This window comes from Fundulus heteroclitus, chromosome 10 (genome assembly GCF_011125445.2).
Source record: "Fundulus heteroclitus isolate FHET01 chromosome 10, MU-UCD_Fhet_4.1, whole genome shotgun sequence".
Taxonomy (NCBI): Eukaryota; Metazoa; Chordata; class Actinopteri; order Cyprinodontiformes; family Fundulidae; genus Fundulus; species Fundulus heteroclitus.
The window spans coordinates 29,356,076-29,500,254 of NC_046370.1; the positions used below are offsets into that span (position 1 = coordinate 29,356,076).

At 40.7% G+C, this 144,179-nt stretch overlaps 3 protein-coding genes across 11 annotated transcripts in view; 1 reads left to right on the plus strand and 2 right to left on the minus strand.

Annotated features, from left to right (window-relative positions):
* Nucleotides 1–11,251: 11,251 nt before the first annotated feature.
* On the minus strand, nt 11,252–52,073 carry frmpd2 (FERM and PDZ domain containing 2). Of its 3 annotated transcripts, none has more exons than XM_036142476.1 (28): nt 51,823–52,072; nt 45,889–46,024; nt 45,095–45,258; nt 43,130–43,195; nt 42,853–43,032; nt 42,675–42,750; nt 36,558–36,645; nt 35,266–35,422; nt 35,082–35,153; nt 34,821–34,995; nt 34,595–34,730; nt 34,229–34,367; nt 32,010–32,162; nt 31,720–31,905; nt 31,476–31,635; nt 30,465–30,642; nt 29,260–29,360; nt 29,017–29,097; nt 26,659–26,766; nt 26,278–26,394; nt 25,230–25,411; nt 24,251–24,349; nt 23,509–23,602; nt 22,477–22,562; nt 20,279–20,474; nt 13,718–13,932; nt 11,534–11,600; nt 11,252–11,464 (listed from the first exon to the last, which is right to left on the minus strand). In XM_036142476.1, exons 2-28 carry the CDS (start codon nt 46,019–46,021, stop codon nt 11,427–11,429), a joined length of 3,447 nt encoding a protein of 1,148 aa, XP_035998369.1. In that variant the 5' UTR covers nt 46,022–46,024; nt 51,823–52,072; the 3' UTR covers nt 11,252–11,426. The 3 variants fall into 3 exon arrangements, with proteins under 3 accessions (XP_035998369.1, XP_035998368.1, XP_035998370.1); XM_036142475.1 differs by having other exon boundaries at nt 29,260–29,363; XM_036142477.1 differs by lacking the exons at nt 11,252–11,464; nt 11,534–11,600 and having other exon boundaries at nt 13,806–13,932; nt 20,260–20,474; nt 29,260–29,363; nt 51,823–52,073.
* Nucleotides 52,074–56,858: 4,785 nt separating this feature from the next.
* Nucleotides 56,859–97,088, plus strand: mapk8b (mitogen-activated protein kinase 8b). 4 transcript variants are annotated; one of them, XM_012869242.3, is made up of 12 exons: nt 56,859–57,173; nt 75,298–75,478; nt 77,028–77,157; nt 77,604–77,662; nt 81,027–81,165; nt 81,456–81,621; nt 84,340–84,411; nt 86,966–87,148; nt 89,056–89,180; nt 92,215–92,278; nt 93,306–93,383; nt 94,313–97,088. In XM_012869242.3, the coding sequence occupies exons 2-12, from the start codon at nt 75,357–75,359 to the stop codon at nt 94,504–94,506; spliced, it is 1,332 nt and encodes a 443-aa protein (XP_012724696.1). In that variant the 5' UTR covers nt 56,859–57,173; nt 75,298–75,356; the 3' UTR covers nt 94,507–97,088. The 4 variants fall into 4 exon arrangements, with proteins under 4 accessions (XP_012724696.1, XP_012724695.1, XP_035998371.1 ...); XM_012869241.3 differs by lacking the exon at nt 84,340–84,411 and adding an exon at nt 85,179–85,250; XM_036142478.1 differs by having other exon boundaries at nt 56,860–57,173; nt 94,308–94,413.
* A 4,468-nt stretch (nt 97,089–101,556) lies between these two features.
* The window catches only part of si:dkey-191m6.4 (rho GTPase-activating protein 22), a 47,838-nt gene continuing 5,215 nt past the window's right edge, over nt 101,557–144,179 (minus strand). The window contains exons 2-10 of one of the 4 annotated variants that reach the window (XM_012869240.3): nt 131,141–131,340; nt 127,577–127,664; nt 114,700–114,828; nt 109,118–109,325; nt 108,868–109,000; nt 108,719–108,792; nt 108,506–108,627; nt 106,061–107,072; nt 101,557–105,676 (exon numbers count right to left, since the gene is read on the minus strand). In XM_012869240.3, the coding sequence (XP_012724694.3) occupies nt 105,454–105,676; nt 106,061–107,072; nt 108,506–108,627; nt 108,719–108,792; nt 108,868–109,000; nt 109,118–109,325; nt 114,700–114,828; nt 127,577–127,664; nt 131,141–131,340 (2,189 nt within the window). In that variant the 3' untranslated portion in view covers nt 101,557–105,453. Of the gene's footprint in view, nt 105,677–106,060; nt 107,073–108,505; nt 108,628–108,718; nt 108,793–108,867; nt 109,001–109,117; nt 109,326–110,870; nt 111,031–114,699; nt 114,829–121,754; nt 121,985–127,576; nt 127,665–131,140; nt 131,341–144,179 lie in introns of those variants that run through there. The other 3 variants (XM_036142481.1, XM_036142479.1, XM_036142480.1) reach the window with 3 other exon arrangements.

The following is a 144,179-nucleotide window of genomic DNA, read 5'->3' on the forward strand; positions in this document are numbered from 1 at the left end:
CTCTTTATCATGGAAGTTGCCCATCCCTGCTTTAGACCATACACAATGTTGGACCCTGAACGCTACCTCAGCTGCAGTCTCGTTCCTTGCGGCGCTTTGATCTTTTCTACAGATGGTTTTCTTCTGAGCAAAGGTGTTGAGTGAGAGCTGAGATGTCTGGTTTATGGCATCAGAACGACCCAGCAGCACTGACTGGTTATGTTGGTCCATCCAAGAACAGCTCATCAAAATGAGCAACGCAAAGGGCTCCGGCTGAATACAAGATTAATTGTGTTTGTTTTGTCCGAGATGATTAAAAAAATACTTTTGAGAGAAAGTTTTACTATCCCTGCACATAAAATTGCAAAAACTGGAGGAAAAACTCTCCAAACTTTGTTTTGCAAAAGGATTCAAATTCCCCTGAAACTGTTTGCGCAACGTAAGTCCAGCTGTTCAGTAAAGGCCTTAGAGTTTAGAGAACATCAGAGAACAAACAGCACCATGAAGACCAAGGAACACATCAGACGAGTGTCACACTCAAACCAGGATTAGTTTATACTAACGAGATATCAAGGTCTGGAAATGTCACAGAACTTTGTGGAGGAGCTGCAATGATCCACAGCTCAGATCTGACGATAAGAAAGCTAGTAGTGGTCCTCTATCTGTCCGTTACTCCCATCATTATTCTTTCAAAGAGTAACCCGTAACAAGTCTCGTTTGCAGCAAGCCAAGTAAGGGAAACAACAGACGTTTGGAAGAAGTTGCTTTGGGCAGAGTTAAAACGGAATGGTTCTGATCAGTGATTCTCAGTGCTGGTCCACTCATATTTTAGATGTTTCTTTCTGCTTCCAAACACCTGACTGAGATAAATCGGTGGTTGACAGCCTTCCGCAGCACTTGACGGCATGCTGAAGAAGTGATGCATTCATTTCGTGCAGGTGTGCTGGAGCAGAGACACGTCTAAAACATGAAGGGCAGTGGGACCTAAAGGCCAGGAGGAGAACGCCGGCTTAGATTGAAGCATAAACATGTTAGAACGGCCTAGTCAAAGCTCGGATCAGATCTAGTTCTAATTGAGGATCTGTGGCAAGACTGGAGCATTGGTGTTCACAACTGCTTTCCAATTAATATAATTGAGCTTAAACTGATTTTGTATAGATGAATGTGCAGAAATTTTGGTCTGTAGATAAGGAGAGATGCCTAAGTATTGACTCATTAGGACAGAAAACTAACGCACAACCGGCGATGTACCAGTTTATCCTTATCAATAAATCTACTTCTCAACTTGGCAAAGCCAGGTTAGTTCACCACCTGAAGGTTTTTTCATCTGAGTTTTCAGCTCCAATTTGAATAATAAGACAAAACCTCTCTAAAAACAGTAAAAAAAAAAAGTTTAGGTTACATCCAGGTCATCGATATATAGAATCTTAGTCATATGGGAATCAACCCTAACCTGGCCAGCCAGATTGATAATGTATAGCACTCTACGTTCTGCACATTAAGGTCTGGGACTTCTCCTATCGAATCAGTTTGGGGTAAGGAGGGACATTCAGCAGAACTCTCCAAGCTGACTGGGCAAAGCGACACCTAGTGCCCGCCTATCAAAAGTTGGTTTTAACCAATCATGTTATCAATTTAAAACGTAAGCAGCAGAGAAGTCACAAGAAGATAACCTAGCCAAGGCATGTCTTGCTGTTCTTCTTTCAGAGATGAAATCATGGATTCTGACAAAACAGATGTGATAGCAGCAACTACACGTGCTTCCTCCTGTGCTGCCATGTTTGTGTTGGTTCGGCTGTTTGGACACAAACAGTTGGTTGAAGCCGGAGCAGTACAAGATTGATTCTCGTTTGTTTGTGAATGCACAAATACCGTAAGAATTCAGCTTGCAGGCAAGGTTAAATCACCCTATCCTGATGTTCCTATTTATAATCCCGATTTTCATCAGCAACTTAGCTGATAGAATATTCTAGCATGTAAATTAAATATATCTGTTGTTCATAATCAAACTCCATCATATATCAGAGCTCTGATTACCCCGTATGTTCCTAACAGAGCACTTCGCTCTCAGACTGCAGGTCTGCTGGTGGTTCCTAGAGTCTCTAAAAGTAGAATGGGAGGCAGATCCTTTAGCTATCAGGCTCCTCTCCTGTGGAACCAACTCCCAGTTTTGGTCCGTGAGGCCGACACCCTGTCTACTTTTAAAACTAGGCTTAACACTTTTCTTTTTCATAAAACTTATAGTTAAAGTGGCTTATGTTCCCCTGAGCTACCTCTATAGTTATACTGCTATAGGCTTAGGCTGCTGGAGGTAATCAGGGTCTATTTTTCTCATGTCAAGGAACTGATTTGTTGAACCCAAATTCAGCCACACACAGAACTTCAGTCTCAGCAGTTTATCGAAGGAGATGGATTATGGAGGAGGAGACCTGTGAATGGTTACAGATCTGGAGCAGTGGAGATGATGGCAGAAGCTGGCAGACTCGACAGGACAGGAGCTGGCGGACCAGAAGGAGCTAAGGTGGGCGCAGGGAGTCAGGTAGCCTTCTAGGCTGTAGGAAGGGCACAGAAGGTCCGGGTTACCCAATAGCACAGCAGCGAGAGTCCTTAGAGCGGCTAGACACGAGAGGGGAGAGTGCAGCAGGCTGGAGGCGAGGGAAACGGCGAGGAAGGCGGCGAGGGACGTGAGGAGAAGGCTAGAGCAGCAGGTGAGCGTGAGGGCTCAGCTGGGAGGTTCGTCAGACAACATTCAGGGAAGAAATGAAGACGTTCCAGTGATGAAGGGCTGGCTGAGAGTTCTTAAGTAGGGTGATTGACAGGTGTAGTGAGTCCGGCTTGATTACTCTGACAGGTGAAACTGATCAGGCATGGAGTGGAGAGACTGGGCTGTGTGTGAGGTGGAAGGTGCTGGAACTGTCCATGGTGAAGTGGGTAAGACTGAACCCTGACATCTCACTCTGCTGATTTCTTCTACTGTTCTCCAATTTGCATTGTTTGTTGTTATTTCAACTTTTATCTTTCTGTTCTCTGTCATTTTTTTCTTCATAGAAGGTACACCTGGTCTGGCGTTCTGTTAGCTGTGACATCATCCAGGGGGGCAAATCATCTGCCATGACCCTTTCTAACATAGAAAGGACTCCTGGGTCAATGTGTGCTTCTGTGCTTTTGTGTCTCTGCTCTGTCTTCTCTAACCCCCAGTCGGTCGAGGCAGATGACCGTTCATACTGAGCCTGGTTCTGCTGGAGGTTTTCCTTCCTGTTAAAGGAGAGTTTTCCTCTCCACTGTCACTTCATGCATGCTTAGTATGAGGGTTTGCTGCTAAGCCATTGACAATGCAGACGACTGTCCATGGCTATCTCTACGCTTCTCCAGGAGTGAATGCTGCTTGCCAAGACTTGATGCAATCGGCTGGGTTTCCTTAGATAAGAAACTTTTTGACCAATCTGTATGATTTGATCAAATTTGACTTTGTACAGTGCCTTGAGATGACATGTATTGTGAATTCATGTTATATAAATAAAATTGAATTGATAGAAATTCTTTAAGTTCCTTACCTGCTGAGAGGAGGTCAATAGCTGCCACTTCTCTGCTTGTCTTTGCTCCACCGCACCAAAAATCAGTTCTAAGGGTTGAAGCTTGAGCCTCCAGTTAATATCCTTATGTGGACAGTGAAGTATCAGGTACCAGAAAGGCCTCAAATACCAACACTGGTGCTCACAAACAGCAGCCGTGAAGTACACCTTGAGGGGAAATGTTGCAGCTCTTTCTGACGTGAAATTTCTGACATCTGCCGTACTTCTTTCATCCATCCCCAATCAGAGCAACGTTAAAATTATTGTATGTCAGTTAACAGCCAACTTCTCCCAAAACTACTTAAAAAGCAGCATTGTTCAGTTCAAAGCCCACATCACACTTTTCTGATTTTGATTTATAAAAAAAAAGCAAGCCTCCTCTTCCTTCCACTTAATTATGCACTCCTTGTGTTGTTCTATTGGATCAAACCCAAATAAAATACAATAATGGTTATGGCTGTGACATGACAAAATGTCTTTAAAATACAAAATGGTAGGTATACTTTTGCAAAGAGCTACAGAATTGGTTGTGATGGGAAACAAACATGTATTATGCATTTATCATTACCAAGATAGATGATTCCTCCTCATGTATTGGGTTCAGAAAGAACTGGAAGCCTTACTGAACAAAGCCAGCATCTAGAAATCAGGAAGCTTGTCTTTCTTTAAGCAGCGTAGAATAATATTTTAACACCGTGTGTCTTTTCCTCTCAGCTTTGCCACATGATGTATTGGATTCCTGTCGTTAAAAGGAATAAACCTTTCAGGATTCTTTCTGCCCCACGGATGGTTACAAACCGCAGCTCGGTCTGCAGCGGCGCGCTCCTCTCGTCAGGCTGTTTTGCTTTCCTCAAGCGTTGTAGATGTATGATGAGGATTTCCGTTGACTGAGCCGTTGAATTCCTCCCCTGTGTGCCAGCCGGCGTCCACCGCCCCCCGCCTCAGGCAACCTCCCAGACTGAACTGCGAACTGAGCAACTCTAATTTCCTTTGATGCCGTCATTTTTCCTCATTATTCATCTACTTCATCTACTTGTCACATTGAACTTTTATCCTCTTTACTCTCTGGCCCAAGCCGAACCTTTGTCTGTTTCAGCAAGTGCAAAAAAAGCATGAATCCTCGCACAACGGTTGCAGTAAAAGGAGCTATTGTCACAGCTTTGCTGCGTCAATATTGACCCATTTTGGTCCTTTTTCACCTGGCAGTAATAGGAAAAAACAAACTGAGGAGTTCCTGCTCCAGCGCTAAAGAGCTGGAGGACTTTTTCCAGGCTCATGCCTTGTTTCAGCCGATGCATTCAACAGTTGGGTGATGGATTTCGAAGCTCTTTAAAAAAAAAAAAAAAAAGAAACAACATTGCGTACCTTAATCTTGGCGGTCCCGTTTGACCAGCAGACCGATCAGTTTAATTGGGGAAGTAGCAAGATGAAAGGGGGAAGAAAACAATCCGACTCGTGCAATTCCTCTGCCGTCTCTGGATAGGGCCGCCGTGGAAAATGTGATCCCGAACAACGGCTTGAAAATGTAGACGTTGGTCTTTGAGGTTTGCTTTTTTCACAAATTAAAATCTAAAAACAGTAGTATGCATTTGTATTTAGCTCCTTTTACGTTATGAATTCCAGTGCAACATATTTCATTAGAAGCCAACTATTAAAGGGACAGCGCGTAACCAATTTGGCTTTTAATTAGCAAAGATCAAGTATTGCTTTTAAAAATACATATTCTGCCAAAGTCTATGACATCACATCAAAAATTAAAGCTTTCTCATAGCTTAGAATTAGATGTTTATAAATACATAGGTGTCTGTGCACCAAAGGAAAGACACCATGTCGCTATTTCTGACTACAGTAGCCGAAAGGGGACAAAATTGTAAGCCTAAGCGTTTTCCCTACCTGTCCTCTATATGAAGACGTGCTGTCGGTGGAGGAGGAGTATAAAACAAGCAAAGACAATAAATCATTCTATTTGTATTTTTTGTACAGGACTTTGATCTCTGTGTGTTTAAATTGCTTTATAAGTAAAGTTGGATTGGATTAGATTCTCTTGAAATGGAGGACCATCCATACTGGCCCAGCGGGAGGGAAGAGAAAGTAACCAAGAAAAGAAAAGGAAGTGATGACCGGTAGAAAACTTTACAGAGTTTATATCGGCTATTATTACAAGGTGGAGATAATTCATGAGGGAGCGGGGATTTAAAACGGATGCGGAGGTTGCAGCTTTCTGCTGTAAGTTAATTTAACACAACAGTGAACTTTATTTTGGCATTATGTTAGAAACAGGGCAATGTCCAGCAACTACTCCGATAGATATAGCTAGTGTGGTTTTGTCTCCCTCTCAGGGAGCTTGTTGTTTCACGCAGAGTGAAATCAGCCGGTTCACGGCTGTATCGCAGCAGCACGAGCTGGCCTCTTTATAACTCATGGTTATAGTTGCTTATTTTAGAAGCCAAATAAGCAATTTCACGTTAAGACACAGGCCAAAAACTGCAACCCATGGCTCAAGGAATTTACAACCAACTTTAGAAAAAAAATCAAAGCCAAAGTTGCTTATAATAGGCAGACTTGGCAACAGTGCCGAAAGCCCTTTTACACGATGACCATAGCCATTAGCTATTAGCTGTAGCTCGGTACAAAATACACAGAAGACGTGCTTACATGGTCACATTTATGACACTCTGTGGCTTCTGTAGTAGCTAATATTTGGTTAACAGCGAGGCCGTTTGTTATTCATTGTCTCAGGGATCCCAGTGTCTCAGGGATCACCAACCTTTTTGAAAGTGAGAGGTACTTTACCAGTACTATCATACGAAGGGCTATCTGTACTGACCTTTGAACTACAAGAGTCCAAGCTCACCTTAACTTTACGTAATATACATGTATTTTAAATGCTTGTCATTTTTAAATCTCTGTAAATACTAGTATGATTAAAAAGGAAGAGCAACTGAATAAAATAGTATTTTGAATGCAGCTCACTGGTAGGTTGTGGTATTTCTCAGAAGAGGCTTGAGGCCACCACATACAGTCCGGGGGGCTACCTGGTACCATGTTGGTGATCCCTGGTCTAACTCTCACACACTGGGACTTTAAAGGACCGTAGCATACATTCCAGGATTTTTTTTCAGATGTCTGCCCTCTCTGGTGACAAGTTGAAATGACAGTAGTGTTGTGCACAGGAGAAGAGGAAAAGCATCTGCCGCTGCACCAGCAGCGGCAGATGAGGTAAGAAAGCTATAAATATTTTAACCAGCGTTCTCTCGATAATGCATCGATTATGGCGGAGACTCACAAAGGTAGCTAAATGAATGAATGCACTTAGCGCAAGAATACGACCTGAATCACTCTCTCATGAACTGACTAATCCAGCCTATAGAAACAACTGCGGTAAATAGAGGCAAACTCATTTAATCAATTTACTCATTTTACTCAATTATAAGGGCATGTATGGGAAATAAATTAAATGATATTTAACTTCAAAACTTGCACTGTGCACATTTGTGTAAACAGAGCCCATCCACTCATTTCATCTTGGTATGATTCCAGCAGTTGAGGTCAGCAGACAGGTGAGGGAGACAGTTGTGTAGAGGGTTAAATCTGAATTAAACAGAGGTGGGTCCAGCAGGCAAAAATTGTTCTCAAGTAAGAGTAGCGCTTCTTCAACATGTTTGTAAAAGTAAAAAGTCGCCAATCAAGAAATCACTCAAGTAAAAGTAAAAAAAAGTATTAGGAGTGAAGGCTACTTAAGTACAGAGTAACTAATCTGACTGATTTTATATGCAAAGATTGTGTGATCATACAGAAAAGTATTCTAAAGACTTAAGTAGGAAAATGTAAAAAAAAAATACATGATTACAAAATAACACATTCAGGCAGAAGAAACACTTTTCTAAATAATTTTTTAACATAAAACTAATGAAACCAATACTTATGGCCGGTACGTACAGTATGTTAGAACAGGGCTAAGTACTTCCAATAAGAATATCCGCTGTTTACTGTACGTTCACTTGACCTCCAAATGGATCAGTGAGCTCAGCAGAAAGGAAATAACATTAAAACAACAAATTTGGGGTACAAACTGAAAGTCTCTCTTTAACATAATCTGTAGGTGTGTGTCGGGTGCATTTTTTGGTTAAAACAAGTATGCTCTGATGAGAGGGCAACATTTAGTCAGGTACTCCACAATTCTGGCCTCCACAAAGTGGATAAAGAATGTCACAAGGGGATGCATAAGAAATGCTGAAGAAGGTGCTCTGGTCGTGTTACACTAAAAGTGAACCTTTCGGCCCGCATACAGAATGCTGTGTGTGATGGAAAACTGGCAATGCGTATTACTGTGAAACATGGGGGTGGAGGCATCATGCTGTGGGGAGCACTTACCTCAGCAGAAACAGGGAAGTCCTGCAGAGTAAAAGTGAGCATGGATGGAGCGAAGTACAGGGCAACGCTGGAAGAAAACCTGTCAGGGGCTGCCAAGGATTGGAGACTTTGAGGGAGAGGGCTTACCATCCTGCAGGACAACGACCCTGATCATAAAGGCAGAGATGCAGTGGGATGGTCTAAATCGCAGCATGTTCATGCTTTACAATGGCCCAGTCTAAATCCAGACCTTAATCCAGTCTAGAATCTGGTTAGACTTAAAAAATCCATGTTCACAGATGCTCTCCATTCAGTCAGATGGAGAAATATTTCAGTCTCGAAAGGTGAAGCCGGTGAAGGTGCACCTCAAACGACCTGAAGTTTTATCTGTGCAGAATTGTACGTGTATCAAAGTAGGGTCGGAATAAAAAAAGGACACAGCAATACAAGTTTTAAAAAAAAAACTGGAAACTCTGTTATTTTTTTCTCTCTCTTCTTTCTCTGTAGGGTCAATCACATAAAGTCCCAACAGACAACACCGAAGTCTGTGTTTGCAACCTGTCAAGACGTGAATAGCTTGTTCTTTTTACAAGGCACTTTATTGGAAAGGTTGCCGTCAAGATTATGGAGTCTGATGCACAGATTTGTGTCAAATCTTCCTGTCAGACGTAAGTTTTTATTAATGCTAAAACTTATTGTGCGTTATTGTTAGTCAGTTTTTTTTTACTCTTTTTTTCTGGGTTTTTACAACATTAGCGGCTCTCTTTTCATACAGTAGACTGACAGTTAAGGGGGGTTGAGAGAGGGGGGAAGACATGTGGCAAAGGACCTCAGGCCAGAATGGAACGTGGGTCTGCCGCTTCGAGGACTAAGGCCTTCATAAATGGGTCGTGCGTCCTATCACTGCGCCATCGGAGCGCACCCTGTCAGACCGTTCTTAAAAGCAACGTGGTCACGTCTGGCACGATAACCTCAAAGCCCACAACTTTGAAGTATGCTTTCCTCACGTTTTACCCATTAAAACACAGACAACACAGCATTACAAACAGTTGCCAATATTCTGTTGATGCCTAATGGATGACATTTCCTGGTTCGGGTTAGCAACACCTTGAAAGACAAAAGAATCCAGTCTGGCATTCTCCTTTTCCTACAGTTTATCAGTGACCTGAAGAGGTCAGGACCACTGCTGAAAAAAGCTCAGAGCATCGGTGTGCATCCTCTTTTCTGGGAGCGACTACAGGAACACACACGCTCGCTCAGACACACACACACACGCGCTCGACCAGCCTCGTGCCGACTCCGCTGGCATAATTGGAAACATTTGGGATCATTTGCAAAAGGAACACAGGCTCTGATGGGTTCCAGATGCACCGCTGAATTTCACAGAATATACAGGAAGCCTTATTTATGAGGGGCCGTTGCTGGCTTCTCACCCAGGGAGATGTGTGTGTGGGTGCGGGTGTGTGTCTTTGCCACCTAGTTTGTCCACATACTAAATGAGCGCTTGAGAACGGATCGGCTCAGACTCCGCTCAGTGGCTTTTATCGTGGTTCGAGTGCATAATGTGAGCCTAATGAGAAGTTTCTGCTAAAGATGTTTTGTTCCTGTCCCTGAAGAGTCCGTTTTTAGGCCACTTCAGTCATTTTCTTCTCTTGGAGGAAATTCCTGTCGTGTCTTTCGTGGATTTCTTCTTTAGTCATCACGTTACCTGAAGGTGATACCCATCAATGAAAATCAGGGTTTGGAATCAGTCATATTTTTGATAAATGCTGACATCTAGTGGAGATTAACAACAAGCTTGCTCAGGCCCTACTGAACTGTTTTTCTCATAGTATGTGAGGTATAATATTTCACTACAAACTACGTTAGCAGTACTGTAGAATGGAAGAAGTGATACTAAACTGTGACCACAGGATATGAAGGGGTTGTTGACACTTTCATGTTAATCAGTACCCTAACGCATACCTGGAATCAGGTTCTTCTCTCATCAGACGCACTCCGTGGGGTTCCCACTGGTGTCTGCACCTTGCAGACATGACATGAGCGCCCAATTTCCCGCCTCCTCATTATCCTCACTGTTCAAAGAAAACAGAAACAAGAGCTAAACAGTAGGGTTCCAAAGGAGAGGCCAAAATAAACAGCATAACATTTCTATTTAATTATGAAAATATTTTAGAGAGGCACCAGTCAGAGATTTGTAGCCGATGATCAGTTACCCAGGAGGACCTTGGTTCAAAGTCTACAGTCTCCCTGCATGGAGTTTGCATGTTCTCCCTGTACATTTGTAAGTTCACCCCAGGCACTCCCAGAGTCCAAAAACATGATTGTTGGTTTAATTGGTCTCTATAAATTTCCCTTAGGTGTGAGTGTGTGGCCATGGTTGTTTGTCCTGTGTGTCCCTGTGTTGCCCTGTGATGGACTGGTGAAATGTCCAGGGTGGACGCCGCCTCTCGCCCGGTGACAGTTTAGAGAAAGGCACCCCCCATCACACTGCAAGGACAGGTGGGTGCAAATGATGGATGGTTTGGGTAAGAATTTGACTTACTCATACTGATTTGAGGTGATTCTGATTACTCTTCAAGTACTAATATCTGTATTTCTGTCATTGTAATTCTTTTTCTAGCTTTCCTGCCATGCATTGTTAATATTAGGGGCAAAGACGATGCAGAACTTTGTTTGTTTAAGGGAGAGGATTCTGTAAAACAGTGGTTTTAATGATGTAGAGTCAATATGTTAAACTAATTGTAGGGTCTTGCATAATTGATAAGCATAGTCAGCCTTCTTAACTATGAATTGCAGCACTTGTGCGTATTCCTAGCGCATGTAGAGCCTCACACAAACTCTCAGATTTCTAAAGGTTTACCATTTGCATGTAGAGGTTGTCTCATGGTAGATGAGTTCAATGCGCAACTGAGCTGTATTTATTCATCCTGCATTTGTTTATTCTGTTCTCAGCCAATGTCTCGACATGTCAATGACATGTCAATGACACTTCTGACTTCATTTTAATCTGTTATTTGGATAGTGAAAGCAGAGAACACCGAGTCTGCTTATTGCAGAAACAACTTCCACATATGTTTATGCTTTTCCTTTGATTCGGAGAAAAACACTTTAGATTGCCTTCTGTGTGGATAGGGGACATGTGTAAACCTGGCTTCCAAGTGTTTAGTTATGGTGCATTCACTTAGCAGAGTAAGACACAGGGTTTGAGTTTCTCTCTGGGTGGTTTGCAGTAATCTACAATCAAATTTAGAATTGACTGACCCTGGTCTCTGGAGAAGTTTTCAGTGCATCTCTCAAATATATCAGGATAAGTTCTTTAGCTTTTGTAGCAGGGTGACCAGGATTTTTTTTTCAAAAAAACATTGGGTGGTAGAAAACAATACTGACCTTCCTGGCGTGTCAACGGCAGTCTGTCAACTGCTCAGAACGGCTTCTCTAAGTAAGCCATCAGTGTCCATCACCAACTGTTGCTTCACAACATTAAACAGTACTGGTGCCGTGTAGCACTCAGACGACGGCTCAGGTGATGGTGAAATGATCCATGGAGGGGAGAATCCCTACAGACACAGCGGAGTTAGGAAGTTGAAGGGTGCATTTTTTTCCAGAATGGGTGTGTGTGTTTGTACCTGGTGCAGGCCGACAGAGAGTCAGCCTCACTTCAGGCGGGGAAGTCTTGAACAGTTTTAGCACTTTCTGCACAAAGAGATATAAGCACACATAATCAGGGTTCTTTCAATGTGTTTGAATAAAGGGATACTTCAGGACTTAAGTCAAGTTGTATTGAAAGGTTACAGTCCGACCGGGTCTACATCAAAGAGGACGTGCACCTTCTTAAAACAACTCCAATCTCAGAAACATCTCGGCAGTTTATACATATGTTCATTCATGAACCTTTAAACTTCTGTCACATTTGTATTGTGTGGTTATAACAGAAGTCAATCATTATTCATTTGAGAAATGGAGGTAAGAACATTATGAGCCACCAGTGTTCTTCCTCTGTGAAACACATTCTGAAAACAAAATATGTACATTACCAGTCACTATTTAACGGGAGAGTTAGAGTGGGTTAGTGTTGTAAAAAAAAAACTATGAAATAGTATACACAAACCACTGCTTTTTCAAATTTAGATGCATTTTAAATTTATAATCATTAGCTTTGTAAAGCCATAATGTAAGTTCCTGTTATGTAACAGTGAAGCCAAATGCAGAGAGGAAAGGGATGAAGATTAAACAGTTTTAGCTAATTATACAAAACAAACCAACAAAACAACAATTATAAACAAAACATGAAACTAAAATCTAAAAAGATTGTGAAAGTTCCCGTTTTACATAGGAAGATCGCTGGTTGCTCGCCGTCTTCTACCCCGGTTCCCTAGTAAATATTTCCTTTAAATACCCACACCATGCAAATATGAGAGCAGGTTAATGAAGGAGTGCTTCCGTAAACCACTTTGACAGTTCTGAGATCGGAGTCGATTTGAAACGAAACAAGTTTGGTGACCAAGCAGGCTTTGCTCTGCCCTCCCTCAAACTTAACTTCAGCTTCTAGGTCCAACTAATCTGGATTTGTCCCAAATGAACACACCAGTTATCTACAGCACATAAAATATTTACTGCTTCTAACTTTTAAATAGAAACTCGCTTTACAAATCCTGAACTACACCATACGTTGGACTTAATGCACCACAGATGAAATAACATTCTTCACCATGGAAAACCAACACCAAGGACAAGATGTTCACAAAATGAGGGTTGCAGCAAAATGAACCAACACACAACCAACTGTCCACTGTTGTCACATGAGTGCTGACAGTGGTTCAGTTTACCTACACAGAAACTAAAAAAGATGGCGTGTACTGACTAGGGTCGAATAGCAAAGTTTGTTAAATGACTTGTACTTGTACAGTTTTAAGCACTATACACTACATTCAGCCATTCACACATTCACACCCTGACGGTGGTGAGCTATGTTAGCAGCCACAGCTGCCCTGGGGCAGACTGACAGAAGCCTGCAGGCTGCCATACTTCAGCGCCACCGGACCCTCTGACCACCGCTAGCAGGCAATGTGGGTGAAGTGTCTTAATCAGGAACACAATGTCTGAGCCGGTCAGAGCAACCCGCCAGTTGCAGGACAATTGCCCCATCATTTTATTGAATCTGAACTTGTCTCTATAACTGGAATGATAATTAATTAATTCTATAAAGACCCAAGAATCAACATTTGTTCGCCTCTTTGTACGCAAACGGAAATGAATGGAATTGACTTTTTGGTTTGCACCAAACAAGACTGCCATTCGGTTTATGGCAGTCTTGAGCCTTTGTAGTTGTGTCTATAATTATCTTTAATTCTCCTTCTTAAATCTTTACTAAGTTTATTGGTCTTTTTCTTCTTGTTCTGAGCATTGGTAACTCCAGTGGGTGTTGTCAAACAAATCCTTTGTACTACCAGCTACCAGGAATCATGATCCCTGGCAAGAAGTGGGAGGAAATTCTAGCTTACCAACCTTTATCACAAGGTTATACTTAATGTGTTTATATAGTTAACATCTCTTGTACAATTTTGACCCTTTATTGATGAGACAAAATCAACATGAAACTGTACGATGAATACCCAGTTCTTGTTGGAAAAGAATCTTTGAAGTCATTTGTTGTATGACTGTTTCAATATGGAAGTGAACGACTCAAATGATTGACCAAAGGTCTATAATTAACAACATTCACAACCGTGACCGCTGTACTATATGTAACAGGGTCACTGGTTATTGAGGACAACAGTAAGCACAACTCACAAACTGGATTTAACACATACTGGATAGGACAGCTCCTTCAGTGACTGGCCATTGATGGCCAGCAGGACATCTCCCTCCTGGATCCTGCCGCTCTGCTCCGCGGGCTGGCCAGGGAAGAGCTGCTTTATCCGGACCAAGCTGCTGAAGACCTTGGTGGGCGGGTCCAGTTCACACATTAGGAAACTAAATCCCAGGCCGTTAGCATCCTTGGTCAGAGTCACCTCCAAGACGTTTTCTTGGGGTTTTGGAGGAGAATGCGGGAGAGTGAAGCAATGGTAAGAAGGTCAAAGAGTTGGTGGAACAGAAAAACAAATGTGAGGAAAAAGACAGATAGAGGAGTGTTAAGAAAACTGTACAGTATTAAATGACGAAATTCACCCAACATAAAAAAGAAGGTAGAAAGAATGATTACACTAAAACTGACAACACTAAAAGAATTTTCAAAGTGAGATTCTGTTATTAAAACATACATATAGTCTGTATAATGTCTTACCTCGGTTTACCAGTTTAATGTCCGACAATTTTACTGACAGCTTAATTTAGTCTAAATCCAGTTTAGTTGGTTTTAAAGGCTGAAACTACCGACTAGCCTGAGAGGAGCAAAGACCAAAGCAGACTTTTACCATTTTAAAACAGCAAAAGCATTCCTGCAGTATTTCTTAGCATCATTTTATGGACCTGTAAACCACTGTCAGATTTGCACTGGTTACAGAGACACTGCTTGGCTGTCGTATAAGAGAGTTATGCTGACTGGAAATGTTCCCTTTCTCAGGAGGTGTTTGCGTTTCACACAGGAAGATCATTGATGCTGTTATGCAATAGGTCTGGTTTGGATATCAATATTATTAATAAGTGCCAAAGGTAATTATTATTAGTATTTTTAATCAAAATTAAGATGCCAGTCTCTGCCAGTTGTTGTTCTATGAACACCTGAGGTACGGTAGTATAGAACAGGAAATGCAAATATTGCACACATATATAGAATAAACACAAACAACTTCTCTCCAAATACAAGAATGTGTTAACTTAATACTTTCATAAAGAATAAAAGTGAGAAACAAATGAGTGAGAAAAAAAAACACCATTTGTTTACTGTGTTCAGACAACCGGTTCACAATGCAGATCAGAATGAAACATGTTATTTTATTAATTAGTTATCTGCTGAATTGCAGATTAAGCACAGTTTAGAGGTAAGAGATGTTTTTTTCCCAGAGGAAGTTCAGAAAAAAACTGAAGAGCGACACACTAATATTAAAGGCCACTATGAAGAGAGAGGATCAGACCGAAATATATTTTTGCTTCACATTTTCTGTGGAAACACAAAGTGTGCAGCATCTGTCTTTTTTTTATCTTCTTCCACTCCCCCAGTGTAAATCTTTTTTCAACAGATCTCAAGGGCAGCGCCTGGGGACCCCGTGTAAAGCGCGGTCTGGGGCAGTTTGGGGAACGCACCTCACGGCTGCGCTTTTTAGCAGCGGCCGACTGGGTGTGTTCCTGGCAACGCAAGGCCTCAGTCAATCGTTCCCCCAAAATGTTTGTTAAGTGTATGTGATGGACGGTTGTACTGGAACTGAAATTTCGATTGTAATGCAAATTGCAGTTGACTAATAAAATTGATTGATTGATTGATTTTATTATATTCAAACCATGAACCTCCCTGAAGGGTAAAAAAAAAAACAAACAAACAGAAAAAGGACACTTCAGCTTTCCTGGACACGCTGTATCAGATCCATAGATATACAGAGGATTTCTCTCATTTCACACTGAAGGCTTTTCTGAAGTGTCCTCCTCTTATGGTACAAGGCGGCGACTGCTCTTCCCTGCAGCCTGCTGACCCAAAAGATCTAATATAAAGCTTTGAATATTAGTTACTCGTCTAAAATCCCACTGGCGTAACAGCGGTGTGCTTTATGAGCTCTGCTTGCTCTACAGGCCCTCGATCCGGGGAAACGTTTGGAGCTCACGCCGCACCCCTGGTTTAGCCGGGGATCAAGCCCAAAAATCAGACCAATAAAATAATTTCACTGCTGTTAAAAATAAAGTTTATTAACATGTTCTCCTCACTCGCTCTCACCATGGTTTAGGTAAACGACCTAATATAAAGCTTAAGCAGTGTTTGAAATCCTCCAGGTGAGGCAGCGGTCACCTGACCGACGCTAGGTCTGGTTCAGTGGGGGATTAAGCCCAGAAATCAAACCAGTATAAACATATTCATCTTTTTTATTAATGTGTTCTCTCGCCATTCAATCACTGAGGTAAAAGATCTCAAAATTTAACTCAGTGCATGAAAACAGCAGCAGAGAGAAGCGTTGTGGTTAGGCAGTTGTGGCCGCTAATCAGAGCTTGGACCCCAGAGACACCCTGGAGGCTCCCTCGGAGCCTGGGAGTCCCGCGAAATCAAGCCGATCAAAATAATTTCACTGCGGTTAAATCTTGTTCTTTTTTATTAACGTGTTGTGAGATAAAAGATCTCATATAAAGGTGTAAATATTAACTCTGTCGCTGAAAACAGCCTGAAGAAGGAGCGTTTTCCTGCAGCAACACTCTCCAACACAGTTTCAAAGCAGACAGAGTTCATGCAGAGTTCAGACAGAGATCATACATCATTCAAAATGATGTATGATCATTTACCATTTCTCGCAGATTTCTTTAAAGCGTCAACTGGGGGTAGGGGACGGGGGCTAAAGCTACCCCCAGGAGACGTCTCCCTCTTCCAGGCCTTTCTAGGCCGGTAGAATCACTGAAGCGGGCGAAAGCAATCCATGCAGGGAGGAGCCGAGTAGGGCGGGCGAAGTGGACCTGCTGCTTATGTTTCCACCATGCAATGTGTTTACGTAGACTGACGTGAATCCTTTGAGATCAGACTTGTTTGGAGACAGTAGCAGTCAACTCTGGTCTTACATCCACTTAGAACAGCCACTAGCTTCAGCCTCAGAACCTAAACTAAACTAGATTTATACTTAAACTACAGCAGATGGTGTCTTTGTTAATCAACCACATGTATGGTATCAACGGCTTACAATCTCAAAAGAAAAACAAACTTTTAATCTTCACCTGTAGCCACAATGCAATGCGACCACCCACTGTGGCTACGTGCTCATCCAGGACTGAATTCTGCAAGTCAATGACTCCATGCTATCTCCCGGGTTTCCTTAGATAGAAATCTTTTAACCAGTCTGATAAAATGAACTTTGTAAAGTGCCTTGAGATAATGCATTGTGAATTGGTGCTATTTAAATAAACAGAATTGAACTGAATAAGCAAAGAGTTATTTAGAGAAAATATGAAAATTGAGGAATGATCACCTAAAGCTGTTCAATGAGATATTTTCTGCTAAATGGAGCAACATTCCTGATGCAACTGATTTTGTCCCAGCAAAGGTTCAGCCGATATTATTTTTCTTTGATAGATGGAACAAATTTAAATGCTAAGCAAGACATTTCCAAGCATTTCCATATTAATGTTGCAGACACTGCTAGTGAAATAGTTTATCTTCTCTCTTGCATCTACATTTACGCCACGGCTCTGTCCGCCCTAATGTAGATACTTTGGTAAATTATATTATCTATTGTTTAGCAGTATTAGTAGTCATTTTATAGCTCAGTGTTCTAAACCGAAAAGCAAGAAAATATGGGAAACAATTCAACGTTATTAAAAACTGAAACATTTCACAACATCTGGATAAAGTGTAAACTAGAGCCATCTGATGGGCAGTTACAACTTATGAATGATATTAAGTTGTGATCTTACTCATCATCAAATAGTAAACAGACGCTGCTGGATAAAAAAGTAAAAGCCCTTAAAAAAGTAGTTTTTCCACCTCAGAACATTCAAGCAGTTTCAGAAATATGGCTATCTTTTATGTGTCAATACAAAAACGATGAGAGCGTGGCTTAATTAAACACACAAGGAATTGCTGCTTCAGTGCTGGTTTGGACCAACATGAGGAGAATGCCATGTACGAAGTAATTCATTTCAGACTGTTAGTTTTTCTGAGAAAACATACTCATAATTCTGCCCTTTTTGTGCCTCCACTGGTTTTTAATGCCTGCAGTGCCCAGGCTATACATTCTCCAGAGTTTTAAGAAATATGTTTCTCTGTGTTTATTTTTATTTATTTATTTTTTACAGACAAAAATGTATTTATAACATATTAATGAATTCAGTTAATAACATTCAGGGAAATAAGCTGTAAACTCTTTCCTATTTGTTTTCCAGCCACAAATAGACTAAGCTTTAGCAATGCATCCATAAACCTAAAGCTTCATGGATGTTGACTTTACATCCAGAGGTTTGAAAATAGCGAAGTAGAGGCCCAATGTGTGCTATCAAAGTATTTCTTCTATAATGGAGGCTTTTTTTATTATATATTTTTTGCAACTTCACTAAACTTCAAGCTAGAAAAGTTGATGACAGAATGCGTTGAGGGACGTGGATATATCGATTAAATGATTAACGATCCAATTAAACAGATGCAAAATGAAAATATCAATCCATATTGCCATTTTTAAGATATGCTTTTATTTTGAAATTCACAAGGCATGAGACTATGAAGAACAGGTGATCTATTCTTGTTTCTATTCTTTATTTTTAAATTAGAAGAATGCTGTTATTGATTTAAATGTCTGATACCTGTTAGAGCTTAGACATAAAATGCTCAAATCATATTTGGGTTTCTATGTGAGTTAGAATCAATATAAATAATAGTGTTGGGTGGGCAGATGATATCACATCATATCAGTCGCAAACTTGTGAATTCAATTTAATCGAGTCATATTATAATGTATCGTCATCCAAACAAAGTCATACATCACATTGGACGCTGCTGAGCTATTCTGCCTATAAAGGCCAGTCTAATCCACCTGGGTACTTTTAAAGAAGTCAGTGTAGAACGACGGATATAGGTGGAGAGGTCAAAGATTAAGGGAAGCCTGGAGAGGTCACGATCTGTAAGGCAGATTGAGATGAACTGCGAGGATGGAGAGGAGTAAACATTCACAGGCAGTTAAAACCATTTCACCGCCTTAGACGCCTAACAACACGGAGCCTCTGTGTTTCTTTTCTGCTGGTTCCTCTTCACTATTTTGATGTGGCAGCCATTGACTAAATTTAGCACTTAAAAAGTTTAGCTGGAAATATACAGGAGTTATTTTCCTTGTTTTTGAGATATCTACAGTCATGGCATAGAAAAATGAAAGATTACAATACTGCAACTGGGGGGAAAACAAGTGCCCCTTAGCTCCTTCTATAGGAATCAAATATATATGCATATATAAATCAAGCAGAGCCCTATGGCGAAAGCAGTACGGCTCCACTTGTGAAAGTAAAATCTGTTGAGCTCCTTTTGGCATTAAGGGAGCAATTATTATTGCCACATTGCCAGACAGGACAAAGGAATCAAAATGACAAGTTGCTGTTAGTTGTATGTAATCAAATAAAGTTAAATAATCATCACCAAGCGCTATCACCTGATTAAGAAATGGAAACCTGGATGTAAAAATCCATTTACATTTGAGAAACACACTTAAAAAAGCAAACCAGGGCAGCTGTCCATTCATGTTAACATTTGCATTTAACACATTAAAATGTCTTGTTGGGTTGCTTTAAATGAACTTTAAACAGTTGTTAGTGTTTAACCCAACAAACACCTTTTTAGGTGGTAATTGGAACTTAGATGTTAACATAAAGCGGACAACATCCGTGTGCAACGGCTGCTCCCCATCAATCTATCAGATATTGTTAGGTCATTACCAAACAATCTGAAGTCTCTTGATCTGCAGTGGGAGACAGCATTCACAAGTGCTAACTGTTTAAAACAGTTGTTAATCTTCCAAGGGGTGGATGTCTCAGCAAACTCATCTTATTGTCAGACTCTGCAATGCTGAGAGGACTTGCAAACAACCCGTAGAGCTACATCTCAGACTGCACGGGTCAAAGTCAATGAAACTACAATCAGAAAAGACCGAACAAGCACATTTGTTTGGAAAGTCGCCTGCAGAAAACCAATTTAGGTTTGCAAAGCTGCGTGCGAACGGATAGGATGACTTCTGAAACAATGCTGTTGTTTTTTTTTCTTTTGGACAGATGAGACCAAAGCAGGGATGTTTGGTCCTAATACACAGCACCGTGTGAGGTGATTTGCAAATGCAGCAAACCACCTCATAAGACCTGTCAAGCTTTATGGTGACAGAGTAATGACGCGGAGCCAGGATTTATTATGGAACACCGGGACCTCTGCGCTTTCCTGACCCTGAACTCCTCTGTATTCCTAAGCCTGCTCCATGGCTCAGTCACACCGCACCTCAACCTGAACCTCCAGGCGGGGTCCGAAGAGAGCGGTGCTGAAATGAACGCCCACATACCTTGATCAACTGAAGCAACAATGGAACGGAGAGTGGACCAAAAGTCTTGTGAGTCAATGTGAGCAGTTTACTTTAAGTTATTGCTGCTAAACGTGGCTCTATTAAGTTTTCCCCTATGAGTGTAGTGCTGCTAGTCATCAGACAATTAGAATGATGTCAAATTGTTTTTGTGCCGTGCATTTCAGTCCACCAGTCCTAACCTGCTTTGAAATGTCCTACCATCAGTGACGAAGCCGTAGTCTCTGGAGCGGTCGGACCTCGTGCTCGTGGAAGAGATGAGGGACGAGGAGCTGTTGAGTCTCAGGTGACTTGAGGCTCGACTGACTCTCTGATTGGACACCGGGCTGTCGGCGTCAGCGATCACAGAAACTTTAGGCAGTTTGATTGACTCCCGCTCCACAACAAAGTAGACCACCTGGATGACAGGAGAAGAGCAGATTTCCATGGGACGAGGCAACAGAAGTGAATGGTGGGATTTCCCCAGGATTTCTTTTTTACTAGGTGTTTGTTATTCAGCCAGCAGCTTGAACAAAAAGTGATGCAGAAGAGCAATCAATTAATAGGTCTTATAAGTCAGTTTCATCTTCTGAAGCTTGTAAGCCTACAGAGTTACAGAAAATCTGGAACAGTATTTAGGATTTTTCTATACCCTGGAACTTTTAGATTTTTTTAACAGAAGAGTAGGGCAGAGCACATTGAAACATGGGTCACAGAGAGGAGCAGTTTCAGCACCGTGTGATTAATCCCATGGGGAATTAATCAATCACAACCTTGTTCAACAAAGCATTTTGCATGGTGAGCAAAGGGTGCCGGGGATAATATTGACGGCTATCCAGTCCCAGTAGAAGCAAAGTAAAAGCTGTGTCTGCATGTTCAGCAAAACAACGAGCTTGTTTCTGGTGCGAGTTAGGCTTGACACACAAACACTTAAAAAAAGGAAAATAAGTAAAAAAAAAATCATCTGAGTCGAAAAAGCTGTTTTCCATTATCTATCTAATGACTGTGTGAGGATTTGGCAAATTGGCACCACTTGCAGCTGCAGGTGCCCCGCTTGCTGGGAGAAGATACCACAGCCCTGCACCCAGTACAGAGGCTGACAGGCTGTGGGCTTATGAGAGGAGGAGGAGAGGGCACATGGAGGGCCAGTTCACCTCCGGGTCTCAGTGAACGGACAGGGGAACCACTCTACAGAGCAATGGTCTAATGCAGGGGTCTGCAACGTTTACAGTCTAACGAGCCGTTTTGTCTACAGTCCACTTGAATTAAACTCGTTTAGAGCCACAAATGTTGTGTGGGTTTTGAAATAATTTGTGATAAAGATCTACTGCAGGAAATATGTTGTCATCGTTAAAGAAACGCCATTTTATGTCTATTTTGAGGTTTGAAAAAATAGGATGGGTGGGATGTTGATGTTTGTGGATAATGATGTAAAAAAAAAAAATCATAGTTTCCAACATAATGAAAAAAATATTGATTTAAAATTAAATATTACTCGCACTTTTAGCATCATTCTGTTGTGAAAATTAAAAGCAATTAGTCCAAGAAAAAGTTGCTAAAACCTGTATTTATTATCATTACTACATTTAAATACCATAATGAAAATATAATTTGTAGCCAAAGTTATTAAGAGCCACTGTGGAAGGTCCAAAGAGCCACTTGCCGCTCCAGAGCCACAGGTTGCAGACCCCTGGTCTAATGGAATTAGTGGGCTAAAGTCAGTCAGACCCAGGGGCTGGGTGGCCATAGGGAGGTTCGGGAGGATTCAGGTCGAAATGTTTTTTTGCTTCTCTCTACCCTATGATAAAACGCAGCTGCAGGGAGTAATTCAATGTAGAACCGCCACCGCTGACGAGGAAGGTGTCCGGTCAACTATTCAGGCCTCATCATTGCTGTTTTGCTAACATTGTGGGTCTCTTGGCATCCTCTGGCCATTGTATTCCAGCAGGCACTGGAGCGGCTCACAGGCTAGGCTTGGCAAAAACATGGACTGCACAGATAAGAGCCTCTGCTCCTCATCAAAAAGAGCCAGTTAAGGTCGTCCAGGCTATCTGATCAGCATGATCCCTTTGGAGGAACAAAATATCCCTTCTGACCCGGGAAGCTCTTGTGATCTCCCGAATTGGACAGGCGGACAGACAGCCAGGCAGGCGCAGTCTAATGTGTCAAATCTTTTGGAGTACCGATTAAACCCATGGTATTGCAGTTCACTGCTCAGGTTAAGTTCAAAACCTTGACCAGACCATAACTGGAGGAGAAGCTATGGTATCAGAATCACCAGGGGTAATTCAGCAGCGACTTTAAAAGCCCAAACTGAAACGAGTTCTGCAATGGTTTCCAGAATTAGCCTTCAAAACATTCAGCAGCGTTAGAACATATGCATATACATATATTCACTTTGATCGCACGCTTTGCTTTACCTCTCCAGTTTTACCCAGACATTCCACAGCCTGCTGGTAGGTGAAGCCATGGAAGCTCGTCCCATCAACTTCCACAATTCTGTCACCTGTAAATTAAAAACATTGTAAATGAAGACAGCTAAACAATCAGATTCTTGTTTAAAAGTGTAACTTTCATCTCAAATAAAAAATTTTTGTACAGTTTAATTATCTAGTCAAAATTACGCCTTAAATATTCAATTCAGTGTTTCCGGCATTCTATAGAAAGATTTTCCTTTGCCCAATACAATAAAAACGTTTTTATCAAACTTAAATTGTTTATCTCAGTGTCAAAGGTACAATGAATTTAAAAGTAGTCTTACCTTTATACTTCTTCACGTTTTTTTTTATTTTAGAACCACAAACCTAAATCCATTGCATTGGGAATATTTACGTCACAAAGACCTTGTGACACAGAACAACTCTGATACATGACTTTCACCTTTTTTTTCTTTTTTCCCCCCAAAACTAAAGCACACATTTATACCCTCGCCCCTAAAGTCTATAGTCTGGAGAGTCAGCTTCCTGGTCTCTAAAGAAGAAAGGCATCACAACACCATGGGAATGCCACCACCATATTTCACACTTTTGACGGTTGGTTCAAATAACTGTGCTTTTTTTAGTTTTCTAACACTAATAGTGTTTCACATATAGGCCAAATAGTTTGATCTCAAAATGGCAAATGGTGGCACTGGATTTTATCTAGATTACAAAGAGGACAAAACATATTAATTTCCTGTTTTTATTTGCAAAATGGAGTTGAAACCCATTCAACAGTTTCCTTTATGCATTGCTTTTGATTGGTTCATCAAACAAAATCCCGATAACACACATTGAGGTTGACGGTGTAATGTGACAAATTAAAAACGTTTAAAGGGTATGAATGTTTTTTTTTTCAAGTCACTGTAAAAAGTATTTAGCGTAAACTCAAATGGTTTCACAGATCTAAATGTCTAAAATCGTTCCCACATATGCATGTTATAGATTGCTAAAGTTGAAACGGAGGCGTGATACCTGTGTGTAAACGTCCGTCCCTCTCTGCTGCCCCTCCTGGAACAAGGCTCTTGATGTAGATTCCCCCATTTTGAAGGTTACTGTTTGCTCCACCCTAAACAGCAGAGTAGAGGATCACCTCATGTTCACCAGTTGTTGAGTCATTTTATTTATTCAGCGGTAAATAAAAGCAACTATAATATAGCTACTGCCGTGCTTCACATGGTTACTAGTTTAAGAATTGTATTAATGTATATATAGAGGAGAGTTTAACTAAAAATTTCTTGTCTATGATGATCAATCTTATATTGATCAATCATAAAATGAACAAATGTTTCCAACTTGATTTGATTTGTACTTTCTTGTACTTCAGAGACACCTAACCACAGTTATCTAACAGATATAATCAACCTTTTAAGTTGATTATATTTTTACTTGTAGTTAATATCTAATGGGTTATTTATGATTTTAAAGGACAAAATAACTATAATCTTCACATCTTTTGGAAGTCAAAGCAATATAAACATGTTTTGTTTGTTTGTACAATTTTTTTGGTATGGCTCAGTGTGGATGAGCTAACTCTATCTAATCATGTCAGCTTGCAGACGCTAATCAGCTTCAGATCAGGTAATAGAGTTCACAGTTTATTGCTTACGTTTAAAAGACAGCTTTTAAAAAAATAAAGCCAGACAAGCCTTTCCAAAAGCAAAGCTTGAAAACCTGCCCTGTTGGGTGAAAAAAAAAAAAAATGAACAGAACTCACAGAGATGCTGATGCCCAGATTTCCTGATATCTTCCTGAGCTCCACAGTGATCTCTTCTGGCCTCACACAGTTCAGAGATGGAGACAGTGGGCAGCCATCCTGTCATGAATAAAATATGAGAACCTTACATTCTGTATCATTCCATGAAGAAAGCATTTAGAATAAAATGTCTAAGGACCAAAATGTCTATATAATATAGCTTCATATATATATATATATATATATATATATATATATATATATATATATATATATATATATATATATATATATATATATATATATATATATATATATATATATATATATAGATAGATATATATATACACAGATATATATATATATACAGATATATATATATATATATATATATATATATATATATATATATATATATATATATATATATATATATATATATATATATATATATATATATATACACAGATAGATAGATAGATACACAGATACACAGATAGATAGATAGATAGATAGATAGATAGATAGATAGATAGATAGATAGATAGATAGATAGATAGATAGATAGATAGATAGATAGATAGATAGATAGATAGATATAGATAATGACACATTGGGAATTGCAGAGTACAGCTGCCTCATGTTGTAAATGGAAAATGTGTCCTCACAAGAATATGCTGAATGATTGTGGGGCCAAATATTGGCAGCACAGGGCAAAGCGGAGTGAGCACTCTTACTTACCCCAAAGGATTGAACACATCAGTATGTGTGTAATTAATAAAGATAACGTGTTTACCGTAGAGGATTGAGTTACCGAAGTAAATCAACTTTTCCAAAAATATATATATTTTTTGAATATGACTATTTCCGTTCATTATTCTTCAGACCTGAAACTTAATCATGATTGTGCACTACATGCCTTGACATAATTGAAAAGTAAACACTGTTTGAAGTTACTATATATCCCCTTTAAAAGGCAGATAACATATGAGGGTTCTACCTGTGTACTGAGGGCTCGTATGTCCAGTGGGACGAGCAGCCTGTTGGAGGCCTTCGGTGTCATCATGACAGAGACAATCTCATCTAGGCTATCGTCCCGTGAACGTCCGTCTGTCATCAGCGTAGTCTGGGATCCATATTTTCTCAGCACAGGAGACCGAAGACAGTTGGGACTTAATGGGACTGTGGAGACAAAAACAATAAAAGCGTGTTTTCTGCTTTCCTTTTCAGTACTGGCTATGCTGTGATGTCATTGTTTTAAAACAGTTTTAGCTAAAAGCAAGACTTGGTTTAGCGCAAAAGATGGGATGAAATGAACAAACAAACTAAGATTTATTATGCCAATTAGGTGAGGAATGAGGTTATAGATTTTTTCCCCCAACTTTACGTTTAACTTCTGTAGGATTTTGTCCTGCGCTCTTGAGCTAAGCTAACTCACATGCTAGTAAGATTAGTGAGTTAGATTAGTAGTTTTTGCCAAGCAGGCCATGAATATAGCAAAACTGAATTATCCGAATCTAATAGGATTTTATCTGGAAAGATATATACATTGGCCAATTTCTCTTCTGTCCCTTTTTCTGGAGAAATTGTACTGAATTTATTTCAGTAATAAAACCCTTGCAAAAACAGTTTTTTCAAATGTATCAAATGCGTACTTGGATAACAAAAGTGCTAATTAAATTAACATGTAGATTTTCTTAGCTATACAGCATAGGATACTAATTTCCAAAAAACGTTTTAACTGCCTGTGTTTATTATTTTAAAAAGCAACCAGAGAAGCAGCTGTTAAACACACTGACACCTAACCTTTCTTAAAATAGTTCTGAACGCTAACAAAAACCTAGCTGTACGATATAAAATGACTATGAGTAAAGATGAATGCTCATAACCCAACAAATACTCCCTATTCACTGTAAACAAATAATGTAGGACCCATTTTAATTATTTTAAAATAAAATATGTGCACCTGTAGAGTAATTAGTCAAACAGAGAAACCCGGATGACTCAAGCGTAATATCACTGTCATATAGCGTAACCACATGAGGCACCTTTTGGCTGAGAGACAATGAGCTGCACCTCCTCAGGGCTGCTCTCCATGACCTCTGCTGCCTCGCTGAAAGTGACGCCCTCCAGGCTGATGTGGTTCAGGGATATCAGACGCCCACCTGAAGGCAAAGGTCAGCATGAAAGGGCAACCCCCAAAGAAAGCAGAGCACAGTCTTTGTCCTTCTTTGCACACGGCTTGAAACATTCATTCATTCATCCAAGGTGTGAAAGGATGTTTCAAATAGGATGGCGAACATTGGAGCAAATAAATATTAAAAAAAGGAATTTTGTGTTGAAATCTACAGAAATCATGAACAGGTTTTTTTTTAGTAGTGTTATTTATTATGGAATGAATGAGTATGTTGAGTATTATTGTCATTTACCTGGTCTGATGCGTCCATCCTTATCCGCAGGTCCGCCAGGCACAATGGAGGCAATAAAAATGCCCAAGTCATAGCGGCCTACTGTGTCCTCTCCAACTATCACTATACCTGTGTCGGGACACGTTACAGGTACAGTTGAAACCAGATGTTTAGATAAACTGTATAAAATAAGACATTTACCTTTTTTTTCTCCTCACTGCCTGATTTTAAATCGCATTAAACAATTTGTGTTCCTGTTTAGTTACGATTACTAAATTTATTTATATTTATTGCAAGCCACACAAAATTAGAGACATTTAGATTTTTAACTTGTTGTTTCCATGGAGAAGTATTACTGTACATTTAAGCAATTTTGGAAAGCCCATGTGAGGATGTCATGGCAACATTTGACTCAGATGAGGCATATTTGTCGTAACTTAATGTACCTCAAAGACAATGCTTCTTTTGTAAAAAAAGGGAAAAAAAAGAAAATATTAACTAAAACATTTGCCAATATATCAGGAAGAGAATTGTGGGCCTCAGAGAGTCACACAGTTCCAGAACAACCCAGTAAGAAAAGAAAAGATGCTGAAGTGAAGATGCTTCACACCAGAAACTGTTTAACTGAGTATCAGACTGCTTTCAAAAATGCTAAGACCTAGTTTATTTCTGATTTTGTGTCTAAAACATCTGTAAGCCTCAAACTCTTTTAAAACATTTGCCCTCTCTGTGAATTATTATGGTTCCTCCTTTTTAAAAAGGTTTTCACCTATATCTCTTGCTTTTTTAGAACTTTTTAGCCTGTGACTATTTCTCAGATTTCTGAAACAGTTTGAAGCCTTCTTACTGTCCAGGTCACAGTGTTGAAGGAGGTCTTTAGGGCTGTAGGGTCCTGGGCAGTCCATTTTGTTTTTTTACTGTCTCTCTTTTTTTGGGTTGTGCTCCACCTGCCTTTAAACGTGCTACAACCTCTTTGCAAAAAGAGCAAAGTAGAGGGTAATGTTCTTTCAAACTTTAGGCCAATTTCCAAGCTGCCTTTTCTTCTGAAATTTTAAATCAAGGTGGTTTATCTTTAACTGCGGGACCATCTAAAGCTAAATAATATTTATGTGAAGTTTCTATCATGTTTTACGTCATAGCGTTTTAGGTCATCCTCAATGTGTGGAATGATTAGTTGTTTATTGAGCTTCTGCTGTTTTGATTCTTCTTGATATCACTGCTGCTGTCATCACAGGGGATCATTACATTTTATTGTCTTGACCGGAGCAGTTTATTGGTGTGAAAGGAACAGCACTGAGACGTTTGAGTCCTACTTGTTTGACAGAAATGTTTCCGTCCAGCTTCAACAGTTTTCTTCACCAAGGCCCCACTTGAGCGTGGGGTTCCTCATAGTTGTGTTTTAGGCCACATTTATTTTTCTCTTTGATTGCTTCCACTGGGGTCCATTTTTGAAAAGTACAATGGGTCATTTCATTTTCATGCACATGACATCCAGATGTATTTGCCTTTAAAATTTGGAGGAGACTCTTGTATAGAAAATTTGCAGAAGTGTTAACAGGATGCTAAAACATGGATGAACTGAACTTCTATGTAAATGAAAATAAACCAGAGGTCATTGTGTTTGGGAAAACCAACCTGCTGACAGGATGATGAGGACAGGACAGTGTGAGCACATCACCCCGTTGGCACTTTCCTATATTTCTAAGCTCCTAAATGGTTACTGTCTTTGCAGATCTCTAAGACCTGAAGACCAAATGCTCTTGGTGGTTCCTAGGACTGTATTAGGGGAGACGGAGCCTTTTCACCTAATGCTTCTAAACTCTGGAATGTGCTTCTTATTTCTATGAGGTTTGTACCAAATACCAAGTAAATGTCATAGTCTGAATAAAAAAAAATCAAAAAAAAAAAAACAACTCCCTTGCTCACTAGTCTGGGATACAATAAATAAACATAATTTTGGTTATCCCAATTATTCTAAAGCAGGAAAATATTTAAATTTTAAAAATTAAAATTTAAAGTGAAGAATACAATTTATTTGTCCGTTTATGCAACTTATGTAACTGTTTGGTTTCAGCTGAGTATGAAAAATTGGGATGCACACTATATCTGCATTAGCAGCGGTATCTGCCACAGTTATTTAGGTTTTAACACATTAGTATCAGTCCCGTAAGTAAAACTGGGCCAACATTAATAACAAACGCTTATATCGGCTATTGGCCATAACATCGAGCAATATTAGTATCAGATACTGCTATTAATATTGGCCCAGATTTTAGTATTAATGCACCCCTAAGAAAAACATTATTTAAACATAAGGAATTTGGTCAATAACAGAGTGGTTACCTAATGATTACACGCAGTTAAAGGTGAAATTCTTACCCAAGCCTAGTTTTGGGTCTTTCTTCAACGAAACACATATGACTTCCCTCTCTGATGATGTCCCCAGTTTGGGTGGTGTTTCTACAGGACAAGTGATATAACACCATCAACCCAAAAGCAACACTAGCTCTGAAATACAAGGGAACACAAAACTACTCTCTTGAATGAAACGCTTTAAGGGAAACTACTTGCTGACTACAGCAAAAGCACTGTAGCTGAGCTGTAAGTATGAAGATGTTATGCCTCGGGCTGCTGGGAATCCAGAATGGACTTCTGATCCACTCCTCTGAGAACAGGATGGAGAACGTAAAGACGTGCTGCTGCGCTGACTGCTGGAGCAGGTGCTGCTAAAGGAAAATATGAAGGAGAAAGCTAAGAAATTATCTCTTTATCCTCATAAGTCCACTATATGTCTACTTTTCCACTATATCAAGTTTTAACTAAAACATTAATGTCTTTCATGCGATATAATTAAACTAACTGATATGTAGCACTCAAGTAAAGGAAAAGAATGTAATTTTTCCATTTCTTTTACAAATACAGACCAGAAAGGTGTGGCATGCTTTTGTTTTTTAGCCTCTCTGAATCAGTGCCTTGTACGGCGAGCTTTTGCTTTATTTAGTCTTTTGGAGAATATCTCTTGGAATATATCTCTACCAGTTTTACAAATGAAGAGACTGGATCTTTTTCCTTTTCTTATTTTTCTCCAAATTAACTCAGTCTTAGTCTGATGAGATACAGAGTGTCTGTAGAACAGTCAGTTGGTTAAAGTTGAGAGTATGCTTCCATCTTAACCATCCTGTTGCAGTTCTAGCTAGGGTCGTCATCCTGCTAAATCATCTTAAACTCAGTCTCCAGCCTTTTGGAGACTTCAACAGGTTTTCTTTCAGGATTATCCTGTATTTAGCTCCATCAATTTTACCATCAACTGACTAGCTTACCTTTCCCTGCTGAAGAAAAGCATCTCTATAGCATGATGCTGCCACCACAGAGTTCCACCACAGGAAAAGTGTCTTCAAGAGATTTGCTGTGCTAGTTTTCCACCTAGCAATCAGCTTTTTCTCATGTAAGCTAATTTGTTCCGGTTATGTTTGGGACATTATTTTATCAGCTTACCCTGCTGTGTTTATTTGGCTTCATGGGTTTCATTGACAAAACTCTGATGCCTTCACAGATCAGTTGTATTTATGCAGAGAATTGGTTGGACTAGATTTTATTTAGTGGTATTAGGCTAAATCTGGCATTATGACAAAGGCACCGCAGACTTTTCACAATCCCAACAAAATACATTGATGTTTATGGTTGGAATGTGTCACAACAAATTCTGTTGCATCCAAAAACAAATATTATGCAACACAGCATGCCAACAGCATTAAAAAGTATCATCATGATTGGCTCCCCTTAACATAGAGTCAGGCTTATTAAAACTACTAAAGCAAATAAAATACCTCTGCTGTTTCACACGGGCCTCAATTCTGGCTGCAACGTCATTGCACAGTTTGGTCAGGGACTCTTCCTGAGGCGTGGTCAGGCCACTGTCCTCCTGCGGCGTCTCAGAAGATGAGGGGGACTTGAGCTGGCTGCTCTGGGCACGGCATACAGCTGCATACTGCACAAGGTTGTCCTCTGGACAAAGATGTAGAAGTTACATTAGCTATCTGCTTCAGTGGTGTCTGAAGTGAGTCCTCAAGTTCTGGTGTCCTGCTTGTTTTCCTGCGAGTTGTCCTGCTTCAACACTGCTGAACCTAATGAGTGCTTAAAGCTATAGTTGGTTATCCTGTTCACAAACACTTTTGGTTATACTGGGAAAAATTGTCCTTCCATCCTGAAAGTGGTTAATACATTATATATTCACAGAAAGGAGGTTAAAATAAAAGGCCAATGAAAGGCCAATAAAAACTGTAGCCACCCCCACTCTGTTCCTGTAGTTCCGGGGGTATCACCTTATCTATTGGTTGTCCTTAATGCCAATCATTCTGAAGCGCTCACATAACACCAGTGTCTGTGCTCTTTCCCTCTGAGTTTCCGCTTGCTGGCTGTGCATTATGCAATTCTAGTGTAACCGGTTAGCTTAGCAGCTAAGTTAGCAGTTAGCCATTCATTGTAGCAAGAAACAAACCGCTTTCATGTTTATTAGAGGAAGAGGAAGGCCTCAGTAAAGAGAAAGACCAGAATGGATTTCTGAACTATTTTCACGTGATCCCCCTGAAGAGCAGAAGAGCCAGCTAAGACGGTCTTGCACATGTGCAGTTTTTAAGAAAAACTACCAACCCTAGCTTCAATTAATGACAGACTGTGGCAAATCCGTCATTTAAATCGCATGTCTTAGAGTAAGGAAAGATCTAAAGCGTGCAGGAGATCAGCCCTAGAGTGCAGTGCAATGGACGTGCAGAGAAGTCTGGCCGTAGACAACTACGCTTTAAAACCTGTCGGAGAAAAGTTAGACTGCAGCAGCTTACCTGAGACCAGGCTGTGGCTTAGCTGGCGGGAGCTCATCTCATTGTTAAACTTGTGCTGGGCTGAACAGAGGTTACACAAGTATTTGGCTATCTTAGACCGCTCTGTGATGAAGATGTGCTTCTTCCGGCTGCCCCGGAACTCGATTATAAATCTGCGTTTCTGTGAATCCATAAAAGAGGAAATTTTGTCGCATGAACAGAAAGCCGTGTGGATAACATGTGCAGCTGTGAAGGACTCTCTCACGTTAGAGGAGATGGTGGCCGTCTCCCTCCAGTAGAAGTTCTGAGCAGCGGACCTGCAGCCATCCTTCACCTCATAGATGATGACACCTTTGGCACAAACTCCGAGAATTATCTCTCCGTCTGAAGTCTTTTTCTCCCGCACCACGCGGTGGAAGAAGACACCATATTCAGGCAACTGTTGACAAACCTGCAGAGTAAAAAAAGAAAAGAAAAAAAAGAATGGCTGTCACATGTCTGCACAGTCAATGGAGCATCATGAGATGTCTGTTCAATTTCCAAGTGCTTTGCCACCTTTAGGAATTCAAGCTCCGATTCATCTGTTGGCATCTGGGCGTAATTGGCATGAAGTCTCAGCAGCTCTGCCTGAATGTAAGGCAAGGCACGTTTCTCCATCACACTCTTGGAGACATACTGATCGGGTCGGAAGTAGTTTCTACCATAGACCTACACAGAGTAGAGAACAGGCTTTCACAACATAATATATTATGACTTTTTCTAAGGATACTATACCAAAATAACACATTTTTATGATGAAAACAACTTCTTTTAATAGCGAATCATAATGAGATGGCTGGTAATTGTTGTTCATGGAAATGTCATTAGTATTAGTATCATCAAGCTAATTTTAAATTAGACAAAGGAACTAAGTAAATGAAAAATGTAGTTCTTGAATGATTTAATTTAATTGAGGGAATAGAAAGCAATCCAAATCAACCTGGCCCTCGGTGGAACCATAATTGCTGTGTAATAACTGCAATTAACCCTGTTTTATTTTACTTCATTTCACTAGCGACACCTGGTCCTGATTATTTCCAGGCCTGTAAAATCAAGGCGTTCCTTGAATGGGATCTTTACCGCAATATGAAGTAGACAAAGAGATCTCAAAATGCTACATATCAGCTTTAAAAAAGAAATATGACGGTATTAGCTTGATGCTCTTGGGCTGCTTTTCTGCTCCAGGGTCTGCAAAACTTGCTGTGGTTGATGGAGCCATAAATTCTGTTCTCTCGCAGGAAATCTTGAAATCCTTTGGAGATTTAATCCAAACTCAGATGGGAGGTGTTGGGTTATGTGTGTATAGATCCAAAATTATTTATACTCCTGGCAAATTTAGATTTTAAGCAATCATTTACTTTTTCCAACATGTTTATTCTGAGTGGAAAATATATTAGAATTTTGACAGGCCAAGCCAGAGTCCAGACTTGATCTGTGAATGGAGTTAAAGATGAGGCTGATGGCAAGGATGCCTTCCAACCTCACACTTGGAGCTTATCGGAGTCTGTTCTCTCGCGAAAAAGACGGTCACTTTTTCCCTCTGCTCCGGCTCTGCCCCCTGCTCCTCCTGCTGCTGCTGCGTTTTTGTCTTTTTGAGCTTTCTCTTCATACCACCCGAACTCTAGAAACTATGGATCTAGTCAGCTGGTCTCTCAATGCTATTGATCAAATTTGATCGACGGGAACGCAGGGAAAAGGGGACCCGTCCTGTCCTGATGGGACACATTTCGTGGGATACACCCTAGATTCCTGGAACAGGTGGAAAATGGTATGTTTTTTTTTTATTTTGTCAGTCGAGGACATGGAAGACCTATACATGTTTAGATTCATGATACCTGGATTTCTTCTATTTGGATTCGTTGGATTTTTGGTGTATCAGCAAATTCAGCGGATGTCGGTAGCAAATATGTCCTTGATCAGGCTACCGGCCGCATATGACGCGATCACTAAGGCCGTGAACGAGCAGAACCGTAAGTTGGAGGAGCAGAGCCGCAAGCTGGATGCGCTGGAACGCAGGCTGTCTACGGTGGCTGAACTCAGAGGGGAGATGGGATAAAATTTGGATCTGAAACGCGGAAAAAAGCCCAACAAATTTGGAATATTGGATTCGCCACGTGGAGCCAGCGACGAAGGACTTTAAAGCTGACAGAAAAGTTGGTGCAGCTTGTTCTCATACCATGTACAGTCCTAAATTCGTGGCAACAAAACATTACAGCAATTCACGCAAAGACTACTCTATTGATTGTTACCAGCTGTAACTATAGTGTTCTGTGTCTAACATAAACCTAACAACAATTTAAAGGCTCATGAAATAGTGAAATATTCTGGCTCAGATTTGTTTTTGCATGGAAGAATCTCCATTTCCTTTTGGTCTCCACCCTGCCTTGATTTCCCCTTACCTTTAAAACTAACTTTGATCAGTGTAATGAACAAGAGTCACCTCTTACAGGTAAGATAATGAGTGCTTGTGAATCATACTTCAATCAAAGACACCTTATTGGAAAAAAATAAATCTGTATAAAGAATCTATTCTGTGGGGTACTGCTATGATCTATTACTTAATACAACAGGTATGTTTTTGTTAAATTAAATTAAATGGGCGGTAAACTACATGTTTAGGAGAGACAAAAGGGTTTGTTTCAGCATAAAGTAGAGGGGAAAGTCATGACGGTTACAGTCCTTGATCAGTTCTTGGGGCTAAAAGTCATGTGTTCAAATCCTTCTTAATGTACAACCTCAGGCATGCAGTCTCCATACTCCGTCTGCAGGGCCAGACCTCCCAGGTACAGAGCAGTCTCCTCATGACAGGACAGTCTGTCTTCTAAAAGGTCCCTCCTGAGCTGGAGGTAATACTGGTGACGGGTCTGTTTGTGCCTAATGGAGGAGACCGTGGATTATTCAGGATCAGTTGGAAAACTTGCTTTCTCTGCATCTAAGGCGTGATCCCATTTAACAGAAGTCAGCTGGAGTTTCAGTTATAGCTCACATATTTACAGTATTTCATAGTATAATCATCAGAAAAAAGTTGAAAAAAGTTTGCAATGTTAGTTGTATCAAGACTTGTGAAAGTTTCCAACTTCAGCAATAAAAAAATGACTTACAAAAGAAGAGAGATGTTGTTTACAAAGAACTTAATCCTGAAGAAAAGGACAAACATGGTTGTAGGCACTTTCTTCCAGCTATCTGGAGCCACTTTGGAAATCTTGGTGTCATTATCGACAAAGAAAAACTCATTATCTGACAAGAGAATAGAGACAAGATCAGAGAGATTTCATAAGTGGTCTGATAAGAAAACACCCATTCAAGATCATTGTACCACCGTCATACCATCAAGATATGCAAGGCCAAAATAGAAATGTTCCACGAGGTTTGAATGAGCCACGATCATGTCAAACACATCCCCTCCTCTGGTTTTCACCTCACACTTGACCAGGATGCTTTGACCATTTGGCATCACCACACTGAGCTCTCTATAGCTGCCTGGAGATTTCCCCTTCCTTGTCTGGGAAAGGGAGGAATAAACGTGACGTCCAAAAGGCAAAGACAAAACAGCATGGTTAAAAATACTTTTGGACAGCATGAACTTACCAGGATGGATCCAGGCAGCTCCAAAACAATGAGGGGTTCCTCTAAAACTCTGATAAACTCAGGACCCATGTCCTACAAGCCAGAAATGAAGGGAGATGAATATCTAAAAGGACATATGGATGGAATTTAAATGTATGTCCAAATTTAAAAAAAAAAAAACATAGAGCATGAAAGACTGTCTCACTTTCACTTTCTTGTCATTCAAACTCATTGTGGATTCAAACTGTGGGAGAGATCTTGCACTGGCGGTTTTATGGCCGTCCATGTATGGACTGCAGGGGGTACGGTTCAGATTCTGCCAGCTGGGATAACTGTCTCTGAGTCCACCGCCAGAGGATGTTCTGGAGGAAGAGAGTTTCCCAGTCTCAGTCTGATAGGAGGCAAGATCTGTCACTCAAAAATAATGGCTTGGAACTAAATATATCTATGAATTACCAATGACTCAGGACGTCTGTCTTTTGTACACTCACTGGCCACTGTAATAGGTACACCTTGCTAGGCTGGACACCCTTTTGCCCTGAAAACGTCTTTAAATATTTCAGACACTTTGTGTCTGAAATATTCCTCTGAGATTTTGGGCCTTATTGACATGATAGCATCATATAACTATGCAGATTTCTCAAGAATACTCTGTTGGATTGAGATTTGGTCACTTTGGAGGGCATCACAAAAAAGCTCAAGAAACCACAAAGCTCTGACCGTCTGGTCAGGGCTTCGTGGCAGAGAGTGACATGATCAGCACGAATATTCCAGTAGGCTGTGGCATTCAAACAATGCTCAGAGTATACTGAGGTATACTCTAATCTTTGCTAACACCAGGTGTAGTTTTCCGCTGTTGTAGTCCATTTTCTACAAGGTGTAACTTGACTTGTTCGCTCAAAGACAGTACCCTGCATACCCTGATGGTTGCAGGTATTCATTTGAGCAACAGTTGCCTCTCTATCATCTAAAACCATCCTGCCCATTGTCCCATGACTCCTGACACTGAGATACTGCATGTATGACAACACACCTACTGCTCACTGGATATGCTCCCTTTTCGGACCATTCTTTGGGAACTCAAGAGATGGCTGTCCATGAAAATCCCGGACGACCAGCAGTTTCTAAAAATACTCAGTGTCTGCCTGTCTGGCACCAACAACCATGTAATGTGAAAAGTCACTGTAACTCTCTTATTTCCCCTTTCTGATGCTCTGATTGATCAGGAGCAAGTCATTCTCTACCATGTTTAGACGCTTAAATGCACTGTGATTGTGCCATGTAATGGGAAAATCTGCTTATTGTGTTACCTAGTGTACCTAATAAAGTGGCCAGCAACTATAAACATGTCTTCTGTCGTCTACCATACTTATATCATTTAGACCTATCAACGAGTTTCTATTAGCTGCAAAATAAACAATATTTGCAAGGATTTAATTATCTGATTAGACCACTGAGTATGTTTCTGACAGAGTAAAATGCATTTAGATTTCTTACCCTGTACCATCAGCAGGATAAGATGTTCCTGAGAATGTTCTGTGGATTTTCTTTTTTAGGCTCCATGTTGAGTTACTGAAAGAACCTCCTGAAAAACAGATTGGTTAGTTATTGCTTTGGCAGTTTTGGTGGCGTGTCTGTGTTCTAAATACACATAATTGTTCATTTAGGAAAATCAACCTATTAAGCTTTCTTTCTGACAGATTAATGAGAAATTGAACGATGTCTTTGACCAGCAGCCTCTTAGAATTGCTAATACAGTGTTCGGTTCATTCTGGATGTCAAAAGGCAAGTCTGGAAAGAGCACCACTCCCAGCCCACGGGGGTCAGGGGAAGGTGAAGATGATCCTCAAACATTACCATCTAGTTTAATTGTTCTTAGGATGCTGAAAACAGAAATAAATACTTACTGCCAAGCTTTGGTCTGGACTAATATAATATGCATGTAGAAATTCAGTAGAGTTGTAATAATATAGACCAAAAACTTTCATTGTGGCCCTTTTCAGTCCGTCTCATACATGCACTTAAAGGTGACCTATTATGAAGTATTTACCTTTTCCATGTTTTTGTACTTCCACGGGACTATACTGTTTCTAGAAACAGTGTTAGCACAAAAAAGGGTGACCAGATGCCCCAGATTTCCCTGGAAAAGTCTCAGTTTTGGACAACCTGTTCACTGTAATGAATGAGCCAGAAAACCCGATATTGAGGCCGGAGACGGCGTAGCGTTTTAAAAAGGTTTATAAAAGAGTAGGAGGTGGTAACAGGCAGACGGGTGATGACAGATGGCAGAAAATGGCTGACCAGTTGGTGATGAGGCAGGCAGCCAGTAGAGACGATCTGGCGGAGAATGGTTGTGGGAGGCAGGTTTAAATAAGCAGAGTCCCAGGTGAAACGACTTGATTGTAATTAGCAGCAGCAGGTGACACTGATTATGGTGAGTGGAGTAGGGAATGAGGAGAGATCAGCTAACCAGCCCAAAAGACTCAGACAAAGGCAGTATATGTGACAAGTTCAAGAAGCGCTGGATGATAATTCAATAACAATATATATCGATCGATAGACGTATATCGATAAAAGAAAAAAAAGAGTCAATAAAAAGTTCAATAGAATAACAGTTTTCCTTCCTTTTGCATTCTAGCCATGTAGATTAATATTACAGTCATTACATCCTCCCAACCAATCACAAACAGACCCAGGAATGCTCCGTCACCAAGCTCCGCCCCCTTCAAAGATTTCAGAGAGCCCGCCTCCTTTTTTTCTTTTTTAAAAACTTGCAGTTTTGGTAAAAGGTTGGTTGAATTAAGGGTTGAGTTTGAATTCAGTGTTTGTGTGTTCTTTATCTAAAAATAGGTCGCTAAGCAACAACATAAAATAGTCAGGGCTGCACTTAAAACATATATTTAGGATAGGTCCCATAGACCTATCCTAAATGTTTAAAAGGAAGCCTAATAGGTCTAGCCTCGTGAGACCATCCTGATCTCGCGAGCTTTCAAGGTTTCATTCGCAGATCAGTCTGGCTACTCTCCGTCAAAGAAAATTTGGAGCCGTTCACCAAACGAACGTCCAATCAGCGTTGGCTTTGAGGCGAGTTGAGGTGTGACGCAACGGGAAGCGCGACAGTTCAGTCTAAAGAACATGGCGGCTTCAGCCGATGAAACTAGCGTTAGCGCGGCTATCGAGCAAGTTTTATCGGAATTACAGAGTATTTCTTTGCTGAGCTAACGAGCCTTTACCTGCAGCAGCAAGAGTAGCTTGGCTTGTGGTTGTGAATCTGATTGGTTCATTTGGCCCGTCTATCACCAATATAGGCCAATCAGCTAACCAGTATTTTCGCCCCTTCCCAAAATTACTTCAACGGAAGGTTTCCAGATGGATATGCGGAGCAAATCTATCTGGCGGAGTCAGGTAATAATAGGTCAGCTATATAGCTTCTTTTTAAACCAGTGAAAATTAACGTGTGAAACTGAAATACAGTAAACTTTGTCCTGCCGTGTAACATTTAAATGATAGCACTCAAAGCTAACTAACATTAAAGGCTGTTGTTTGGGGACATCACAGTTTCTCAGTCAGCTGCAGTGATGACAGTCAAACAATGGAAAGTTGAATCGTGTTAGCACTGTTCAGCCTCTCCTCAGAAACAGAACTTGCCCACTCAATTAAATCAGCTTCACCCGAATGTAGCCATTACTGGTATAAAGACAGACACACTTCAAACCTCAAAAAACGTCACAATTCAAACCCAGCTACCCATAAAAAGAGCCAGAAAAGTGTGAAAGTCCAACCATTTAACTGGCAAATGGACTGCTAGCAGCTACCACATCCACAGCAGTATTATTGGGCAGCTTTGATTTATTGTTTTAAGCTAGTCTAAGAAAATCAAACCCTCAACATGAACCAAAAGCAGACCTGAGCCATGCCCTACATCCAAATCACACAAATTATCTATTTCTATTATTGTTGTTCATTTTTGACCTAGTTTGGCCTGTCACAGAGGAAACACTGTCAAAGAATCACGTAAACTCATAAGACTGTTCTGGCATCAGTTCCCAACTGTTTCATATGGAAAATACAAACAGTGAAACAGATCTTATGCAAACGCAAGCTTTTACAAACAACAGAACCTGCCTGCTAACTTTATTTGGAACTTCAGGAACATGTTAGCGAAGGTTAGCAATCACTCTCAGGCACCGTTACAAATCAACTTAAACACTTGTATCCCTACTTCTGTTCAGCTTCTGATCAGCTGGTTGTGGCGCATCGGTAGGAAGGTTCAGTCTTCCATTTCGCTGCATTTAATTGACAGCAGTGATCATCCATCAAAACAAGAAACAATTGTGCATGTGTGAGTGTGTATGTGGGTGGTTGTTTCTATTTTCAGAATCTTTCTTTTCAATATAAAGCATGAGCAAGGGGCTCCAGTCAATGCTGCACGTTGATTTGATTTGAGATCTTCTTTTTTCGTTAAGTTGCTGCAGCAGCCCTTTCAACAGTTGGCACCCTACAAAAGTGCCTGCGGGGCCTACAGGAAGGATGAACTGCCTACAGCAACGACTAATGGCTGAATACATCAGTCACGTCCAAGCCATAAAAAACACCAAAAGAATCAACAAGCATTCTGCCATTGAAAAACGAGGTCACTCTCATTAGCCTGTAGGCCAACAAATAGCACCATCAATTTTAAGCAGGTCCAAAATAAAATTGTCCCCATGTTATCCAACATCTCAGTCATTGCCCTCACTACTGACTGGCCTGCTAATCTAAAAAGATAATAGGGTTGAGAAGGTATTGCTGAGTATACCGTTTTTTTAACTTTTTAAGATTACATTTGCAGTTCTTTTTATGTCTGTTTGGTTTTGGTTCACATGTGTTCTGTGCCTTAGAATAAATACTAAAACATGGCAGGTAGCCCTCCTCACCATTTTTAGGATTTAAATGTCACCATCATCTACGCACTGGACCCACAGGAGATCCAGTAAGCCAGCTTAAAGACGCGGTGCAGAAGGAAACAGCTTGCTGAGCTTTTCAGCTTATGCACTAATTTAAAAAATGAGATGGGACATTTGGAGGCACTTTTAACTTACTTAGCTAACTGAGCTGTTTTCCCTCAGAACTGTATGTATCAGATGGACAGATCCCCTGCAAGGTCACTCTTTGGTGGTTAAAGTACTCTGACAAAGTCTTGGCTTTAGCATTAGCCTCCTGTTTATATTTTTTTAAATGGCTGTGAAAAGATAGATTATACAAAAGAAGTTTCTTGTTGATAATGCCTGTATACATCAAAAGTTAAACATTGTGAAAATGACATGTGACATGGCCCTCACCTTTCCTTGAACCTTTGGTTAGGATTCTTAGCTTTAGTATTAGCATTAGCTATTCTGACTGAAGTGCTTATTTCTACTTAAAGGCTGTTTCAGGCACAAGTTTAACTTTGTCGTTCTTAACACTAATCCACTCTTGCTTCTGTCTTGTTTTGCACATTACAGAAGCCCTGTTTTCCCTTTCTCATTTACATATGTTGCTGAAGAATCTTTGGGAATCTGTTCATAGAAAATACCCCAAAACAATTTTCATACCTTAATTACAGACTATCAGTAAAAATATAACACAACTTTAAAACATAGATAGCTATTTTGATTTAAAATGTTTACATTTACATTTATCTGTGATTTAGATGGTGAACTCTTGTATATGGTATTATAGTTTTGTTATCATTTGTACTGAAAGTTTTGTTTTTATGGTAAACAAAAGACTTTTTAAACCAATAAAGACTGTTAGTTGAAACTTGTGATACTGTTTCCTGATTTAGGGTCCTTCACACAATAATAGGAACAATATGAAGAACCAACCGGGTCCCTATTAAGAATACCGTGTGAGAGATTCACTTATTAAGCTATTTATTTATTTATGCATGAATTTATTTATGCATAATTATAGAAAAGACTGGTCTTCCATAGGGGAACACCTTTCAGCTTCAACAGCTGCCCATTTGAGGTGCAATCACAAGTGTGAGCACCAAATGTGTGTGATAAGCCAAATTGGCCTTTAATCCAAAAACTGTGTCTATTTTTAACTTCATCCTGAATCTCAGATATCTGAAAGGAATGTTTCTCCAAGTGAGATCTCCCTTTCAGTTCATCAATGTTTCTTCTAGATCAGAAGACTGCATTTGTGGATACCAAACAGGCTTAAATCGGAAGCTCAGTTCTTTCTGAGAGTATGAGCGTATTTCCAGAAAGCTTGCCGATTTCAGGAACCACCTTCGGTTTAGTCTGAGATGCAGACAGAAAAAAACTGGTCCCTAACAGCATATGCCTCAAGTCCACCACCAAAGGACACAGAGCGGAACAGATCATTCTAAGGGCGCAAAACCAGCTTTGCATCTAACTTAGAATGCGCCTAGGAGGATGGGCCTCCATGTCCTTTAAAAAAAAAAAAACAGCAGCACACCAACTGCAGGTTGCTCAAAAGCCAGCCACCAGATTTGACTAAGACTTCTGGGTAGGTGCCGAAACATTTTCAGAAAGAACTGAGCGAAAGTCCGGTTGCCTCCGATTTAAGCCTGTTTGCTGTTGTGACGACCCAAATAACTGAGAACTTGCACAGGTATATTTGTGGATAGTTACTGATAACCCAATACACAGGAATGGTTAAAGTGACATCATTGGTTTTAGGAAGAATTATAATGTTTTAGCCAACTGAAAGGTGAACTGTGGATGGGAAAGGGGCTCTTCTGACTATCTGAAAATTTATATTTCATTTTAACAAGGAGGAATTAGTTTATAGATAATTTCTTTAAAGATCTTTCCTGCTATCAAACACTTTGTGACCTTCATCAGGGTCATTCTCTTTACCAGATCTGTGACCCTCTCCATGTATCGTGGGAGGTGAAATTGTGCCAGAAACCTTTGGATAAAGCACTTGCAATAAGCGTTTCAATAAGCTAGCAAGCACGTTGCTTGGAAGAATTTAAGGGTAATCTAGTTTTGTAGTCTTAAATCACATGTATAGGACATGACTTCCTCTTTTTGATTCACCTTTTACTCTTGGTTTGCTAGATTATCCAGTTGTGTTCCTAATTTAATGTTGCAATGCCTAAACTAAGCAAACTGCGACCCCACGTTGATAGGGGGACCAGAGTTCAGCTGTTCAGTCCACACCAGCGTTCAGATGAGCTTTCACACTTCCTAAAGTGAAGTGGATTATTCCAGGAAACAGTCTGGCCTGTTTAAATGGGATCAAACAGCTCTGGGGTGGAAACAGCTAAACAACAATTACCTGTCTCCCTCTGTGAATTACTTTTTTGATATACTGATCATATGTGGTTGTATCTTTACAATTTTCACAAAATATATAAAAAAAAAATCTAGATTTAATACTGTTTTACTGTAAATGTTTCTTTTTTTGTCTGTGCCTTGAGTGGACAAAAATGGGATCTCTGCACAAAACTGGTCCTGGAGACCTAGAAGCTTATGGTGGATATACTTTGAACGTAGTAAACACACATCAGAGTCAATAAAAATTGTTGAATCTTTTAGCAAGAAAGCAAGGAAGCACATTCCTGAAAAAGTCAAGCTACTGTGTGTCAAACGTCAGCTGAAAGAAATGGTTTCTTACTGTGTAATCTGTCCCTGACCGTCTGACTGCGGTCTGTCAGCTGGGATCCGTTCTCCGCCATGGACACGTGGTCAGCCTATAGAGACAGCACTTTCCAGCTCAGGTAAACCAGCAGAGAACTGCTTTCATAGAACAAGAAGGAAGTTTTCACGTTGCTGGAGAAAACACTGCCTCTCACTGAGCTTCTGTAGACGTCCTCCACCAGCTGCCTGATGAGGCGTTCTGGGGGCGGCAGCATGGAGGTCTTATGATGAAAGTCACAGGTCTCCAGCACCGTCAGCAGGTCGGTCCTCCTCACCGCCATGTCCTCGCACATGCTCAGCAGCAAACCCTCCAGCTCGGTGCTTATCTGGACCGGCTGAGGAGAGACCAGCAACAGCCAGAATGGCGATGCATTAATGCTCAGAGTGTGGAAGCCAGTGACTGTGACCGGAGGAAACAAGAATGGGAGATACCTGATTTTGAGGAAGGCGATAATCAGCGCACCAGTAAAGAGTCATTCCCAGTGAGTATACAACCATCTGAGGGCCGCACACACAAGAATGTTTAGACATTCAATTCCAAAAGTCAAAGCGATGGAGCTTTTTTTTTTTTGTTTTCTTTTTTTTTTTTAAGTAACCTGGGAATTTGCTTAAACATTTGGAGCTATGGGAATTATCTCAGCTATGTACAGGAAGAAAACCTGAGGACCAACAAGAAGCTTCAAAGGACATCTTGCAAACTAACTAAAATACACAGGAGTATGTTGTTTTATTTTAGCTAGCTATTTACCACAGGGCATAAAGGAGTTGTAAATGTTGAAAATGTTAACACATTGAAAACTTACCCAAACAAGACTAGTGTTCAGGTAGTGCTTACTGTGCTTATTGCTAATAAAATAATTGTTACTGGCTTAGAGATACCTCAGTCATACATCATTGGCTTTTTTTTAATCAAAATGGGAAACACTGTTTTACTAAAAAGCTAAATGTAACGCCACACTCCTAATGCTGCTTTAATAAAAAAAAAAAAAAAAAAAAAAACTGTTAAAAAATATAAACAACTGGACTTCTGTTGGGTTTAAAATGTACTGGGATCATGGGTTTAGAGATTCAACCTTTCACTTGCACCTCGAGGATAAAGGACACTCTTTTGAGGACCAAAATGTTCACATTTTGGAGAGAGAGGACAGATGGTTTGAGAGAGGGGTGAAGGAAGCCATTTGCGTAAACCGAGAAAAAACCCCAGCTTTAAACGGAGGAGGAGGGCACAGGTTTCAACTTTGAAAAACTTACAAATCAGCAATAGAGTAGTTCACTGCTATTGTTTTCATCCGGGTCTTTTCTCGCATGCGCGCTGGACTGGTAGGAAAAAGACGAACACAATGGCGGACGCAAACAGAGAAACTGACGAGTTTTAAGAGTAAATTGATGGTTGATGGTATCAGATTGCCAGATCCACACAGCAAAAGCCTGAAGGGACGGAGCGAGTCAGTGAAATGCTGGCGAAGTGTTCCGTACGGCGACATATACAGCTGCCTTATAAACACTGCAGGCCAGTACAGACGAGAGAGCATGAAAGCCCCTGAAACCACTGGACGGCTACAATTATTTTATATCGGGACATAGACACCAGCAACCCCCGCGACGCCATGAGGGATTAAGCGGGTCAGAAAATGGATGGATGGATGGATGGATGGATGGATGGATGGATGGATGGATGTTCAGACATGTTTGTGTAACAGCAGAAAGCGGCGTAGGACACAGACCGCGTCTCAGCAGAGAGGAAGACCCGCCCGGTAGGTTAAAACAAACATTGTTCACTACGGATTATTTTGGTGTTGTTGTCTTGTTAAAATGGGTGGGGGTGTCGGTGTGACGTCACGCGTGAACTGGTCTATAGGTTTCATTCCTGCCAAGTTTCACCCCAATTCACACCTCCATGCATGTGACCACAACATTCCTCCTGTGAGCCAGGCAATCAATGAGCCTATCGACTTTCCTTTGTTGGGATGAACAGTTCCAGGTGAATCTACAAGTGAATCTAAACTCTGACGAGGCCTCGCCAGCAGGTCTATAAAGTTTGGAACGCCACACTACTCCTGAAATGGGAGCAAAACGTCTTCAGCTTCAGAATAGAAGTCCTGTTGTTTATATTTTTAACCTTTTTTTGGATTGATCATGACCTGGATGACTGAGAATCTTCACCAACTTAGTGCTGCTTTGCATTGAAGGTTTTGTAAGAACATTCATTTTAGTGTTTTAGCAAAATAAGCAAGAACACTTCCTGGTTTAGTTCTAGAGTGGGTCATAGGAACATTTTGCAATAGCCTCTAAGCTTCTAAATGATGGATTTCTTCTCACAGGGATATAACTAAAAAGGTTAGTTAGGTGTTTTTTTTAGCTTTCATGAACAGAAGACAGGTTTTCCAGCTCTCCGACCTTTTCAGCTGCTGCCCTGGTGGAAGGAGCTTGACCCTGCTGCACCTCGGGAGCAGTAAACGAGGCAACGTCTTCACTCCGTGCGCAGCTCTTGAAGGCCAGGTTCCCGTTGGCTGACAGTAGCACTGAGCCTGGGCTCAACACACTACACATGTTACCTGGACCTAAACACAGAGCAGACCAGAAACGTTTTACCAAGACATTTAATATCCTTAAAGCAGCAACATGTAACTTTTATCCACTAGAGGCACCAGGCTTGTAACTTCCAGGTATAGTGCCCCCTGAAGGCCACTGGAAACCCTGCATTGTCACAGAATTAAACAGTCTCTCTCCGTGTTTTGGAATCTGATAGCAAACCACTTTGCACCGGCAGATTGAGAAGTCATTGAGTTAAAGACAAGGCCATGTACACCCCTCTGGATTAAATCCTACACCAGAGAACCAAAAATATGTCTGATCAGGCAAGTGCCATATCTGTCTTGTTCTGTTGTTACGAAAGTCTGCACACAGACTTTTGTAACCTAGAATAGGTCATATGACCCATTCAGCGATGGCTCTGACCCTCTAAAGTTACATAGGTGAGAAGGTCAGCCCACACAGAGCATAGATACATGGCAAGTGCTGTATATTGACCTTAAAAATAATTTAATCAATCTCAAAACTTGGCCTAAAACGCACACGGTGCTGCTTTAATTCGTCAAGTTTATCTGGTGCACTGTTTCATCCCTTTTCCATACAGCTGACACTGACTTCAAATCCTTGCAGGTGAGTACAAGGAGCTTAAAAGCGGTCACCTTTTTTGGAGATATCCAGTAAGGCATCAGCGGTGGCCAGCAGCAGACACCAAACCTCATCCTCTTCCAGGGGGGAACCCCGAGCCTCCAACACTTCCGTCAGGGTCACAAATGTGCCCATCCTGCTACACATGGGCTACACACACGACAAAGACAAACCAAAAGCTCAGGTGCACCGTCGCTCTGAGGACAAACACACATTTTCATTTTTACACACTGATGTTTTTCTGTCATAGGAAAATACACGACATAAGCTTCCAAAGGTATCTTGGTTTATAGATTTAGTTCTAAAGTAACTCCATAAGAGGAGATTTTAATGTTCTCTCTGGGCAGTTGTTTTCAAACAGATTACTGAATATGAGAGCAACAAAGCTGGCATCTGTCCTGGTGAACCCTTTTAAATCCCAGTTTTACGCCAATAAGATAATGGTTTAGTTGGATTTAAAGTAGGAAAGACAAGAACAAATTCAACACCAATTGCACATTTGTATTCAACTCATCTTTTTTCCTAAAATAGAAACAGATATTTACAGATGACCTTGCATTGTGTGCATTGAAAGCTGGGCGAGGAGACTTTTCAGGCTTAACATTTAACATAACTAGATTAATCAATAGAAACAGCAAGAGGCTAACAGTTTTCAAAGATTAAGAAAATAAACCTCGAAGGGATCGTCCACTGTCCGTGCACCGCTAGATTACTAGATTATGTTGTCCCAGCACCCACTCAGTGTCTGTTCTATGCTTTGGAGCCCGACAAAGCACGTAATCACATCTAATACAGCATAGCTGAAGTACAACTCAAAATACATATAATTTGACTTACTATGCCAGATGTGTCCAAAGTCAGAATTTAGATTATTTTACCTGATTAAAAACAAGATATACTGATGTACCAATTTGGTAAGTAGAAAGTATTTATTCATTTACATAGCACCAAATATGATGCAGCTATCCCCTGTGCTGGAGCAGAGACACATTTAAAGCAAGCTATGCTTTTAATCTTGGTGTTCATCTGAAAAAGGCCAAGAAGAAGTGAAATGCCACTTTCACTTCTGCTTTTCTGACATTGTAGGCACAATGACATATAAGCAATGCTTCACTAAAAGTAGCAAATAATAAATGCCAAAAGACTAGCAATCCAAAGCTCAGTCACATTAATCAAATATACAATTTTCTTATCAGTTTTTGAAGAAGTCATTATTTTACTTAATCAAAATCTCAGAGCTTAGCTCACTTAAACCTCAAAGCCAAACTGTAATTGTGTGAAGGAAGTCATCTTGCTGGATCGCACGGCTTGTCTCCACTACAAGTGCTTAACAGCAAAAAAAAAAAATAAAGTTGGTTGGAAGTTTAAAGATTAGATGGTGAGCTAAACAAAATGTTATTGCAAATAAAAACGTTGCAACCAAATTTTAAAACATGTGGATCAAGCTTGTGATTCTGATTGGGCTCTCTTCTTGGTTCTGGTTCTATATCTGTGTCTGTCAGCCCATCATTCTCTGACTGGCTTCTTTCGCCAGCTCAGCTCAGAGAAACTCAATGTTTGTTAAGTTGCAGAGAAGATTCTTTTTGAAAACAAACCTGATATCACTGCCAGGAGGCAGAAGTCTAACTCATGGTTCATGTAAAGCAATCCCTCTAATTCAGTGTGATGGATGGATAAGAAGCGCATTCCAAGGAATCAAACAATCCATACGCTACTAAAGCACAGTGAATTCTAAACTAGTAGAATATGATACTCCTCTTCAAAGAGTCTTATTTGACATGTGTTGACAGGCATCTAAACAAATACATTCCTGACTTGACATTTATCAATGGAATAAAATATTATTTTAGATCAATTTCATTTCATATATGCCTTTTGAAAAGTCTGAGTCAGGGTGTCTCTGTCCTGATCAAATGTGAATGTTCTCACCGACTGCTAGTATTTTCATTTAAAAGACAGAGGCCGTTAAAACACTGGCTTTTGAGGACAACCAAATAGGTTCCATCAGAAGCAAAGCAAAATGGTAATATAATTCAATTCAATTCAATTTTATTTATATAGCGCCAATTCATGAAACATGTCATCTCAAGGCACTTTACAAAGTCATATTCAATCATATTATACAGATTGGTTCAGATTATACAGATTGGTCAACAATTTCCTATATAAGGGAACACAGTTGATTGCATCGAAGTCCCGACAAGCACCATTCACTCCTGGAGAAGCGTAGAGCCACAGGGAGAGTTGTCTGCATTGTACATGGCTTTGCTGTAATCCCTCATACTGAGCAAGCATGAAGCGACCGTGGAAAGAAAAACTCCCCATTAACGGGAAGGAAAACCTCCAGCAGAACCGGGCTCAGTATGAACGGTCATCTGCCTCGACCGACTGGGGGTTACAGAAGACAGAGCAGAGACACAACAAGAGAGACAAAAAAGCAGAGAAGCACACATTGATCCAGTAATCTGTTCTACATTAGATGGTAATAGCGGGTGAGCCGTCTTCTCTGGATGATGTCACAGTTAACAGAACGTCAGACCAGGTGTACCTACTATGAAGAAAAAAGAGAGAGAACAAAAAGTTAAAAGCTGAAATGACGAGAGTCATTTCAATGCAATGCAATGCAAAACTGGAGAACAGTAGAACTCAGTAGAGTAAGAGAAATAGACCCTGATATCCTCCAGTAGCCTAAGCCTATAGCAGCATAACTATAGAGGTAGCTCAGAGTAACATGAGCCACTTTAGTTATAAGTTTTGTCAAAAAGGAAAGTTTTAAGATTAGTCTTAAAAGTAGACAGGGTGTCTGCCTCACGGACCAAAACTGGGAGTTGGTTCCACAGGAGAGGAGCCTGATAGCTGAAGGATCTGCCTCCCATTCTACTTTTAGAGACTCTAGGAACCACCAGCAGACCTGCAGTCTGAGAGCGAAGTGCTCTGTTAGGAACATACGGGGTAATCAGAGCTCTGATATATGATGGAGTTTGATTATGAAGGGCTTTATACGTTAGAAGAAGAATTTTAAATTCTATTCTTGATTTAACAGGAAGCCAATGAAGGGAAACTAAATTGGAGAAATAGAATCCTTCTTGTTGATTTTCATCAGCTCTCGCTGCAGCATTTTGGATCAGCTGAAGACTTTGAAATGCATTTTGTGGACTTCCTGATAGTAAAGAATTACAATAGTCCAGCCTTGAAGTAACAAATGCATGGACCAGTTTTTCAGCATCACTCCTGGACAGAATGTTTCTAATTTTAGCAATATTCCTGAAGTGAAAAAAGGAAACTCTGGAAACCTGTTTAATATGGGATTTAAATGACATGTCTTGGTCGAAAACAACACCAAGATTTTTTACTTTATTACCAGAGGCCAAGTTAATGCCATCCAGATGAAGTGATTGATTAAGAACATTTACATTTTGCTATAAACATTTTAGCAAAGTAAATGTAAAGTAAATCTGTTTTTACAGTGTTGCTATTAGTGTCCTCACAACAGATGAAGTTCCTGCTATGCTGTTAGGATCTAGACTATTCTATTCAGACTGGATGTCAGTAGATTTGAGAGGCACCCTAGTGCAGCCATTTTACAATCAGTGCCGGAAGTTGACTCCAGACAGTTTGAGCATTTATTATTCTTTGCATATTATGCGGAGACTGAAAGAAAGTTAAGGAAACCTAAACTTAAGCAAACATACTGTATATGGAAATTGCAAATGCACAAGTGGTTCTAACAATATTGGTCACTTTCCATGCATTTATCATTTAATATTTTCTCAATCCAGTCAAGTAACTTCTTAGAAGGATGCCAACACACTAGTCCATCGAACTTTTATGTATGTTGAGAACAAAAACAAGGATGTACTATGTTACAAAGTTCTGAACAATGATCAGCTTTTTTATGCAATGAAATGTGCCAGTCTTAATTGGAATGGCCTTTTCAAGGATTAAAAAGCTTCCTTATTCTGTGCACCCCCCAGTTGGGGGCTAGTGCCTATCTCCAGCACATAATGGGCAATGTGGGGCATGCCTTATGCTGCTTGTTGCCATTCCATCATGAGGTAATACAGAGACACAGGGTAAAGACAACCATGCAACATCAGACTCCTCTGAATGGAATTTAACGTGCACGTTTTCAGGTGATGGGAGATGTTCCTGGACAGAGTCCATGCACGCAAACAAAAAGAGTATATCAGTACAAGCCTAATGTATGAGGAGGATTTATTAAAGAGGGAAAACAGGACACTGCCATTCGAAAGTTTTTGAATTAGGTTTTTACATTGCTCAGTTTTTGTATTATTACAGTTTTTGTTTTATCAACTATTTGAAGTAGTTCTTATGTTTTAATGTGTATTCCGAATATTGCAAAGCTCACTTCAAGGCTTACCTGTTTTGGACTTGCCTTTGAGCTGTTTAAAACTATTGCAGACTTACAAATGTTCGGTTCCCTGTTTATACTTGTTAGACATTCACAAGACTTTCAAGGTATAGACATTGGGGTTTTCAAGATGTGTTATTGATTTAGGGATGACATAACTACAAAATCTTTGGGTCTCAAATTCAAGGTCATGGTGCCTGGATCATTTATTGCTGTCCACGTACAACTTCCTCCCCAATATGTCCTGCAAATCTCTTACGTAGATCACATAAAAGTGAAACAAATAACTCAAGAGGGTCAAACATGAACATATGGGCAGGATTTGTTGTATATCTGAAATGTAATCTTTTGTTCAGTAATTAAGAATGACCATCCTTCTCTGAGCAGGGGGATAATATTAGCCTGAGTTGTTTTGCTATTTTTAAGTCTTTAACTTATTTTATTATGCATTAACTGGATGTACTGTCTTAGCTGCTGCTGACTTGGCTGCCAATCGACAGAACACTGCTTCACATCCATTTAATTCTCAGGCTTTGGCGTGTTGACAGCTGGCCAAGAAACCCAAGCTCTGTTAATCACGTTATGGGCACTATAATTCAAATAAGATCAACCAAAATATCCTATCGGCAAAGTAACAACACTGGACTGTCCAGAGGTCCATGATGTGAAGTCACATCACAAAAAGCATTACGGTTTAGCCTTGCATATTATTACTGGCGTTAGGAGACATTTTTTGTTTGAGACATAAATCTTTGCAGATGATACCATGATATACTAAAAGGACCTGTGGGAAGCAAAATGTCTGCACCTTCTTCTGGTTTGACCTTTAGGTGTTGACTTCTTCAGGCAAGGTAGTGTGAACAGTGAAAAAAAAACCTGGCAGACATTCCAGATCTGGTGGATTACTGTGTTTAATAAAGGAAACAGCTCCTGTGTGAGCAAAGTTCAACATTTGTTCCAGGTGATTTATTTTTAATACGTATGGGACACTTGCAAACACATCTGGTGGGAGGTTATGTTAAGGTACCTAACATGAAATAGACCTGTTGTTATAACTAAATAACCATGAATTAGAACACACACATGGATACGTATCATGGAAAATCTTTGGATGTATTTCCGTGACCAGAGGATAAACAAACACCATCCTGTAAAAGCTCACTATGCCACTGACTGAAGAGTAAAAATAAATGACATTTTCGTGTTTAGTTTCTGTTTTATGAAACATTTCACATTGATATTATGCGCTGAACCATTAAAGAAAATTCCAGCTTTTGTTCAAGCAATAACTGGTTTCACCTTGCAAAGGAATTTGAGTAAAGCTATTTGATGCCTGGCTCAGTGGCTTTTGTATAACTGACTAGTTACACAGTCTGCCATAAAGATAAAGCACCTGGCGGATCATATTTAAATAAATGTATGCACGCATCCATATGTATATATTTACTGCTATCTGTGGCCACATCACACAGCCATCCCTCCATTTAGAGCAAGTCTTCCTCCCCACATGCGCTGTGATGATAAATGTCCCACCCTAAACCCACTTCGCAAAGTTTCCTCAAGCTATTCAGCTTACCTTATTTCATCGGGCACCTGAGAAGATTGTCTTTATGTTCCTCCAAACATCCGCCACTTTGAACTCTAATCCTTCTTCCTGTTATACACCCCCTGCTGCCATTTCGCCCACCTCTCCCGCGTCCCAGCGCTTCCGTCTGTCAAAACAGCTCATCAGTCAATTGTCACATCAGCACGATGGTCACAATCACGTCCCCCCAGGGGAAGAACTAATCAGCTTCACAGCATCATTTCCTCTGGACTCTCGTCTAATGACGCCATGCGCCGCCTTTTCTGGAGTTTTCGACTATTTTTAGCTGAGGGGAACTTACTGTAAGAACTTAATTGGATTTGCAGGGCAAGCCGAAGACAGATGGGGCAGCAAAGGACCAATCCACTGTAGGCAGGCCCGTGTTAATCTGGTGTTTTAACTACAAGTGATAAGTTAATTGCCCCGCTTTCTGACAGAATCTATAAACACAGGCAGGATTGTTTGCCATTTCTGCCCATCTGAATAAATCACTGTGTTTTATGCTTTTCTACCAGAGATAGTCATAAAAAAATTATACCTGAAGCAAAACTATATATATACCTAAGGATAGAATAGTCATAGAACATAAAATACGCATAATAAAGTAAAATAACAAGGGAATTGTATTCCTTTAATTTGCTGCTTTTTCTGATGTTATGTAATACTGCTTACATTTCAGGTCACTGGGTAAAAACTGGGGCCCATGTCTGTTCCGGAAAGTCAGTCGGCCATCGTCCTGCAGGAAACACGAGCAGTTCCTGTTTAGTAGTATACGTACAATCACTATGAGATTGAATGATTGCATCCATGTTTTTTTATATCTGTTTGACCCTTGCAGAGCTGCTGGGGTCCTAATACATATCTCCAGCAATGGGTGAGATCAATGTGAAGAGGATTGTCAATAAATTTGGGTCTTCTAGTGATACATTTATATTCTTTTACAGCAGAGTGACCACACAACATCAAACACAATGATTTTCAACAATATTACAGCTTTAACTTTATGGTGCACTTAATCCAACCCACAGCAAGGTCAAAATTACATGTAGAGGCTAAAAAGCATACTTATTAATATTTGATTTAGTTTCTCTTTTAGCAAACCCTAGTACACAGTGACCACAATTTTGTAACTACCAACAACTTTTGTAAGAATTTAGAGACCTCATTCGAGTTGCGTGGTTTCCTGGTTCAGACCTGGTTCTCGGCCCACAAACTTTCATCAGGCACCTGGAATAACTTTATCCGTTCCAAAACCAATTTTGACGGCAATTTTGGTTTAAACCAGGGGTGTCAAACATACAGCCCGCGGGCCGATTCCCGCCCGCCGAACCATTTAGTCCGGCCCGGTGGCTAAATGCATTATCATTATTCAACAATTTTTATTTTTTTATTTTTTTCAGTGTCCTGTCTGGCAATAAGAATTGTTGTCTTAATGCCAAAAAGAGCTCATCAGATTTGACTTTCACAAGTGGAGCAGTACTGCTTTTGCCATAGTGCTCCGCTTGATTTATGAATGTGGATAGTTTTATTATGATTCATGCGGGGAATATCTTAAATTATATGGACACTACAATGGGAAAGTAGGAGAGGAAATGAAGAACAAGAAGAAGAAAAGAAATGGTGAAAGAAAGAGAAGAGACAAAAGGAAGAGAATGATAAAACAATTATTGAAAAAGAACATGTACTCTGTTTAATTGAAAATCTGCAGTTCCTATATTGTCCACGAGGGACGCTGTGTTTTAATCATCAGATGGTAGCACTGAGCTTCAGATGTGGAGAATTGATTTTAAATCATTTCTTAATTTTTATCTGTTTGATGTATTTTGTCATGCAGGACAGGGTTTTTAAGTTCCACAAAATGTGAATAAACGTTTTTCAACATTGTACAATCACTGTGATCAGTTCTTATGCATAATGCACAAGTAAATGTTTAAATGAGTAAAAGTATTGTTGAAATTGCACATACTTTTCTTAAAAACGCTGAGGTTATTCATAATATATTGTGTAAAAGTGAAATTCATTTAATATAAAAATCAACAACAAGTCCACTTTTATTAGTTCTATTTAATCTTGCAATGAGTTTACTCGTGTGGCCCTCTTGAGATCAGATTAAGCTGTATGCGGCCCCTCAACCAAAATGAGTTTGACACCCCTGGTGTAAACCATTGATTTGAGGTGAAATTGAAAAACTGGTAACCCTTTTTTTCATAATTCCATGCACCAGCTCCACTGGAAGCCAAACAATCCTATAAAAAGAAGCTACCACCATCCTTGACACTCGGTACGGTGTTCTTAGGTTTGAAAGCCACACCTTGACTCCTCCAAATAATTTGTCGTCTTACCATTAACCTAAACACTAATCTCACTGTTCACATATATATCTTCTAATGGTTGTTATGGAGACCTAACGAGCCCAAGAAGCCACCCTTTGATACAATTCCCAAGTTCTTAAAATATTGTAGCACTCTTTGGTGTTAGTCAGTCCAATGCTGAGAACTGTGGAGCAAATCTGGCAAACAGAAACTACCTTTCGAAACAATCAGGATAATTTGGGGGAAGGAAATAGGCAGCAACCTTGTCAAATTAAAATATACTCTGGGCACTGCAAGGCCATGTAGCAGAGCAGACACACTATATTGAGGCTTCGGTCATCAATGCATCTGTTCCTGTTTTGTTCCCAACCCTGGGGCATTTACTGTCTTTCCCTTCTCTTTTCCGTCAAGCCACTACTGCCAGTAAATCTGAAAAAAAAAAATATTCCAGAACCTTCACTAGCACTTATTAAAAGATTGAAGCGAATGTACGTTGCTATTTAAGCCTTTAAGAGTTCAGACTTGACAACAACAATACTCAATGTAGTTCCAGCACAAATCATTCGAACAATCTTGAAAATGTGACATGTTGTACTGAGCAGGAGACACGACTCTTCAAACAGTCATTGACTGATGGAAACTTCCCACCGGACCTTAAGCAATCCTCTCCACTCCTCCTACAGACTCTGTAACTGTGATTTTTAAATGAATCCTAAATTGGAAATCAGGGCTTTGGAAGATTACCATACACCTATCCTTTTTCTCCAGAGGCCTGGTAGGATACTTTTCACATCGTCTCTGGATCAGGACAGGAGAGGCATAAGAAGGATGACAGTTGTAGCCTAAAGCTTGGTTTATGCTTGACGCATCCGCAAGGTCCACACGCCACTCCTTGGCCACGTTACATAATTTCAGCAACCACAGCCCAACGTCCGCGCTGCCCAAATTTTCCACACTGCACACCTAGGAAATTTTCCAACTGGACAAACAGTCCGGTGCAGAAAAACAGGATGTACGAGCAAACGCTTCTACTGGTAGGAGATTCGCCATTATGATTTGGCCCGTAAAGATCACCGCCATCAACAGATTGTGAACAATTCTTGGAGAGAAATTGCTGTCACTCTTGAAAGACATGAGATGGCTTTTAAAATGTTGGAAACAACTACGTTTTCTACTCCTACGCGTAGTGTGTCAAGCATAAACCAAGCCTAAGCCCTGGATACGGCTGAGTATTGTGACTCCTGAAACACGCCAGCTGCACTCCACAGCACGTAAAAATCTCCTCATCACTATTGAGCATTGTTTGCTTTGCAATTCTCCCATGGCTGAGGTTTCAGCAATTGCTTGCCCGCCTTTTTCTACCATCTATTGATTATGCTTGGCGGCAGCAGTCTCTAAACAGGAAGCATCTTTAGCAGTCTCCTTTTGTGGCTTTAGCTTTGTTTTGAAGGCTGTCACTGACTGACTCACTCCTGGACAACTGTGAAGTCAGTACACAGCCCCCTGGGCCAGGAGTTCCCAAAGTGGGGGGTTGCGACAAGATTTGATGCTGAAGTGTTAAAACGGTTATTACTTTATTTATGAAACCAAACTATGTTTATTTATATACCAAAGTATAACCTTACAAGATACTCAACATTCCTCATCTGAACACAGAGGGGAAGGCTGTACTTTTAGCAAAAGTTCCTTAAAAAATATTACTTTATCCTTGTAATTTTATGACTATTCTCATAATTTACTCCACCTCTAAAAATAAATAAATAAATGAATAAAAACATAGCCAAAAGGGTGCCACTAATCAGTCTGTGGAACTGATATTTTGGGGGTTGCAGACTGAAACGTTTGGGAACCCCTGCCCTAGTTACCTGACTCCGCCAGATAGATTTGCTCCGCATATCCATCTGGAAACCTTCCGTTGAAGTAACTTTGGGAAGGGGCGAAAATACTGGTTAGCTGATTGGCCTATGTTGGTGATAGACGGGCCAAATGAACCAATCAGATTCGTCGTCGCTCGTAACAGAGCGACGACGAAAACACAACCACAAGCCAAGCTACTCTTGCTGCTGCAGGTAAAGGCTCGTTAGCTCAGCAAAGAAATACTCTGTAATTCCGATAAAACTTGCTCGATAGCCACGCTAACGCTAGTTTCATCGGCTGAAGCCGCCATGCTGTTAAGACTGAACTGACGCGCTTCCCGTTGCGTCACATCTCAACCCGCCTCAAAGCCAACGCTGATTGGACGTTCGTTTGGTGAACGGCTCCAAATTTTCTTCAACGGAGAGTAGCCAGACTGATCTGCGAGTGAAACCTTGAAAACTCGCGAGATCAGGATGGTCTCACGAGGCTACTGCCCTAGGCCATAGGTTAAAGATTTTTCATTGGTTCATATTCATTGGTTCACGGAACGCTTGATAAATCAGCCTGCCTGTATTGAATGCATACCTTAGTTACGTTTTTTGAATTAAATTATTATTTAAAAACGGTATTTTCTAAAATTCCATATTTTCAAAAGTAACGTCAATAATAATTAACCTTGTATGTATGTGCTTTTGTAAAAAAATAAATAAATTGAAGACCACGCCCGAGTTTTCTAATAAGAAAAATAGAATTGGCTTATTATAAGTTTCAAAGGCTAAATAAATCTGTGCTTTCTCGTATTTAGATAACACGTCGCGTGCGACGTCACTTTCAAACGTTGCAAAACAGTTTCTTCCGGGCGCTCTTGAACGTCCCCCGGCTCTCATTGTGCAGCCGAGGAAGCATCGGAAGGTTTCGACGACGTCGGTATGAAATGGCAGAAAGTGGCTGTGTCGCGGAAGCACCGAGATTAGGCTACGCAGGAGCTGCACATGTTTGTTGTGGTGACCCCGGCCTGCTGAACTGAGCGCTGACGGGAGTGCTTCTGTGGGGACGAACGCGGACCGAAGACCACCAGGATTTCCTGCCTTATAAACCCCGTCCAGCTTTGCGTCGGAGGGAGGCAGCAGGCGGCGGCTGCAAGTCGACACTGCTGCTACTAACCGGAGAGGGGTGAGCGCTGCGTTCAGGTTTTTCTGCCTCTCTACTGCGTGTTATGATCAGCCGTGGGGGAGAGGGATGGGCCGAGAGGGGTTGCTTTAAACGAGTGTTAAGTGTGGCGTTTAGGCAGAGCGGCACAGCGGGCAGGACAGGTCTGGCCTAAAGGCGAGAAGGCAGCCAGACCCAGGGACTCTACAGTTCCATATTCACGATGGCGCTACGCACACTTTAGCACCGTCTCGGAGCGTAAATAAGCCCCGGGTCTCGTTATTGTCCACACAAACGAGCACAATTTCCAGCTATGGCGGTGACCTCCGCTCGGTGCTCATATAAACCCAGAATAGCAGCCTCCATGTAAACACCGAGCACCAGTTGTTGCCTTTGAATACAGCCTGTTTCCAGCTAGCATCAAGTTGACTGCCTCAACTTTGAATGTGACTTAGCTCAGTTGCTACCCTAAACACTGCGACGCCGTCATCCTGGGAAATTAATGAACCGTCGGAGGTTGTTTGTGTGTGCGTTTTCCGCATTTTCTGACTCAAAACCTTATTTTTGTATGTAATTATTCTGTAATAAGTCGACCACTTAATAAGTGTGTGCGCTTCCTTAATCCCAACCCTATTTGATTTGCGATTAAGGAAGCACACACTTATGACGTGGTTTGCTTATTACAGATTAAATAGGGTTATAGCATGATAATTTAAAGCCTGCAACATAATTTTTTAGCAATTTATTCCAAAAAATAATGGAGACAGGAATTGGGTCCAATTGGAGACCCAATTCCTGTCTCTGTTATTATTATTATTATTATTATTATTATTATTATTATTTGAAAACAAGGTTATCATGCTATGATAACCATATTTTATTTATCTTATTTGTAACCCTATTTTATAATGTTTAATAATGAATAATAACTGCCTCCGGTTATTGCCATTTTGTGATATGGGCCTTAAGGGCAGTTGCCCAGGGCGGCATTAGAAAGGGAGGCACGCACCAGATACACAGAATCTAGCTTATGTCAATTGCGTCGCTCTCTCTTTTGCTTTTATCACAATGGGGTTTCGGCTCCCCGTGTCTGCGGCTGACAGTGAAAATGCCTTTTTTGTTTTCATTCAGGGGGCTGGTGATTATACCTTTTTGTTGTTCCTATCTTTATAGCGTAACACAAGTACGGCATACAGGAAATAGCTGAGGAATTAGTCAGGTTATCTCCTTTGGTAGTGCCCTGCAGTCAGTTGATTTGAAAACAGCGTTGGCTAGTTTGCCTTCATGGGTAGTGCTCCCATTGTTTCCAAATGGTGGCTTTAATTTTTTATAGTTTCACTGGTAGTTTTTCCAAACTGTCCATTTTTGTAAGGGTAAAATGATAGTTCCCCTCTCCTAGGCAGACGACCAGCAGTGTTCAGCAACAGCTGGATGAGTGGTAGCGTTGTACCTGCTTTACATTGGATAAGGGTTACTCAAGCACTTTCTCTGGCTTCTCTTTTAAAAGGACTTTAAACCCAAAGGGATGATGGGATGGAAAGTTTAGTGGTTTTGAAGCCATACATTTTTATAACCTTGGTATACCTGTAGGAAATGATTAAACCCGCAACATTAATATCCATCTATGTGTCTTGCAATTGGACTTTTCTCAGGTTGTTCATTTGCGACCGTTGAGCGGATGATCAGAAGCTGAACAGTCCAGCCTGACTGACCGGTAAACGCACCGTCACGTAAGGACCACCAGGTTGCTCTGATAACCACAGTCTTTGGTGCAGAAGTTGTCACCGAGGGAAGAAGACACAAACGTCTGAGCCGTTTCATTTTAAATTGACCTCACGTGAAGCAGAGCGATATTAGAGCAACTTCATAGGAATCTGTTTTTCCTACGATGTAGGAAAGAGAGAGCTCAGAGAGAGCGAGATTTTCAGCAGATAACAAGAAGGCTAAACCAAGTACAAGACAGTGGTTCTGTTGTCTGTGATCTTTCAACCTCAGGATCTACAGTCTTTGGGGAACGCACAGAAAAAGTCCTGTTTTAGTAACACCAGCTGACTGCCTATAGCTAAAATAAGTGCTTTTGTACCCTTATTTTTGATAAATGTAAATAAAAAAAGTAAAACATGGAGATCTATTTTTTTGTGACCTTATCGACGTGGGTGTCCTAAATCACTGCTTAGTTTGCTTATCCCTTGGGCCGACTCTGTCGATGGTCTTCTGGACCTGGAATCAATGTGCACATCTTGTGTAGAATGAGGCACAATGCTTCAATGAGCAGCGGACGGCCCAGTCCTTTAAATAAACCCTTGAAACTAATCAGTCCAGAGCAGCGAGTGTCAAGTGAAATCATTTGACTTTATAGTTGCTTATATTTGTCAAGATCCATCGCAGGGTTTCAGCTTTTGCCTCGTCTGTGTTTCCAGTAAACGCATTTTCGAGCGAGCGGGTTTTAAACGCCGCGTGTGCTGTCCGGCCCTCGCCCGATCCGTTTGCAATAAGGACCCCGAGCGTAGGAGAAACGAGCAACGCTGCGTGTCGCGGGTTGAGTGACGAGTCGGGGAGGATCAGGCTCCGGTCCTCCCCGACTCTTAGCTGTCGGTGCCTCCTGTTCTGCCGTCACTGTGCAAACACGTTTGAAGCACGCTCCTCGGGTTCCTGCTCAAATAAGACATCGGCTTTTAGAACAAGGTACATCCGTGATCAAACAGCTGGAGATAACCTCACTCTTGATTACAAATGAATGTTTTTACACATCAGAGAGTCAGAGAGTATTGCTGTGTTGTTGTACTTCAGTTATATGGTATTATTGTTGTGGATTTTCATCTTTAACCCACGGGGGGAGGGGTTTCAGTGATCATCTGTGGACAGCAGGTCCAGGGTGTGGGTAAACTGTTGCTTTTCATACCTGAACCTGTGTGGTTACAGCTGATAACAGTCGTCTCATCTGCCGAGTGCCACATACTGAACGTCTCGATGAGCTCTGACTGACCATGGAGGGCATGCGGCTATTAAGTCGTGACATCGTCGTAGGGTTGTTCGGTATACCGGTACTAATTTGGTACCGCGGTAGTATACTACATTTGGATGGTACCGGTACTTGCGGCGCTGCCTGCAGCCTGCATCCCGCCTGCCTAGCGAAGGCGAGGCATTCCACTGTTTCCAATGAATCCCACATGTGCAAAGCTGCCGCTGATGCTGCCCCGGTCTACAAAGCGGGATGTTAATATGATAATTTTTGCACTGAAATAAAGCCCTGCTTGAAGAGAGCGCAGTCTTTCCCCTGCGCTAAAACGCTCAGCCCGGGCTGTGTCTGCAGTTTGTTTGAGCTCGTCACGTCACGTCACATCTTGATGACTATATCGAAGCTTTCTTCTCGTTATAGAAGCTTTTTTTTGTGGTAATGCCACGACTTTACTCTTATATCGTCATATCGTTTATTCTGGCAAAATTATGACTTTGATCTCCTAATTAAAAATTGTCTAAGTATGGCCCGATCCAAGCACTTTCTGTTAGGGCTGGATGATAATTCAATAACGATATATGTCAATCAATAGACGCATGGTTCAATATAAAAAACGGGTCAATAAAAGAACAGTTCATTCTAGCCTATCACGTAGGTTAATACTACAGTCATTGCATCCTCCCAACCAATCACAAACCCAGGAAAGCTCCATCAGCCTTCAGAGAGCACGTGTTCTTTTTTTTTCTTTTTTTAACACTTTTCATTTTCGTTTTTTAACACTTTCGTTTCGTTTTCGTTAAAAGTTGGTTGAATAAAGAGTTGTGTTTGAATCCATCTGTTTAAAAATAGCTCATTAAGCAACAGCATAAAATGGCCAGGACTGCACCTAAAATGTATATTTTGATTTTTTTTGATAATTATCAATATCGATCAATATGATTTCTATTTTATCAATATGCTTTTATTCTATATCGTCCAGCCCTACGTTCAGTTCGCACATAAAAGAGATTTTGCTGCTATAGTCTCTAGCTTATTTTCATTTGAAATAATTGTATTTGTTCTCATTGTTCTAACTTGCAATTCAATTAAATTTTATTTATATAGCGCCAATTCATGAGGAATGTCATCTCAAGGCACTCAAGGCACTTTACAAGGTCAACTTCATTGGACTTTGTAAACTTAATACTTATTTATCCACACTGACTGTTCTAAAATAGTTTTGCAATAAGAAAACGTTAGTGTTTTGAATTGTTTTTTATTTTATCTATTTTACAATTGATACAATTAGAAAAAGCTTGTCTTTGTGGTATTTTATTTTATTTACTGATTGCCATGTTATTGTTCTAAGATTTTTTTATTTATGTAAAACCAGTATTGATATTTTTTGTTTTCTCTTTTAATTTGAAACAGTATTGAAAAGTATCGGAATACACGTTGGTACTGGTACTGATACCAAAATGTTTGTATCGTCACAAAACACCAATCATCTCCCTAAAGTCTTAGTTTGTGAAGTCTACAGAGATACAATTATGACATTTTAAAGAAAAATCTCAGCTTCTCATGTCCGAAATATAAGGTACAAGATAACAGTATCTGTGGTTTTTGCTTTCTTTCCATCTTTCTTTCTGCCTTAGCTTAACCTTGAGGAAAAATACCAGGGTTTCTGGGTCTCGTGTTTTAAAAGAAACGTTTTAAATAAATATATGTAACAGGGTTTGATTGCTTTTATAAGAAACAGTAATTATTCATATAGATAGGAATAGAATAAAAAAAGAAGAATAAACACTAGCTAAATATATCAGTAGTTTTCAAGTTCTTATTGTTGTTATTGATGTCTTGGTGTTATAGGATATTCACATTTTTTGCTGTTATTCCTTTTAATATAGCTACACAAGTATAACAAGCTGATATTAGCCGGTCAGTTAGTCACTAGTCATGCTGCATACAGTCTTTGGCAACTGCAGCTTAAACCACATTAACTTAATAAGAGTTATAGAAAGCACTGCTTCAGTTTTCACTCTATGACCTTCAGTGCTTTTCCCGACTCAAAATATTTGCAAACGCACAAATTCGCAAGGGATAAGTTTAGCTTTCTTTCAGCCCAAACAGGTGGGGGAGGGGTTGTGCAACTTTACACTCTGTAAAAGTTGGAGAAAACTGCTCCCTAAAAAGGATGGGTTCCATTGTAATGTCCAAAGTTGCAATTGCAAATAAAGATTATATATAAAATATAATAGAGTATTGTTATATTAGGTAATCGGCCTATGCCTAACTTCAAATGTCCCCATAGTGCAGTTTCTTTCAATCCCTTGTACATTGGTCAGTTTTAAAATGACTGCATATAGGCACAGTTTTGGTTTCATCTCTGCTCATAGCATCAGCCTCTCTGATTATAGTCAAAAAACTGAGTCGACCGGAGGACTCTGTCACGATATGCGCAGATAACCCTAGAGCTGGTTGATTTATCTCAGCATCTGAGTGATGCCGTGAATAGCCGCAGAGCCCCGCTGGAGACAGATCACCTCCCAAGGGAGAGTGAGTGATGGACAGCCGTAAAAGGGGCGAGGATCTGGACCAAAGCGCCTGTTCTGGAAGCCACGTGTAGTTGTCTTGGACACAGTTATCAGCTCATTTTCGCCTAGCTCTCAGACGTCAGGCCCCTACAGATTCTCAGAAGGTAGGGTCACAAGAGCTGTGTTTAATGGTATTTCTGTAACTGGGGAATATGTTTTATGTTCCTTTTTTTTATTAGTGTTTTTATCAGTTCTGTTGACCTTTGACCTTTCCTTCTGGGTTGTGATTGGATAGATCAAGTCTTGCGGGTCACCTCTCAGGTGTATATATAATGTGTTTGTGCTAACAGGCAGAGCACAGTTGGCAACTGAGCTGCTTCGTTTATGCCCACTGCAACCCTTGGCAGGCAGCGTTTTTCCTTGGGATGCTGAGCCTGACACTTCTCCTGGATCTGCATGTACAAGAGAGCACATTAACATGGCTGAAATAATCTCTTTATAAGAGATAAGTACAACTGCAGCTAGCAAATATACAATCTTAGCGTCACTGATGTTTGATTTTGCGTTGTCACGTCAGAAGAGGCTCCTGCGATACATTAAGCCGACAGTTTTTGCATCTTGTTAAAAAAAAGGCTAAATGTGATATGAAATGGTGTTATTTTAGGCGAGGAAACACGCTCCGGCTGAAACATTTGAAAGGTTAAAGATGCTGTGAATGTACCAGAAAAAATCACAGCCCTTGACATGACCACACAACAGTTTACTGCACCATAGCCTGACACGGCAACATTTCAAAATTGTCGGCCTGAGAGACACCTCACATAATGCCCAAAGGTCCTAGCTATAACAGTTTAACCCTTACGGCGTGTGGTGTCCAATCGAACAACGAGCACAACACACCGCACACAAACAGATTTCACACAGCAGCATTCAGGTGTCAGACGCGAATCTCGAAAACCTCTCAGGATTAAATGTGAGTTTAGAGTGAATAAACATGGACAACAAGGAAGAATAATGGCGATAGTTTGTGGACTAATTTTGACAGAGGAAAAAGATTAAAAAGGTGTTGGTTAAAGAAGTGGAGACAGTGCAAACAGTGGCTCTACGTTTGCTACGCTGTGATATAGATTGGCCAGCATTTACTGGCTAATTTGGACGCCATGATACAATATTTGGTGGTTCATAGCATTTCAAAGCCTATGCAGTGCACATTTCTACCAAAAATATATCCAGCCAATTGGATGGACTTTCACTTTTATTTAGTCTCACAAGTAATATAGATTTTAGTGACCTACACTACCAGTCAAAGGTTCGGACTCACCTTTGTCATTTAATGGATTTTCCTTATTTTTATGACTTTCTACATTGTAGATACATATTGAAATAACTCAAAACATTGTGTATATTTTAGGTTTTTTTAAATAGCTCTCCTTTGTTTTGGTTACTGCTTTGGTCAGTCTTGGCCTTCTCTAGATTAGCTCTATGAGGTTAGTCACCTGAAATGGTTTTCCTACTGTCTCAAAGGAGTCCCCAGAGATGAGAACTCAGTTGGTGAGTCCAACTGACTGATAGTGTATATGCTATAGCTAGCGGAGATCATCAGACCTCTTTGGTCTTCCTCTAGGTCTCCTGTCTGGCAGTTTCAGCCTCAACATCCTGCTACTGTACTTACTTTCCCTCTTATTCCCTCTTAAACCACCTCAGTCTGGCCTCTCTGGCTTTTTCTCTAGAACATCTAACACGAGCCCTCCTTCTCTTGTGCTCGTTCCTGATCCTCTCCATTCTCTTCACTCCCAAAGAGAACCTCAACATCTTCATTTCTGCTAGCTACAGCTCTGCTTCCTGTCTCTTTCTCAATGCCACTGTCTCTGAACCCTACAACATTGCTGATCTCACCACCGTCTTTTACACCTCTCCTTATATCACTCAACACACCTGACGCTTTTCTCCAATTCCAACCTGCTTGGACACGTTTCTTCACCTCTTCTCCATCTCGCAGTTGCTCTCCACTGTTGCCCCTAAGTACTTAAAACCCTCAACCTTCTTTATGTCAGCTCCCTGTAACCTCACGGCTCCACTTGGGTCCCTGCCATTCACACACACGTAATCTGTCTTTCATTCCTCTCCTTTCCAGGGCAAAGCTCCTATTCTCTCTAAACTTTTCTCCCGTCTGCTCCCTGCTCTCACCGCAGACACAATGTCATCTGCAAACATCATAGTCCATGGACATTCCTGTCTAACCTCGTCTATCAACCTGTCCATCTGTACGGCAAACAAGAAGGGGCTCAGAGCTGAGCCTCGATGCATTCCCACTTTCACTTTCAACTCCTCTGTAACATCTACAGCACACCTCACCGTGATCTTTCAGCTCTCATAAATGTCCTCCATCTCTATATCTGCTACTCTAGACTTCCTCATATAATACCACTCCTCTCTCTGCATCCTGGCATATGCTTTCTCTAGATCTACACAAACACAATGCAGCTTCCTCTGACCCTCTCTGTTTCTATATCAACATCCTCAAAGCAAATATTGCATCCTGTCGTACTTTTCGAGACAAAAGTGGAGCTTTCTGGAATGAATGTGTCCTGTTACATCTGACCTAAATCAGCTTTTTAGAAACAGACCATCATAATGACAGTCAAACATGGCGTTGGTAGTGTGAGGGTTTGGGGTTGCTTTGCTTCCTTAAGACCTTGACTATACCTGCCATAATTGATGGAATCATGATTATTGTTCTCTTCCAGACTAACCTGCGGAAGAGTGTCCAGGCATCTGTACACAACCATAAGCCCAGTCACACTTGGGTTATGCGCCAGGACAATGATCTAACACACATAAGCAAGTCTAACTTTGAATGGCACAAAAACAAAACAATGCTTTATTTGGGGTTACACCAAAAAAGGTAACTGATATTATGAACATTATGAACGTTGTTTTTCTGTTTAGAGTGCCATTAATCGCAGTGCCAATAGTGTATTTCTCCTTGAATTATTTTTTAAGTATAAGTACTGTTGAAGCACTAAAGATGAGTCAGCTTAGTATGAACACATAAACACATGCATACACAATCAGGATGTAGGTTATTTATAGACAGGTTCAGGCATGCAGTGCTTAGAGGAAAGTGGCCATGACTGTACCAGTAGTAGGTTAGAATTTTATTGTTGTAACAAAAATATTTTTGACAGTAAAGTTTGTAGTTACTCTTTTGTAGTATTTTATATTGAGGATGGATGAACTGATTACTTTAAACCAGGACTCAGACAATTACTGGCCTTCTCTGTGAGATTTCTAAAAGGACTGAGGAGGCATGGGGAAGTTGAAATCAAACCACTGCTTACACTTTTTAGCCACCACCAAGTGTGGCAGTGACTGTGTCGCAATGGCTGGCTTATGTAACTGTTAGCTGGCTTTGCAGGTCTAGGACCACACCGGATCATAATACTGGCACCACAGGCTTGTGCGCACCAATTGCCTTAGTTGTTTATCCGAGACAAACCAATAGTTTTATTGAGTTGTCTTAGAACCAGTTAATCCTCCTTGATGAATTTGTTTAAGACAAGCTATTCATTGCATCTGGTTGGTTTAGTAACTTGTTTGTACCAGAATTAATCAAAGTACATTCTCATCCAGGTGCTCAATACCCAGATAGTGCACATATCTGTGCCCGCCAGGTTTTAATACAATACGGTGAGGAAAACCCTGCCATGATATTTACGCCAAGGCTCTCCTACCTTTAGCATTTGATGTGTACATAAAGCATTGATCTGATTCAAGGAAAAAAATGATTTTCCTAAAAACGATTGTTCCATTGTTTAAGTTGTCACCAGAAAAAAATTTGTTTTGTCTTGGAGGAGTAGCAATTCAACTGCACGTCATACATACACTGCACACAAAATGCTTGGAGATAATAATTTTTTACAGTATCTTTAATAATCCCTTACACTATTTAGATATGATGGAGTAGAAAAATATGTTGCTTTAGGTAACTAAAGCTTTCTATGCATCTGATATTGAAGCTCACGTACTTTTATCTCCTGCTAAGCCAAGGCGCCTTAGATTTTGAGACGTATTGAATAGTTTTGAGATAGGGACATCACTACTTAGAGACTACATATATACCACACTTAGGAACCTCTGCTGGGGAGTTTGTGCAAGTGCTACTCAAATACTGTTTCAATGAAATGACAATAACACTACATAAAGGCATACTACTGTGTACAAATGCTCTGTGATAAAGATTCTCTCGCCTCAGCATGCCGGATGCTTGAAACTAAAAGTAAAATTGGCGGCTTGTCCTATTTTCTGCACTCGTAGTTAAAATGTCATTCTCACATGTCCAGTTGATCTACTAAACATAGAACAAAAAAGTAACACACCCCGTCCTGACGCAATATTACACCGTGAGTTCCACACCCTCGATCCCAATACACAGAACAGGAGTGTATCAAAAGCGACACGCACTTCTTGGATATAATGATGATGATAGTTGTGAGGCAGTAGATCTTCCAAAACATCACATACTCACATTTAGAGCCACGTTGTATGCATTTTTTGATATGCTAACACATGCAAGACAGGAAGCTGTGACTTTAGCGTTTATCTTTATTTTTATTGTAAAATTTTAAACGTGTGTCATTTTGTATGCTGTATTCACTAAATATTCCCACACTATAGACCAGTTCATTGTTATTGTTTTGATGCAGGTTTTTCGTGCATGCGCGCCGGACTGGTTGGCAAAAGACGAACACAATGGCGAACGCAAACAAAGGAAACGACGAGTTCTCCACGTATTTTTCTTCTTTAGATAACGTATCACAAGATCGTTTTAAGAGTAAGTTGATGGTTGATGGTATCAGATTACCAGATCCACACAGCAAAAGCCTGAAGGGACGGAGCGAGTCTGTGAAATGCTGACCAAGCGCTCCGTACCACGACATATACAGCTGCCTTATAAACACGGCAGGCCAGTACAGACGAGAGAGCACGAAAGCCCCTGAAACCACTGGACGGCTACAATTATTTTATATCAGGAAAAAGGCTCCAGCAATGACCGCGACGCCATGAGGGATTAAGCGGTCAGAAAATGGATGGATGGATGTTGTTCACATGTTTGTAACAGCACAAAGCGGCGTCGGACACAGGCCGCGTCTCAGCAGAGGAAGACCCGCCCGGTAGGATAAAAAAAACATGGTTTACTATGGATTATTTTGGTGTTTTTGTCTTGTTAAAATGGGTGGGGGTGTCGGCGACATTGCAGCGTAAACACAGAAGTACTAGCGCCCGTGAACCGGGGCGTAATGGAGCAGCAGCAGCTGCTGTCTGAAGCTGCTGCTAACAACATCAGCTACCTCCCCTCCGCCGCTATTTAAGTAGAACAATGACTAGAGCAGAATTAAGTTGTATTTACCGGAGATGAAGTGTAGACTGCAAATTCTGTTGTAGAATGATGGCTCCCCCAGTCCATTGGGAGTGTCTGCCTGCGCTCTTTTCATTGAAAATATAAATTTTTTTTCTTCGTCCTTCCTCCTTCGGTAAACGACAGAAACGTACATCCGACGATTTGGAATGCCTCTCTGTGCAACCGGGAGCACAACAAGTCGTAGGCATTGTTTAGATTCCAAAAATAAACGAAGTAAAAGTACGCTCTAAATCACCCGTTTTGTCATGTTGTAGACGAGAGCAGCTCTGTTTTTTGCCAACCACAGTGCCCGGATGTAGCGCTGACGTCACGCGTGAACTACCCTATTGGCTTTTTAATATGAAGTTGGTTTCCTTTCACGGTTTTGGTTCCTGCATAAACTTCCATCTCCTTTGTTTGCTACAGGAGATGACAGAAACTGCGTAGCAAAGACATGGGTAAAGATTAGGAATAGACTTGCATCAGGTGTCATTAGAGGATGACTGGTAGGAATAAGGTATGAGCGTCCACATGGGTTCATTATGCTGGAATATTCTGTCCAACTGGGATGTATTCGTACAGCATTAGAAGTCAGCAGTTGCTACTAAATCAGTTGTGTGTATAGAGCAAAAGAAACAGGACATCAGGCCTGTTGTAGCTCTAATACCAACAAAGTCTGTGAAAGGTGTCCCTGATAAGAATGGACAAGGACTGTTTTTACAGCTGTTGCGTTCTTATCAGTGTTTACTCATGTGTACGCCATTGGTTTAACTAAACACCCCACAGTTAGCCTCATTCTGTAGGATAAGATGACTGTGTTCCGCCTCTTTAGTGATGTGAGCACATTCTTCTTCTCGGAGCCTCAGGACTGTTTCGCTTAGATGCACTTCTTATCTGAGACGAGGTGAAGATGGCAGCAGCGAAGGGGGAATATGATGCAGATGAAACGAAGCAGAAAGCATCAAACATCTCTTGGAGGAAAGGAGGAGGCAGTAACCGTTTCTAACCCATACTGTTTTTATTTTTTTCTTCTTGTTTCCCGTTACTACCACCAACCCGCATGGGTTTTATAGGGGTTTCATTCATCGACCAACACAAAGTAGTGTTACAATTATTTATTAAAAGATCATGATGATATATGGTTTTCACTTTTAAAAGCAAATATATTAAGAGTTTGGCATGCATCTGTATTAAGTTCGCTCTAATTTAACACATTGCTGAATGAGCTCTTAAGTTTTTTTTTTTTTTTGTGGGGGTGGCTCTACCAGTTATGCTCATCTTGAGACTGGCATTCATCTTTGCTAAACCATTTAAGCATGTCAACTTAAAGGTGAACTGTCTAAACAGAATTTGAAACAATTCTTTAGTGAATTTAGATCTCAATTTTGACCTGGCCATTGTGACACATGTATTTACACTAGTCCTGTTTAGTCCACCTTAATTGGACTCTGGTTAGTTTGCATAGAAAGTTTGGTTGGTTTGGGGAAGTGTGAATGCGCAGTCGAACTATGATGCGGACGAAAAAAGTAAACTCGGGACCACCTCAAAACATACTTCTTGGCTCGGTTGAAGTGAACTCTGGAGCGGTTTGAATACATATAGGAATGCCAAGCAGACCAGAGGCTGCTCAAATAGCAAGAAGTGGACTACAGTGCAGGGCAATTTGGGTAAATACAATTGTAATTGAGCAATAATACGTATGAACCTACTCATATTTTGTAATTACCTTGCTCATTGTAAGTGTGACATCAGTTCAATTATGCTTGATGTGCCCCAACTCACATGCCACCGCTGTAGACAAAGGCGTCTCCAGCCTTTTGTAAAATATTAGAATCTCTGTGGTCTTCTGCCCGTCCTCCGCTCGAGCTGAGCCCACTGTTCAATTGTGCTTGTCTGGCACCAACAAACAGGCTTAAATCGGAGGTAACCGGACTTTCACTCAGTTTTTGTCACGCTTGCCAAACACAGCATGGCAATAAGACGGCTAATATCAGTAGCCATTCCATTTTGTTTACATTTTGGCAGAAAAGGAAGCTGTGCTGTGTTGCTGACCAATGTCTTTTCCTCTGTGTTTCTTGGTGCAGCGCGAATGGTCAAAAGGTTTGGTATATTTGGCGAATTGCAGTGTGAAAGCGAACTTCACCAGCTGAAAATAAGCAGTTTGGTCCCTAATCGAACCCTGTCTACCAGACTATCAGGTGTGAAAATGGCCTTAGTCTCAACTTTTTTTGCAGCCTTTAACTGTTTTTCTTTCTACGAGGTTTGGCCTGTAATCATCTGTCTTTCATTCAGATCTGCCATTCTTGATGCAAGAGGCACAGACTCAGGTTTTTTTCCTTTCTCCATGAAATCAGTTGTTTGTAATGACAAAAAATGCTTCCTGAAAAGCTTAAAGTGGGCAAATAGTCCTTAGGATCTAACGAGACTCAGATACAAGTCTCGTTAGATCCTAAGGACTATTAGTAGTCCCTTTACAAACGATGCAGATGTGTAATGTATGAATTATCACCTCAACGCTCCATTGTTGACACTCATGCCCACAGTAAATACTATGGAAAAATGTTTAACCTTCTAGTTACAGAGCTGTGCAATCTGCATTGATGTCCAACCAGACGCTCCTTGAGAAACTAAACTGTGCAAATAGGCATTACTAGTAATGTGTTTTTAATATGTAACAGACCAAGAACTAGGAAGTGATGCTGCCACTACCATATTGCATGGTTGGGGATAGTATGGTCAGATTAAACTACACAAAGACAGACTCTTATTTGCTATTTAGGCAACTTCTGAATGCAATTGGCCACAACAGATTTTGCTGGATGATAGATTTTTCCTAAAAATGATCGTAATAAACCATATTATTGACATTTGGACACATTTTTCAACTAATATGAGAATAGCATAGTTACGCGAGCACACCCTCTTGAGATACCGGCTCAGATAGATAAAGCGGGTGGCTGTCATCATTTCACTATGAAAAAACTCCCACACTGCAGCGGTCGCGTTAGGCTTTGACACCAATTCCATTTTCCTTTCAAACTAGTGTTTGTCTGGCTCTCCCTCAAAAGGCTCTTATGCTAAACTCTGAGCATGTTGCCTACCTGACACGGGATGTAACTCCTCCTTCACTGAGGAAACTAGAAGGGAGGGGTGAGCAGACACCGATGCACCGTACTGAAACCTTTTGTTATTTACTCTCAGCGACAGGAGAGGGAAAACAGGGGTAGCATGTATACACAAATTGTTGAGCTTATTTTAATAATCACGTGATTGAATTTATTGTGCGATTAATTGATTTATTGCTTATCGCCACAGGCCTAATCACAGGAGCTAAATACTGTACAAATGTTTGCCCAGATCTGTAAATCTCGCAACTGAAAGAGGGAAATGAGTGAAAACCACGTATTATCTTCCTTCCACTTCACAATCATGCACTACGTTTGTACTGCTCTTGTCACATAGAGAATTTGACATGAACAAAATGTCTTCCAAGATGTACTGTATGCTTACAATGATCTGAGAAGTGATGCACAGCAATCTCTGGCAACTCACCTTTGGTAAAGCTGGACCTCCAAGAGAAGTTTCCAGTGCTTGTGTTCTAATGTAATGAATCTTTTCAATGTCAATTGTCTGATTTTCATCATGCTGCCACTTTCAGTCGTTTACTTCCCGCTCGAACTGCTCCCAGATTTGGCTCAAGTTCAGATAAACTGGTCCGTACACCAGTAGAGAGGAAAAACAAGTAAAGAATCGGGTACCTATGAATAGAGGGGTGGGAAAAGAGGAAAAGGCTTGTACGCTAACTGATGGTGAAGGGGAAGAGGTGGGGTAAAATAGCTGTATTCAGAGAAATCAGCGCACAGCCTATACCTTTTAGGTTCACTGCTCCAAGGTCTACTAAAAATTTGTCATCCTCATACCAAGCATGAAACCCTGCTTCCTGTCTGCCTCTGCCTGGCTCCCTGCTCCATTACCCTAACGTTTAGATTTCACGTAGACTGCATATACACATCATCTGGGTTATATCATATGATGGATTTCAGAGGCGCAGTAATCGCTCTAATTGATGCAGCTCTCTTTTGGATTGTATGCATGGCCGGCTTGAGTTTCTGCCATTTCAATTAGTACTTTATCTGGCGACCGTAGGCTTTAATTGAGCCTATAGGAGGAGACTTGCGTTTCCACGTTTAAGATTGATCATTTTACTGTAATTCGCTTTAAGGAGCAGTTGAATCCACATAGGAGGAAATCCATTTTAATGTGTTAGAGGTGAACAGATAGCCGCTGTTGCACCGATTGTGTCCTTTCGTCAAGCTTCAGGTTTTTGTAATATTCTCACCTGCTGATTTTTCCCATTAAATTCCCTCCAAAAGTAAAACTGATCGCAGACAGACTTTCTTTTCTCCAGTTTTGAATTTATATTGTGACAGATTACAGGACTTAGTTCTTCAGACTCTTACTGGCTGCTGTTGTTTTTTAGCTTTCTTTGAGGTCTGACCTGCTGATTCAGATTTTTCTTTCTAAGGACAAACTCATTCGTTTGAACTTTGTTTTAATTCGGTGATAAAGGGTAACAAACATCGGCAATAAAATGAAAACAAAAATGCTGATATGTTGATGGACGCAGTATTCAGTCAAACAGAAAATAAAGAAATTCCAAATATTGGTCTTGATCAAGTCCTTTTTAAATAATGAGTGATGAGCCTGACTAAACTCACCTCCCGATACTTGTACTTTCTCATGGTTTATCCCGACCAGTTTTTAAAAATCACATATTTCCTTTTATTAACGCTGCATCTTCCCTTACACTCCTAAGCTTCTTTTTTTTCAGCTATTTTAATGATGTTCAGTGAGTGCCTGTATCGGCTTCTGCTGCTTCCTGTCTGTTTGTGTCATGTAAGAGTGGCTGTCTGCTGCAGAGAGAGGACAATAGAAAGCAGCCCTAACTCACTCAGGTGAAGCTAAACTTTAACAGCGTTTTAGAAACATTTTCGGTAAGTTTCGTCTACTTGCAATTACCTGGAGTTACAGTGAAATCACGAGCAGACTTTTCAACAATTCATATCAAATCCGAGAGGAGCCTGGTATCAATAGCCTAGCATTTTTAATGTTGTGTCTCCAGGAATCAGACCGTAAATTGGAAACAACTTACGGTCTGATTTTATTCCCCGTGGCTGTTGCACAGCAGTATGTTCTGAGAACTAAAACTAAAAATCCCAGAGTACCGTTTGAAAGACAGCGGGTCTGTGTTTGCCCTACAGCGGTTCCAGTCTGGGTCTGTCAGGCCCTGTGCAAAAATACTGTCTTTAACAACAACAGGCCAAGAAAAAGAAACGCTGGAGGAATGTACGGGAAACATATTGATGCTGTTTTTGTCCTAATCAGCGCGGTATTTTTCTGAATTAGAAATTGGTAAATAAATATCCATCCATGTTTGTTATCTAATCCACCCATCCCAGGGATTTCCCACCATTTGTGGCTAAAACATATGTGCAACAATCCCTTTCTATATATGCGGCAAACATGTTGATGATTCATGAAACAGGTTAACGAGGTTAATGTCCGAGGAATTTTTTAGAATTGAGTTCTTGGATTTGAATCATAAGGATCTTTAAGTCTTGAATTGAACTGACTCCATCTTACAGACACCCTGTATTAAAGATGATTCGCTTTGTGAGGTACTGACAGAGAGCTTAGGAGACACATACCACTCATTCAACAGCCGCTGAGACTCAGCTGGTAGAACAGGTTTTTTGTAGTTTGTTGTTTTCCGTTTTTCCTTCTCTTCAGAGCCAACAAACCTGAATGCTTTAAAACAGAGTGGAATTCTACAGGTTACCTAAAAAAACATCCCAGTAATCGACCAAGAAATCTAGAAAAGTATGGGTTTTTATGATTGTGCTGTTGGAGCCCTATGATGCGCTTTATATGTTTCAGGGTGCTTTTACTGAAAATTAATGGTGTTGGACAGGCGTACCGTCCAAGTATGGACAACAGATTGAATTACCTGCATAAATTATTCTAATTTAGATGGAATTTAAACAGACTTTGCAAAAGTGAAAACATAATCCAAAGTAAATAAAGCTCAGTAGATTGAGGAATTTTATAGCAGGGCGATAAATTGATCTTATTGATTAATTCGATTAACACTTTATGATAAAATTTTGGAAGGTCGAGATTTTTACTTTTTTTTTTATTTTTTTGCCAAAGCACTCTCCAGGGATTTCATGAAACTTTGCCCTATAGCAGTCCCGAAAGGGTAAATTGGTTTGGCTTCATGAAATGTTGACTGTATGTTTAGAAAAATATATTGTCAAAATATTTCAGAGGAAATTTTTTTACCCCAAGATAAGACACTCTAATTTATTAATTACTCTAAGTCACACCATGACTTACTGTGGTTTTCGTTTTTCCAAACAGCCAAATTGGTCCTCCTTTAAGTGAGAAAGGCCAGCGTACTGATAGTGTGCAGTAATGAATAGTGGAGAGGCAACACTGTGTTACTCAGTTACTCACACAGTTGGAGGAGACTCCGGTCAAACTGATGCTTTCTCTGGTGTCTCATTAAAATGTCTTTAAACCACTGGAAGGAAACCACTGAAGATTTTTACAGTTTTAAAACTTTAACTTTAACTGGAATCGTTGGTATATTTTGATACTGGGACATGCCTTTGCCTAGAATTCAGCCACACTTCTAAGTAGGGGGGGGGGGGGTATGGATTTTGAATTTTGTCATGATATGTTGTAGTAGTATAGTGATGATGATAAAAAAGTGATGATAAAAGACTATTACCAGCTTCTTATAGTCTTTGTGGCTGTGACTTCATGTCAATTATAGCCCCATAAAGGCAAATACTGTCCTTAAAAAAACACATTTAGTAATGCAACAACATATTAAAACAACATTCGAAATATGTTTCGTCAGGACACAAGTTATATAAAGAAATGTGATTTTTATCACTAAACTGCCCATAGTAACAGCATTCAATTCTATTTTTAATGTATTGACATTTATTGATGTTCTGAAGAAACGAACAGTGGAGAAAATAACAATATTGGCAGTTTTTGGGGTTTTCAGACATTACTAATTGGCATTTATGGTAAACAAAAGCCTCATTCTTATCATAAGACATTTTTCACGATAACGATAAAACAATACAATAATGTCTCAGCCCTACTTTCAACAATGCAAAAAATAAAAATGTATTAAAAAAATGCAAATTTTATCTTTGTTTAAAAAAAATCAATAAATAACATGCTCCATATTCCCTGCAGATCTTGACAGGCCTGCCCTTCTTGGATGCCCAGCCACAGCGTTTTGTCAAGGTTTCATCATGAACCGGAACAAGCGTGAGAAGGAGTATTACAGCATAGATGTGGGGGATTCAACTTTTACAGTCTTGAAGCGCTACCAGAACCTCAGACCCATTGGATCTGGAGCACAAGGAATTGTCTGGTAAGTTGAGCTTTTAGATATTGACAAAAAGCGTAGTTTAATCGCAAGAATTTGACGATTTTTCAATAATTCAAAAAATGTCAGGCCTTATCTTCTACTTTTTGCTCGGTGACTAGGATATTTACTTTTGCCTGTAACTTATACATAAGTAAGATCACACAAATAAATGGTTGGCCTATGTCAAAATGATCTGTTATCTGTTGCTATGGAAACCCAGCTGCCATGTTGTAGTGACAGTTGTGTGAGGGCTTCTTTCAGGCTGAGTGCCACAATCTCACCTGGATGAGTAAGATGTCTGCAAATACTAATACTGTCGTTGGTTAGTACGATGGTTAGTTCAGAGAAGGTGACAATTAGGGCTGGGTATCATCTAGGATGAGCCGATTCGATACGATTCTCGATACACAGCTCACGATACGATACGATTCTCGATACACAGCTCACGATACGATACGATTCTCGATACATAGCTCAGCTTGCTTTGATTCCAATATCGATATTTATTACTTTGAATTAATGTTCAGTGATTCAATCACCAAAATCAGCCAAATATTATGTTTATGTTCTATTTATTGATCACAGACATATTAACAGGAAAATAAAGTGCATTTGCTTCAATGCATTTAACGTGTCACAGAAACCAAAAATGTGCCCAAACATCTGATTTTAGGGACAAAGGAGCTTCTAAAATCCTGTCGGCCGTTCCACAAATTCGTCTCACTTGCTCTCCTTCGCTGTGAACTGTAATGGTTGTGCTGTAATAACGCCCCCTAGAGGTTGGGAGGTATATCGATATTGAAAGCCAGAATATCGATATTAAATCGTTTTTAAAAATATCGATATTAATCTTTATATCGATTTTTATGCACAGCCCTAGTGACAATGGTCTGCTACATTAACTTTCACGTTAACCGCTTATCTACGTAGTTGTCACATTACTGGAGTCATCTTCACTGTTTGCACAAAAGAACGTTTGCAGCAAAACGTTTTGGCATGTTTTTACAGATGGTAATGGAAAAAGTCACAACCCCTAACCCAGGTCACAGTGCTTTTCTGTCCTTTTTAAATGTCACATGTTGTAAGGAGACAGTCTTTCATTCTCTGACTGAAATTTGATGAAAGATGTGTTTTTGATATTCTTACCTGTGTCCAAATGTTTGTGGTCATTTGAAATGTTCCTTTATAACTGTTTCCTGTGGGGAAAATAAACTGGAAGAAACCCTTTAAATTAAGCATGCCCTAGTACAACTAATGCAGCAACACTAATCCCTACATTCCGGTTATTTTTTTCAAGCCTTTTGCCAAAACGATCAAAACACTCAATGATGAAAGCTGTGTTATTGTTAAAATGGGATTTTTGATATTATTAGAAACAATATGGCTCACACATCCTTTCTGGTCACAACGACATCACCACGCCCCGGTTTCAGATTGCACTGGTGTAATTCAAATGCTAACTGGGCTACTTAAATATAGAGGTAGGGTGCTAATGTAAGGAAAAGTTAAATCATTAATGATGTATCCCTGCATTTTGCTTTTGTCCCATCAGCTCAGCGTATGACCATAACTTGGAGAGGAACGTTGCCATCAAGAAGCTGAGCCGGCCCTTTCAGAATCAAACCCATGCCAAACGGGCCTACAGAGAACTGGTGCTCATGAAATGTGTCAACCACAAGAATGTAAGGGCTCCAGTCCTGTTGTTCTAACGTTCCTCAAGCTTTGATTCGAATGATTACGGGATTAGAGCAGGCTTTAAACAATCAAACAGACTTCAGATCTGAGCCATCCCAGCATCCAGTGTGATGAACAAAACAAAGTATCAGTAGAGAGGACAAGATGTTTAAATGGAACCAAGCTGACCCTGAGGGAATCTCTGGAAAATGTTAACCGTCACTGTGCATCCTATTAACGAGGCTCTACCTGTCTATATTATACAACATCATTTACTGACATATTCAGGGAGACATAATGCACTGCTGGAGAGTCTGTCGTAAAGGAGAAAGCTCCCTGCACACCAGTATGCCCTTTATACAATAACACAACACCATAGAGAGATTTATTTTTTTGTTTCAGCTGTTTACTCATAGCCTTTCCTCCTGAAGGTTTTCCCTTTTTGTTTCCTCAGATCATCGGGCTTTTAAACGTATTCACACCACAGAAGACACTGGAGGAGTTCCAAGATGTGTGAGTATCTCCACAGCAGGGCTTCCCAAAGTGGGGGTGGCGAGATGATTTGATACTCATGCGCTAAAAGATTGAGTCTTTCCTGGGATTTTGGCATTTTGTACGAGTTTGTATAAAAATACAACTTTACTCTTGTAATTTTAAGACTTTAGTCTTGGAATTTTACCATTTTATTCTTGTTTATTTTGAAATTATTCTCATAATTTCCAAAAAAGAAGGGAAAAACATTCCCCTGCCCAACAGAGGTTTACCCGTCTCTGGTGCTGTTATTTGGGGTGGGGGGCAGGTTGAAAAATTTGGGTCCCCTTCTCTACAGGACCAGCCTGCTGGCAGCTCACATGTGTTCTAGGTTATTTGGAGTGGTGTGGTTTAAATGACTGCGATAGACTGGTGACCTGTCCAGGGTGTACCCCGCCTCTCGCCCATTGACAGCTGGAGATAGACACCGGCAACCCTCGCGTCCCCACAAGGGATAAGCATGTTGGAGAATGGATGGATGATTTAAGTGAACAGCTGGATAAAAGTTGGAGATTATTAGCACAGATTACACCTGGTATTTAGTAGTTCAATCAGTAAATGGACTGAATCTTTGTTGGGCCTTTCTAGTGACACTGACCAAAGTCTCATTCATCTTACTGCACTGCACACTCCCCTACCCAGATCATTAGCATGGAGCGCCTTGCCCAAGGGTACATTAGCATGCGGCAGAGGAAAGCAGCAATAAAACCCTCAACTTTGCAATTACAAAATGTGTACTCTTCCCACTTTGCCACAGCTACCCCTGTGGCAAAGGGGTAGCTTTCACTTTATGAAAATGAGAAGGTGTTGTTTTTTTCCTTTTTAGGGTCTAAGTGGGACATTTGTTTGAGTTTCTTTGTCACTTGACAGTTATAAAGTGGTCTATATCCACCATTACCCCTCAATAGCTTGTAAATCTGGTCACTTCCAGTTGCTTTATATTCTTAAATATAATAGTTGATATGGGGATAACCCATTCACCCAACTCTCTGCACCTCCATCAATCTCAGGGAGCTAAAGGAGGAGAAATCAACACCATATATGGTGCTTTTGAGATTATTTTGAACCCCCACGATGGATGTCTTTGTTGGACGGGTGGTGAACCTTTCTGGGTGGTTAACAGACCAAACTTTCTGGATCAGTCCTCTCAGTTTAAACTCCATTATACCTCTGTTGTTTGCTTTCCTCAAAGGAAGAAAAATAAAAATTGCTGTAGCTGGTATTTTCACATTGGCAGCTGCGCTGGTGTATGTGTCAGGCGACAGCACAGCAAGGTAGTGAGGCGTCAAGCTGAGTGGCCAAGCTGGTCTCCCCCGACCAGAAGAAATCATGCACACCAAAAGCCTGAAGCTTTTATGTCTGTGAGTCTGCTGAACAAATACCACAGCCTTTTAGTTACCGCTGCTTATTGTGTTTTCCCTCTTGTGCATGTAACATCACGGCTTTAATTGTGAAAGCCTGACAGGAACACGCTGTAAACCAGCTGGAGCCTGAAAAACGTACCATTTCCTTTGTCTCCCAGAAACCAGCACTGCCTATCGGCCCCAGGTCCTACACCAGTGGCGTGTGCAGCGTCTACTTCTTCTTATAATTGTTGCCTAAAGAGGTAAACAGCGCTAGCCAGTGGTGAATAGGGATTCTGAAAAGATTTCACTAACAGACAAACGGCGTCCTCTCTTACTCTCAGCAGAGCGAGGGGAACAAACTCCTGTCCATAACAGAAAGGAACATTTTATGGCATTTAAACCTGTGATCAATTCAAAGAGGTTACATTGTATGGCATAAGTAAAGTCCCTCCAAACTGAGAGGCAGCATGTATCATCAACATATCTTTAATGAACCAACAGGACCAGAGCCCAGTTTAGAGCGTAGGCAAACACAATAGGGTAGGGTGCCGAAGTACAGCGTCTTTTACTGCTTTTCCTGGTGTTGTGGATGTTTTTCTTTGTGCTTCGGAATGTAATTGTTATAAAACCCTTCTGACATAAACCATGTGAAATAGTTTTGAGAACATTAACTTTCTCTGGCTGAAAGTGGAAGTCTTTATAGTTAATTTAAATTGTTTGGAGTCACACATTCCCCCTCAGTCTGGACTGTACGTTCTGTTTTTCAAATATATATATATATATATATATATATATATATATGTATATATATATATATATATATATATATATACATACATCAGAATGTAACTGCTATAACAGTCAAAGATGCTAGATGTGGGATTGACATAAAATGGTTCTGAAACATACCTTTTTTCCCCCCTGCTTTTAAGAAGCAAAAAAACAATTTCTAATGGAGTTTAACTGAGATGACCCAGAACGTTTGGAATGCATAACAACTCCGAAAGACTTATCACCCCCACACCACAGAACACCTTCCTGAAGGTTCAGAATGATCTCAAAAGTACTACTTTCCTATCAAAGCTGTTGTTGTACAGCAGAATTTTTCTCCAGTCAAAGCAATTGGGACTGAGAAAAGGTCCAGGTAAAGATCCTGGTTCTGGGATAATGTGGCAAGCTCGATTCCAGCAGCTGTGTTGCTATGGGGGAGCATACGTGTGTTGCTCATGGGGTACCTTGACATTTGTGAACACATGAATTATGCCCAATGCTATGTACAGGTTTTGTACTAGCGTACAGGGCCTCCGCCGAGCTTTGAATTTCCAAAAACGAGTATTTCTGAGTATGAAAGTACATGAGGTCACATCAGATTAGATGTTTCACTCTTCATTATTCACCTGATCTGAGAAGTGATATTTTTTATGGAGAATGATGAGAACAAACAGGATTAATGCAACACAAAGATGTGTGTGTGTGTGTGTGTGTGTGTGTGTGTGTGTGTGTGTGTGTGTGTGTGTGTGTGTGTGTGTGTGTGTGTGTGTGTGTGTGTATATGTGTGTGTGTGTGTGTGTGTGTGTGTGTAATAGAGAGGGTAAGGCTGTGTGTTTCTGCTCCGCTCTGTCTGCCTGATCGGAGCTAAAAAGAAAAGTGGACATATCATTGCCTGAGGGCTGCAAAACTAAGCCAGAGTTAGTGGACGAAGACTCCATTCGCCTCGTTGTTTGTTTACATCAATGCATGTGTGCTTCACAGGAGCCGTGACTGCACATTGTTGAAGTTTGGAAAAATGTGCACTTCATAATGCACATTTCTTCTCCTTTTAGACAATAGCTTTGCCATTTGAAGTCTAAAATGCACACTGCTTGCCATGTGAAGGAACTACGGTATTAGTTCATCTAATACGGCTTGATTTAAGCCGACGTGTGAAGTTTCTGCGTCTTTTTCCGTGGTGCCTCCTGTGTGTGTGTGTGTATCTGTTAACACGGGTTGTCTTCCTGCAGGTATCTAGTGATGGAGCTGATGGACGCCAACCTCTGCCAGGTGATTCAGATGGAGCTGGACCACGAGAGGCTGTCCTACCTGCTCTATCAGATGCTGTGTGGAATTAAACACCTGCACGCTGCAGGCATCATACACAGGGTCAGTCCTCCTAATATACAAACAGTCATCACCAACCATCCAGGTTTAACAGCTTAAAAGTAAAGTGCTTTAAGAGCCATCTGTCCATCCATCTATTCATTCATTCATTGCAGTATCATTATTAGATATAACTAATTAATAGTTTAAACATGGAAATAGCAATTTTCACCCAAGTATGGAATTTCCTGATAGATGACTAGGAACTGTGAATTCAAATACAGAATAGTTGATGTGCTATAATGGGTCTATATCCATTAGCATTATCATTTCTTCACGTTTTGTTTGTGCAGGACCTGAAGCCCAGCAACATTGTAGTAAAGTCGGATTGCACACTGAAGATCCTGGATTTCGGCTTGGCCAGGACAGCTGCCACCGGCCTGCTCATGACGCCCTACGTAGTGACCCGCTACTACCGCGCCCCTGAAGTCATCCTGGGCATGGGTTACCAGGCCAACGGTGAGTGACGGAGAAGGTGGCAAAAGGCCAGTGAGGGGAGGCCGTCTGGGTTGCTGCATGTCCCTAATGCCCCCCGGTTTAAGGATTACTTCCCAAGCAAGCAGACGCACACTCACACCCTCCCTGGTTCTGTAAAGGTTACACTCAGAGGGGAAGTTGGCATGTGGGGTGCCCTTGCTTTGTGGGGAACTTCCTGCGTTAAGACTCTAGTGGTGGCAGCCGCGCTTCAGCATGCGTTTGATATTTTATTAAGGAGTTGCTAGTATTGAGCTTAATCAGGCCTGGCTAAAAGCTGCCATTAGGGATTCAGGCACCTATGCATGCTTCAGCAGTTTCGCCTTTTGATCTGGCTAGAGATGTTTGAAGCTTAGTGGGAAATAAGGCTGTAATGGCCACATTAATGCACTGCCTGGCAAAAGTATTTGTACTTCTCCACATTCTGTCACATGACAAGCTAAAACTTCTAGTTTTAGTGCTATTGTATTTGCTAAACAAGCACAAAGTAGAGCATAATTGTGAGTCAGAAGGAAAAAGGATACATGGTTTTTCAAAATCATTCACAAATAGAAACCTGAAAAGTGTCACTCTGACACCCTTTAATAAGATTCAGCTGTACCGTGACAACAGTGTACAGTGGTGAAGTTTCAAAGTTTAAAGCAGAGTTTGGTTATAACACAATATCCAAAGCTTTGGACATTTCACCGATGCAGTCGAATATAAAATGGGAAAAGCCGCAAACACATCAAACATGGCCATCCACATAAACCGACAGGCTGTCAAGTTCCTAGAAAGTCTGCTGACCCACACATGCAGAATCATAACTCAGGGAGGCAACAGAATAAGTCCAGTGAATGTTTATTAACAAAAAATGTTCAACAAGGCAGGCTTCTGTTTTTGGAAAGCAGCGGAGTCTGGAGGAAGAGAGGAGTAATTAGCTGCAGCAAGGATGCAAAAACAGGATTGATGCTGACAGTCTGAGAAGGAATGGAGAGCTGATCCTGGCGGCTTTTGGAGGGAGGCCTTGCAGCGAGGATGAATGCTCTGAGGATTGATCCAGGTAGATGAGGGTCTGAGATCTTGAAAGGAACTGAACTGAGCGTTTTAAGAGCAGGCAGGGAGGTGACGGCTGAGGGTGGCAGAGCTGCTGTGAAGGACTGTAGGTGGCTTATTTCTAGGAGCAGACTGTCAGGCAGAGGCTTTGCTGAACAGATCCAGAGTCTGCTGAGAGCACCAATCAACAGTTTCACCTGTAAGGTACAGAAGATGCAGGAGGTAAGCTGAAGACGAATTAGATCAGGAAACATCAGTATTCTCCCACAGGAGAAGACAACACTGTGAAGATACAAAGGGTTGACTCCACCATGACAGTAATGACCAGACGAACTCTGGTCGTCTAGCAGGCCCTTAATTCCCCAGCAGCCAAAAGGAAAATTTCCGACAGGTGAACAGAAGGCGGCCACGCCCTCCAGCAGAGAGCATCTATTCAGGAGAGATCTCACTTACAGAAACAAAACCACTCTCATACTCCAGAATCATGACAAGGACATCAATCAGAGAAGCACCACAGTCCCCCTTTACCTCTGGAGGGTTTGCAGAGATTGACAGCTCAGGTGGAAGAAACTGTTGACTGGATAGTTATTAGTTATGTACTCCGCAAATCTGCTCTTTATGGAAGATTAACAGCATCTTGAACACATCATCCTTAGGGGTAAAACAGGTGGTGGCAGAATCTTTCTGGGCATCATTGTCTTCAGTGGGGACAGAGAAGCAGGTCAAAGTTTATAGAAAATGGGCAGATGGCAAGGTGGTTCTACAAAGTATTTACCCAGGGGGGCTGAAGCAGGGCTGGACGATAATTCAATAACAATGTATATCGACCAATAGACGTATATCAATGATAGAAAAAAGGGTCAATAAAAATTTCAATAGAACAATTTTATGTAGGTTAATATTACAGTTATTACATCCTCCCAACCAATCACAACGCAGACTCAGGAAGCTCTGTCTCCAAGCTCCGCCCCCTGCAGGGAGTTCAGAGAGCACAAGTTTTTTTCTTTTTTTAAAAACTTGTAGTTTTGGTTGAATAAAGGGTTGAGTTTGAATTCAGTGTTTGTGTGTTCTGTATCTAAAAACAGGTAATTAAGCAACAGCATAAAACGGCAAGGGCTGAACTTAAAATATACGTCTTGAATTTGTTGATAATTATCAATATCAATCAATGTGATTTCTATTTTATCAATGTTTTTTTTTTCTATATCATCCAGCCGTAGGTTGAAGACAAATGATTAGGATGCCTTTTTGTTTTTTGTTCTAGAAAATGTTGAAAGTCATGTCTTTTTTCTTTTTTTTGTTCATACTTTGTGATAAAATGCAAAACTTTCAGGTGACACGGATACTTTTGCCAGACTCTGTATCTGTTCTGCTAAAATCAGGGCCAGAATCTGTTTACAGTGTCTAGTCCTAAATGAAGGAATGACAAGTTTCTTCCTTGAAACAAGACTGTTGCTGCTAGTTTCCAGAGATTCTAACCAGCACGCTGTCACGTTTGCTAACCAACACCTGATAACCGTTTATTTAACTGTTTAGCATCGCAAAGGGCATCCAGACAAAGCTTGGTATCCTAGCAATGTTTCTGAGGTCTGACCCTCATTTTTCCTGCTGACCTGTTGCATTTGTGGCTCCTTCTTTTCTCCCTCCTTTAACGCTGCGCACATGTAGTGGATATTTGGGCTGTGGGCTGCATTATGGCAGAAATGGTTCGCCACAAAATCCTTTTTCCTGGAAGGGATTGTATCCTTGAGCTGCTTGCAGCCGTGTCTGGCATCGCGTCTAACAGGAAGTTTGCACTAAGTCTTTCATGTTTACTTCTTTGTCCTGTCAAATGCAACTATTAAAATTCCATTTCTGATTTTTCTTTTTTTTTTTACCCCCCTGTCACTGTGACTTGCAACCACCCACCTACTGTCCCTGCAGACACAGACAACTCTATCTGCTCAAGCAGCAACATTGCTGCTGGAAGGGCTGTGACTGTCACATGAAATACCTGAATAGAGATTTAACAGTCTGCTCTTCAACAACTGAAAACATAAAATCCCCTTATCTATCCTCCTACCGCATTATTTGTAGTTTCATCTGTAATAAAAAAATGCATCTTTGGTGGTCGTGTTTGCATGTAATTCTAAATATCTACAGTGGGTTGCAGTGAGGATACAGAAGGTGTTAAAAATTGGATTTCTGCACAATAACAAGGATTCTAGACTCAGTGTCTCATTCTAAGGGATTTCAAAATTAAACTTAAGCATCATAAACATATGAAGCTCACACTGGCAAGATCTTCTACACAGTTACAGTAGATAAAGGCTTGTGGGACCCTGATCTGTGTCTGAGAATGCACCAAATTGCATGCAGTCATTCTTTTGTCATCCCTCACACACCCTACCGCACGTACATCATGAGTTTTATTTTGAATTTTCCTCTTTGATTTAATGTCTTTTTGTTCTTCTGTTGGAGGTTTTTGGTTTGCATGCTAATTTGGTGGTTGTCATTTCACTTTTCAGTTGATGTCTGGTCTGTTGGATGCATCATGGCTGAAATGGTCCGAGGTAATGTGTTGTTCCCAGGCACTGATCGTATCCTTAAGTTAAACCTCCATCCACCCCCACCCCCACCCCACCCCAAAAAAACTCCTATGGTCATTGTCTCAGTGTCTGACATCTTGATAAATCTTTGCACACAAAGGTAAAACCTCGAGCTCAGATCTGGTAAATGAGCATCTCTCACAGCTCTATAAAGCAGTCAGTCGTATTGGAGGTTAGGATCCAATTTTCCTGTTTAGAGTTCCAATATTTGGAGGTTTTTCCAACCTGGAAATCCAAAACCCAGACTTGAGTGTCCTGGGGGAACGCAGAGTTCATCAGTGGTGCATTTAGATGGCTTAACAAGTCGCAACAAATGTTATAAACAGTAAGAATGATCAAAGATTGTGTGGTGTAATAGAGGTTAGGAAAGAAAGGTCTTCCACGTTAAAAGAAAAACTTTTGCATCTGCTGTTTTTCAACTGTGACATTTTCAATAAGAAAACCGCTAATAATTAGCTAGTTTTTCCTGTTATTTTGAGATGTGTTACTCAGCTTTTGGAAAAGGATCCCTTGGTACTCTAATCTTAAGTGTTACAGTGGATTTTAAAAAGGTCAGTACAAATGGCATGTTTTTATTATGTATAAAAATGAGATGAAGATGAAGAATTTCAGAACTTTTTCTACCTTTACTGTGACATAAAACCTGGACAACTCAGTGGAAAACCCACCAAAATCTTTTGAAGTGATGATAAATAGATAATGTGACTACATAAGTGTGCACACCTTCTTATAACTGGGGATGTGACCTGTTTAAAGTCAACCACCACGTGAAAACTCATGTTGAACAGGAATCGGTGCAAAATAAAATTCAGCGTTTCTGACAGGCTTTTCCTGACATTTTTCTAGTCCAATCACACAGCAAAAGTGTCAAGATGAAAGCTTTTTCTTGGAGGGGGGGAGTCAAGCCTGGTTATATGGGACAAAAACCCATTTGATGCTTGGCGCAATAATAAGACTGCACGTTATCAAAAGAACATTGTGTGCAGCATGGTGTTGGCAGCATCATGCCTTCAGACTGTTTCTCTTCACCTGGACCTGCAGCCTTGGTCAAAGTGGAAGGAGTTGTGAACAGTTCCATATTAAAGTTATTGTTTGAAATGAACCATTTTTAGAGGCACTGAGTGCAATAATCAATATCGAAAGATATGAGAAAAAAAAAAAAGATGAGAAATGAGCAACTTTTCCCCCCTTTACTGTTCTTATAAATTCTAACAGTTGACTATTAAAATTATATATTTAGCCGTCAGTAAGCTTTTTTTGATTTCCTTTCTCTTAGGTGAGTTTTATACATACAAAGCTGGCCTTTGTCCTTTCTTACATCTGTATTTCTTGATTGTTGTTTTTTTTCTGAACAAAACAAAATTCTTATATTTCATCATCTGGACTAGTTAAAGGTGAGCATCTCAAACTGCACGGCACATGACTTGACCCCAGTGAATATGGCCCATTTGAAAATCAGTCATAAGGAGAATTACTTTGAGCATTTCTTAGAATGTCTACAGCCAGTAGTGTGAAGTAGAACTGCTTAGTTAGGCTGTCTATAAAACATTAATCTTTTCCTTCCTTTTCATTTGCTAGGATCCTTACATTGATTTAATCCAAGATTCCAAATATTCAGGACATTGGATGTACGCACAAGCTGACATAATGATTAAAAACTCCATGTTTGCATCCATCCCTGTAGTTTTCTTAATATTACACATAAGATATTGACCAGTGGAACAAGGTGATCGAGCAGCTGGGCACGCCGTCACAGGAGTTCCTCATGAAGCTCAACCAGTCAGTTAGGACCTACGTGGAGAACCGGCCACGTTACGCTGGCTACAGCTTTGAGAAGCTCTTCCCTGATGTCCTGTTTCCTGCAGACTCTGAACACAACAAGCTGAAAGGTGAGCTCCCTGTTCTCTCTCTGTGGTTATGATCTGTTAAAAACTGTTGGGGAGTTTAAAATGTCGTGCTTATCAAACATTTTGGGGTGTTTTTTCTGGTCCAGCAGTTTTAAGCACCATAGGATTATGTCACAGTCTGTGACAGTAGCTACGTTTGTACTCGGATGTTTGTTTGGTTTTTGAATTCGATTTAGTTATATTATACCAATTCACAAAAAATGTCACCTCAAGGCGCTCAATGTCAAATCAAGTACATACATGCCAATTGATCCTAGATATCAAACAATCCAGTTATAATCAGCTTATCCTTCAAAAAGGTTAAAACATTTTCTATCTGAGGAAATACAGCAGGTTGCATTGATTTATTGACTCCAGGAATCTCTCCTCTTGGTTGAGCATGGAGCCACAGTGGACAGCTGCTTGAATGGCGTTGTTGGATTTGCAGCAATCCCTCATACTGAGCATGCATGTAGTGACTGTGGAAAGGAAAACTCCCCTTTAACGAGAAGAAACCTCCAGCAGAACAAAAAGCAGGCTCAGTGTGACTGGCCATCTGCCACGATTAACTGGGGATTTGATAAAGCCGGGCATACACTGTACGACATTTTCAATGGTTGTAGTCATATACCGATGTCCTGATGCGATCCGACTGCTCACACTGTATGTTCAAAAACCACATGTCGGACTCAGCCCCGTAGAGAGATGCCGCTTGTCGGACTCATCTAGTCGCAAGCCAGATATAAACAGTAGAAGAAAAAGATGCAAGTGTCGATTCTCACTGTTAAATATAAGGCTCACTAGAACGAAAGTGCTGCCTTGGCAATTCTGCGAGTTGCTCCTCTGTAGTTTGACTCCATGTCACACGTACCGCCACCTTGCTTCTCTCTACTCCTATGTTTTCGTCTGAGAAGAAGAATTCCCTTGTTTGCACGTGCGCAGTGCGCGAGGTAGACGCTCGTAGCTCTGCTTCAACAGCAGGATGCGATCACTCACGAGGGCCGACTGAATTTTAAACATGTTTGATTTTCATCCGACCGTCCTATTCCTGATGGGGAGGTGGTCGTGAGAGGTTAATCGCCCTTCGTTACCCCCTTGTATACTACAGGAAGCGGAAATAAGCTTCTTGAATGAAATCTTAATCTCCGTGAGTATGAATAATTTTGGGCTTAACTGTATGTTAAACTTCCTGTTATGTGCTGAAGTTTTAAAATCAACAATCCAAATAAACATCTGACATGCCTCTGTGAGAAAATAAGTTTGCTTTCTAAAAGCATTTGTCTACTTTTGCGCTTACTCTTCGTTTAGCTACCCCACGTATAGGAAAAATACTTCACTCTGTAAAGCCTTTCACACTGAAGAGTGTTGTCAGCAAGACGCCATATAAGTTCAGTCCATTTACCATATTAGTGCTTAGGCATTCATAAGCAGCTGGGCCCGGTCAGACTTGAAATTGTCGAGCTCCATTCACCATCCGATCGCTCTGCACATCTCTAAACCCGTGGTGATCTTTTTAAATTCCTAAATTGTACCTGACTGAAGGTTTACTAACGGTGAGAATGCAGTGTTGGATTTGGCACTTAGGTTGTATCAGGTGCAAAGCATCCTCAGTGATGTTTTCCCTTTACAAAGGAGAACATCAAACATTGCTCATATTGTGTGTGATATGTTTATGTACACCCAGTAGTGGTCATGGAAGACATTCCTATGATCTGTCAAAGAAGGAAAACTAACCCAAAAAATAGTTTCTACACCTATAAACCCAGTTTGCTAATATTTAGCTGTTTCACATTTGACAATAGTCACTCCCTGCTTCCAGTTTCAGCTGGAAATGAATCCCATTCCCAAGACGGACCCGCTCAGCTGGAACCAGTTAGATATCTAACCTGATTTTTTCTCATCCCTTTCAGCGAGCCAAGCCAGGGACCTTCTATCCAAAATGCTGGTAATAGATGCTTCCAAGCGCATCTCCGTGGATGAGGCTCTCCAGCACCCATACATTAATGTGTGGTACGATCCGACCGAAGTGGAAGCAGTAAGTACTTTAGCTGAAAGGAATCATTTAAAACAAGGGAGAAATACCTTAGAGACAGTGAGTTATGGTGGTCTTCAGCTCTCATGGACGTATGCTACACCAAGCCATGAAAAAACCTGCTAAATATCTAAATATTTGTGATGATTAAATATAACACTTAAAGGGGACATATTCTTTCTTTTCACATTGAAATCATTCAGTTGTGGTCCAAATTATGTGGAACTGCAGTTCCTTAGTCCGATTTCTTTGTTTATTCAGCTCCACAGGCCCTACGAACTGGCCTGTTCTGAGGTGCGTCTGACAGCAACTTGTTTCGGTGTGGTCTCTTTAAGGAGGCACGTCATACCCACCCCCACTCCACACCAATTTGCCATTTTTGTAGTATGCTGGGGGGGTGGTGTAATGAATTGTGTGGGCTTATACGCTCAACAGCCGAAAATTTTGACTTACCCACTTGTAGTTTTGGCATCCTTCAGCTTAGACTACAAAATCCCAGCTAATAATAATAATAATAATAATAATAATAATAATATTGTTGGATTTAAAAAATTGGTTAGCCCGAAGTCCATGACCCTGTTTAGCAGTTCCACATCAAGTCCTAGGACGCAAGTCATAAAAATATGACTTGGGGGGGAAATGCTTGAAAAATATGACCCAAACAAAATATAAAGATATCCATTCAGCACCTGGAGATTGCATTGAAATTATCTGCACTCCTAGAGACTCAAAATATGCAAGAAAATGTATTTAAGTGCTAAAGCGCTTGTAAGATAAGGTTTAATGCATATTATTAAGGTGTTGTTGGAGAAGCTTTCTGATCTATGTTCTAAATTTTTGCCGTAGTTTTCTGGATGCAAAAGTGGATGTTTGTGCAGAAAATAGTGTTTTAAATCTCCCCAAAGTTCAACCTGTGAATTTGGTGACAAACATGAGGACTTTCTTTAGAAACACGATGACTCAGCCGGTGCATCATGGTTCATGGCTGTAATCAGGCAGATTGGCATATGGAGCAAATTGCTGCTTTCACTCATGTCCCGTGGGTCATGAAAAGATTCCTCAAACCTGAACAGCCAGTTTTGACAAGTGCATTTCTGCACACTTTGCTGTCTGACACCTCATTATCACGTCAGTTCTCAGGCCGCCTCTGAAGGAGATGAATCATTTCTGCTCTTTCCAAACAAACTTGTGGATTAAAGTTAATTGGGTTGGATGAACGTGCAGATGCATAAAGGCAAAAAAAGGAAGATTACGGATGTGTACAAAGCATAAAATGAAAGCTGAGAGAGTTTTGAATACATAGGTTTTTTTTGTTTCACCCTAAACATTTACTGTTCCTTGCAAAAGTACAAATACTCCTTGACCTCTCCTACATGTTGTCCTGTTCCAACCAAACAGCAAGACTGCAAACATATTTGCCCATTTGTCTTTGCAAAATACATTAGCTTACGCTCTATCAGGTTGGATGGAGAGCACATGCCTTACTGGATTTAAGTTTTATCACCAAGACCATCCTATTATAGCTCTGACTGTAGGCTTTGGATAATTTTCTTGATGAAAACGGTCTATCTGCCCTTGTCTCATGTCTTTGGCAGCTGCTAACAGGTAGTATTTAGCTGCATCTATCTTTCCACTAACTTCGGCCAGCGTTCCTACGCCTGCTGAAGGAAGGTATCCCCACAGCGTAACCTGTCCATGCTTCACCGTGGGGCCGGTGTGCCTAGGCGGATGGGCAGTGTTAGTTACACCCATTATGCTTACCGCTGGCAGAGTTAGTGTAGTAATCTTTTTATTTGACCAGCATACTTCTTCTGACTGGATGTAATATTGTGAATGTTTTGAAGAGTTCAGCCAGAATTCCTACTTGAATCTCTCGGGGAATTTGTGGAAGGAGGTAAAGATTAGATGACATGGAGCTCGTACATGCAATGTAAATAATAAGTGGTCATTTTTTTATTTTTTTTACAAAACACTCTTTTTGGCATTGTTTTATCTTTTAAAAGGAGCCTTTCTTCAATCCAGAAAATTCTTTAAACTTCTTGGTCAAATGAAGATAATTTTTGATGGTAATCTTGTGAGAGGATGAATACTTTTAGGCTGAACTGTAACCAAAAGTTCTTACTGGCTTTCTTATGACTGGTTACCTTCCTTTCTGTAAAGGCTAGATTTTTCGAGTCAACAGCTAAAACAATCTGTCAACAGATTCTTCCACCTGAGCTGCAGATCGCTGCAGCTCCTCCAGCATTGCGATGGGCCTTTACTGCTTCTCTGATCAATGCGCTCCTTGCCCAGCCCGTCGGTTTAGGCGGATGACCATGATAACCCTGCTTTACACGTTTACTCTGTCCTTTCTGCTTTGTTCCGTGGTCACAATTTGTTTTCTAATGTTCTAATAAGCATCTATAGTTAGTAAGAGGCACTTACAGGTGTGATTTACTGACTGCGTGGCTTCTGAATGCAACTGGTTTCAGTAAATTCATTCAGGAGAATGAGGCGAAGGTAACACAACATGAAGGGTTTCAAAGGGGAGAATATTTTTGCAAGGCAGTGTGTGTAGGATGATGGGGAGGAGCGTTCCAAAAGCTGTAATGCTTTGATTTAATAAATTAGTTCATCCTTATCTTCATCAGTAAAGACTTTAGACAGAGTGTTTACATCCCAGTAGCAGTCCTGCTGGCAGGCTGGGATCTGGGCGGATCCCAAGGCTGAAGTGATGCGTGCCAAGGACCTTCTCCACATAAATGTTCCGTTGTTATCACTAAATCATGAAGGTTTAAAGTGTGGATTTGGATTAGATCAACAAAATGTCACCACAAAGATTATGTGTCTAACCACCTGATGGCACGCTGCAGACATAAAGACAATCTGCTTTGAGCACAAAAGGTGTTAAGGATTCTTGCTTAAACCTTATTCTCAGTTTATAGCCGTTCACTCTTAAACAGATAAATGTTGAGTCTTTTTGCCTCCTGCTGCTTATTGAGAAGAAACAGTTGACAGGAAGACAATCATGTGATTGTGTCTCTTGCTTGTTTTAAAGCCACCACCCGCGATCACAGACAAGCAGCTGGACGAGCGAGAGCACACAGTGGAGGAGTGGAAAGGTAACAGGAGCATCTCCTCTTTTTCACTTCCGTTTTAAGCAGCAGACGTTTCACAGCATGTTGTCTAAGATGCGTCTAGCCCTCTGTTTAAACATGTGCCACATTTCATTTACCTTCTACCAGGGAGTCCTGTTACTTCCGCCTCACAAATCAAAAATCAAAAATATCCTCAAATGGAAAGAGTAGTCCTGAACTTGTAGGGGGACGTCAGGAACGGGGAAACATCAGTCAGTAACATTAATGTTTAAATGTGTCGTCTGTCCAACACACCTGAATCAAGAATTAGCTCCTCAGTACAGCCACGTTCTCCAGAGTCCTGCTAATGAGCGGTTTATTTGACTCAGGCGTGTCGGAGCAGGGACACAGAAAAGCTGTAGGACACCGGCCCTGCAGGACTGGAGGTTGACACCCCTGATCTACGGCAACAGTCTGACAGAAACGTTGATTTCCTTCTCTGGGTCATTTCACAGTGTTTGCAAAGGCAAAACAAGAATTTACTGTAGAATTTCAGACTGAAACCAACCTGCAGAATGTTGCTATGGCAGCCACATTGAAAAAAAAAGTAGATTTACACATGAAAATTCAATAATTTCAATATTCTTAATCATTTTTTCTGCCATTTTTTTAAATAAATGTGACTTGTTGCTGCATAGCAGAGCAGTTGGTGGTACTGTTGCCTTGAAGCAAGAAGGGTTCAAATCTAACCTGCAAACCGTCTCCACTCAGCTTTCTCCCATTTCTAAATTCAAAATGTGCTTAAATAAACATTGATGGAATAAAAAGCCTTGACAGCTGGTCGAGTGATGAGGATTCGTTAGATTTCAGACGGATTGCTGAGGACAGACTTCCGTTTCATTCGTTTGATTATCCTGCATATTATCCAATCAATCTACAGCAGATCATTTGTTTACATACATTACCCAGCTGGGTTGTAGCTGAATTTACTTTTTCTTTCACACCTTTAAATGCCTAATTGAGGTGGATAAAAAAAGACAGTATAAAAGTATCTTTTCTTTCATTGATGCAGAGTTGATATATAAAGAAGTGCTGGACTGGGAGGAAAGGACGAAGAACGGTGTCATCAGGGGACAGCCTGCATCTATAGGTTGGTGGAGTGTTGTACTGGATCGCCGCTACATTTTCAGCCGAATTACAGTTTTTCTTGTTCATCTTTTTTTTTATTATTATTATTCAAAACTTGACACAAACTCTTAAAATATGTTAATATTCTATATAGATCTCTGATCATCAAGTTTTAGGAATGTACACATATCCATGTTGTTGCCCTTCTTTACTGACCCTAATCTCCAGCACTCCTCTTTCAAACATCTAATTTTTTAGCAGTTTACTACAAAGTTACATTACCTGAGCTTTTTCGGATGTGCTGCACTTTCTGCTGAAAAAGCTGGAACTGGAGCCATAAACAACACATTCCCACGATTCTACGCTTAATCCGAGGCTTTTCATCGTTATGTCTGTAGGGTGAAGAGTTCTCGAATGAAAACAAGTAATCAGGAAAGTGGGTCTGTTAGGACGTAGCTTTATATTCAGCCACACAGTTTACATGGTTGTATGATAATCTAAGTGGAACTAATCGATAGGTAACAATCTAATGTGAAATTGTTGATTATTGTTAAAGCGATTAAATATAGGATAATAGTTAATATCCATTATTCTTCACTTACTAACTAGTATCTGTAAAATAACTACAAAATGAACTGTTAAGTCATTACTGATCTAACCTCAGGTGGTAGCAAACTTTATTTAACTACTAATTAACATTTTATTTAACAAAATGTACTCAGTTTGTTATTAGCTAATAATATATTATCGTTAGCTAACCATTAGAAATCCAATAAAACCCAATTATAAATCCATCTTCAGTTAAAATAAACTACTATTTATGGGGCTTATAATTGTTGCCTGTATTGTCACAGAGAGTTCATGTTTCAGTCCTTCTCCCAGCCCCTGCAGCCTGACAGCCTGGCTGTAAACGGCTCACCACTGGCCTCTGTCCTGTTTCTCATAGCACAGGTGCAGCAATGAGCAGCAGCCCTCAGCAGCACCACCAGCACCAGCCCTCCACATCCTCGTCCGCCTCCACCAACGACGTCTCCTCCATGTCCTCTGACCCGACCCTGACCGACACGGACAGCAGCCTGGAGACGGCCAGCGCCGCTGCCGGCTGCGCCGCCGCGCCCAGCGGCCCCGTGGGCTGCTGCAGATGACTATCACGCTATCCTCCAGGTCCCGGCGGCAGTCCTGCTTTGTGGTCACACCTTTGGACCGCCAGCTGAACGCTGGGGCTCGTTCCAAACCATAGTACCCTCCTCCTCCTCCCTGTGCTTGTCTCCAGTAGTATAGCGTATTAGTCAGATAGCTGTTTAAGAAATATTTCTGACAGAACCAGATCTTCATCCTGTTTTCTTTTAAAATAATCATCTGTTGTCTTCTTTTTTGTTTTTGTTCGAAATATCATTTTATTTTTAGTCTATAATTTATTGTTGCAGCTTTTTTTTTTCACAAACCAGTAATGGTTACCACATTTTTATTTCTGTTCTGACAGTGAGATCTTTAAAATGTCATACGCTGATCTGTTATTCTTTTCAAAGATCTGTTGACAGTTGGTTTTTACCGGTAAGCAAATGCTTTTACAACTCGCCATATAATTGTAGATTACGTTTGTACAGATGTGACGGTAGTTGTTAGCTTTATCTTCAATACGAACCTTCGGTGAGACATTGAAACTTAATTTAATTTCCAAACGAATCGTCTTAGAACCTCCCTTATGTGGTTTTGTCTAAAATATGGATATAGATTTTTTTTGTTTTTGTTGCATATGACATATCCATTTATTTGAAACAAGATAATTTAGACTCATTTGTAAAAAAAAAAGATATATATATGACTGCTTATGAGTCGCTACTACTTCCTACGTTGTAAAGTTTCACTTTTTATGAATGCTTTATAATTTTTATATTTTTCACTTCCCATATGGAAAAAAAGGCTGAGATTTGGTGGATTCTCCTTTGTCATATTTAGACTAGAAGAGGGAACGTGTCGGATAAGCAGAAGGAATTCCTGCTTTATTTTTAAGTGCTTTAAAGTTCCTCTGTTGTCCAAGCGAGCAGTCAAAGCGACATTGTGGACGGACCCGGTTAGGTGGAATAGTTCTGGTCACAGGTCTGGACTCTGGAAGGATTCTTTGTTGTGCTGCGAGAGTGTCATTTAGAAATGTAGAGCTGTGTGAGGTTTGAGAAGTCGTTGACGGCAAGTAGGGACTGGTGGTGTTGAGAAGGCAGAGGAACGTTTGGCGCACCTCAATGAATTCAAATATCAGCAAAAAGGTCATTTATTTCAGCAAGTCAAAAAAATGAAACCGATACACGCCATAGCGTAAGTTTACATACAGTGAGATTCCTCGGTTTTTATTTTGGTGCATTTGGATCCATCTAAAGGAAACTAATTTCACAGAAAACTGAAAAAGACCCATAAAGATCAATAAAAAATTAATCTAGTAATGTGGCGCTACTCAAACATATGTCCACATACTGTGCAGCATATGCTCAGAGCTTTTTCTGCATGTATTACTGCTTTCATGCAGCGCAGCATGACGAGGTCAGCCTGTAGCACTGCTGAGGCGTTGAGGAGCCCCGGCTCCTTTAATAGCTGTCTTCAGCTAGCCTGCATTTTCCTCTTGACAATACCCCATAGATTCTCAACGTGTCCAATGCCAAGGAAACTAAAAGCCTCGCCTGCAGCCTTTTCTGCCAGAGTTTTTCCTTCCACTGAACCTTCAATAGATAGGCTTGGATAAGGTACGCTGAACAACTAGCTTGTGGCACTGGCTTTTTGTTGAGGGTGTCACTGGCAGAGTGCTGAATAAGTATCAATTAGCAGTCTTCCCAATGATTATGTAGGCCGACAAAAAGCAATTAAAAAAAATAGTTTTTAAAATAGCTCCTATGTCACATGAATTTTGGATTTTTCAATTAGCTGTAAACCATAATCATCAAAATTAACAGTAATCAATGCTGAATATAAGGTGGCATGACTTTATTTAATACACAAGTCTGATTTTAGAGTTCAAACCATGAATAAATAAACTAATGTCGTTAAAAAGTACCTTTTCAATGGTGTTTTAAATTTATTGAGGTGCACCTGTCTTTGGTGTCACGGAGGGAGAGTGATGCTGTTGAGTGGAGATTGAAGATGAGAAAGTGGCCAAACAGACAAGAATCCAGCTGTTGTTAAGGAATGCAATAATGTCGCCCTCTTTTGAGTGTATTTGATATTGGTTTTGAAAAGGTAAAGTGCCTGTTGTTTGTCATTCATTCCTGTGTCTGCTGAAGGGGTATGTGTTAATTGCGTGTAAGCTTTTCTGGTGTCTCGATAACAACAGTAGTTTCCGTGTCAAAACAGTAAACGTTGTGGTTCTCACAAATGTCTATTTTTTTTTTTTTACTTGTTTTTGAGTTTTGACCCCGGAGAAGGAGAGCGTCATCTTGCAGGTTTAAAAGAAAAGCTTACATGGAAACTGAGGAGCTTAAGCAAGTGTTTAAGTCATTTCAGAGGTGTTTCATCAAAGTGAAAAGAAGTCTCTGTTTGCAGTGACAGCGACCAGAACTTATGTTAATAATGCATTTTCTGTGATTTCCTTTGGGTTATTGTCAGATGTTTGGATTGTAAGAGAGACATTTCCTAACTGTCTAAGTTGATGTGTTTTATTGGGTTGAGCATTTTCTGTTGGATACAGTTTTGATGGCTGAGTTACAAAACTCTCTGAAAGACAGGCCCTGTGGTTCTGACTCAAAAAAAAAGTAACCTAACCATTACAGTCTGGCTTGATTTCCTACTTTAAAATTAGCTGCTAGGAAAGGTCTGCATAAAGAAAGCAACACTTTGGTCATTAAGAGCTGCCAAGTGACAAGGTTATCTTCGCACTGTAGCATAGCCAGGAGCTCTTGGTTGTGATCGGTTTTTGGCATCTAGTTGTCATGTGGGAAATGTCACACTACACACAGATGGAACCGTCTGCTGGCGTGTTGCTGCAGGACGGTTCCTTTTCTGTCCCCAGTTAGTCCCAGTCCCCTGCCATTATGTCTGTGTCATAACAGCTGGCATAGTTAAAACCAAAGTTACTAAATCGGGTTGCATCATTAAAACTTGATGTGTTCCACAGTAAACACAAGATAATTAAGACCCTTATCATGTTTGTCAACCTGTAAGGAAATCATTATCTGTTATTGTAAGAAGAGAACTGCGTAAATCGTAGTTACTCTGAAACTCTTAAATACTCTTAATGTTAATGTTTTAAATACTAAATATTCTACTTAGAGTATGTGATTGGTTTAAATTGTAAAATGCTTCGAAAGACTTATAAAGCACCATTTGACATTTTATTTTTATGAAGAGGCTAGGGAAAATATTCCCAAGCTAGCTTCTTCATTCCTCTGCATAGTCTTTCACTGACTTAACAATTGCTATTGCACCTACTTATGCTAGCAGGGCTTTTATTTTGCATTATCATAACCCAAAGTGAGCAGTTGTTTGTTGCAAACACAAGGAACACTGGAAGGCTGCTGAAAACTAAGATAAAAAAGATTGACTTGTTATTGCTTCATGATTTGTATTTATCTCAGGTTTACTTTTGTCCATAGTTGTAAATTATTTTGCTTCCAAATGATTCATAGACAGAAAAAGTGAAAACAACTTATCTTTAATCACAAATTTCTCAGCTAGCAAATTACATGCATTAGTCAAATGTAACAACTAAAAAGAGACAACCGATTGACATTAGCTTGAAACAAAACAAGCACCAAAGCAGTTGCCGATTGCCAGTTATACATAGCCGACTGATTCTAATTTCAAAACGTTATGGTATTTAGTCTCTAGTTTTATTATATCATTAAGTAACAAGTTAGCAACAAATGTTTTGTTTGTTAGCAAACAATGTTCGTCAGCTAGCTAAAACATGGGAGGATTATTTCTATAGTCAGGCCTGACAGTGATTCACATTTTCTTTCTGAGAAATTGGGTTAGCGGTTACCAGTTCATATATATATATATATATTGACATTAGCTAATAGCATTTAATCTTTTGTCATGTCATTTAGTAATACGTTAGCAATACATATTTTATTTGGTAACAGAGTTATCTTGTCAGCTAGCTCTGAAGCTTGTGACCAGATAGGAATAATGTTTTCCTGCGATGCGTCAGTGCTAACTATACCACTGTGCTGCTCCGCATATTTAAGCAAAAACGTCAGTTAGCGTCGAAGCATTTAAGGCTTGAAAATAACTAAACAGTTTGTCAAACAGCTGCTCTCTTCACAAATTAGAAGGCAAACATTAGCATTAGGAGTTTTCCACATTAGTTACAGAATCTACATGCACAGTAATACATTGCTTTTAAGTTATTAGAATGTGGATGTTTATCAGTTAATTATACTGTTAAATATACATTAACTAAGAAGTTCTATTCAACATTTGAACAACATGTTGCTAAAAGTCAAACACTGGTTATGCTGATAAGTTGCGCAACTGTTCATATAACAATAGCTATAAACTGCAGAGATGCTAAATCTGCTAAAGCAGATTTTAGTTTGTCAGTTTTCGCTTCTTTTCGTTTGCTGGCAAAAGTTAAAACATCTGAGAAAAACAAAGTGGCATATTCTCAGCAGTGCAGGTGTTAAACCAATAGTTTGTTACTGAACTAAGATTTGAAAATGACTTATTAGCAAGCAATGCTAGTATACAAAGTAGCAGTTTAAATATTGAATGAGGGATTTTTTTATTTGTTTTTTTAGCAAGTTTATTTGGTGCAACCCGTTTAAAATAAAAAAAATCTAGGATTTTTATCAAGTAACTTTGATGCCCTTGAAGCCAACCCCGTAAAAACTACAAAACTCAAGTGCAGCAGTTACTGTAGTTTCCAGTAACAACGTTGAGGTTTCCAGTAAAAAAAATTATAATTAAAAACTGCAGTTTTAACAGGGACACAAACAGTGGCATTTATTCAGTACTGATATTCGCTAAGTAGGGAAAAAAGTGGGTCAGGAAAAGATTTATTGTCAGAAGTGCTCTTAAGTTTTTTTTAATGCCAACGTTAGGGGCATCAATTTGAGTTAAAGGCGTATCCATGGTATCTCTTTTTTAACATTATTGTTGTTCTAGTAGTATTTTTTTCATCTCTCTAAAAAACCTACTTTGATTTAAGTCGACTTTGATGAACTACCTCACACTGAATTTCTGTCTGTTCTTGGTAATATTTTGTCACCTGCAAAATGAGCTTTCAATGGTTGTGTGAATAACAGATTCCATTATTTATTTATTTGAAAGTGTACTATTTGTTGGTTTCAAGCAGACTTCTAGTTTTGTACATTATGTATACTTCACCCAGAAGTAAAAGAATTATTGAATTGTTTCCTTTTCTCTTTTTTTTTTTTTTTTTTTTTTTTTTTTGCTAAATGTGCAATACCTTCAGCAATCTGTGCTAGTTGTATGTATAGGTTTAGCATTTGTTAGCATTCTCCTGAAGGTAAAGAAAATGTTTGGTACTGTCAATCCATGTTTTTATTTTTTTTATTACAAATAAGATTGATTTTTATTTGTGACTTGTTTTATAGTTATAATGTTACGTAATCTGTCACACCCACCCAAAAAACCCTGTCAGGATTTGACGGAGAGACTGATGTTTCCTCGAATAACCCAGGTCCGATAGATTTTTGATGTGGGCTGTATTAGTATAGGATGCACAAAAAAAAATAAATGAATAAAAAATAAGTACCTACAAGAAATTGTTTTATTATACTATGGTGCTGGTTTGTAATGTTTGCCAGTGAATCCAGCCATGCTACTAGTTTTAAGAATTCCTGGATCTGTGCGCCCCAGCCGCAACCAATGGAAAAAGTGCACTAAACGAATACATGTACTGAGATGTCGTGATGCCACCTCTTAAAAATAAATGGAAAGAACATCTACTGCAAATAAAGAAATACACTTTGTTTTGTGGCTGTATGTCTATTTTCTGTAAAAACAAAAGTTTAGTTTGCATTGGTTTGAAGGTATGTGATCTTACATTTTTTTTGTGTGTGTTTAGTTTTTATGTATAAAGATATTAGCAGTACCACAATTATTGGCATCCTTAACAATGTCCTTGAAGTGGGTATAGCTGGATGAGTTTTTTTGTTATTTCTTTACACTTTCATTTTATTAAGTAAATCTACAAAGTTTGAGTTAATCATTAAGTTTCTGTGTACCTAAATGGTATTAATATAACACAGAGATCAATTTCTGTCACTCACTCTTCAAATCAGAAAATACAAGGCCAGTGGCGGTTCAACACCAAGTTTACCAGGAGGGCCAGGGTGGCGTGAATGTTTTTTACATGGAGGGGTACTGAAAAAAAATTATTAAACCTGAAAAAACTGGGCAAAATTTAATCGTTTGATATATTAAGTGAGCTGCAGAGCCAAAGAGCCACTTTTGTCTTTGGAACTGCAGGTTGCAGACCCCTGAAAACTGTGGTCCTGTCTCAATACGGCTGAAGCTAAAAATGAAACACATAAGTTTTAAAATTATAAAAATGTAAAGGTAAAAAAATTAAATGGACCCAAGGGACCAACCAGTTACAATTTCTGTTCCAGCACATATAAGAAATTTTTGTCTATAACAGGTTTCCTGACCAGTTCTGCGGTCATGTTGCATGGGGGTTTAGAACCATGCAACATATTTCTTCAACTGGCCAGCGTAGATGGTGTTAAGGAGTGGAAAAATTATTGCAACCCTTATTTAACTAACAGAAAGGAGATTGGTGGACTTCATTCAATCAGCAATTTATTAATTCTTGCAAGAACTGAGCACACAGGCTGAGCCTTGAACTTAGCAGAGCGTTCCATTCGTTGTCGGTGGCGGTGCCTCCTTAGGTCTCAGCAGGGTGAAGAACAATGCGCTCAAAACTAATGCTAACTCAGGAGCGGCAGCAGGCAGAGGGAATAGTGTTATCATGTTATACAAAGTGACAGAACAAAGCTACTTTCAATTTTTCCCATTACAATAGTAAGATAGAAAACTGTTATAGCTGCCTAAAACGGAGGTTATTGCCAACTAACATTACAAAATTTTTTGCAACGCATGATGGCAGCCACGTCCCCAATCTTATACTAAATTGGAACAAAACTTCTTATTCCCACATAAAATTGTTCAAATCATTTTGAATATGAACAGAGACATTTGTTTTCCATCCCACATACTTGAAGAAATTAGATACACCTTTATCTTGTGTGACACTTGTCTTTATTCTCAGATATGGCCATTCATAACAACTTTGTGAATGTATAATAAATAAGCACCATAATTGATAAGAAGAATCTTAGTCACAGAAGTACCTGCCATTGCTTTATCCCATTTCACTCTAAACTATGAGATGTGAGAAGCTCATAAACTGTACCGTTTTGGGGGAAACAAAATGCCTTTTTGATCCTTGGGTTAAAAAAAGTCACAGTGTCCAACAAAAATCCTGCTTTCCAGTGAAACCAATAGTCATAGGGCCCATAAAAAAAACACCTGGTCCTGTTAACACCATTAGATAGATTTTTAATAACCACACGCACTTCCCTCAAAATCAAGATCCTTGTTTAGCTATAAAAAGAAACAGTGTCACAGTCGGTTTATAGAGGGTCAGACTGAAACTGCAAAAAGCTCTCTGACACGAGCTTCAGCATCGCATGTCTTTGCCCCGCTTCGTAAAAGTACAGCTGGGGCCCGATGCATTGGCTGACTCTAAGAAATGGTTCATATCTTACATTTCTATCACAGCACTGGTGTTGAGCCATAACACATTCACTATAATGATACACATTCTTGATGCAAAACATCCGATCACTTTACAGTTGACTAACAGGAATTGGCACCATTAAGGGATTCAGTAGCGTCAGGCATTGGTTCCACACAATAAAACAAAGAAAACCGAGCAGCCACCACGTGGGTGAATACTTGCACCACATCTAAGTACAAGCAAGCAACCTTTTTTTCCCCCCCTCTGTTCAAAAAACACTTCCCTAAAGGCACAGCCAGGAAACGCCATTGTTTCTCTGAGGGCAGTGTTCAGCTTCAAGTGCCAAAATCAACATGGCTTCCAGGCAGGCCATTCTGATCTCGTGTGAGTGAATAGCTGATGAGGCGGTCCAGCTTTGGTATTTACTGTGTGTTGAACAGTGCGGTGAAAAAGTATTTCCCCCCCCCCTTTCAGATCTCTTCTGTTTTGGTTTTTCACACCTAAATGTTTCAGGTCAAAGGTCACCTGAGTCAAAACTAAATGCAGGTTTTCCATGGATCATCTCCTATACTAAAGGGGTAGACGCTATCCAAGCCAAACTGTCACAACGTGAAAAAGTATCAGCTCAACCAACTGGACATCTGCTGTTAGTGGGACAGGAAGGTAAAAACAGAACTAACCCTTTTTTCCACAACACTGTGAGTAACATCTTCTGTAGATAGATTAAATGCTATGCTAAATGCTTGAGGAATAGTAATTTTAACCCCTGATATACAATCTGTACATTAAAGGCATATTAACATTAGGAGGATCAGAAAGTAAATAAATAAAAAAAAAGATTTAGGTCTTGCCATCGAAAAGACTCGGAAACCACGAATATGGTGACAAACCATATATGGTGAGGCACTGGAAGGGCCTGAGGGCAACTATGGGATAGAGGCAGCTATGGCAGAAGTCCCTTCTGTATGTTTTAAAGTTGAACTTAAGAAATTTAAAGTCTAGTTTATTGAAGCCTGCTCTCTTGTCTATACAATATACAAACTTAACCTTGAACCTCAGCCATAATGTTCGCATTGCAAAAATGGAAAGTTGTTACTGTGTAAAATGGCCGAGTTATTTTAAGGGAAACTGGTTATCTGGTACTCAAATACCTTTATTTGACCAGGTATGGAGATACACTAATCACTGATCAGTTCTAACCACCTTCATCTCAGGTTGAGTGTAGGGCTGTCGCAATATTTCCACTTCTTTACATTTAAGTGACCTACTTTTTCCCCCAAAAGGAACAATAAAGCAAATTCTCAACTGACCCTGCAGTATAAAAAAGTGTAAATGGAGCTGAAGTCAGTTAGCTCGGGTTGATGCAAACCCAGGCGAACTGTAATTCTTTATCAAATAAACTGTTTTGTTTTTTATGAGTACAGATTTCATAATATATAACTGGGTATTTGTGGTATATCTTTCCCCTATGGGCATAGGTGGCTAGCTCCCTCTAAGGCTGCATCCGAAAAAGTCTAATTGGTAGGGACTCTATAGCCAAAGCGGAAGAGCGTCAGTGTTCGCCAAGATAAGTGCAGTCCGGATAGTGCAGTCTATAAGGAAAGAGGTGTGAAAAGGAGCCTGTATGCTTCCTATCATGATTCCTTTAGCATAGAGAGCTCATGATGTCCCTTACCAACGAGCCATAAGGAATCCCACAATCCTTTGCGTGACATGACTTATAAGTACAGACCACTTATACCTCATGGAACTTAACAAAAACGTCCGGAGAGAAGAGAGGGTTGGGGTCATGGGAGTGTAGTGTTGTTAGATCCATTTCTAATGCTAGTAGCCTACTATTTACACTGACATCATTGATTCAGGTGGAATGTGTGACACATTAAAATGTACGGGCCTTCATATGTTTGTGTAAAGGAGAGCGTCAGCCATTCACTACATTTGTCTGACTTATGTTTTCTGCAGTTGTTATTCGGAAGGATGTTGGCCCCGGATTTGACTAGAATCATCCATGTGTGTTTCCGTAGCGTAATGACGTATATGAGTTAAAGGCTGTCCAAAATTGGTACAGCAGTCTGAAGCTGGTTTCCTACCGATGATAGACTTTTTACTGACCTCATGAAAGGTCAAAGAACAGGAGCTAGGAGCTATATAAGAATGTTTCGGATGCAGCCCCTATCTGCTGTTGGCAAATATGTCGGTACTCAGAAGAAAATTTGACATAAAGTATTTGCCAGGTAGTTGGAGATAGATCAACTGTGAGCTAGAGCTAATAAAGAGTAACAACAACTTTGCTTTATCAGTAATTTCTCGAAATAGAAGTGCAGAGCAGAACATTTTGAGAACTCCAAGTCAGAACTGAAGTGGACAACAGCAACTGGGGACAATGATGTGCTCAGTTATGAAGCTAACTACAATTAGCAATATAGGCTACAAGCTAATTCCATTGTATTTCTCTGTGTTTTGTACATTCAAACGCTGCAGCAAGATGTTCCTTAAGGAACATTGTATAGGACTGAGCGTGTGAAAGATTCAGTGAAACACAAATAGTCAGAAATTCAAATACACAATTTTTCCCCCCTTTGTCTACCACTTTTATATGCAAGACAGCCATAATGGATTTGGAAGATGGGACTAGTGGAAAACCCATGAGGAAAAAAAACAAACTGACTTTCAAACTGGGAATTCTGACGACGAGAGGCCATATTGTTTTAAAATGTCTTTCAGAAAAAGAATGAATAAATAAATAAATAATATAAAATGTCAGACAAGATGGTTTTTACCCAATAACTTGGTATATACTGAGGTGGTGACTGTTATAAAATGTTGGAATGAAGCAAAGGGAAAAAAGGCAGGTTCCCTTGAATATCAAACTATTGCTTCAAGACATTTTGTAACTATAAATATGAATTTCTTATTTGCATTACTGCTGGGGTTCCTACAATTCTAGTGTTAGTACAAGATTCATGGAAAGTGTTGATTGAAGAAGTCAGTGCTCTCCTGTACAAAGCTTAAGGGAATTTGTAGGAGGATTTCTCAGTCATGTAACAGGCACCTGAGATGGTTGTGACACTGCCTTCTCAAGAAACATGAAACATCACTGAAGGGGGTATGCTAATTACAGAATCCCCATCGTCATGCTCAGCTTCAAACATGCGAAACAGTCAACCACTGTAAGGATCATCTCACAGAACACACATGGCATTTACTTCCTTCGACACTTCTTTTCATCAGTTTTAAGCTTGTTGGAAATGTGCAACAGCAAGCCCCCTTTTATTCATTTAATTTTTTTTCCCCCACTTCAAAGGAGCGTCCAGTTGCACAAAGAAGGACTCAGACTTCCAGACTTCAGTTGACAGCTACAGCGCTGGCGTCAGCAAAACTGGAAATTCATGTTGAATCAAATGTTGCTTGTCCTTGAGCCCAGGGCAAGGTCACCTAGTGTGGAGAAGAAATCTTCCATTTCCTTCTCTAGAAGGCGGTTACGGTTCTCAGCATCTTCCCGTGCCCTCTCAGAGTTCCGGAGTTTGATCTCCAGCATGCGCTGCTTCTTCTTCTCTTGCTCCATCTCTTGTTCTAAATGCTCCACCTGGGCACACAGCGCTGTGCTGGACTCTTCCAATCTGAAGGGAAGCAGCACAGAATGGATAAAGGTCAGGGGTGATCGTACGAGAAAATGTTACCCTACTAAATGACATGTGGCTTGTCCATTTTTGACCCCCCCCCCCCCTCCGAGCGACAGAATGAAAAGATGAAACACTTCTGCTGGAAAAGAAACCTAATAAAATTTAAAAATTGAGACCCACTACCCGTCTACTGCGTTCTTTGGTCATTATGATGTTTGTTCACTCATTTTCTCTAACAATCCTCTGATGACAGATTGGTATTTTATAAATACATGACCAATTTATGAACCCAACTGTTCTGTGAAGGCCTCACAGTTAAACATCTAGATATTACCAGGAAGAAAAATACTGCTTTTGAAAGACGCTGTTATTCATACTTACTTCTGAATCCTTGCCTCGTATGTGGTCCTCTGTTTCCTCAACTCCTCCTTCAGTCCCTCCACGAAACTGTTCAGGGTCAGGTTTGTCCCATCTTCATCCTCTGTCATAATAATGGAAGGCAACCCTGCTACCACAGCTATGTTTTCACTTTCACTGCATGGTGCACCGCTGGTGCAAAACTCCATGGCCTCGCAGCTGTCCCGGTCCAAGCCGGGCTCCGTCACCATTCCCCCTTCCTTTTCTGTCTCAGCCTCCCTCTGGCTCTCCGTCCACTCCGCCTTCTCGTCCCCATCTACTCCACCTCTGACGCTCTGCTGCACTGCGGTTTCTCCGCCGGAGTCTGTCACAGAGATATCGCAGGAGGAGCTTGACCACGGTGTGCTTGAGACACTGGGAACGCTCCCCGTGCTAGAAGAGGAGGTGACATTGTCGTAAGTGGACAGTCTCTGGGAGGACCCGGTGGAGTCACGATCTCGGGCAGATCGCTCACCTGAGGACGTGCGACGGTGTCCCCTCAGGGAGGACAACCCATTCATGAGCCAGTTACCCCCGCCGCCAGACGAAGCGCTCGTATCTGCCGCTGTGCCACCGGCGGCAGTTTGCTTAGACTGCGGCTGAGAACGGGGAGCGGAGGAACTTTTGAACGAGTATTTCCAGGAAGGCATGGTCTTGGCTTGCTTACTTGGACTGACCACTGGCTCTGCTTTCCCTGTTAAAGCCCCCCCTTTTGGTCCGGCGTTTGGATTAGGGGTCTGGGTAGGGGTGACAGCTGCGCACAGTTTGGCATCCAGAGATGAGGCACTGCTGTCCAGTTCTTGGTCAGTGTTGGGAGTTGGACCACTCTGCAGGTCTTCCTCAGAGATCCAGGCTCCTAAGCTGCGGTGCTGGAGCTGATGTCCTGAGGCAGGTATCTCAGTTTGGGGCAAAGCAGGTCCTTCGTGGTCCCTCCCTGAGTATAACCTGTGGTGTTCCCTAATGAGGACTGTCATTAGGTGCTGGACCAGAGAAGTTCCTGGAGAATGGAGACCACATTCATGCAGAAGGTTAGGGTAGTACTGCAAAGTTTACTGTGCTGTCAAAGAAAAAAAATTCCTAGACTTTCTGACATTTTGTTACGCTACAACTACAGACTTACACGTGTTTTATTGGGATTGTGTGAAATACTAAAAAAAAAAATAGTGCAAAACTGTGAAGTGGAAGGGAAATATACAGGGTTTTCATGTTCCTCACCACTTAAAATCTGAAAAGTGTGGCTTTCATATGCATTATTCCCCCTTTTACTCTAAAACCCTCAAACAAAATTCTGTGCAGTTGCCTTCAGCCAGCAAACAGAATTCACCTCAGTGCTATTTAATCTCAGCATGAATGAATGCAGCCAATCTGCTTGAGGTCTCCAAGGCTTAGTGAAGAACATTAGTGAACAAACAGCTTCATGAAGACAAAGGAACACAGCAGGGAGAAAGTTGTAGAGAAGTTTGTGATTTAAGACTTATTTTATGATTCTTCATTCAAGTTCGTTGAATCACGTTCTGTCTGATGGGAAAACACATCGCTCTCCATTCAGACCTGTCTACCCATCCGATGTGATAACGACAAGCAACCTGTTGGGCTGCAACTCCTCGGGATGGTTTAGAGTTATCATATCGCTGAGTTTTCATTAAAACTCAGAGTATCAACAGTTATCTCCTCACACATTGAGCTAGACAGTGATATGCGACCTCTCTCTCTTGAACTAAACTCCGAAACTACAGTTTTGGTTTGACATTATTGTGTTGATATCTCACTGAACCAATGATAAAGAGAAAAAAAACCCACTACGGCATGAAATACTGAAATACTGGAAACTAAACGCTTGACCCCGGATCTCACCCTAAGCGAAACAAATCATGATGGTGGCAGCATCATGCTGTGAGGATTTCTTCAGCAGGGACAGAGAGGATTTTCCAATTTGATGAGAAAGTAGTTGGAGAGTTAGTAAATGGTTTGGATTTTAAAGCTAACCGGGGTAAAGGTTCATGATCCCGCAGGATAACTGCCATAAAGGTTCAGCCAGAGCTACAATGAGATGGTTTGGATCAAAGCAAGTTCATAAGTTTTATTAGAATGGCCCTATCAAAGTCCAGACCTGAAGCCAATTGAGAATCTATAACAAGACTCAAAAATTGATGGACAAAAAGGCTTTCTTTCCAACGTGACTAATATTGAGATACTCTACATATAACAATGGGCAAGGATGTGCACAGATGGTAGAGACATGCCCCAACAAACCTGCAGCTTTAAATATAAATATACAGAGGCATGCCACACCTTTCAGATTTTCTTTTTATTATAAGAAACACAGATTCTTTTTTTTTGGTCCACTATACAATTACGCACCAGACGACTATAAAGGTGTTCAAGTGGCAGGGACACATTTGAAAGGCGTTCTGTATCTGGTGTCGGTACCTTCCATTAAAGTTACCGGGTCCTCCATCTTGGGTCGAAGGATATTTGGTCCAAACACTGTGGCAAGGTTCTGGACGCTCATCTTGTTCTCGTTGCAGTGGGACTGAACCTCATCGAGAAATCTGGCAAAACAAAACGTTCATGAAGTTCTAAAAAAAAAAAAAAAAGAAACAAATCCTTTCTGGAGGTTGAACTAGAAGGAAGAGGACCTACTTGCATATGTACTTGAGGAGATTGTAGTTGGGCAGAGGTAGAACGTTAACTTGTTTCCCAAGCTCATGGATCCCCTGATTTAAAACAGAATATAGTAGTTATTTTAAAAGCGACGTCACCTGAACTCATCACGGCTAAACTCTGCCAACCTCCTCCTCGTCTTTGGCCAAAAGCTGTGCACAGGTTAGAAAGTCCTCATATTTGGAGAAAGGGATGACTGGTTCAGGCAGTTCTCTCAGGTACAACTTCAACAAGGATGCCACCGTGTGGACGTCTGTGTTACTGCAAGCCAGCACAATTAAAAAGAGAGAAACGGATGAAGAGGAGTGAGAACTGAAGATCAGGGGGACCCCCAAGATGTCGCATTTCATCACCTCCATCGCTCACTGTAACCCTCACCTGTCAAACAGAGGCTTGTCTCCGCAGTCAAAGGCCTCCTGGAGCTCTTTGACGAGGTTGGCCTGTCCCGGCATTCGAAAGAGACCCTCTTCATCCAGGCCCCTCTCCCTAATGAAGTCCACACACTGCTCCACCAGCAGCGGCGCCAGCCGAGGGCCGAACTTCCTCTCAAACTGCACCGTGTCCTCCAGACGCTGGCCAAATATTCCTGAGGACAAACATTTAGAAGAGAAAGTGTGACCAAGGAAAGGCTTGAAGCTTCCTCAGCAGGAAGGAGGGAGATTCAGAGACATGAGAGCCTTCAGGGAATTAGCTGATGTGGTTTTGAGGATTATTGAGAATTGCTTATTGAGGTTACAGGAACTAAAGTAATTTAGTACTGATCACTACGGTAGACAACTATTTAAAGGCACTTTTCTTGTATGTGTTAATGAGGAGTCATGAGACCCCATGCGCTGCCATCTACTGGCCAACCCGTGAACAGGCACAGAAACTCTGGTAAAGCTGAAGACCTTAGGTCCATCAATAGTCTTAGGTTAAAAAATAATGGTAACATCAGAGAAAAACTGCGACATGATATCAATGTTAGAATTTTAAAGTACTGATTTTATGGTTGGAGGAAATTGCAAAGAGGTATCCATTAAATTGCCATAGTGCATTACCTACTTGTTTTCTGTCAAATAAAACTCTGAGCTCGTAATGTTCGTCAAAATACTTCAGCATCAGTCACTGTTGGAAATATTACATGTGTCTGTTCTTAAAGCAGATTTTGTTGCAGAAGTGGTATTTCTTGCCGATTAGTTTGATCGTGACTAAGTTAGTGGTTGTGGTAGTAATATCTCAGTCAAATAAGGACGATGTGAATTCCTGTGCTCCTGTCCTTTGTTTTTATTTTCTATTTGAAGAAACACTGGTTGGTAAAATTCCCACTTCGACATGGGGAGTCTGAAGAGTCGAGTCCAAAGATCTGAATGAAGGTAGGGAGGAACACAGGCATGCACAGTGAGGAGGCTGACGAGTCAGGGACAAGAACATTTCTCATAACCTGTTATATATTAGAAAACGTGTCAATAATATGTGGCCACATTGTTTAAACAACAAACAACCTTGTTAACTACCTTGATAACCTTGATAACATTCTTGTTAATTATTCCATCAACTGAAAGTCTAAATGTATACCGTCCACCTGATGGGACATAAATATAAAAACTCTTTGAAAAGTACATGTTATATGAGAATGTGAACTGCGATGTTTTCTGAATATATATATATATAAAGTTTTTATATCTTATTTGCAATGCTTAGTTTTAAATATATTACTATAAGATCAAATTTATTTATAGAGCACATTTCAAGAACTCGTGCTTTACAAACTGAAATGCTGAAATGCAGAATGAATAAATAAAATGCATGACACTGATGCATTCAGAATATGGAAGAAAGTAAAAAAAAATACAATTAGACAATAAAAACAGCTAAAACAACAATCAAGACTGATAAAAGGGCAATGTTTAGGTCATTAGGCGCTAAAATCCATAAAAGTAAATATTTTAATATAACTAAATATAATTAATCACCATCCTCATTAAACTCAGTCTGGGCGAGACGTTTTGCCTAAATTTATAATTAGTGAAGGATTATTCCTTATTTAGTAAATAAAAGCACAACTCTGAGCAGCATAATGCCTTGTTTATACCACGTGTTCAAACGGTTCAGAAGGAAGCTCAGACGCAGGGAATGAGCAGCTAATTACTGTTTGACCGGCTGCAGCAGTCGCAGCTGGCTGTCAGCTCGCAGTAATCGTAGTACTTCACCGTACAGGAGCTGCACGGCAGCAGGGAGCGCCGTTCATACATCCCAAAGCCGCATTTCACCAGGCTAATCCATCCCGTGTCTGGCATTTCACTCCTGGAACGGGGAGATTATTGATCCTTCACTTGCGAACTGCGGACCGGGTTGGAAGAAGCTGAGGAAGAGGTCCGAGGCGGAGGAAGAAGGGCGTGAGGTCAGCGCGCCGTGACTCTGCGGCGTTACTGGTGACCTCAGCTCTGAGAGTTGGCGACAGATCTATTCTGGACGGCGGAGCGAGACGCCTCTGGGGCCTGTGAAACTGAGAGGGCAGCTGGAAACATGACCGGGCCACAGAGAGGCGGACCACACAGAGCCGAGCTCATTACCCCCCCACCCGATGGAACAGTTCCTAATTATCTCACACTGTCCCAGTTTAACATTACGTTCCTTTATCTTGTAAGGCCTGAACCAACTTTGGTCCTGGCAAGAGGACCGGAGCACAAAGCAAGCCAACATATCTACTTTAGTTTGGCATATTTCCAGATATTTCTTTCCAGTTTTAGACACTATTTAAACAAAGTAGATATAATGAACAATTAAGGGTACAAGTAGTAGAGCAGACGAGTCTCTTTGTGAGAAATGATTAAAAAAAAACAATCGTTCAGCCTGTGATGTCATCCTCTGTATTATTGGTAACCTATTCCAAATGTATGCTCCTATTAATATAGTTCCTGTGGTAACATAAGACGCTGGTGTTCAGCGGCGCCCTGGGACTCTACAGCCAGACATGCCTAGATGTGTTTCTGGCCTTCTGTGAAGCTACTAGTCTGGGATGGGAAGCTGGTGATTAACTATGGCCCAGCTCCAGCTTCAGAACATCAGCGCTTTGGGAAAGATTTACACCGGAGATGTCAAACTTCGTTCCTCCAGGGCCGGTATTCTGCAACTTTTAGATGTGTCCCTGGTCCAACACGCCTGAATGAACTGGCTGAATTAGCTCCTCAGTATGCAGTCATGGACTCAATCTGAATACCCTTATAGAGCAAGTGCAAGTGCTGTCTGAATAGTGCCGTTAGTAAGGCAAGGCAAGGCAAGGCAAATTTATTCATATAGCACAATTCAGTACAAAGACAATGCAAAGTACTTTACATGATTAAAATATAGCAAAATAAAACAGAATAAAAGCAAGTAGGGATAAAATGAAGCTGAAGGCGCAAGTTCAATTGAAGAAACTCATCGCCTGCCTCCATTCAATCAGAGTCCGATCCGCCTCTGATGTGAGCCAATCAGCTACGAACCGCACCTCCATGAAGCCAATCAGCATCCCACGCTCATCTTAAAAGCAACTTCAAATCCACGTCTCAGCCTGCTAACCAGCAAGCGCAAACGGATTGCATGTTGGATTTCGAATCAGATGTCCGATTCAACCCACCCCCAACCCCTTCTCCACCATCGTAGCTGAGTTCATCTAGCTTCCAAGACGTTCCTCCATCCTCAACCCATCAGAGTGTTTTCTCCCTTCAGTCTTCATCACTCCCTATCGCCTGTTATTGGTCCGGCAGAAGACCACCATGTTGGGCCCGGTTCTGCCAGAGGTTTCTTCCCAAAGGGGAGTTTTTCCTCTCCACAGTCGCTTCAAGCTTGCTCATCATGGACAGTTCATGCAAACCTGTGTTTATCCAAGTTGGACATCTAGCTCAAACAGATCATCATATGGACTGAACAAACTTCTTCTATCTCCACTCCACCACCAGTTTCAGACCTGGGGGGAACATCCCTGTTCTCATACATCTACTTATGCATATTAAAGTATAATTCAGCATTAATGTTCCTGCCGAGGTCTGAGCGCCAAAGACTTAAAATATTGTATCAATAAAATCCTTCTAATTGCATTTCTTTCTCTGTGAGTTTTTCAGATTGAAATGTAGATAGAAAAAAGAACAAAAAAGTGGTGATTCAGTTAACTAGAACAGTCGAAGGCAATCCTAAACAAATGTGTTTTTAATCTTGATTTAAAGGAACTCAGGCTTTCCGCACTTTTACATTTTTCTGGAAGTTTGTTCCAGAAAAGTGGAGCATAGGAACTAAATGCTGCTTCTCCGTGTTTAGTTCTGGTTCTAGGTATGCAGAGAAGACTGGAGCCAGAAGACCTGAGTGGTCTGGATGGTTGATACACTGATAACAAGTCTGTGATGTATTTAGGTGCTAAGCCATTTAAGGATTTATAGACTAACAGAAGTATTTTAAAGTCTATTCTCTGAGATACAGGGAGCCAGTGTAAGGACTTTAGAACTGGGGTTATGTGCTCTACTTTCTTAGTCTTAGTGAGGATGCATGTAGCAGCGTTCTGGATCAGCTGCAGCTGTCTGATCCACTTTTTAGGCAGACCTGTGAAAACACCGTTGGAGTAATCAATTCTACTAAATATAAACGCATGGATTCGTTTTTCCAGATCCTGCTGAGACATCAGTCCTTTAATCGCGGAAACGTTCCTCAGGTGATAGAAAGCTGACCTTGTAATTGTCTTTAGATGCTTTTGGAGGTTCAGGTCTGAGTCCATCACTACTCCCAGATTTCGGGCCTGATTGGTGGTTTTTAGCTGAAGCGACTGAAGCTGTGTGCTAACTTTTGATCTCTCCTCTATTGGTTCAAAGATTATTACTTCTGTTTTGTTTTTATTCAATTGAAGAAAGTTTTGGCACATCCAGGCATTGGTTTCTTCTAGGCATTTACTTAGTTCCTGAACTGGTTCATAGTCACCTGGTGACATGGTGATGTAGAGCTGTGTGTCGTCTGCATAGTTATGGTAGCTGATGTTGTTTTTTATGATCTGAGCTAGAGGGAGCATGTAGATATTGAAAGGAAGTAAGGAAGGAGGTAGGAAAAGGAGCCTGTATGCTTCCTCCTGCAGCTAGTTTTGCCTAGAAACCCATGATGGCCCTTACCGACGCTAAGGTATCCCCGCAATTCTTTGCGTAACATGATTAATAAGCACAAAGTATGCAGAGAGCGCACACTTTGTAGTTCATTTTTGGAAGGCTGATTTGTGAATATGGGTATGCGTTGCTGTCACGTAAAGACGGAGTTAAAGGCTGTCTGAAATCGGCACAGCAGTCCAAAGCTCCTTTCCTGTTCACGATAGAGCTCTCACTGTTGGAACAGTTAGCTAGGAGCAGTTCTCCAGAGTCCTGCTAATGACCTGATTATGTGACTCAGGTGTGTCGGACCAGGGACACATATAAAAGTTGTAGGACATCGGCACTCGAGGCCTGGAATTTGACACCCCTGATTTAAACCAAGGCTAGACACACAGACCAACAAGTTGCCTTCAACTGGTGGCAGAAACCAAATGGAAGCTCCTGGTGATGTAATTTGGTCTTTACTGGAAGTGTAACCTGGAATAGAGCGACTAGATCACTCCTCTGCATATGCTTCTGAAGGACTGGACACAAGCTTGTAATTTATCCAACGTAACACAGACAAGCCAAAGGTGTGGGATGATGTTTTGACATTAGGGATCTTGAATCAAATACGGTTTGTAGATTTCTGAAGCCTGCATGGCAGATAGGGAACGAACATTTCTCCTCTCAGGGAGGTGTGTCTTCAGACTTTATTAGAATGACTTTTGTTACGACTAGCTCTTTGATACTTTATTTTTCATTTGTAACGGAAGATTGAAAAAAAGCTTTCATATTTTACAAAAACAAAACAAAAACTCTGATATGAGTGGTCAGCGCCTGCGCAGAAACCATGTCTGTTCCGCGTGTTTTAGATAAAAGGTTTCAGTTTACCCCCTCCAAACGGCGCCCAGATGACCCGCCGTATGGCCTTGACCCAGTCGTCCATGTCCGTCTGCGAGTTTGCCATGAGCAGGAAGGATTCATGGCTGATCGGGGCACGGTCCTTCTCTCCAATTCCACCTGGGGGGGGACAAAGACAGGGGAACGTGTGAGGCACGTATGAAATGGTGACGTGAATGAAGCAGCAATGTAGAGGTGAGACGTTTCAACTAAAGCATCCCATAACGGTATGCAGAAGATGACAGGGAGAGAGAGGCCTTGTTGTTACAGACAGTGTGCGCTGTTTATCGGCGGAATGTACAAGTGACTAACTTATACCGATCTTCCTGTTAGACGTGGGTCAGCTGCCAGTAACAAGGTATAACAAAGTTTAACTCTTTATTTCCTGAACATATTTACAGTAATAAGAAAACTGTTGTGTTTTCTGCTGTAAGTAGGGACCGATCATTTGAATATGGCACTACATTATATATATATAATTTTAAAAAATATTTCATCACATTAAGAAATAAACTCATCAATGGGCCGCCGCCCATGAAACTGGACACTGTCTCTCTCCCCCGTTCAGGACTTACAAGCTTCTGCGTTACATTAACGCACAGTCTGCTGAGTGTATACAGCTTCTGTGTATATATCCTTTTTACTTCTTATTTTACTGTATTCTTATTTTTTGTCTGCACCATCAATTCCAAGTCAAATTCCTTGTAAGTGCAAACCTACTTGGCGGTTAAACTTGACTCTGATTCTGATTCTGAAAATGTAATACCTTTAGACTTCCAATTGCCTGCTAAAATCTGAGGTCAATCTGTTACTTTGCTGACTAGAAGAAACTTTTCCGAGGCGGGTGTGCATTCACGTCTTGTGGCAGACATCTCTTTTTACAGATGTTGCTGTAGAGACAGCAGCTTTGGCAATAGTTCCTAATGCTCTGCCCTTCGAGTTGCTGTTATTAGGGTTTCATCTGAAATTATTACTTTTTTCACTTAGTTAAAGTGGCTGACAGGACTGTACTCCATTGGCCAGATATATATTACTGGGTTATCCTTTTTTATAATATTGTTAAACGATTAAACAATTTATTTTCTTGTGTTTTTAAGCCAAATACTTTTCAACTATCAGTTTTCTCAAAGTGATCATTGATGCAATAAGAGTCTTTCACCACTAGATGGCTCTAGTGGTTCTGCTGCAAAAGCTTGATGCAAGCCTCGGCTGCTTGTTGTGACTTAATAATGAAGTTTTAGTTGAAACATCAGCACACAATTAGTACACAACATATGAACACTTGGTTTGAAAAAAAAACAACAACAACCAGATACTCAATTAGGATTGTTTGAAGATAATATTGCTGAATAAGTTGTCCAGGCATAGGAAAACATGGAATGAAATGTCAACAAACAACAGGTATCTTAACCTCAGCTTTTAATTTTTTTGGATTCCACTGTGGAGGAGTGATGCTGATTGTAAAGACTTGATGCAGTCTGCTGGGTTTTCTTAGACAGGAAACTTTTTGACCAATCTGTCTGCATGATTTGATTGAATTTGACATTGTAACGTGTCTTGAGATGACTTGTGTGGTGAATTGGTGCTATATTAAAAAAAACTGAATTGAATTGAATTGAATCTCTTTGACACAAACTTGAGTAATTCGGAGAATGTCTCCGTTTTCTTGTTTGGAGCCATTAGTGTCGGGTGGTGGTGTTGCCACAGCCACACTCGTTGTTGCCACAGACATTTAGCCAAATATAAACAGCAGCTCAATAAAAGCTGAGGGCCATTGTCACCCAGCTTTTTAAAGTCACACTCCCATGATGAGCAAAGCTGCAACCAGAAAAATCGCAGTCAGGAAGATAGTCTGGCTTCATTCAGACCACAACGTTCATGAATTATCAATATAGCTATTAAATAAGGGATTGAATCAGCCTGAATAAACTGAACATGACACTCAGAACCACTGCGATATGTCAATAAATCCCATCAGTGCCTGCAGAATAAATCTGAACATACAAATCAGGACAACCCCCTCTCTGGAAGCAGTGCAGATAAAACACAGGGAAGGTTTTATGACACACGTTTAACAGCATTTTCCTCTTGAAGTCCCTGCAAGGAATTTCAATGCAGTCCCAGTACATGATCATCAGACAGAGACTAACGTTTGAGCATTACCTCAGAAAAAAACCCACTTCTTTTTTTCTCAAAATTGAGACATTTTGTGGTTGCTATCGATTAGGGGGAAAAGAAGTAAAGAGGAGGAGTTGAAGAGCCTCTTTTGAAATAGTGAAAGAAGAAGAATCCATCTGAAGTGGAATGATATATTGCAAGCAGTGACATCTCTACGCTAGAACAATTTTGATCAACTCTTCTTAGCAAACCTGTTCTAGTTCTGCCACACTGGAGGGTTTTCCACTACAAACATCCTGTTTAATGTCATGCCACAGTATTTTGACCAGAAACGAGCAAATTTTGACTAGGCGATCTTTAAAATTTCATTTTGGTGTTCTTGGGCATTCGGAATTGAATTTGCTGCTGTGATTTGGATGATTGTCCTGCTACACAACCCTAGCGTGCCTGTGTTCTCAAATTGTCTGCCCTCTTCAGCTCCGTTCAACATGTTTACCTTAAAAGCCGTATTCACAAAGAATCCTAAGACTAAAAGTAGCTCTTAGTGATTTTAGGAAAAAATCTTAGAATTTCCTGAATTCTAAGATTTTTCTTAGAAGTTTGCCTCGGTAAGATAAAAAATATTCACAAAGCATCTTAGGCCTTAAAAGAGCTCCTAATCAATCATACAATTATTAATATGTAGATAAGATGTACAATGAATATATAACAGAGGAATTTCAACATTACTTACAAACCTTAAAATGCCCCCAATATTAAATGTTTTTAAATAATTTGAGATAACATACCAATAAGCGACTCATACTAATGATGAGGACGTAAATAAGATGTGTTCAAACGTTTGGATGTGTTTAACTTAGCTAAGTTGCATCATCATGACACACGCTTCTTAATCCTGTCTAATTGGTTATTTTCCTTCCATTGATTACTAGGAGCGCATGAGTGTTTCTTTGCTTGATTGTTTCCTGTATCAACCAATCACAGCTCACACCTAGTAACAGGGTCAACCACACCTACTGGTTAAGCTAAACATTTCTGTCGTCTCCTTAACCAGAGTTGCTCTCAGCAGTGATCTGAATCACTGAAACTAAAACACCTTTTTTTTAGGCTAATATTGGAGCTCTCTGAGAGGACTTTGAGAATCTTTGTGAATATGGGCTCTGATATTTATCTTGAATTTTTCTACTCATCCTCTCAGTTCTGTGCTGGGGTTCAGGTTCAGGCCAAAAGCAGGACAGAGTTATGTTATCCATGTTGCCAAGTTTGCTTATTATTGGCGGCTTTAGTCCTGTTTTTCCCAAAAGTTGCTTGGGGTTGCGCATTTTTGGGCTTGGCTATTTTTTCCGACACAACCCCTCTTCCTGGCCATGCAACAAGAGCTGCTAAGTAACACATCATGAGCCGGCTAAAATATGTCAGGACTAGCCAACTGTATGGCAGCCTGACTTCTGTCAGTCTGGCCCAGGGCAGCTATGGCTACAATGTAGCTTACCACTATCAGCGTGTGAATATGTGACAGAGTAAGTGATAGACTATACAAGTACAGGTCATTTATAAACAACTGTAAATGATTTCTTCTTCTAGTTAACAAATCTCTGTGGCTAATCAAGCACAGTAACACCATGGCCATGGAGTCAGCTTTTGGTGCCTTTGGCAGTGCGTGCAGGTACCCAGTACCACTGCAAAATGACTTCAGCACCTACATACAGCTTGTCAACAGTCAGAAGCAGGAAGTGCTCTAACATTTCCTGCTAGATGGCTGCATTGACTATGGAGTTTAGAAAACCCAGTGGACCAACACCAGCAACGGCCGGCTGCCCCTTCTTGTGGATTGTGTCCATGACTGCTTTCTGGTCAGATGTCTTGTCAGCAGTCTTTCCCATGATCCTGTCGCCTACTGACCAGATTGAGAGACCGTTTAGAGCAACAGTCGTTGCTTAACATGCACGAGGAAATCCTGGAGAACTCGATAACGGAAGAGCAGGCAGCCCTGACAAGCCACACAAGTCTACAGGTATGTTGTTATAATCCTTTATTCAAATAATCAAGCCTGTTAAAATCTGTTTGTAATGTCCTGTTAATTGTCTATTGTTAATAAAAAAAAAGAGATCTTTATGATGTAATTTTTTTAGCCATGCATCAATTGTGGGTGGACCTTTAGCACTGTCATCTGTTCAGAAAAAAGTTTAACAAAGCTCTTATGGAGGAGAGGAAAACGTTGCAAAGTCTAGATTGTTGTTAATTTGTCACACATAGTGATGCTCTTGTCTACTTTCCTGTAGGTGCATTGCTATCTGAGTGAGCCCCCATCCCCAGAAATGAAAACCATCTGCAGTACTGGGAAAGCAACATGGCATGCTTTCCTGCTCTAGCCAATATCAATATCGGATATCGGCCCAAATTTTCGTATCAGTGCATGCCTAACAAAATCCTCAAATCATGACAGGTTTTAGTCAATCACGGTACCAAAGGGAAATGTTCTCTCAAAATACAAATTGTGTATTCTTACTAAACACATATGATAGCAGCAGCTAAGCATGCGTCCTCCTACACTGCCATGCTTACGTTGGTTCGACTGTGGCCTCAGCAGCTCTTGCCTTCGTTACAGCGGTATATCCCACCTTAAACCACAACACGGCAACGTGGTTGGCCCGAACTGCTTTTGGTTTGGTCACAAACGGATGAAGCAGGAGCGGTGCAATATGTATTCTCGTGTGTTTGAGAACGCACAAATACTGCAAGACCTCGGCTTGCAGGCAAGGTTACATGACTGTATCTGAACCAAATAAGTGTATGTTGGTCTCATCAGACCACAGGACATAGATCCAGTAATCCATGACTTTAGTTTGCTTGTCTTCACCAAACTGTGTGCGGGCTTTCTTGTGCATCATCTTTGGAAGAGGCTTCCATCTGGGACAATGCAGACCAGATTAATGCAGTATGTGATGTATGGTCTGAGCACACACCCCAGCTGTCAACCTCTGGAGAGATGCCGGCAGCGCTCATACATCTATTTTCAAAAGACAGCCTGTGGATATGATGCTGAGCACGTTCACTCAGCCTCTTTGCCCAACCATGGCGATGCTTGTTCTGAGTAGAACCTGTCCCACTAAACTGCTGGATGGTCTTTACCACAGTGCTGCAGCTCAGTTTAAAAGTGTTTCATTGACTCTTCTCCTCGTTCCGGCCATCTTTATGTAGAGGAACAACTCTTTACTCGGAGGTCTTTGCCATGAGGTGCCATGTGATTAGTGTGAGAGTGTGAGAGAGCGATAACACACCTGCTCCCCATTCACACCTGGGACCTGGTAACACTATTGAGTCACGTGACACCAAGGAGGAAATTGGTGGACATTCTCACGTTGGGATGAGCTTATTGCTGTTGCAAGCAGTTTAGACATCAATGTCTGTGCATTGAGTTATTTTGATGGGTCAGCAAATTTACACTATTTTACAAGCTGTACACTGACTAATTTACATTGTATCAAAGTGTCTTCAGCACGGCCCCATGAAAGTTTGTAGTGAAATGTTTACAAAAATGTCAGGGATGTACTCCTCTTTCTGAGGGACTTTATTCATGAACCCAGAGCTGAGCACAGCGGAACGCCACAGATTAGAGAGAGTGACTAGTTTGTCCTGATGGAAAATATCCAGTCAGACGGATGAGAAGAGCCAAAGATGGCAGCCAGAAGCTCAGTGAATCTAAACATTTAAACAGCAGTAAGACTCATCTGTTTCCGCAGATAATAAAACACAGCTTCAGACAACTCCCATTTCCATTCACGACCTGGTCCAACAGAACTGGGCAGAGGAGCTGGTGCTACTTTCAGGAACAGGGGCCCGGAACTCTTTCACAGCCTCTTTTGGAGCGACGCATCATATGTTAGGGTGACCAAATGTCCTCTTCTTCCTGGACATGTCCACTTTTCATGTTCTGTCTTGGGCATCTGGGGGGTATTCAGAGATTGATGAAAAATGTTTTCATTGTTTTTCGAGTTTTTACTGCCGCAATGGAGAGAATAAGACAGCTTTTGTTTCACGTGACATCGTCCTCGCCTTGTGAGTGGTTCCGCTCGGCTCACAGCCGGGTAATACTGGTAGCACTGCTGCTGTTGTCTGCAACACGTCGAAGCTGAAGTGTATCTTTACAAAAAATAATTTCACTCACACACTCCCAGTCGGGACAACTGAGTGGTGGAGCAAAACTTGCATGTGTGTTTCTGTGTATTAACAAAGGCGCCATAGATCAGTCTAGTATTTAACTATTACAAGGCATACTTTAAACGTGTTTAAATTAACCAGGCATAAAATCTTCTTAAAGTAAACGTAGCATTTTTAAAGCATTTCAGGACTGGGCCAAATGTCCTCCTTGTTGCCAATCAAAATATGGTCACCCTATCATGCAGGCTCATAGTATTTCTCCTTTCTGTGGTATCTGCACTGCTTAGACTCCTGCTTACATTCAGGAAGACGTTGTTAGCAAGCTCCGTCCCCAAACTGAAGTTACACTTCGGATGTCTGTCCTGTGTAGGAATCCACTGACTTGCTCCAGCTCCTGAGAGATCCACCAGCGTGTGGCTCAGAACATGTTAAAATGTAAGCTGCGCATGCTGAGTTACTTTTTTGTTTCCCTTTTGTTTTTAAAAAGTTCTTTGTATCATCTGCAAAAAGAACAGACCGATCTTTTCCAGAAGGGAAAATCGACACACTCAGTACCACAATTGCACATGTGTGCATTCTAAGATGATCTTTTCTTCAGAGAATGTGTGAAGGTCTGGAGAAGAACTAGACCTAACTCAATACAAAAAAAAGTTTGTTCTGAGTCTGCTATAAATCTCAGCTTCCAGCAGCCTGAAAGCCACTCGGCTCTCCACCTCACTGTCTGCCACACTTGTAAAAAAAAATCTCCAGCATCTGTTTCCCGTTACCTTGGAGATGTTTCCTCAGTCTGTCGGGCTTGCAGCAGACCGGCCCCATGACTGAGGCTGCAGCAGGGACTGGCCTGGGCCTAAAGCCGTGGCATCAAGCAGCGGCTCCTCCAGAAACACGGGCTCCTTGTGGAAGCAGATCGGCACGCAGGTAGATGTGCCGGCAGCCACAACCTTCCACTGAGGCATGCTCAACTCTGGTGGGAACTGGAACCGTCAGACGGGCCCGGCTTCCTACTCCTCACTCATTCACTCCTTTCTTCCGTTGCTCACTCAGCAGTGCAGGCAGCAGGTCTGTACTCTCAGCCCCCCTGGGGAGAGGCAAATCCCTGAGGAGGGGTGGAACAAGCCTCTCTCTCTCTCTCTCTCTCTCTCTCTCTCTCTCTCTCTCTCTCTCTCTCTCTCTCTCTCTCTCTCTCTCTCTCTCTCTCTCTCTCTCTCTCTGTGAGGAGAAACTGGGAGATGGGCTGTCCTCCAGTCTTTGTCAGGCAAACTCATACCCACAAGCACAGAAACACACAAGGCCAGGCGAGCTCATAAAAGCACAGGCAACACTAAACTTGTTTCTTTCTCGAGTCAAACTAGATTTAAGCTTTGGAAACAGTATTTAAAAGCATGTATCATCCAACACATTAATTTAGGAACTTTTTTGGATAAACCTTTCTGCTTAGGAAATAAAACCTTGACTGATTGTATACCCACCCGAATGGATGCTGTGCACAAGTTGAGTAGTCTTTTTTTACAGAGCACCCTGATTCTATGACAGAAATTTAGCCATCTGGTATTAATGGGTTATAAAGTTGTATTAATGATGCTACATGGCAGAGTGAGCTCTCTTTCAGAAGGGATTCACACATTGCCATGAAGGCAGAAGAAACCCATTCAAGTTTGAATGGATTCAGTTATCTGCCATTTTCTGCTAATTTCTTTGATACAATAGGCCGACCATTTATGTCCGTGGCAGGCCTCTGATAGTCAGCAAGCATAGATTTTTTTAAACTTGAGATACAAGGGAAAACTACAACTACAAGTTAAATGGTACAAGTTGTGGGAAAGTCATTTTCTGGGGAGGCATCAAGAAACCGACCCCGATTTGAAACATGATTTGCCCTGACCAGTCACCTGAAAATCTATCCAATCAATGGACATGCCCCACTAATCAGTACTAAATCACAATACCAACTACGCTCTTTGGTGTGGATAATGTTTCTGAGTGAAAAATACACAAAGCTAGCTATGTTCAGAATCAGTGAGGTATTACAGAATATAGACACGGGAAGCAAGGCCTGGAAGAAGCCTTTTAAAAAGTAAAGTAACATGTCTGCAGTTCATTCAAGCTGCAAGACAGAGTAGCACTTCAGCAAACATGATAACATGAAGGCTGAATGAAAAACAATGAGCAAAGGGGTTCTGTTATATCCGTTTGAGCTTCACAGTCTTTGTGAAAGATGCTGGATTTGGAAATGTTGATATTTGGTCTGCATTCTCTAAGGAATACTCACAATGATGGATGCTTCTGTAATCCTAATTGCTCATGCAAGGTTTTAAAGACAGTGTGAAATATGTTTGAAATATGAACTCTTTTACAAAACATGGAATTTCACAAATCAGAAATGCAGACTTAAAACATGCTGGCACTGTGGCTTGGTCCAGCGAGGTGTTAAAAATGTCTGTGAGAACACCAGCCAGCTGACCTGCACACTCCTTGAGCACCTGTCCAGGTATGTTGTCAGGACCTGGGGCCTTACGCGGGTTGACTCTCCTTAGAGTCTTCCACACGTCGGCGGTGTCAAGGCAGAGGACCTCCTCTTCCTGATGGGGAACAGCTTTCACTGCTGGAGTGCTGTTTAGTGCCTCAAACCTCCCAAAGAAGTTATTTAGTCCGTTAAGAAAGTCACCATCATCTTCACCCACCGTGGGGAGGGCGTGTTGTATTCAGTGATCGCCCGGATGCCTTTCCACATGCTCCTGGTGTTGCTGGCATCATGGAAAAGATCCTGGATTTTCTGACTGTGTTTCCGCTTCGCTAGCCTGATGGTACGGTTCAAGTTGATCCTCAATGTCCTCAGTGCCTCCTTGTCACCAGACTTGAAGGCTGAGTTCCTTTCTTTTAGCGCTTGACGGACCTCCACAGTAATCCGGGGTCGTAGATTCGCTCGGGTGATGATGGTCTTGGTGGTGCTGACGTCCTCAATGCATTTGTTGATGTAGGCTGACACAGTCATGGCGTACTCATCAAAGTTGATCTTGTCCTCATAAGTTGCTGCAGCCTTGAACATGTCCCAGTCGGAGCACTCAAAACAGTCCTGGAGCCCCTCAGTCCACACCCTCACCTGCCTCACTGTAGGTTTAGCTCTGATCAGCAGGGGCCTGTATGCAGGAATTAGCTTCACAGAGAGATGATCTGAAGAGCCCAGGTGGGGGTGGGGGGCTGCCTTGAATGTGCCTTTAATAGTTAGGAGCATTTCTAACTATCTTTTTTCCCACACGCAACTATAATACTTTCAGGTGCTGGGGAGGGGAAGGACATGTACTGGACATGTTTATATATATATCAGCTGATTTTTAATGGACTGTCAGCGGAGGAGACTGATATTCTTCCATGTGTGGTCAATTTTGTGAAGACCGGGATATTTATCCACAGTTGCATACATCTGGATTTGTGTGGATCCAATTTACTAAATGCTACTGTACACTATGTCACAGTCTTTGTACACATGGCCCCAGGATCTTAGGAATTACACTCCTGCAAGAAACTACATTAAGTGCATATGTTTTTTTCAAAATTGACCTCACAAAAAAGTACTAGAAATAATACAATCTGTTTTTGAATTGAATATAAATGTACAAAATTTCCTTTATTGTACCGCTGTGGGGAAATTCAGGTGGGCCAGCAGCTAAGTGACAGCCAAAGTAAAAGCATGCAGATTTACACAGAGATAAAACATAATAACCAAAATTAGAAAAAAAACAATAACTATAAGAAGAATAAGAAGAATAAACAGAACCAGCTGCTTTCAGCATAAAATACTGATTAAACTGACATGTAATAGGGCTTTAACATCTTTTTTGTTAAAGCCCTATTATTTTACCCAAAAATGTATGAGCAGTACCTTTACACTTACTTATCTGCTGCTGTTTGACATCAGGCTGTAAGGATTACTTAAACACTACTTATTTATCAGGATGTTTGCATTTAGTGTAACGTATTACCACTGCCATCGCTCGTTCTTTACCGTTTGCATTTCATCTTGCCTCATATCGGCTAAAAAAATGGAAAGAGAAGGAGTTACTTAAGAAACTCATTCACACACTAACGTGAAGCTCATCCGCCTGTGGTGATGTTTTGGTCCCTGGGCTCCTATGAAGAATGGATCTATCATTCCAGCCGCAAAAATGCAGAAAGTAAGAGAGAGCCAACAGCTCATTTATCAGAACAACCTCCTTCATCACTGAGTTGTCTTGAGCACACATTGGGGGTAATGAGTCTAGAAGTCCTAGTCAGATCAGCTTTACCTCTTTGATATAGTTTTCTAAGATTTGCAGGCAAAAAAAATGCAAATGGCACAACGTTCATAAATGTGACCATGTGAGTGTCTATAAACTGCTCCAGTGCATGCTGAAAGTCGTGGCTTGAAGACGGCAACAGAACAACATCATTTGTAAAAAGCAAAAATGAGATGCAGAGTTTCCCCAACCAGTTACTCTGCCCTCCATAATTACATCACGCTATTCTCTTCACGAATACCACAAACAGGAACGGAGACGTGGGCCGGCCCCGACGGAGTCCAACTCTTTTAGTGTCAGCTGGAAATAAGCTCCACTCCACCATTAACGCAGACACAGCTTCTCCTTTGGTAAAACAGCTTTGCAGCCATGGTACCATGTACTCCTTTAACAAAAAAAAAAAAAAAAAAAAAACTCTTCAGGGGACAAACCCATAAACCTTCAGATCCACTCAACACAGATCCACTCAACACTTATAGACTGGAACAACCAAACTCTGCTGCCCATCCTCAGCAGCTCAGCAACAGAAAAACGCTACACTGCTCTTTCTGAATTCAAGGTTTGATTGTTGATTGGCGTTTCCTTTCCAACACTACGGAATACGTATTCAACATCATGTTTGATTTAAAGCTTTAAGCCTTTTTCCTTTCATATAACAGTAAGCAAAAAAAGCCTTAGTCACTGTCAGAGGACTAGAGAATGGATGAAGAAAGAGCACAGTAGGTTAAGTTTCTCCCCAGGGGGATAAAAAAAGATAAACAGAGATCTTGCAATAACATCTATCTATTATAGTCTAGATATGTTTTCATAGTATGTTTTTTCCTCCCCTTCTTAACTTGTCTCTTTCTCACCCAATCCCTTCTTTTTTCAGCTATTGGATTTTTTTCTCAAACTCCCGTCTCTTCTCCGGGATCAACTCTGCAGACTGTCAGTTTGGAGCTCATGGGGCCTGACACCACCCTGTCATGTTGACTGGTTTGAAACAAAACACACAGACGCTCACGGGCCTATCAGCTATTCTAAACACAAGAAGGGACAAACAAGCAAATGCTGAAGGAATGAGCGAGAAATGTAGGGTTAAAAGCTGGGTTGAGCCTTCGATCACAGCGCTCCTTAACCCTGAATGTAACGTGAGGGATCTCTTTTACATAAGAATCTATTCCACAAGTTGTCATTTTCGAATTTGGTAAAACTCTAAATGTACAGTTCGGGGTGGAAGTCTGCCGATCACTCATCATGAGCATTAATGGCGTTTTAATTTTGGGTTTTTATTGATAAATTTAAGCTATTATTTTTTTCCTTTTTTTTTTTTTTGGCTAGAATGCACAAGCTTCTGCAACAACCTTTTTGCCGGTCAAGTTGAGCACTCTTCTTGGCAGAGCTGGTAGAGCTAATTTATATTGATTGGCTGGTTTCCTTGCACCCTCTCTGTTTCCAAGCACTGTCTGGCCAGGATGTACGAGAACAAAACAAGAATCAGAAATCACCACAGATTGAGAGAGCTGATTAAGAAAGAGACTCCAGCTTTAACAAAAAAACAAGCCAAGATAAAAGTTTTACGGTCAGACAAGTTTGATCAGTTTACCATAAAGGTGGTCAGAAGAAGTCAAGGTACAGCTTTCAAACCCTAGGAACACTGGACCAACAAGCAAGCATGGTGGTGTTAGCATCATGCTAATGCTTCAATGTTGGTGGTAATGGTGCATTACAAAAAGTGGATGCAACAACAACAAAAAAAACACTTCCCACTAATTATTAAACATTAGGAAGCAGTTGGTGTTCTGACTGTACGGCGTTCCCAAACAGACATCCTAAATCCTGTGGTTCTGACAGGAAGGGTGATCAAACCCAAGCTCAGTATTCACCAGAAACTACAATAAACCTGGATTTTATTAGGATTAAACTTAAGCTTCAAGACAAAGCTTAGGTGTTCTGTTCATCATATGAAACCACGTGTGGTCGGTTGGAAGACGCTTACAGGCAAGGCTTCTCTGTGTCTGCCGGTTGGGGAAGCATGACCTCTCTCTAACAGATCTAAAATCCAAAGTCTCGCTGAAGCTTGAAAAGGTGCAGCGTGAGGCCCTAATCGTGTTACGAGCATTTTCTGCCACCATCCCCTTTGGGATTAACTGCTGCTTCGTCAGTCTCTGTGGTAAATGATGCAAGAGTGAGAGCAGGGAGGCATGAGGCTTAGATAGCAGCGCCCTCTACTGGATGAACATTTGGAGTGAGAACAAAAAAAACAAAAACAAAAGTGGAGTGGAAGGATATTTTGTGATACCAGTGCAGTACATCAGAGAGATGTGGAATCTTACCTGGTACGATCTCAAAGAGGTGCCTTCCTGGTTCATCTGGGTTGGCAGAGATTTCGTTCACCTGACATCCCTGCAGGGGTATAAAGCCCTGAAACACACAGGGAGATTCAGCTTAATCATAACGACACACAAAGTCAAGCCAGTCTTTATATTATTTTCTCTCCTTTCTATCCACCCTATCAGCCTTTAACCTGCATTCTTTGTGGATTTCTCAAACACGCGAGGCTAGAACTAAAGGCCTCTTAGGTTCTTTAGAAAAACACACTTCTCTGCTCCAGTGAGGCCTCTTTGGTGTTTCCTCCTCCTTCCTCTCGCCCCTTTCTTCCCCTCTTCTTATGTTACACCTCTTAACCTTTTATCAGCCACTTCAGTGATTGAACCAGCACCAGCACAGATTATCAGAATACATTATTCAGATCAATATCCATTTAGCCCCCCCCCAAGAACAGGGGGGGGAGCAAGAAAGCTGCAAGGGATGCCAGCGTCCGCAGGTCGGCCCCCGTTAATCTCCTCACTGGCACCCTCCATCAAACAGTGTGCAGAGTCTGCCAAAACCGCTTCAGCCAGAAGGGCCGGGCTGTCGCCAGCATTAGTCGCCATGGATACAAATGGAAGGGGCGGGGGGGCGGCGTGGATTGATGGGGCTCGGGGGCACGGTGGGATGGATATCCCAGGGGAGCGCTGTGCTCAGAATAACATGGGTTGTAGCTGGCTGGTGATGAATGGGTCGAGGAAAAAAAAAGGCAACACACGTAACCTGAGGACACAAATCGCACAGTTGATTGTGCCGACTGACAGAAGACTCATTTTAGCCAACGTTACTGAAACTGTGCAAGTGTGCAAGCTCATGAGCAGCTGGAGTCCAGTGGAGAGTGGTGAGTTCATAAAATCTGTGTTTATCCTGCAACCATTGGGGTGGGGGGGTCCGAACATTTGCTCAAACAGTAAGGCCGTGTTTATTCTTCTGGACGCACCTTTTAGTCACCTAGAGTTCATCATGTGCAACAAGCTCTTCAAACAGATGCTCCTTCACGCATCGCTGTAGCACTATTTCACTGATAGATCCAAACCGCACTCGCTTGCTGTGTGACACGGAACTCTGAACCCAGACCTTTTCGTCTTTGGGAAATCTTTTCTATCAAAATATTTTCTATACCTGTGATGAGCCTAGTCTTTTTATTGATTCTGCTTTCCAACAGGGAGAACAAATCATTGTCCTCCCTTACCGAGATTGGGGCTCTGGAGGTCCAGGAGAGAAACCCAGACAGTCCTCACATCAGCAACTCTCACCTGCCAGAACGGATGCATGATACCCAGAGGGATCTTGGGTTTGCACTTTTACCAAACTCTTTACATTTTCAGATATTTTGAACAGTGCAACGTGAGGTAATTTAAAATAAATTTTCCAACTGGTTGCACTGGATTTTATTTTGGGACAACAAAGTGAAAAGCCTGATAACAAATCTGCAGTGTTTCGTGTGTAAATCAGCATTTAAAAAACATCCACTGTCTTCCCTCCTCATATTATTGGTGTAAAGTCCCAGATAGATACAAAAAGGTTTGCATAGATGTGAAAAACTGTAAAAAAAAAAAAACAACAACAAAAACTTTACTACTGAATACTTTACTATATATGGCATACCATCTCATACTTAATTCAGTATATTTTGATTTGAAAATATGAATCAACATAAACAGGACACATGGTGCACTTTAGATTCGCCCTTTACTTTCCTAAAGAGGATCTTGACATCTAAACCAAACGCTGAAGAACATTTGGTAATAAAGAGAGACCATAAAAGCTTCTCCTGCCTCATCGCTTTAATGTAATCTTGTACCGGGCGGGCTGTGTTTTGTGTTCACTAATGGCGATTCCCATCATCTATTGTCTGATAACTGGAGTCCATTTGTCCTGTAGTGGACTTATCTCTGCGTGATGAAAAGGAGGAGAAACCTTTCCAGATTCCCCCTCAGCATTGGCTTCCCTGCCACCAATTATCACATCCTTTTATCTCTTTGAAGGGTAGTCTCGTTCTGTTTCCTGAGATTAGGCTTGTCTCCCCCCACAAAGACCCACACCAACTCCTCTTTAGGCCTTTGGATTTCCAATCGATTAGAGGAAGAGGGGGGGGGTGTAAAAAGGGGTAGAATGACAGTCTCATATTAAGGTTTTTGAGTGGGAGGTGATTGTGTCTGTGCATAAGGGTGCAGCTGAATCCAGTGGGAGTTTCAAATCAATGCAGGGTATTGGCAGGCTTTGATTGAAGGCAGGCTGTCGGAGCCTTCAGACACTTGGTGTGGATGGGATGAGGATGATGATGGGGACTAAAGGGCACTGATGGCAGTCGATGTGGGCCTGTTTTAAATGAACAGCGGCCATGCGGGGTGAAAACCAGGATCAATACGTGTTCAGAGTTCAGCTGAGATGCGGAAAGCATGATTATCAGTGACATTTACGGGGCACCTGTGTGCTTCTTTGTCACATCATCGTCGCGTCTTGAAATCAAAGCAGATCCTGCCAACTTGGCTTAATGTTCATTCGTGGGTTGTCACGTGTGTGCTACGTTTGGCTCACGGTGGGAAAATACCCGTCAGGAATTTCCTTATTTCTTCTTGGCAGTAGTTTAACAAGAAGACATTCCTCAGAGATTCTGGTACATGGTGACATGATGGCTTCATGCAGCCGCTGCAGATTTGTTGGCTACATATCTACGATGTGAATCTTACGTTTTTACCCCTCAGGCCCTCGGTAGGTAGGCGACTGCCATGCAAATGCATGGGCAGTGCCTATTACTATGCACCTAATAAGGGTTTTCACCGTTAATACAGCCCAAACCGTAGGGTCTACCCCCACAAAGTATATATCAAAACTCCAGAGGTCACAGCATCAAAACCTGTTGTGGCAGGTTAAATATATAATATTTTCACCCCCACAGTATACATGTCAAAAAGTGCCTCTTCATCCAGTCAACTGAACTTTTCAGCAGAGGATTTAGACCAAACTAACAGAGTACCATCTGAACAAAACCATGTTAGCAGCTAACGGTTAGCATGTTGCTAACCGGAAGTAGCTCCAGGACGGTCCTACCAGCTTCTGCTCGACAGAGTCTGTACTTTCTTTAGAGAGAAAGCTCCACAATAAATCTGGACCATGTCAGATAAAGCATGTCTATTTTATGAGGTGTCAAACATTCATTTTTCATCCCTTTTTTGCCTCTGCTACATCCTGCAGAAATGCTCCAAAGACACAAAAATCACACATTCCACTCAGTCAGGGTACGGTACGCACCACGAGGCAGTCGCCTTGCTAAATTTCTTCAGAAATTTTCTACTTTTATTCTCACCATTCTTAGAAAAAAAAAAAGTTTTTGATGTCCTGGGTGATTTTGTAAAATAACGTATTTCGGCTTCAACCTGCACTTGGATAGATTCACACAACCTTTGGTTTTGAGTTGATCCACGAGCATGCTTTCTGTAATATACTTAGGGGAGATTTGTTGTCAGGTTTATTTGCCTTAACCACGGACATCTTGCCATTGTGCGCAAACATGGCCGAAGCGTTACCTGCGGCTTGGTTTCTTCTTCGTCTTTGTAGAAGTAGAGATGGTCTGAGCGCAGCACGAACCAGCGGAGCTGCCAGTTCTTCATGATGCTGCGTTGCTTCTTCAGCCATCCGGCCTTCAGCGCCCCCTCCTGGAGGCTGGGGGAGCCCGGCCGGCACGGGCCTCGCGAAACCTCGCCCATCACCATGCTCTTTGACCTGGCTGCAAACACACAAAAGCCAGACATAGAGAATGCTTTTATACAACGCTATAGGGCAAGGTTCTGCTGGATTCTTTATTCTCTCAGTTCATTTGCCTCACATGTTTACGGCGGCTTCCAAAAGTTAGATTAGCTTTTATCCCCCTGTTCTGTACGCACACTCACCGCGCAGCTCCTCAGACACGACCACTTAGCTATAACTGTCTGCCCCAGGCTGCTAGTCCTACATAAATAGTCAAACAACAGAACAGATACAACGGAGGCAGCGAGGAGAAGAAATGTACACACAGCCGCAGGTGACGGGAATACCCCACTTCAATTTCAGACGTCCTTGGAAGAGATTGTGTTGCTCTGCCCCAGCAGAGCAGCAGATAATAGGACCACATGGGACTGGCTGACTGATTCTCAACAAATGTGTGAAACCTGAGCTCAGTTAAGGACCGGTTTAAAAGCCAGAGCAGCTATTGAGCTGTGACGCTCCCCTCTCTATTAGCTTAATGTGTTTTGAAATGTATGCTTTTTTTTTTTTTACATTATTTAAAACACCCACTACAGTGGACTGCGTGAACTACTGTATTCTTCTCTGTCACAGTACCAGTCATTAATTTACACATTCATCATTGACATTTTATGTTGAATACATATTATTAAATTTTAGGTGGTTATAATACACACTGTTGTATGTGTTTTGTTCATTTGCATATTGAATTTAGATTTTACAGGATGTGGAAGCATTTTAAAATATTACATTTTAGATATTGTATTGATCCAGTTAATATTTTCATAATTGTACTGCAAATGACCGTGCTGGATTTTAAAAATGTTTTGTCCAACAAGAATTTAATACAGATTATCTTTAATTTACTCAGGTTAAACATAATACACACAGGTGCAACTCTATATAAACCACCACTGGTTAAATGACCCTCTGTGACTTGCAGAGAAACTACTACTGTGCTTTTGTCCTATTGGAACATTCACCTGAGTCAAAGTGTTACTAATCCAATCCAAATGGTTACCTATGCTTAAATGATCGGTTAGAATGTTTAAGAACAACTCATCACCTGGGCTCCAGCCTGCCATGAGATAGAAACTGCTGCAGCAGCAGAATCACTGTCCAAAGCGGACATCAATATAGACTTAGAGGATACCAGGAAGGACTGCAGAGGAGCACAGTTGGTAGTACTGCTGTCTTGCATCAAGAAGGTCCTGCTTTTGAGAAACCCCAATGCACTTTACAATTATACCTGAAACTTGTTGATTGCTAAATAACATTTATTTTTAACAGGAGGAGGAGTGTATGCATATAACTGAGCTTCTAGGTGAATCTGTTTAATCGCTGTTTGGATAATCTACAGTAACTCCAAGTTGTGCATCAGATTCTTGGCTTTATACCTCACAGATGTAGATTATTGTATAATCATAACACCTCACAGCGCCACTTTTAAATGTAAAACATTTTTCTATATTTTTTAATTCATTTATTTCCAACCCTTTCTAGGCCTAACCCTAACCATTTACTAACTAGTCCATACCTAACATCACCCTAACCGTAACACCCTAACCTAAACCTAATTGATACCTCAGTCCTAAACCTAACCCCTAGCCCAGAATAAAAGTGAGCAACAAAAAAGGGTCCTCACTTTACATCAAAGTCCTCACATTACTAGTAAAATTCACAAAAATTTTTCTCACTCAGCTGCAAGTACAAGAACACACACACACACACACACACACACACACACACACACACACACACACACACACACACACACACACACACACGCAGCACGCACGCACACACTAGACATGATCAATTTTCTGATGTCACTAAGGCAAAGGATGAAAGAAAAGGATGGGGTAAAAAAAAATCAATATTTATCCTTTTTAATGACCTGTCTTGCTGCCTCCAATATATTTATAAACCTTAAATAGCGTGACTTGTTAAATTAAAGCTAATCAGAGACTGTGTCAATACCTGAAGTAGCCTGTTGATGTTAAGAATTGTGTTACGGTTGTATATTTTTAACCATCAAATTAGATAAGTTAGTTTGTCGAAAGATTATGCAGAATTTCAGCTCAAACTGGATTCCGATGTATAACGGAGCAAACAAAAGATTGGGTGGTCCTAAGACTAATGCGGTTTTTCTTGAAGTAAAGTCAATTTTCTATTTAAATGAGACCAAAAAATGCAGCCTAGTAGTAATCTTTTCCCACCGTTAAATAATCAATCGTTACTATGACAACCTCTAATGAGGTAGTGCAGTGATGAGTAATGTGCAAGAGGAAGCTACAGGACACCTTCTCTTTATAATCTTAATGTAATGTCAGTATTATGTGGTCCTCTTCATCTTCTTGACTTACTTTTAAGGCTAGTATTTTTACAGCTAGCTTTCCCCAAAGGCAAAGCATCGGGCTGCCTCTCAGGAACCTACATGACGCAAATGCCTCTTTGTTTAAAGTGTCTTGCAAAACTATTCATTCCACTTCAAGCAGTTTTCCCCCATTATGACCACAAACAACAAGAAATATTACATGACGTGACCATCCACCTAAACTGGCAGAAGCCTGGAGGCCATTAGTAACTCTGGCAGGCTGCTGTTAATCAGGGACTCGTGTTATGGAGGAAAACCAACACTCCACATCACCCTGATCCATCCTCAAAACAAGACATAGTGGTGGCAGCAGCATGCTGTGGGATGCTTTTCTTCGGCATAAACAAGGAAGCTGGTCAATAAGAATAAACTCATCCAAATTCTGGGTGGAAAGAAGACTTGTTAGAGACACAGCTTTGAAGATTCCAAACACACGAGTGCATCTCAATACGTCAGAGTATTTGTGATAAGTTCATCTATTTTAGTTACTCAGTTCACAAAGTAAAAGACATCAAATATATTAATTACACACATAACTGTACTTTCAAGGCCTTTATTTCTATCAGTTATGCTAATTTCCCACTTAAACCTAATGAGAACACAACATTTAAGACAAGAACATCACACAATACAAAACATTTAGTTGCCATGCTGTGAATAGTCTGAATTCTCTGTTGATTATACATGTTATTTTTTTCTGGTTTCTGATCATTTATTTTCCAATCATGTTTCCAATCACCTAACTAAAAGGAATAAGAAATATATATATATTTTTTTATTTGATATATGTGGGTTTATTCAAAATTACTGTGTGATAAATATCTACTTAAAGGTTTTTTTCAGACCGTGCTTTTAATCTGACAAATGAGCCTCATTGGAGATGTACCTGTAGAGAGAGTACTAGTACAGAGATGTTCAGTTCAGAACATTTTCATATATTAAAGGTCAAAGACCAGAGCTAAGTTCCACAGAAAAGAGATATGCAAAGTCCTTTAACCATTGACTTAGTGGGCAATCAGAAATGTAACTCACCTTTTTTAAATCATTAGTATAATGTTGAAATCAATTTGCTTTCATTTCACAACTATGCACTAATTTGTGTTGGTCCGTCACACACAGCTCCAATAAACTACGATTGTGGTGAAAACGTTCGAGGGGTATAAATGCTTTCACCAGTTACTGTAACACTCTCCCCTTAGCAAGGTGTGTCTCCCGCATGACTCCAGCCTTTCCATCAGCTTTGTTCTTCCCTATCTGCACCGTCATGCTCCGTTTCTCTCACTTGAAGTTTAATTACGTCGCCTTCTTATGCTCAGCCACTCGGGTCGCATCAAAGCCCCCTTGAGTGCACTTGCGAACACGAGCTCATCGACTTATCTCTACCAGCGCCACATTTTAGCATTCTTTGCCAAATATATTGTCTCTTGGATAAGAGGAAATCGCTCATTGGCCAACCGTTTTTAAACATGTGAATAAATAAATGTTATGTTTGTGAGGACACTGTCACTTATGAGCACATTAAAGATGTTTGGCTCTTTGCTGTGTGCTAATTTACATTTAAATTGGTTTTGTCTTTTTCATGGTCGCTCGCAGTGCAGTATACAAAAGAAGTCCCTGTGTAATACTGTTTATGAAATGATTCCCTGTTGCCTCGGCTTTTGATGATTGCCTTCCAAGTTGGATGGAAGAGTATTTCACATATAGCCAATAAAAAAAAACTAATAATCCAGAAAGACATTAAAAATACACACAGCAAAACACACTCCCAAGTGACCTGATCATTACCAAGACACTGGAGTTGAACTGCAGGAACATACTGTGGCTTCCATGCTTATTGGCAGTATTGACGAAGAGGTATAAGAAAACTTTGACTTAAATTCATCTTTTTATCATGGTACCTTAATCTTGCAGTTGAAAGAAAGCCAAATATACTTTTAGGCATAAACCCAAGATGCCGTCAGACTGTTTCCTGTATTGGTGTATGCATCACACGGGCCTGACCAGGCGAAAAGGACAGGGATTTTGTAGAACATTAAAACTTTTCATGTCTTTGATGGCGCTGAATAGTGCATGTGCATCGGGATAAAGGTTGTGGAATTCAATGTTCTCAGGCAAAGAACACAATATGTTCTTTTTGCCATAACTTTACAGTGTTGCTTTATTTCTGTTTTGCTATTTAGGGATCAACTGACCATCTTAAAATCACATTTTAATGCTAAGGTGTGTATTCATCAGTGCACACAGTATAGTATAACATGATATGTAATTGGTAATATTATCACTGAATCATTGTGTAATAGCTGAGTTACATTGATTCTGCAGCTGCAGCATGCATTTGTGGTATCAATGGCATGAGAAAACTGTGGCGCTCATGTAGTAGAATTGTTTTTAGACGTGCCAAAAATCTGAGCCAGTCTGTGTGATCGGGTCAACAAATGTGCATGCTGCAGTGACAAATGGCTTATGAGGCAACACTGGAGTGTTGTCTTCATGTGTCCTCGTGTCTTCCTAGACGACTGAAATGAAAAACACAGCATAGCAGTAGTGTGACAGCAGTAATAGTCTCAAATGACCTAAGCGCACTTTTCCAGTTGACATCCCAGAATAATTGAGCTATATGTTTACAAGCGTAATGGTAGCAAGGGAAAGGCTTTTTTTCCCGGCATGCCCGCCAGCTAGTGGCATGATTTTGTTACAGTATGAGCATCTTTTGGTTCTATTTGTCTAAATTCTCAAGAGACATTTTGAATTGGAGGCCAGGCGATTCTCTTCCCTCCAAACAGCTTGCATGAGCAAAATAAGTCTGACTATCATGCTCATTTCTCATTGGAAAATGAAGTCATCCCAGATTTTACAATTATGCTGTCTGGGACTATGGTTTTGTTGTCTGTCACTGGTTCAGTTTACGTTATATTTCATTAAATATATTGCCTGCCAAACATAAAACCCCTATTATTATCTTCAGCTGTCACTTTATACATGTCATATTAATTAATACTGTATTTACTTCAGTGACGGTATCAAGGCGCTACTTTAATGTATCTGTAATACTTTATCCGCTGGTTGTGCTGTTCTTTTTACATCTCTCTTTGCAGGTGAAGAAGCAGACGTGTTGTTTTATCATTCTCTCCCTTTTATCTCCTCTTTCTTTCACCTTTTCTCCTTTTTTTCCCTATTTTCTTTCTTTCTCCATTCTACTTTCTTATTGTAGTGTCCATATCACATGAAATATTCCCTGCATAAATTATAATAAAGCTATTAACATATATAAATCAAGCGGTGCACTATGGCGAAAGTGGTACGGCTCCACCTGTGAAAGTAAAATGTGTTAGGCTGTTTTTGGCATTGAGACAATTCTTAATGCCACATTGCCAGACAGGGCCATATTAAATAAATAAATAAATAAATAAGTAAATAAATAAATTATAGCCTGCAGTTTGAATAAGTATGTAGTCTCTGTAATAAGGGCAATATGGAACAGCCTCGCTTTTTAATGTGAACGGTTTTCTGTATCACATAGGAAGAAAATCATGTTATAAGACGGTATAGTCCAAATCTAAGACAGAAGTTTTTGCAACTTCAAGGTAAAGTGGACGATTTTTCCAGAAATTTAGGTAAAAAACACCCATGTCCCTTCTTGAATAACTGTTTGCATGCACAAGAACGTCTTTTCCGCTCCTCAGGGGGATTGTGTAAAAAAAAACAATCTCCCAAATATAATCTGGTCCTTATTCTTTCATTTGAGGCCTTCTTCATCATCATCATCATCTTCTTCTTCTTCTAATAAACTTGTGTGATAACCAATAGATAAAATGATTGGCCCCGGAACACAAAGCCACAAAAACAACGGCCACTATAGCTTTAATTGCAAATCGAGTCCCAGTCTGAAGCCAGAGCTTCTATCTCTGCTGTTTTCTGATGCTACCACGTCGTACCTTTTGTAGATTTTTATGAATAGTTCGACTTCTTCTGTGTTAACCTGATGCATCTGTTGCTCAAAAGCCTTTCTCCTTTTAAAACCCCCAACACACAAACTGTCTTCACCTATAAATTAGCTTTAAATTAGCTAATTTTAGGACCATTGACATTTCTTCTCGAGATCATTTCAAGATCACATTTGATATGAACAAATGACTCATATATGCTGAGACACACAAAGCACTACGGTTTTAGCTTTTTTCAGCCAAATACCCTAACTATAGTGACACTTACCTTCCCTACCCTGCCCTACCCGTCTGTTAATCTTCACCACATCGCATCCCCCTCGTCGTTTCATCTCTTCTCACTGCGCCAGTGTCCACATGAAATATCTCCTTTGTTCAACATGAGCCGCCCGGATCGTAGCCTGAGTGGAACGTTCTGGATGATTCACCCCTGAGTCACGACAACAGATTTTTAACTCTGCATGTTTTTGTGTGCCAGGCCATGACTGCCCGCTGCACAAATTTGGACCTTCTGCACCAAGTGATTCAGACCTTCCTCGGGTTTTGGGTGGAGCTGCTTTGTGGTAGCTTCTGCAACAATGAAGCACAACTCTGAAAGGAGTCGCTTTTATTGTAAGGCCAGCTTTTAGGCACATTCACTGCAGTTTAGGGAAATACATCCCCAACAGCTTCTGTTAGAGACGGGCTTAGTCAGACACAGGCGCTGCTTCAGTCGTGTTTGCAGATGTGCTCTACGCCCACATTTGCTTCCCAGTGATAATCTATGTAAATAAGCACATGTGCAATTTTATTTCAGGGTTTAATTCTAGCTAGAGAGCGTAATGAATAGACTGGTGGATATTCATTTAGTCATGAGCTCAAACAGTTTATAATATCATGAATATCATTCAGACATAAATTGTAAACTGATCAGGCATACTATTATGACCACCTGCCTAACGGTGTGTTAGAACAGGCAAGAACTCCAATAAAACCCTGAAGGTCTGTTGTGATATCTGGTATCAAGATGTTATAGCAGAAGATCCTTTAAGTCCTCTAAAAGTGGGGACACAATATCTGACTTTTCTTCTTTTCACAACTTTTTTAAAAGACCGGGAGTGTTTACTAACAGAATTTTTTTTAACATATTTCTTTTCCATCACTGTGAGTCTGGTGATCACACACTCAACAACAGTGGCTGCTGAGGGGATCACAGTTTATGTGACTGACCAAGCAACCTAAAGGTCTCTGAATGCACAAGGGCCACAATTTAAAAGATGGACAGAGACGATGGCAATACTAGAACAGACAAGCTACATTTCTTTTCTGCTCGCTCCTAATGTTTCCCACAGATGAATTTCTCAAATCATTCATAGTGTTGACTGTGTTTTTAGTGGAAATGATGCAGTGTGTTCCCAGTTTAAGTTGGGAGGTGGGCATTCATGGAGCGGTTTTGCTTGTCCCTGACCTCCCACACTGGTTTGATTGGTTTGAGATCTGGAAAATCTGGAGGCCACTTCCAGTTACTCCTCAAACCTTTTCTAAATAATTTTCATGGTGAACCCTTTTCCTATTGAAAGAGACCGTAGCCATCTTGGGTAGCCACTTCTACCCTAACTGGTCTGTTGCTATGGGGCTCCTCATAGAACAAGCTGTGATGCAATATGTATCCTTTTATCTGTTAATCAGAACTAACATTAACTTTTTTTTTTTTATATATAAGTTTGAGTTACATTATCTAGTCCATTGGTTCTGGACATAAAAAGCCAGCCCATGATTCACTGGGATTCAGATTTTGTTGCTCGTAGCTTCATTCCAGTTTCTCTTTGAGTTTTCTCTCCTGCTCCTCTTCACTTCTAAGTGGTCTGGTGGTTGGATGGCGTTCAAGGTTACTTTAGTTATACCTGTAGGTAGATTTGTTTTGCAGAGGTTTTAGACACATACATAACCACATACACTATGCAAAAACACACCCAAAACCATTTGAATCCAAGCATGCTGAAAGCGCTGGAGGCTCCACGAGTCAAAATATAGCAGGACACGTAAGAGGGCCCAGCTTAAAATAAAAAAAAAAAAACGGCCTATGAAAACAAATAAAAGGACAGATAAAAACACGCATCACACTAACATACTGGACTGTGATCAATATTTCTTTAAAATAAATATGACAGTCCAATAAAATCAATGATATCCAGTAAAATTCCTAAAAGTCCAAAAAAAATCCTTTAAAATCATGTGATGGCTGTCAATAATAAAAGAAGTAAGATAGGTCAATAAAATCCACGATATCCACTAAAATCCCTAACATTTCATTAAAACCTTTTAAAATCCTACCGGCATCATTTCAATTTCCACAGTGGGAACAAAGCTGTTTTTAAAACGTCTGGTTCTACATTTAGAAACCAAGAACCTCTGTCTGGTGGGAAGAAGTTGGAACCCACAGTAAAGGGGATGCAAGTCATCTTTTGAAACAGATTTGATAAAAGCACAATAAATTATGGTTATTATGGTTCGGTCAATGTTAATATGGTTGAGTTTCCTTAAGCAGAAAAAGTGCAGGTGGGCCTTTTTACACACAGTTTCACAGTTTGCTTCAAAGTTTAATTTTTCATCTAAAATAGTCCCAAAGTATTTAAATGTCTGCACTCTCTCAATGGCTTGCCCTTTAATCAAAGTGACTTAGTACTTGTGAGGTTTCCTCCTAAAATCAATGATCATATCTTTTGTCTTGCCAGTTTTAAGGTGGAGGTAAGACTCCTCAGTACATTGGACAAACTCGTAGGTCACAAGGTCATGGCTACTTGCACTCTCTTTAACAATGCTAACAATAACAGAATCATCTGTTATTCATCATAATGAACCTATTATCATATTTACTCTGACACTCATTTGTGTATAAAAAGTAGAGGTGACGCAGCTTTGAGGTGCCCCAGTGGAAGCATGTTTAAAACCTGTTTGTTTGTGTCCTGTTAATTAAAAATTCTAAAATCCAACCAGCCAGATTGTTTCTTAAGGCAAGCTGTAATTGAGGAAAATTCCACAATTAAAAGTCTGTCGGGTGTCCCATTAAAATCCAGCTGTTCAAAAAGCAGGTTTAGCAGAGTGAGGGTCACATCTTCTAATCCTCTGTGACGCCTGTAGGCAAACAGCAAGGGGTCTAAAAAATGTTCAGTCTGCTTTAAGAGCTCACCTCTGATTAACCTTTCAAAGATTTTCATTATGACTGAGGTCAGCACTCCTGGTCTAAAATAATAAATAATAAAAAGTTTTGGGACACTTGGATTTAAGGACGGGAACCACAATGGCATCTTTCCAGGTGGCAGGAATGGGTTGTGTTTGCAAAGGCTTGTTAAAAATATAGTGAAAGACCAGACTCGTTGGCACAAGATTTAACTGACCGTCCACATACATCAGAATCAGAATCAGAAATACATTAATAATCCCAGAGGGAAATGACATACATCAGGTCCGTGGCTTTGGTTAATTTTTTAAACAGTGGAAACCCTGTTTAACATCGTGGAGGTTGATATTAAAGTGCTCTGTCTTGAGTCTAGATTGTTTAAAAACATCCCAGTCAGTCCACTTAAAGCATTCTTGCAGAAAGAGAACAGAATCCTCTGTCCAGACTTCTGCGTCTTTGATCTCAGGTTTTTCTCTCTTTAAAACAGTCTTGTAAGTGGGCAGCAGAAACATAGAATTATGGTCAGCAGAGCCCAAAGGAGGAAAAGGGACAGCTTTAAAAGCATCCTTGACTGTTCCATAACATGTTGGGCAGGAGACACATTGATAAAAGTCCCATAATGTTTTCTTAAGTAAAATGTGGTCGAAATCTCCTAAAATCAAAGTTTGGAGCATCAGGAGAGATGGACTACAGTTTCTGCACAACATCAAAGACCATGCTGGAAGGCAGAGGTAGGACCCGCTTTCGGATGAATGTACACAACTGTTATAAAAGGTTGGGGAATTTTGTATGGTAAGTAAAAGGGCCGTAATGATAACAGTTCATTCTGTGTGATTGCGGATTACCGAAGTGCTTGACAGTTTATCTCTGCTTATCTGCCTGCCATCCAATACTTGGATCTTCTTTAGGCAAATCACCACAACACATATCACGATGCATGCAACAACCAGCCCTGACCGCCCAGCACACATCTATCATCTGTTAATAATTTTTCCTTTCTTTGGACAGTGTTTATAAATCCTGACCACTAGGATCAGGAACATGGCACTAAAGTAGCAATTTTGAAGATAATCTGACCCAGCCGTCTAGCCTTCAGATTTTGGTTCCTGTCAAACTCGCTCAAATCCCCCTTTTTCCTGCTTTAAACACCTTCACTCAAGACAGACACATTCACTTCTGGCATAATGTATCACACCGACAAAGAGCCGCGATGCCATGATGAACAAATATTCCACGTTATTCACTTCAAGTCCACAAAGATGTATGTTCTGTTAATTGGTTTCTCTAAAATGCCTGTTGGAGGTGGTTTGTTTATTCATGGTTGTTTGTCCTGTCTGTCTGTTGCCCTGTGATGCCCTCCAGAGTCCTTTCCAATGAACACAGAGAATGAGCCCCAGCAAAGCTGCAAGGGGTGTTACTGTAGTTATAGACAACAGATGAATCAGCTTGCTGTGCTCTGTACTATTAGACTTGATGTCACTAAATCCCACCATTTTTTTTTAAATTGGAGTTGGATTGTTCAGGTTAGATTGGTCTGTGACATGCATATACAATAGGCCAGAAGTTTGGAAGTGACCTTGTTAGATTACTATTTTTTCTTTTTCATGGCTCTAGTGGCTCGCTTTTTATGAAAGTAGGCTGACAGGAAGAGGGGTGGAAGAGGGGGAAACACATGCAGCAGAGTACTGTGGGTCAGATTCAAACCCGGGTCGACTGCGTCCAGGCCTCTGTATATGGGTCACGCGACCCGCTGCGCCACGAGAGTGCCGACCTTGTTAGATCTTAACAAGGGAACTAAAAGTAAGGAAGACTTTCTTGAAATTAGCGTATTTGTCTTTGAATTATGCAGGTAGGTAAGATTATGTGCTAATGGAATGAGTGTTTTGACTCCTAAAATAAGATAATTAGATATACTGCATTTGAAATAAGATGATAGAGATGAGTTGTTCCTATTTTAAGTGCAGAAATCTTATTCAGTTGGCAGATAATCTTATTTGCTTGCTCAAATCAAGAACCAATGCACTCAATTCCAGAAACTTTTACTTACTTTTAGTGTACACGATATGCAAATGCTTACTTTTGTAAGCATCTGATCTTGTAAGTTATCTGATCTATTGCAGTCTGAACTTATCACTATACATCGAGCAATTATCTGGTAATGTCAATGTTTACCTAACAGTAAATTGAGGAAAATAGTTCACATTAATGAAAAGTAAAGACTAATAATGCAGCAAATACCTTCCAAATCAAGGGAACTTGCCCTGGTTTTTATGTATATGTTAATTTATGTGTATGTTCATTTTTACAGTAAGTCACTGTTACGACCTGTCTAGGGTTGGCCAGACCATAACATATTAAAGAGTTGATCCATCCTCTTCCCATTCCAAGCAGCTCACAAATACAAAGTTGTATATGTTTAGAAAGTAATTTATTTACAAAAGGGAAAATAGTTCTAAAGTTACAACACAAATGGAGCAAACAACTTCAAAGAGAGCTATGTGCCAAAAATAACAAACAAAAGGCAACTGTCTAAAAAAGAAATAAACCAACTTACCTACTGCAACATAAGTAAACAAATGACAATCACCTTACCTCCCTAACTAAGGAGGACGATGGATCAACTCTTTAATATGTTATGGTCTGGCCAACCCTAGACAGGTCGTAACATATTAAATTGGGGGCTCGTCCGGGATGTCATGTTGTCACCGTCCTGGAACCAATCAGCAACTGGCACCTGCACACTTACATACAAATTTATGTATGCCAGCCGTAACAGTCACACTCAAGGGTAGTCCTCCACAGCAGACCCCTTCAGCAACAGGTTTTTAAAATATATTCTAGATGGGTACAAGTGGTGAAAATGGTGGTGAAAATCTTTAAGAAAAAAAAAGCAAAAAAATAAAAATAAAAATAACACCAGCAGTTGTTTTCAAATGTTTTTCATGCAGAAGCAACCATGCTTTTGATAAAACTGCTTACTTCACTGTGACAAATGCTTCAAGACAACAACATATTGTCTTTTTTTTGGGTGTGTGGTGCCAGACAATTGGTGATAATTTAATGGCTGATGAGAATTTCTCTGTTGACCTAATTGGAACGGTTCTCTTCTTGAAGAATTTGTAAAATCCTTAAATGATGAAATCTTTAGTCTCCTAACCGGAAGCCATAGAGCAACTGCTTACTTAAAGTGGACTCATCCATGTCGTGTGAGGAACTAATATTGCTTTATGCACAAATGTATCTGATGCAACAAACTCACACACTTTAGGTCCCTACGGTGCCACCTCATACATCATGGCGTTATATATTTATCATCATCAGCAAATGGATATATAGCTTCTCTGCACACCAGAAAGAAGAGC

Excerpts from the sequence above, each read along its gene's own strand:
- frmpd2 (XM_036142475.1), bottom strand. The coding sequence starts at position 46,021 with ATGTGTAGCAGGATGGGCACATTTGTGACCCTGACGGAAGTGTTGGAG. Across the intron at positions 35,423-36,557 it reads TATCCTGCTGATGGTACAGG|AACATCCTCTGGCGGTGGAC; the intron begins GTAAGAAATCTA and ends CTCTTCCTCCAG. Across the intron at positions 13,933-20,278 it reads CTACGGCTTCGTCACTGATG|AAAACGTCTTGGAGGTGACT; the intron begins GTAGGACATTTC and ends CAAAACCCCAAG.
- mapk8b (XM_012869242.3), top strand. The coding sequence starts at position 75,357 with ATGAACCGGAACAAGCGTGAGAAGGAGTATTACAGCATAGATGTGGGG. Across the intron at positions 75,479-77,027 it reads GGAGCACAAGGAATTGTCTG|CTCAGCGTATGACCATAACT; the intron begins GTAAGTTGAGCT and ends TTGTCCCATCAG. Across the intron at positions 81,166-81,455 it reads CTGCAGGCATCATACACAGG|GACCTGAAGCCCAGCAACAT; the intron begins GTCAGTCCTCCT and ends TTGTTTGTGCAG.